Source organism: Liolophura sinensis, chromosome 7 (genome assembly GCF_032854445.1).
Source record: "Liolophura sinensis isolate JHLJ2023 chromosome 7, CUHK_Ljap_v2, whole genome shotgun sequence".
NCBI classification, from domain to species: Eukaryota; Metazoa; Mollusca; class Polyplacophora; order Chitonida; family Chitonidae; genus Liolophura; species Liolophura sinensis.
This window is the reverse complement of record NC_088301.1, coordinates 8,670,573-8,801,406: the sequence shown is the minus strand read 5'-3', so window position 1 is coordinate 8,801,406 and position 130,834 is coordinate 8,670,573. Positions and strand designations below refer to the sequence as shown.

The window sequence follows — 130,834 nt, the reverse complement described above, 5'->3', positions numbered from 1 at the left end:
TATAAAAACATCCACTAAGAATTATTGCTAAAACTACTGCTGTTCACTTAAAGATAATTTGATGTTTCTCCAGTCTAGACAGAACTATAACAAAAAGATGACGCCCATTTTTTTGACTTTGTCGTGAAAGTGATTAATGCCAGAAAGAAATAACCTAAGGTCATATGAAAAATAGTTTTTATGGAGAAAGTCTTCGTTCAGTTGTAGCCTTCGATTGTCGAAAGCTTTCAATTAGTCCTTATTTAATCTATAAGCGATAGGTGGATGACGCGGTGTTTTACCATGAATGATCGTTGATCAGCCATCCTTCCGTCCAACGCTGGCATTAACCTAATATCAGTGACCTCATTCACACACGCACTGAAGGACACAGAGTGGACTTGGCTCTTAGGGATGTCAGACAGTGACGCAGCCGACATCCTGGCAACCGGTTTCTGCCACGTCTCAGGGAGAATCAATGGAAACAGTTTCTGATGGAAATCGTATTACATCGGCTTTTGTTCCGCCTATGTAAGAATTACCCTTAGGCTACAGTTATTGTAAACATACATCATCTTGTTACCCACAGTGTGTAGAGTAAATGTATTTAGCGCGTTTTGTCAAGCGATCTCTCCCGATCGACATTCGCCTAATTAGACGTACGTTTGTTATATGTGGCTGTTTTTTTCTATGCTGACTATATAACGACTCCGTGAGGTACGCAGTGCCTAATACTAATAGTGGTTACTTCTAACATTCCAAACGTACTGTGATATTTATATACAGTGCTTCATTCACACTTTGGCAAAACGAAGGCTTCAACAGAACATCGCTTCACCTGAGTTTGCGAGTTTTGGCTAATTTAGCACTGCTCCTGTGTAGCCTTCCAAACTATACTCCAAAACCTTCCAGTGATGTCAAAACATCAAAGGATACACCAGATACATGTCTTCCAACATCAATCCTCTGTCTACAATGGGAAAAACCTTCATTTGATGTCCAAACATCAACGTACCCATACACCAGCTGTACGTATTCCAACACTAAATGTGTGTTTACAATGGGGAAAAACCTTCATTTGATGTCCAAACATCAACGTACCCATACACCAGCTGTATGTATTCCAGCACAAAATGTGTGTTTACAATGGGGAAAAACCTTCATTTGATGTCCAAACATCAACGTACCCATACACCAGCTGTATGTATTCCAACACTAAAAGTGTGTTTACAAAGGGGGAAAACCGTCCTGTGATGTCCAAACATCAAAGGAGCCATACGCCAGCTAAATGTATTCCAACATTAAAGCTGTGTTTACAATGGGGAAAAACCTCCCTGTGATGTCCAAACATGAAAGGAGCCATACGCCAGCTAAAGGTATTCCAACACTAAAGCTGTGTTTACAATGGAGAAAAGCCTTCCTGTGATGTCCAAACATGAAAGGAGCCATACGCCAGCTAAATGTATTCCAACATTAAATCTGTGTTTACAATGGGGAAAAGCCTTCTTGTGATGTCCAAATGCGTCCAAACAGACATTCGTATACCAGCCGTCAACCAGTAAGGACATTCTACGTCATTAATCGCAAGGTATATTCCCGAAAACGACATATAACACAACCACCAAAGAACTTAGAAAGTATATAAAGTACGAAAATAGGACTGAAACATGCAAAGAGAAGCAGTCAACAGCTTTCAGTGATATTGGAAATACGCAATATATCTTCTAGGAGACTAGATGAAATCAGTATTCAAATTGTGTACCATGCTAAAATCTCAGCTGTCGATAACCAAATACGTATCTCAGCTGCGCTTTAATTGCAACTTTTCATTCAACACGATAAACATATGGCCCTTAGCCCCGGGCTAAGCGGAATTAGACACAGTCATGAAGTAGAGCGCTAGAGGTTCTTGATGTCCATACTTACTTATAAGAGAATTATACTCAATGTACAACTTATGAAACTTGGAGTGAAAGCGCTTGATGGAAAAACCCTGACACACTAGTTTTAGTAGTAATAACTTGTGACGTTGATTGAAATCGTCACATAACACCCATTATCTAACAAATGCTACATGGCGAAATATGACCACGTCATATGCAGGGCCCTTCGGTATATGTAAGAATGATTTAAAATGTCAAATGAATAATTTAAAATGTCAAACGTCCCAGAGCTTGTGATGAAAACTCTTCTCTTCTGTCCAAACAGATATTGTTAAAAGATTATTCAAAACACACACACAAAAACATTTACGGAGACGACTAAATTGAAAAACTCTTTGGCATCAATGTAACATATTCTCTATGGAAATATAACCCATGGAAATGTATAGTTTAACGCTTGTTTCCAACTCTCCATACTAATGTAATAGCGAAAGGATACAATAACTGTCATCCAGTCTCATCCACATAGTTAAGAACAGTCCCACGAAAGTGTGATAATTGATATGTGGTCATATCTAAATGGTGAAATACAGCCATTTGACAGTGTGATAATAGGTATCGGGTTTCATCCTTATGGTGAAGTATAACCTCTGGGCAGTATTACTGGTGGTATCTGGTCTTATCTAAATTAAGATAGTCACTTGGAAGTGTGACAATTAGTAACTGACCTAATCTAATTTGAGAAGTACAGTCACTTGGCAGTGTGATAACTGGTATCTGGTCTTACCTATATTGAGACGTACAGACACTTCGCAGTGTGATAGCTGGTATTGAGATGTACAGACACTTGGCAGTGTAATAACTGGTATCTGGTCTTACCTAAATTGAGACGTACAGACACTTGGCAGTGTGATAACCGGTATTTGGTTTTACCTAAACTGAGACGTACAGACATTTGGCTGTGGGATAACTGGTATCTGTTCTTACCTAAACTGAGAAGTACAGACACTTGACAGTGTGATAACTGATATCTGCTCTTACCTAAACTTAGAAGTACAGACATTTGGCTTCCAATGACAATTGGCGTCATTTTATTTTTCATATACAATGCCCTTGTAATATAGAAAAAGGATAGAGAGAATATGTGATCAGAAAACATATGAATTCTATTGCAGTCTGAAAAAGGACATCAAAGACCAGTTGCTCATGTGTCGTTAACCAAAGATACTTGACAGAGATTATAACTTTTTGATTCGATTTGTGGAATTAGTAGTACTAATCTACTCATGTATAAAGATAAACTAATCATTTTAATGTGTGGCCTTAGGGTATTAATCAGTGATAATAGGTATAGTTTAAAACAAACTTAAGGTAGGCTCCACACCGAAACTTTTGGAGAAGAAAGTTTTCACATAAACCCAGAGGCAAACCGAAATGATGCCTCAGCCACGGTAAATAAACAACACAAGCAAACAATGTGGAGTCAAGGGCGCAATACACTCAACATAATGAACTCTTAAAGGGGGATAATTCGCCGACACTAACTAGACTATCCGCATCAATCTGGGTAACCTCCATTTCAACATTGAACATTGCATTCCATGCCCATCGTGGTGTTTGTTTGCATCGTGAATGCATTCCAAGTGCTCTAACTGTGCAATATATAACTACGAGAGACCCCGGGATCAAACCCGGGTCGGATCATACCAAAGACTTTAAAAATGGTACTTGCTTTTGCCACACTTGGAGCTCAGCAGTGAGAGGTTAGAGCAAGGAAACTTGAGTGGTTGTTCCTGTGTCAGTATAATGTGACTAGTTAGGGTGCCATATCTGGTGTCTTCGTCATAATGCTTCAGTGACGGCAGCACTTTGGCGGCATGGACTCGCCCTGCCACAAGAAGAAACCCAATATATGTACACACACCTAATGGCTACTCGTCGTTATATGACTGAAAACTTGTTAAGTACGACGTTAAACGCCAAGCATACATACATACATATATACATACACGCACACACGCACACATACACACATAAATACCATCGGGAAATCTTGCTTTGCGCATCTAAACCAGTGTCTAAACTGTGGTTTAGATGTCTTACATTCTGCCTGCCGATGTCCAAGGGGCAGCTGTGATGTATGTGTCTTTTGCAAGGTTTCTGTTAGCCAGATTTGATTAGCTCTGATTAGCTTAGGTTGATTTTAATTAAAACCTGACCACATCATCAAATAGCCTTTATCAGAAAGTTCAACAAAAGGCCTCGACAAGTTTCTTAAGTGTACAGTGTACAGTTGAGTACAAGTCTCCTGTAAGTAAATATGGACAGAGCGTCCAGAATCTCTGGCGCTCTGCTTCGTGATTGTGTCTAATTCCGCTTAACCCGGGGCCAGGAGCTGAATATTCATCGCGTAGGGTTAGATCGCCACTTTGGATGTATGAATAGTTGCATTCCAAGCGCTACTGAGATACATATTATTAGCGACAACTTCTAGCATGGAACACGAGTTTAATACTGATTTCACTCAGTCGCCTAGAACATACAATGCGTCTGTCCTACATCAGTGAAAACTGACCACTTCTCTTTGTATGATCCCGTACTATTTCCGTACTTCATATACTTTCTCAGTTTTTTGGTAGTTTGTGCTAATCGTCGCTTTGCGAATAGGTCATGCAATTATTGACATGGAAAGTCTTTATGGGTTGACAGCTGGTATACGAATGTCTGTTTCGACGCATTGAGTATATGGTTGTTTGTCATAAATAGGAAAATTATCCATATCTTTTCAGTCATTTAAATTACTTCATCAAATTTTACCTTCGATATGAATGAATGTTGGAGGCTGCACAATAAAAGGTCAATTTTCGCGTTCGAGGCGCATTTCAACTATTTCAACCATTCCACATCTGCTTGTAATTAAAACTGACATATAGGAAAATTGCATGTATCAACCAATACAAAGACAACAAAAATTTTTTTTCCTGTGGTTGTATTCAGGTTGTTAATGCACTGATCCATTCTGATTAAGGTTATTGCTTACCAATGTTCTCTCAAGAGATTTTGTGATGTTTACCATTTCAAAAGTATCAAAGCGCATCACGGTCATTTGAGCTTACAACCTGCTCGATCATAACCACATAACATATTCGGAGCGAATATGATTGTCAGGTATGATGGATTCGACAGAGAAATGTAGCAAGTCGCTATCGTTCCCTGTTCTCCCCAATGTCTTATCAGTATGCATTCCCCTGCCAACTTATATTAGTTTATATCAAGTTACCTGCGGGCCATGTTTGCCCAAGGTCAGCTGAATGTCATAGCAATTATCCACGTGGCCATTTCCAACGCTTACTGCTAGCTGCGTTACAGTTCGATTGCCAGTCGTCTGTATTTGTTTTAGGTAATAACTGTCTATGTGGAAGGGGAGTGTGACCACGGCGCTGTGCTAGCGGTTCGTGATAAGGTTAATAGACCTGCAATATTAGGAAAACAAAACGCTCCGCCAAGAAAAAAAAACAACCTGGTGATTACCATTTCTATTATTCAGATGGACTGGCTAAACACAATATCTCAAAGTCCGTATTGAATTTTGGTCTTGGGGTATGGATTGAAGAATTATCTGGTGGTACAGAATTCATATAAATGGAACCGCTGATCTTTCTGCTTATGCATTTCACAATTTGCCTGGAGTTACACACAGTATAGAATGCGACGAATCCATTAATTTATTTATATGATTGTAGTTATACGAAGTAAGAATTTTCCACTTACAAGTATACAATGAGGGAGAAGTCTACAAAAAATCTTATACGTGAGTCAAATGCCATCATCATCATATCTTGATCTTTATGTTGACCCATAAATTGATATTGACTCAGAAATGTGATAAGACTCGGTAAATTAACTAATTTGCTGCAGTTGATTACCACATTAAGTATCCGTACGCGAAATTGCTGTTGCTTTCTCAAAAAGGTCAAGTTTACCGATTGCATTGATTGGTTAATCGATGAAGGTTCTGGGATCGACAGGGTGACTATTACTTAAACGGCGCCCAGACGGTCTTTAGTGAAACTATTTCGCTTCAAAATTACATAATCAAAACGGGTTTTTTTTCACATTGCCGGGTGAATCATCATAATAATATCATAGCATGACGTAAGTTCTGGCAGTATGGCTATTTATAAGCGATGGCATCCAATTGTTTTTGTTCTGGAAGAGAGCGAATTATGGAAATGCGATTTGGTACTTTTTACATAACCACTCAACTGCTGGCTTAGTCGGTTAAATCGCTTGCTTTCGCTGCTTCCACTGTGGCTTTAAATCAGGACTTTTGTCGAGTATATGGCCAAGGGCGTTGATTTTCTTCCGGCACTCCGGTTTGCCACACCCGTAAACCTGAACGTCCTCATGAAATAGAGAAATTCTTCAGTAGAACTTTATATGCCAATAAACCAAGAGTCGCTTTGCGAATTGTACTAAATTGGCGAGAAAGAAAGACCTAGCGTTAATCACGGTATATTATCCAAGCTTTGCAGACTTTATTTTGAGATGTTTAGCGAACAGACATAATGTTAGTGAAATTAACATATCTAGCTTTATTCGCCTAATTATCATCCAATATTTTGTAGACCAGGTGTACGGATAGAACGTGGGTAAATAGTGAAGTGAGTCGAAGTGAGCCAAAGGTAATCATAAAGCTATTCACATTAAGATCAAACAAGTCTTAAAATTTTCATCTCTATTTCGGTTCTCTCTTCATCGTATAAGTAAAACATTTTTGATATGTGATGCTAAATGATCGATGAATTAATAAAACAAATCATTCCCTCAGCCAAAAATGTAAAATGAAACTCCCATATATATAAAAGAATAATCCGTTAGTGTGGTGTTAAACACAAATCGATTAAAAACAGATCATCTTAAAGTTCTCATCGAAAAACCCAAGCATCAGATATAGGAATAGTTTATTTTACGAAAATGTCTTGAGACAAAACAAATCAAAGAATATCTTTAACGCTATCGACATGAACGACAAACTATGGGATATTGAACATTCGATTTGACTAGAGTCGAACGAAGTCAGGCAGTCTGACATCAGTTAAAAGTATACGCATATATTGTATTACACTGACTGAGTGGAGATGAGATTATCAAATATGATGACACCAACTGATACACTATCTACAGCTGAAACTAACGATTGTTAAAGATGTTGTTGAACTTGATCTATACGACTGTTGGGATATCCCCAGACAAGCATTCGAGATTATCAAATACATCGTCCATGTTTAGGACATGCATAAACATTTATTGTATATAAATATATATTTATGGGCACGGATGATATCAATAATTATTGCGGAAAAACTAAAATTCGGAATTATCTGTAGATGTATTGCATTGGGGGTAACAATCCAACGGATGTGAGGAAGCTATATTTAAAGGCATTTATCTTTGGTATAATAAAGTAAAGGTGTCAAACTGTATTCTGTTCTAAAGTAGCTAGTAGTTTTCTTAAGGTCAGTCGGCCATGAATAGTATACTGAAAATTCTTCCTTCCTCTGGATAAGCTTCACTGCCGTCTGATTTTATGCTTGACCGCATTTTAATGGGCTAAAAGCACAGACCGTTTCTGCAGGGCTCCTTCCAACAATGTCGATATTGAAAAAAAGCCGGCATAGTTAATATGGTAGTCAAAGAGAATATCCAAAGAATTTTCTTTGCATCGACTGTCGTATATGTCAAATGAATTCATTTCGTTTAACTGACATATTCCACATAAATAGTTTCCAAGTGCTAAATCTTTGTAGAGGCATATATATCAAGATTTTTTTTTTCGATTTCATCTTAGAACAGGCACACAAACTTTGCGTTTAACTTTGCATTTTTCCTACATCAGGTGGAACCATTTCTAACAGGATGAGAGTTTAAACTGGTCTAGAAATTAATGTGGTTTTCAGTTGGTTTTCAAACGCTTAGTATGGCAGGAGGTACAGTATCTTTGAAATACTTATGTGACAGGCACTGGAAGGTTTGGCGACGCGTTTGCGGTTGTCCATATATTGATGTTACGCCTTCTACTTAATGCATTGCATAGTTCAGTGTTGCTTTTCATCAGTGCAAAAAGCCTTCTAAGGAACACCTATTACTACATCAACGCTACTCAGCCCAAACGACAGAATAAATGTCATCCATGTTGCATGTAAATTTTAGTATCTGTCTTGTGCAAGTGATTTTACGATTCTAAAATTTTATTTCATAAAAGGGGTAGGAAAACGTTTACTTGGTGCCTTTGAAAACTGAAATGTATCAAACCTCTCACTAAGCACATGGTACCTGCAACTATGCATACAGTGACGTTGCATACTTGTATGAAATCTGACACTATGCATACGGTGCTTTTACAAATTTGTATGAAACCTGACACTGTGCATACGGTGCCTTTACAAACTTGTATGAAACCTGACACTATGCATACTGTGACTTTACAAACTTGTATGAAACCTGGGATTGTGCATACAGTGACTTTACAAACTTGTATGGAACCTGACACTATGCATACGGTGACTTTACAAACTTGTATGAAACCTGACACTGTGTATACGGTGCCTTTACAAACTTGTATGATACCTGACACTATGCATACGGTGCCTTTACAAACTTCTATGAAACCTGACACTATCCATACGGTGCCTTTGAATGCTTGTGTGAAGGAGAATACTTGTGTCCTTGGCAAGAAGAACCTTTCCTAACTTGGAGGATGCATGATTTCACGTTTACCATTAGTTCAGCATTATTCAGTGTCCGCATCGTCATGAACGAGGTCATCATAACTAATTTAGTTATCAAGAAATAACTACACGATTAAAGACGACACTGAAAGCTGATGTTTAACTCTACCTGGTGTAGTCGTTATTTATAAGGAGTAATACATTTGATTAATGAATGGCTAATTACATACACAGGTATCCTTATATACACTTTCAAAGATAAAAAAAATTACATGTCAATAGCAAATTCCGAAAATAAAAAAATTAAAAAAAATTTGAAGTACATTGTTTTTTGTTTTTGAAAATACGCTTAAGGGGCATAAGGTAAGAGTGATTTTCATTTGATAAACCATACTGTATAATATCAATAAACATATTCATAAACTATGGCTAGAAAATGTAATGGTTCAAACAACGTCTGTGACAGCACAGACAACTAAAAGGCTTTAATAACAAAACCGCCTTCTAAGTAACATCACAAAATTACATTATGCATCATCAGAATGGGACAAAAGGCTTCATCCTTCATTCAGGACGGGAGAAACAAATGAACAGAGAGTCGGGAACCTATACACACATAAAAACGACCGAACACACAATTAAAAACGACCAAACACTAATGTACAACAGCTGGTACCGATGGTATCCCTGTCCAGCCGATTGAGTCCCCATGTCATTCTGTACACATTATTAATTACACGCCATTTAATTCAGGTATTTACAAGCATTACTACAGTAGAGTACAGATTGTCATATACATAAGTAATGATTCATCGTACCACAGAAAGTGAAAGAAAAGAGAAAATGAAGAAAGTGTCACTGGAAAGACATCATATACATCTGAAACCACCTTTACATATTTTCTTATTAGATTTATTGAATGATTAAAATGTAGTTAAGCTTTTAGAGTCAGGGACGAAGCAAACTTGTTTCATCCCACACACAGTTTTTTTAATGTCGGCAAAGTTCGTTATGCTTTTTAGTATACAGTACAAGCGTAAATTTCCCAAGAATTTACAAAAGTGAAACTAAGAGGAGATGAGCCAAATCATTATAATATCCACTACTACTGACGTGGTCAATAAGGCCTACCATAGAGTGTAAGCACTGCCTTTCATTCAGTCGAATAAAACCTGAAAGATAAAATAATAAACAAATAGAGTTTTGGATACAGAATTCTGAGGTCTTTCCACTGACATTTACTTATTGTTTCTTATTTACTTTCACTCCTCGTGTTTTATTTCAAGGGAAAGAAACTATAAAGATGTAGCGAGCATCGGGACAAAGAACGTTGAAAACTGTAATAATATATGAAATTATCTTTGCTTATGTTTATTACATTTTTTTCACTGAGTCAAATGCAGTCAGAGGTTTTATTCTTTGGCGAGCATTATGAGCCATACTAATGATGTATGTCGTCAATGACGTCACTATATTTTTTACACTTTTACGTTCAGTCCTGAATAAAATTCTGAGAACGACATATATAATCAATATCAACAACTGGTAAGATGTTGAACCCGATTCAAGAATGCTGGGGTAAAGGATCGCACATATGGTGCATAAAGCCCGCCATACAATGAAAACATTTGACCGCATTTGACCCAATGAAAAATTCTGAAAAGAATAACTACAGCTATTTTCAGGTACAGTTTTCAATAGAACTTTTCCTAATGATGCTTACGTCGGTTTATAGTTTTTTTTCCTCTTTAAGGGTAATCAAGTTGTATCCCATCAGTTTTACAGTTTTATATCAATTGCACTGAGTCCAGTAGATTCCTGCCGTTGATACCGTAATGTTTCCGCATCAACGTTTCTATTCTATTCTCTTCTCTAACTGTAAACTTGTCTCGTCTCTAAACGATTTCCTCTTATCATTGCACGACAGACGCTTTGAAAATTGTAGAATTGAGGCCAACAGGTCAGGAAATCTCTAGTTTTCTGTAGATTTTGTCTTCACAAGAAGTGCATCTTTTTTTTCCTCACCTGACTTCTGGTTATAAAATAACTTCCGCTTATCAAATAACCGTTATGATATCACCTGTCCTTTAAGACCTCATCTCTAATATGTATAGCGTAATTAAATTCCACCCGACTGTGAGATGAACACCATGTAAGTCTCCCAAACTTGTTGAATATTCAATATCTTTGATTCAACTTTCATAAAGTTTGGCCAATGGCCTATATGGGGCGACCTTTGAGTCTCTGAGAAAGTTGCCTTCTTCTCTGCAGTTCAGTGAAGGCTTTTTCACACCGGGGAGATGGAATTTGTCCTTCAACAAAATTATGCATTGATTATAGTTGACATGTAAGGAGTGTACAATCCAAGCAACTAATGTCTAAAACTGAATAACACATTCCAATAACAACGATGCATTGTCAGGTCCATAGTATATACAGATCGCAGGACAAGGCAAAAACCAAATTCCTTGAATAATGACGTCACGGTATCTTGGCATGGTCATACGTTAATTACGTCACAGCAGGGAGTGACGTAGAAATCCGATCGGTCGGGTTGCATACTGTGACAGATAGCGAAACGGGGTAACCGTATCTGGCTTGACAAAATACAATCAGCACTCTGGTGGTGGAAGTCCCAGACGATAGGATCAGCTTTTCTAGGGGTTTGAGGACGTTTTGCCCCACCATGTTGTCGGAAGCACCATTATATTTGGCAGTGTCTAATTTAAAAAGCGACACGCCTTGCAACTACGCAATGGAAGAAGTTCTTTCGATGAAGTTAAGGTAGTCCTGGACGATGTCGTAGCAAAATTTGTACTGTTCCTGGAATAAAAAACACAGAAAGCAATAAGCAGAAAAATCAAAAATTAGAAGTCAGAAAAATTTTCATTAGTATTACATAGACATGAAGTACTAATGAAGATCAAATTTCAAACTTAGTACAGATGTTGATTGTTGCACAACTATGCGAAGCGAATGGTAAATCCACATTCACAGTTCATTTTAACATGCCAAATACGTCAACGCCTAAAACAAAGAGCTAATTAATGTCTCTAAGTTTTACCGAAATTTGCAATTTACAAGTATTAACTCAAGCAAAGAGACAGAAAAGAAAACCCCAATAAAAGATGTTTTCAAAGATACTTTGTGGACTAAGAGAGAGAGAGAGAGAGAGAGAAAAAAAAACAGACAACTTGATTTTAGTCTGCTCGGTTCCAGTTCTTACCAGGCTTTCCACGAGTTGTGACCGGTTGATTCTGAGTTGTTTGACTGCTTGGAACACGTCGACTTCCTGGTCGATTCTCACACGCTCCAAAACACAGCTGACCGCACAGTACAGCCCACTGCGACTAGCACCGTTCCTGAAACCAAAACATTAGCCGTATTAGCATTTGTGAATTCATATGGCGCAATGAAAGTTCAAACTGACAATATTATAATATGCATCCCGTTTTTCTCAATATTGTACTGTACCGTTGTCTAATTGGAATCCTGACTCTGCCTTAAAATGGAAGCGTTCACCAATTAAAATAATTTTGATCTTTTTGTTTATTTTCCGAATAAGTTACACCCCATATTCATTTAATAGCTTTGTCATGATGTTTTATCTCACATAGTTTACATACATGACATGAATCCCAGATATTTATTTATTTATTTAATTATTTATGTGATTGGTGATAATCTCCCTGTTTAATTATTTTTAACAACAGATTTATTTGTTTGAAGAGCAAACCGGACTGACTGGAACTGATCTGTCGCCATTACCAAGCACAAGGCAAACTTTCTCATTTCGGTAACAGCCGCACTAGCGAGAGCTGGATTTGAACCTGCGGCCTCACTGGTCAGTTTGACAGACTGAGCAGAGAACAGCACCTGGTTAGTCGCCGCGATATTGTACCCGAAGCTTTGATACCCTTACATACAGACCGCATGAGAGGTGAAATTAAATCTGACTTTTGTTGGTATTAAAAAACTGTACTTCTACATCATTCTCATACATATGTTCTTCATTTTATTTTTGATAAAAAATCAGTGTTACAATATTAATGGCTTTATCGTTGTACAAGAACTGGCAAAAACATTGGCTAACTCACATGCAGTGGACAGTGACTGGTCGGTTGCCATTCAACTGCTGCCATTCCTCTACCATACTGAGTAAGTCCAGAAGCGCCATCTTTGAGCTGGGAATATCTCGGCCTTCCGACCAGCGATGGAAGTGAAACTGTCTGACCAACCGAGGCACTTCGCCGGGCTAAAACAGGATATACATATTCATGAGTCAATACGCTCGCTCGAACGAGAATGCAAACACAAACTCAAAAATCTAAATCTAAAAAGATATGGACTGGCTATGCCTGTTGCAATGCATATTGTGATGCATTAAGTGGTAGTCGTAAAGGTCAGTGGTTTCCTCTGGGAACTCTTCTACTCGTAAACCTGAACACTGTCATATCAATAAGTAATTCTTTAACACAGCGTTAAAAGCCAATCAAATACATAAATAAATAAATAAATAAATAAATAAATAAATAAATATATCGTTCTGTTTGTTTGTAATTCCTGAAAATATCAATGTCGAAATTTGAATGCTTAATCGATGACTTTACTCGGCGTTGCCTTCTTACTCTCTTGTCTGTTAGTTGTGAACAGAATAAAACAGGCTGAGAAGTCACATTTTACCGGTTATTGGTGTGATCATTTGTTGTCAGTGCTTTAGATTTACTCTCCATACTGATGTCTTTTGTATTTATATAAAACGATCTTTGTTATTCATTTATGTATTTTAATGGTGTTTTACGCCGAAGTGAAGAATATTTCACTTATACGACGGCGGCCAGCATTGTGGTGGGCGGAAATCCGGCAGAGCCTGGGGGAAACCCACGACCATGAGCAAGTTGCTGGAAGACCCTATCTTTGTTACTTGTCTGTCACGATATATACTCACATTGCCAGTATGGGTGATGGTAAAGTCCCTAACAGTTATACTAGGGTCGGACTTGATCTCAGCAGTTGTTTCCACGATAAACGGACCGTAATTCTCACCACATGCGTCAAGAGTCCAATACATGGCCGAGCTCTGTACAAAAGGCGTCGAGAAAACAACAAAGGTGAAAGATTAATTGAGGTTTAAATCAATGTTAACAGTTAACAGTATTCCAGCCATATCGTGATAACAAAGTAACTAGACGAACAAGATCTATAGTAACATAGGTTATAGGTAGACATTAATAGTGTCAAATTCCTGCAATAACAAAAAGTCAAAATTTATTTCGATAATTAAAGGATCTTTTAAAAACGTTTCGAAACAATTCGGAAAAAAGATTTCCGACATTTACTTTCCCATTCTAGAATTGCCGTACATGTTTTGCCTCATTGAACAATTGCCTAGGAAATGAATTGTATGTTTGACCCGAGTACAGAATTTGTAAAGCTAGCAGGTAATACAAGTGAACAAAAAAACTTCCTCTGTAATAGGGAAATTGGCCGACACTGTGTCTACACTCCATCCGGTTAAGGCAATCGCAAACAACAGAACAAATTTAGACAATAGCATTTTTGGCGACAATGCGCAGTAACCTGGAGCTTTGTGTACAATAAAAAGGAGTCAGGGAGCAGTCGGGAGTTTGCTTGAGAGAACATTATCTCATAGGAGTGTTTTAAAACCCCACTAAAATGGTGTCAATCCTGACATATGAGGAGTGTATTCCCATGGCGTCTGCTAAGTCAGCCAAAGAGGGCATTCGGCTTTGACATAACGGTGGCAATGGAACGGGTCTTTCTTAGTGTTTGGTATACACCTCCTACGCTGTAAACTGCAATACAGCAGTCGTAAATAGAGACATGCACATATTGCGGCGTAAATTGCAATACAACAGTCGTAAATAACGACATACACATCTTACGGTGTAAACTGCAATACATCAGTAAGTGACGCGCTAATACGGGACATGTCGAAACTTGTATCTTTAGAAAGAAGAAGCGTTTTTTTTTTATTTTTAACGGAATGTTGGGAAAACTCGTAAAAAGGAGATGGCATCAAATGGCCCCAGTTTGACGTTCAGTCTATATATTTGAGGCTGGATAGAATAAGCAAGATACTGTTTTCAAGCGAGCATTCCACACCCGGGTCTTAGAGCCATACACAACATCACGTCCTACTGTGTCAAAGTGATGTACGCCTTGTCAGGTATACAGACAGTTCAGTAGGTTTCCCACATTTAAATCATTCTATCACACCAGAAACTTTACTTAGAGTAAAGCATACTTTAAATTGCAAAGCTTGCTCTGCAAATGCGTGTACTAACCGTACTCGTTTTTCAGCTTAAAGGATACAAGGAAAGGTACTATAAAACGAGAAGTATGGATTTAAGGAACATGAAGCGATATGCTAAAAAAATGAGGAAAGAATTTTTAATTCGAGGCATACTTTATATCTTAATAACCCCTCTATTTTACACATATTTTCCGTCTGTGGTCGGGAGTATTCGAAAATGAGGTCATCGAAAGCGAGACCAGCTTAGCGTCCCCAATTCGGTTGCTCCAACGAAGTGGTTTTGACCGCTGACGTCACCACAGCATAGGTAAACTGTACTCTAAAGCCATTTTCACGCCCCATGAAAGAAAGTTGATAAACTTTTTAGCAGTTTTAAATGTTAGGCCACATCAGACACTATGTATTGAGTAATAAAAAACAAACGTTTCATGTATCTATTAATGAATTCTATCTTTATGCGTCTTCTTACCGGGTCCTGCGTATCGGCCTCGTTCATCATGACAATTGTGCAGCAGTTCATGTCATAGATGAGCCGCCAGAAATCCACCACGGTGTTAGACAGAGGCATCTGAGTAATGAGGAAAGCATCCTTCTTGTGGAAACCCTGTGAGCAACAGCATCAAGAAATTTAAAAACAAGAGAAAGAATTTGTCAAGGAATTTATGTCTTAGGTTAAATATGCAAAAAAGGAACAATGTTGTTTTTTTTAACATTATCAAATGGACTACAAAATAAATATGAACTCAAAAGTCAATAAAGTGGGAAATATTTCACGCAGTCAATGATGGGAAATCAACAACAAATTAGAATCATGGAAATCGATAATATGTGAAATTTATGAACGGATCCGTCTTTATTTCATACTTTAGTAATCCGTGGTTACACAACATTTACCAACACACAAAATAAATATAATCAAAATCTGAAAATACTTCTAGAATTATTGGACGGAAATCAACGACCAATGAGAAAATCTTAAAATCACTAAATTCCTTAAATATGCAAAACTTTGGCACGGATCCATTTGGTTTTTAACCTCGATCTGAGGTTCCTAAAATAGACCTGAAGCCAATGAACCAACGCAAATTAATGTTCTTCACTCCTCTGCATGAAAAGTTTAACATAAAAGTAACTGGATTGCGACAAATGTACAATTATTTTAAGCTGGGAACAAGGACTTACATTGGCAAAGACGGCATTGATGTAATCGTTGCATCCATCTGCTAGGGTTGTCAGGTATGGTCTACAGCGATTGGCTGAAATAATTACAATGGTTATTTTATACAAATTGTATCAATCTTACCAAATCATGACTTATTTTCCACTATATTTTCAACTGCTAAAATAGAACTCGTGGTACACTTTTCGATACACAATCCACCAGTGTGGATGTGTCAAATATAAATAGAGACCTCGTGTCAGCATAGCGGTGACACTTCACGAAGATTGGTAAGCCAATGAAATGACACTTCACACCCTCCATGAAGACTGGCTTATCTCGAATTATTCACGTTTTTTGTCAACATATACGTCTGCAATAAATAAGTAATAAATTCTTCTTAAAACTTGTTTAAAATTGGAATAAATTGATGCACACAAAGACGTTTGATACAAGACAACAAGGAAAGACAGACAATTTGACCTGCTTCTTAATATACTGCGAAAAAGTCATTTCAATTTCACCTGGTATGATATTTTTAAACCGATTCTTGAAAACGTTTTCTTCCTGAAGCGCAACCGTGCTTTCTTCTTTTTCCAATGTTGCCGAAATAAGGCGTAAAATCTGAAAGAAGAACATTGAAAAAAAATACTAGCAAAACAACACTGAATGAATATCGATTCAAAGAATTCTACTGCCTCTGTAACAAATATTTTTCATTCAAGTCTCAAGTTTACTAGCTTTCCAGTGAAATTCGCTTTATAACAAATCTAAATAATAAGCTTAGCCCAGTGAAACTAACAATAACAGTATTACACATACAGGTTTGACTGCCTCAACTGTCTAAAAACGTGCTTTTGTCAATGATATTGCGTGTTCAAATCCAGATCGTGTCTGTGCGTTTGGGATTTTACGTCAAGTGGGAGACAAATACCTGGCGAATGACAAATGCTTCGAACAGGTTGAGAGAATGGTTTCCATCGCAAATAAACATGACCGGCGTCATATAGGTAAACTATTCTTAGATTATTCTTGGAAGATTTCCTTGATCAAATAAATAAGTCAACGCTGCAATGGAGTACTCTCCGCAAAACGCCCACTCTCGGCAAAACATCCACTCTCAACAAAACGTCCACTTACCTCGAACTGTTCCTCTATTCTCGGCTTGCCTATCACAGCATCTGTTATATACAAGTCTTCATAAACTTTGTGGAAGTGAGCCAGCGGTATGGTCGTCTCCCCACAAATCAACGCCTCCAGCAATACATCATACACGAATATGTATTGTTCCTGTCAAGGTAAATGATACAATCACTGAACAACACATACATTAACGCAAATTGGTTAATGAGTCTGTTAAAGATAAATTTTGGTAATTTCCACCGGTGGGAACCATCAAAGATTGATACTTCTCTATGGTACTCATTACCGTGAGTGGAAGCCACAAATATTAGTCTTAAAAGGTAAAAAACATCAATATCTGTCATTTCATTAGAAGGAAGCCATGCATATTGGTTGTCTTTAATGGTGTGAAACATCAATGTGTTCTGACATTCATCTTTGGAAACCACTTGATAATCTCAACTCAGTGAAGCTAAAATTGTTGATAATTTCCACAAATGAAAACAATTAATGACAGTAATTTCATCGGGTACAAACCATAAATTTTAACTATTTTGACTATTTTCTGTATTTCTCACGATCAATGGTGGTGATTTCTAAACAGAAACTATAAAAGTATTTTTCAAAACTTGGAAATCATAAATGTAAGTACATATAGTTTTACAAGTGGTAAACATAAGTGATAGAAATTTCAGTTGTTAGAAACCAGTTAACACATCAGTGTACGCTTGTCAGTTTCGCTTACCACCAAGTTACCACAAAACACATTACAAATATTTCAGCATACTTTAACTGATTTGAGGAAACTTGCTTTATACTATCATCTGATCAACACATACAGCCAGGGGAGATCTAGAACCCATTATCATTACTCTTTCAGCCGAGTTTTCTACTTATTTCAATGGTCTGAATGGAGTTCGGTTGACCCTAGTCTCTGTACAGCTCTCACCAGTGTTTGGACCATGTTGACTCTCTGAGTGCGCATGAGCTGAGCGAAATTATGAACGTCCACCACATCCTCAATCTTGGCTTTCTCAAGTTGAGTGTCTATGGCGATGTATGTGCCCGTCCGACCAACTCCGGCGCTGAAAATCACGACAATCAAGCATCAAAATATCAAAACATTTATTGGTTACTTAAGTGTTCTACCCCCCCCCCCCTCCCTTTATTCCAAGAGTGCAAAACAGTAACATTTACCAATGATATTTTTCATGACAGTTGGAAATTATCATAAATATCGCGAATCGGAGTAAATCTGTATTTACAACCCCAACAGATGATCTTACCTGCAATGTACTATTGGTGGTCCACTTTCCAATGGGTCGTACGCTCGTAGTTTTTGTCGGAAGAGGATGAGAGAGTTTCCAAATTTCGGAACCCCGTGGTCTGGCCAAGTGGTGTAATGAAACTGTTTTACTATTTTAGATTCTTCACCCTGCGTACGAAAACCACATGTATTTATACATTTATTTTTTTTAATATTTAGGCGACATTGTTTGTTTAACGTTATTGTTTATCATTGTTTAACGGTATCAGTTCACTGTGCTTCTAACACGGCTTTAACTAATGGAGTTTTTCAGGCACATGGTGAAGGCCGGTTCTCGCCATACATAAACATCGTTGTGTTTTATAAGGAAAAGAGTCTTGAATACGGCATTGGGCGTCATATCAGGAATTAAATAAATACAACCTTAGCTCTAAAACGGATGATTACGTATCATACCCTTGTAAGGAGGAATGTGCGGATGGTGAAATCCGGTAGTTTGTCACAGTCTGAGAACTGGACTGTGATGTCCCCATACTGTTCACACCCCTCATCTGGCCAGTACTGGTCACATTTCCTCTACAACAGCAAACAAATACAATTTACAGATTGACAAATTTCTGATATATTTTAAGCACATGTCAAAACCGATCAGAGAAGTATACAGATATATACAGCTAAATACATTATGGCTACTTTTGAATAAATGTCATAAAGGAATTACAGATGCTGATAGGCTGATGCTGTGTAATGCTGTTACATTTGGGTAGACGTTAAAGGTGATCAGAAGACAACATATATAATGTATATAAACGTGAGTATATATATACAGATAAATACTATGCATTGTTGATTGTTCAAAGAGACGATCAAATGAATGCGCAAATTTATACATATAAATGCCACATTATAACCTAGTTGTTCAAATACAGATCTCAGCATAAGTGCTTTTTGACCATCATAACCATGCATAGCTCACGCCTTTTACGTTTACTTTCCTTGAATGTGTAGAATAATTTTGTTGGCAGGTATCGATCACTGCACACCAGAAATAATCCGAGTAACTGTGTAATAATCCGAGTAATTGTGTAATAATCCGAGTAATTGTGTAATAATCCGAGTAGCAGTGTAATAAATCGATACACAGCATAATAATCTGAGTAACAGTGTAATCATTCGAGTCAAAGTCTAATAATCTGAGTAACAGTGTAATAATCCGAGTAACTGTGTAATAATCCGTGTAACAGTGTAATAATCTGAGCAACAGTTTAATAATTCGAGTCATGGTGTCATAATCCGAATAACAGTGTAATAATCTGAGTAACAGTGTAATAATTCGAGTTACGGTGTCATAATCCGAGTAACAGTTTAATAATCTGAGTAATAGTGTAATAATTCGAGTCATGGTGTAATAATCCGAGTAACAGTGTAATAATCTGGGTAACAATGTAATAATTCGAGTCACAGTGTAATAATCCGAGTAACAGTGTAATAATCTGAGTAACAGTGTAATAATTCGAGTAACAGTGTAATAATCTGAGTAACAGTGTAATAATTCGAGTTACGGTGTAATAAGCCGAGTAACAGTGTAATAATTCGAGTCACAGTGTAATAACCTGAGTAACAGTGTAATAATTCGAATCACAGTGTAATAATCCGAGTAACAGTGTAACACTCCGGGTAACAGTGTAATAATTCGAGTCACAGTGTAATAATCTGAGTAACAGTGTAATAATTCGAGCCACAGTGTAATAATCCGAGTAACAATGTAACACTCCGGGTAACAGTGTAATAAGCAGACGAACTTACCCGACCAGTTTCTGTAGGGTTTGTGAGCATTATAATGGTCTTTGAATTCTCCTGCCACACCATTCGCCAGATGTCACCCAGTGTGGCTTTATTTGGTCCTGCATTGCAAGCATTAGTAGTGTTATGCTTACATAAAAGTTTTTCTTCAAAAACTTACAACTTGAATAGAAATTCTTTTTACAAACTTCACGATATATCAGAGCGTTTTCAGGCTAAAGTAAACATGAATTCCTTTATATTTACTTCTAACCAGAGGCCCATTCCTTCAAGTCCAAACTTAAAACCTAATCACAATGTTAAAGTTTTGTTAGTGAAGATTGTGACATATTTATCTCACTATAACATTGATGAAGTCATGATGTGGTCAATATTTCAATTTGTATGGTCCTAAAATAAGTTATAAAATCGCGTTTCAAGTTTTGATTCCAGTCAAGAAGAATTCACTGCGCTGGAATTGCTTTATTCTGTTAACAAGTGGGACACCCCTTCTATCTTAACACTAGTGAGCATTTAGCTACCAAAAATATGTTGTCTGCTTTGGGGAGAATGGGTGAAAGTTGAATAAGCAAATATATCTTAAGTTATGAAAATATTTATTTATATATTTATTTGGTGTTTTACACCGTACTTATGAATATTTGCACTGATGCGACGAAGGTCAACATTGTGGTGGGTGGAAAAAGGACAGAGTCTGGTGGGAACCTTTTTGTATTTGTCAAAATAAAAGGAAAATCTTAAACATGAGCACAGTTTTTCAAAATGCCATTTGTTTCCCCAATTATTCAATTTTTCTTTGCCCAAGTACAAGGTTCACCACGTACCCAAATATGGTCCTACATATTTTTAATATTCATATTAACTTTTTCTATGTCATCATTTTCATAGTTGAGATATTTCAGAACTTCTAAGATTTAACTATTTATTTGTTTGATTGGTGTTTTCAGGACGGCGGCCAGCATTATGGTGGGAGGAAACGGGTCAGAGCTGAAAACTTTAGTACAAAGCTGTGTATAAAGCTCTACTTACCTTGTGCTGCTATGTAAGCTCGAGGTTTGTTGTAACCCTGAAAGAATGGAAGAAGAAATAATTTGATCAAATGTCAGATTTGAACTTAATGACATAATTAATGATTTGCTAATTGTTAACATCTAATATCACTTTGAGATAATATCTCATATTCATTCAGAAGAATCTTTTAGGCGACATAAAAAAGAACGAAAAAAGCAAACGAAAATAAAATTTCAATTGCATTGTGATTTTATTTAAGACATGTGATAAAAATTGTGACTAATATCCTCTACTTTACGTTGACCTCACAGACTGTTTTGTAGAAGTCCTTTAAATAAACTGAAAATTGTCTGATAATTCGTGTGATTTTTTGTTTTGTTTTAACGAAAACATTCCCTCATCAAGTAAGCATATAACTTCGTTTCTTGCATTACTTAGAAGATTCGTTTCACACACACAGTTGTGATAACAGAAACAGAATACGGCCTTCTTTTTTAAAATTTTCAACGGCCACAGAACGATCTACTTACATCAATGTAATTTGCATTTATGTAATCGGAGGATATGTCTCCGGGTAATGAAGTCAAAATGACTCGAGTGTGGTCATCTGAAATTAAAATCAAATAATTACAAATTCATTTGGTAAGGTATTTTACAACAGTTAGAAGGAAAAACCATTTCCGTTGAATTCATCGCTTCCAATCACACGTTTGCTTCCATTCAGACAGATGATTTTTGTATACATTTTGGATGTCGGCATTATTAATGAACTTGCAGTTTGGAAGCAACGCTTAATAAATATTCTAGCTGCTAGGCTGTTACAACGTATCCAACCATTTCTTTCAGTATAATACATTTTATTGTATTAAAAGAAAAGAAATTGCTGTTCCATTCGCTTCTATTTAAATCTAGTTCCTATTAAATGTGGAACATGTATGTTTTCGCTATCATTTATCGATAATTAATGTCTTAACAAGGATAAAATCAAGTACTGTACTTACAAGCAACTATGTTCCCATAACGGTTTTTGGCTTTATTTGCACATCGTTTGGCCACGTCACACTTCGCGGTTAACCCCGCCGGCAAGAGCTGTAGATAGAAAGCGAAGAACAATTAAGACATACATATGTATTGTAATAAAAGGTTTATATGTGTTACATTAACTTTAACTTTAGAAAAGCAATCACACAACAGACATTCGTATAGCACCCGTTAACCAAAAATGAACGTTCCAGACCAATAACCGTAAAGGCCAATTCCCAGAACAACGTTTAACAGAAGAACTAATAAAGCACATAAAGTACAAAATTATGATGAATTCATACAAAAAAGCCGACAGATTTCAATGATGTTGGAAAGACGGAAGGAATGTTCTAGGCGAATAAATGAAATCAGAATCCAAATCTTGTGGCCTGCTAGCATATAACCTGTCGATAATCAAAATATTTATCTCAGCTGCACTATGATTGCGACTGTTCATATTTACAAGGCGACTATCTAATCCAGCACGCTGAATACACAGCCACTAGACGCGGGTTAAGCTGAACTAAACACAGTTATGAAGCAGACCACACGTCCAGAATGTGCAGCAAACTGCTTGTCCTCAACACCCCATAATGTTCGTGAATTTTTGACGTCAGACTGTTTTTATACTGGGAAAAAATTTATGAAATGGAAAGATTTACTTTCCATTCTGAGAATGATCAGATTTTTAGAAATGAGATATATGTCATTGTTTTTCATACTCGATATTATCGGATATTGTTCACATTGTTTTTTAATTTGAGAAATTTCCGATTGTTTTATTAAACTGAGAATGATCGGATTGTTCCTCGCACAAGATCGTAGTTTTTACTCTTTGTTTTGGGCTTTACTATTGAAGTAAACTTTTACGCAAAAGACAGATAACCATCTCACAAATACATTATCATTGATCTCCTATTGATTTTTATAGAAGTGATTAAGGCATCGTCCAGTAAGCCGGTAATCTTTCTGTTTACAGAAGCAATTGTCTTGATGGACGCGTGATATTTGCGGAATTATGTCAAAGACAGAAAATAATCGTCTTTGGCAACAAAAGGAATTGTACAGAGCCCAAAACCAATTGCGTAATGGAGATATTGCCAAGGGAGGATTTAATGGTTTGATCTGGCGATTGATTTAGTAAAATCGCATTTGGAATAGCTTATCGCCAAGTGATGTATAAACGACCAAGCCATATACCGTAGAAGCAACACACAGATCCACAAAAAATATTTGGACATGATATTTCTCAGCACGTTCTAAAACCGATTTATCTATGTATGAATCGATATGTAGGGGTGACACCGGGCAATTTGTATAAATTACACGTCAAATTCCGACGAAAACGTCAATATACTATTAGCTGTGCTTCCGATAAATCATATTAGTCTGTCCAGAAAAAAGACATGTTATTGGCAACGTGCCATAAACAAGAAAAACAGACCATAGCACATCATGAGCGCTGTAATTTGGAGAAATCTTTTTTTCTTGAACGCTCCGATGTAAAATAAAGCGTTTGTGGCTTTAGTAGTTCACCCACTACTCTCAGAAGGCTACGGCCTAGAAATCTGCAGATCTCCAAAAACGGGGGAACCTTTCTCTCCTAAAGCGATGAGAGTCAAAGCTGTGTTTTCTGTCGTTCACTGCAGAATTTGCCATGACCTTTTGTGGGCAACTGCTGACTTATTACTCATACATTAAACTCACCTTGTACTCCTGTTTTAGCCCCTCCATGTCGTTTTCTTTCTGTTGCCTGACGTAATCCCATAAGTCCTCCACGCGCACGGGCGGATATGACGGCATAGCGTTTCCGTACACAGGCTCAAATTCGCAGTCATCTATGGTGGATGGCGTGATCAACGGCTCAATTTCCATGTTCTCTGAAAAACGAAACGAACAGTAATACGTAACATGTTATTCCCTTTCATGAAGTGTTGTTTCCACGCTCTGTGCTGATGTTTCCAAGTTTTTTTTCCGTTAAAACACAATAAAACATCAAGCACTAATGTTTAATGTGGTATAAAGTTAGCCTTTGTTTAGGTAACCTTATTGGCATGTTCGGTAAAATCCAAATATTTTTAAATCGTGTCCACAAGCTACAAAATCGAACTAATCCCTGCACGATATAACACTTGGCAGAAGCTGCTGTTAGTAAGAAGAAGACCAACAACAATTTGTTGCCTACCTCTGTTCTCAAGTGGTGTGGTGGGTGGGGAGAGATCCAGCTCTGGCATCATGGGTGGCGGAGAGAAGGAGATGAATGTACGCACTTCCTGTTTCTCAGCAGGGGGTCCATTTGAGCGTTTCCTGAAAGAGACCGTTCATAAATGTGTCATTCTTTTTCCGTTAACTCATAATTTAGTATCGGGCACTTTTGCAGATCGAGGCGACACTGTTTCGCAAGCCAATAAGAACGATCCAGGTTAGTAATCACAAGACCGATTTCAAAAACGTTCAACACAAACCACCAAAACTTAGAAAGTAACAAATTATAATGGATTCATGTAAAGAAAAGCAGACAACAGTTTTCAATGATTCCTGAAAGACGCAAAGAATGTTCCAGGCGCTTAAATTCAATCTGTGTGTAAATCGTATGGCATGCTAGTTTATAAGTTGTCCATCAAAATATGTATCTTGAACACACATTTAAGCTGTCCTTCTAAAATCTCTAAATGATTTCATCTCAATTTGGGCACTTAGATTATGTTGACAGTTTATCCAAGCATATCTCAACTTGGTCAATTATTCAAAATTCTACTGTTTGGAATAATGGAGTATATCGATAACTTAAAATGTTACATATGCCTACATTACTAAATTTGTCTTTTTTAAAGTTCTTTTATTCACAATGTAGGCATATTTCACCAAGGTGAAGGCGATGAAGCTGATGAGCGGGGGCAAGCCAGACGAGCACGCAGAATATCGTATTATTTCAGACGGTACCTACAAGTCCTCTTAGAACACTATTGCTGGATTCGAACTCGGGACCTCACTGGTTAAAGGTTATTTCTGTGAAAATTTAGGTGGACCTGTATATTTGTGCACTATTGTGTTATGTGGAAAACTTACTTCCATATCAGAAGGAATACAGCAAACGTCAGCACCAACAGTATAAATACTGCTAAAACCCCAACAATAATACCGATATGACTACTGGAGCGTTTTGGTTCGAGGATACTCCGGACTGAAATGACACAATGACATGGTGACTTAGATAAAAGCTGCGTGCTAATGACAAAATTTGTAAATATAATGTGCCACAAAAGCCACGAATAAGTCAGACGAATTCGGTGGTATTTCACTGAAGCGAAATGTTTGCAGCAAAACAGAACGTAAAAGTGAGAAAAAAAATGACGTGCTGAGTTCTTATTCTCATGTTAACAATTCATAACAACAGGTTTTGGTCACTACTTTTAGAGAAATAAAAACATATAACTAGGCCACTAATTGACCTGGCACTGGTATGCGGAATTACAAGCCACGCATGTCTGCATTCTACGCCACGAAGGTGACGCCACAGTTTTGATGTACTCACCTACGACAGGTCTGTCTGTTTTAGAGAAGGATTGAGTTAACGCCTGTCAAGATAACAACATAACACATTTATAAAAAGGCTGAAAAATGGTTGTTGTGACAGCATTAAAGCATTAATTTGTTACTGGAAGCATCGAAAACTTCAATTTCAGCTGTGCAGCAGTCTGTTTCTAATGATTGCTTTCTCGGAGGGACAGTATCAATCTATTCAGTTTGAATCATCGAATTATTCATTTAGAATCCTAAAACCACTGAGTTGGATTCATAAAATTACCCAGTGACAAACACCAAACTATTCAGTGGGAATCACCCAAATATTCAATAGAAATCATCACGCTATTCAGTGATAATCGTCAAGCCATTCAGTAGTAGCCGCTAAACTATTCAGTGGCAATCACCAAGTTATTCAGTGGTAATCGTCAAACTATTTAGTGGCAATCGTCAAACTATTCAGTGGCAATCGTCAAGCTCTTCAGTGGCAATCGTCACATTATTCAATAAGAATAGCAATTTCTCCTATAGCCCCCTTTAGACATCCATGATGAAAGTTTTCATGGTTTCACAACACTATATAAGCAGGGAGAGAACCTACCCCGTCCACCGTGGAATAAGCCCCAAACCAAATAGTGTACTCTCTCTCCTGCTGCAGAGGGGCGTTGTAGTATCCACCATAAGTACCGTTATCCCCCACCGTGAATGGCCCGTTAACATCTTGACCCTGAAGCTGAGCAGCAACGTACAATTTGGAACCACGGCGAACCGCAGTGAAGAAGTCCTCATTCACTTCCGTCATGCTTGTTGGCGTTTCACGGGCTTGACGTCGTCGCTTTTCGCTTCCGGAGTGTCTTTCAACGATTATACGATAAAAACTGCAAGACACAGACAACAAAACATCCGTTAAAATGAGTTGTCTTACATTTCACAGTTTGTGAAACTCTTGTCGCAGGGAATACAAATCAGTGAAGAGCTTTTATTTGCCAAATCAGATTCTGCACGACTCCATAAAAATACCCTTTACATAGAACCACCGACATTACTGGACAAAACTATCGAATACTCTTCAAAACAAATACTATACTCTCGTCCCTGGCATTATAATTTGGGCCATAAGTGGATATGTTGTGTATTGTATGCTACAAGATCTCATTTCATGATGTATTTTTCTGCACGTTTCAAGCTCATATGTAAAGTAAGCCTCTTTGTAACTGGCTGTCAAAATACGAAAGAAAAATAGGATTACCGGTACTCGTGAAGGCCACATAACAAAGATTAACAAAAGATATTTTGAGTACTGGTTCTTGGAAGACGGATTTATACGGTCACAGAGCTTCACACCCCCATAAACATGTCACTTTTGGGTTTTGTTGTACGTCGGAAGAGGTAATAAATGAAGTTGTTATTTTATGGAACAGGGAAGAATATCCACCAGAAACTTCAACAAAGGTCCAAATATTGAGACTGTCAAAATGGGTGAATGGCAAACATACGTGTAGGCGAGTTATTTGACTGGCTTCATCATACATGCCGAATTCAGCTGAACTAAAATCTATGTGCACCGAATGTTAAACGTATTACAGCTAAAGATTCTCTAAAACATCTTGAAACAAGATTTAGCCATTTCCTTTTCGGAGACCGGCAAACAACGTATTTTTCCAATAATCCTTTTATTATGTCACATTGCCTGAAGACGAATTGAGAATGCCCACTGTGAGCTGAAAAGGGATTCTAATATTTTACAACATCAATAAAAAACAGAAAAATAAACATGTACCTGACAAACTGATCCTCTGGCGACTGGAGATCCACCGTGACCGTGTTATCCCTCGTCACTAGAACCTTAGGGGACTCGGGCGGGTAGGGCTCTGCACAGAAAGAAAGAGAATCGGTAACCAGCTTTATTTATCACGTACCTGTATTATTTCTTACATTGGGCCGCGTGGCCGAGGGGGTTAGCACCGCCAGCGCGGCGTAATAGTTCAGGAGCCTTTCACCAATGCGGTCTCTGTTAGTTCAAGTCCAGCTCATGCTGGTTTCCTCTCCGGCCGTACATGGGAAGGTTTGTCAGCAACCTGCGGATGGTCGTGGGTTTCCATCTTGCATCAGGGACGTAACAGTCAGTTTGAGTTGAGTTAGGTTTAGGTCAGGTGTAGTGGTATACAAAGGAGAACCAAGAATCAATCCAACGTTATTTTATTTTAATACATTTATACTCTCAATAAAGAATCTGTTAAATTTAACAGAAAGTCGCATGTCTGAGTGAGGCTAGATTGCTAGATTATTCTGTTAAAAATAAGACACATATTCTATTATTCAACATAAACCTTCCATTAGACTAACAGGATATTATGTTGAATATGACACAATATTGTGCTATAATAACCGAATGCATTCTAGCACCACTACACAATAGAGTTTTTTTTGAGGGTGTACATATACAGTAAAATCGGTTATTGGTTTGAATTTTATACAAATAACCAGATAAGACAGTGAAGAAAGATGAGATCTAAATAGGTCTGGATAACACAGTTGTAATATTTTATCCAAAGTTTGGTACGTACAAATGCACTTCCATACGGTCTTAAAATAATACATTTGATGTCAACACTTCACTTTCTCTGTTAGGAAATTAATCAAACTTTGCGCAAAATTATAATGAGCATAAATCAAAGTCAAACAAAATGTGTTATTCGACAATTGCAAATTTTAAGCTATAATACAATATTATTAGACCAAAATCTAACAATCCATGGTCTGTCCACTTTCATGGTATGTAGGACTTTGATCTTCATAATTATGAAAGCCTTAGACACCAAACCTCGTAAACTCGTTGTTGATTCAGAGATCCTGTGACAGCTGGTACTAATAACGTTAATGAGATATTATTAAAGGAACTAATGCCTGATACTTGAAACAGTGGATTTCCATCCAGTCTCAGAAATGCCAGCTTATAGTCACCTGAAGTCACGCTACGTAAATTCAATTCAAAAACTTTCGACAAAAGTTGCCCGTTATGAATACAAATTATATACTTCATTCGTAAAATGGCAATATGAATTCGTGACCAGCATTTGTTGTGCGTCAAATGCCAAATTTAACTCTGAACACGTTCAACATATACGTTGTTGTGCTGCAATCATGCAGTTAACATTCCAGTGTTAATCTTTTAGACTTAAACTAGACCAGTAACCAGGACAATGGTTTGACGTCGTACGCCACGGTTACTTCCAATTCCACATTTCGAACCTTCTCTGGCACATAAATTGGAATTATTTTTCCATCTGCCTTGTTGTCAATCATCTGGCTGCCAAATACAGGTCAGAATGACTTTTTTCCTGGTTATATTAGCACGCCGACGACATTTCACGCATTCCATATTTATTGATTTTCAATTAACGTCATCTTAGATGGGCCTCATTAATTGAGATCTCCATGTTAATTACATCCATAGTCATCCAATCCTCGTTCACGGCTTATTGATTCTCGTTTCCTGGAAAGTCCTTCACATCCTCAGTTTGAACCCGATCACCAATGACCTCAAATCAGGTCTCGGTCGCTGATAACAGGGGCTTAGTCGTGCCTGTGATATCATAACTGTACAGCTGCGTCTGGTTATAGCAGGAAAAAAACACACCACTACCAAAAGGAATCGATGATTGTTGTTATCACTAGAGAGGGTCTTAATGAACCAAATTTTTTGTTACGACTGTTTAGCCTAGTGCAATGGCACAGCTTTAACTCCCAATTTCTTCTGTGCTACATGCAGTCAGAGACGTTCGATAACTTTTTGTCCCCAACTTCAGTTTGAAAATTGTGGCAGAATGATAGATTAAAAAAGACAGTAGCTGTTAAAGCAGGCCAAAGTGATTACATTTGATGCTGTTTTAAAACAATCTATACCTAGCGGCAAACATACAGTCAAGGTTTCGTTGTCAGAGTATTCGGATGTGAAACACACGAAGAAAGCAGCTGGGATTCATCAATGTGTCTGTCAGAAGAAGCCATATCCTACCTTCCAAAAAGACCTTTTTAGCGAGAAAATACCCTAAAAACCATTTCTAGACTTAACGTAGTTTGTCATTATGTTCGAAGGTCCGATGACTTTTATAAATAAACAGTCATATTTCCTCCAACACCTACCAGTTCCTTCCGTCCAGACCAATATAGTCCTCTCCGGTCCTGCGCCGGTGTTAGAAATAGCTTTCACGCCACAGCCGTATTGTGTGGCCGGGTTTAGTGCATACATAGTAACATCCATGATAACAGCCGGCACCTTCTCTTCAACAGTGCTCGATTCCTCACTAGTCTGTCGCCTTGGACCAAGTGCCACAGCGTTGACTGGACGACAAGATATCTGGAAGGAAATAAAGCATTTTAGAATCCAATGCAATCGCCAGAAATTTTAACATGCTTTTGAGCTGCTTTAAAACCTGCATACGTCCCAACGTCTGTCTTTCGGTTTGTTTGTTTATTCTTACAACCGATCTTTAAATATGTATTTATTTTTTATCTATTTGACTGGTGTTTTAAGACGCGCTCAAGAATATTTCGCTATATGATACGATGGGAGAAAATTGGGCAGAACCCGTGGGAAACCTACGACCATCCGCAGGTTGCTGAGGACCGTCCCACGTACGGCCGAAGATGAAGCCTGCATGAGATCTTTGAATAAGGGCCATTCATCTAACAGGGGGCTTTCATACACGGCGACACGAAACACTATACACTAGTTTCGTGGTATATCGCAGATTCGCGAATTTGCGCTTGTTTCATTTCTTGGATACGTAAGTCTTTTGAGGCATCGATTTCACTGGTCATAAGTCTATCCGCCGGAACTTGAACGACATTTGCGCCCCAGCCAGTCAAGACCTTTCGAACATACTAATTTGATAGAATCAACATTACAGTCAGAGTACAGGATGTAGGAATTTTACTCTTAGCATGCACTGTCTTAAAACATTTCGCCACCGTTTTCCGGTCCGTAGATATACATTACGTTCTTGTTTGAGTTATGAACATAATCTCCTTCCTGATTCGATACAAACAAATGTTTATCTTTTCCGAAGTACACAACAAAGCGCTAGTTGTTTTTTGTCGTTTGTCAAGTTACTGTTGGTTTCCTGAGAGAAAGTAAATTTTTGCCAGCCACGCAAAAAAGGTATAACGAAAATCAATAATTTGTTTAGTGAGGCATATATCCATAAAGTTGTCATATCGACTCTGCTGCTCAGGAAATGAATCGATCATTTTTGTGGCCGTAGTTTTAACTGCGGTGTCAAGAATTGGGTTGAATGGTTTTACATGGCTAGCATAGTAATTCATGTTCTGTGCAAATGGCACCTATGCGAATTTAAAAGTGCACAAGGCAGTCGATATAGCCAGCACTACGGGAACCTATTCCACCAAGTTTTCGACTCACTCAGGCTTTTTTAATGAAACATACTTTAACACCAATGCCTCCAAGGAATCAATCACGCCTACAACTTGTCAAAAGACAAGATGAACAAAAACATGTCCATTTTGAAGAGAACCGACAAGCATACTTTAGAATGTCCCAGTCGAAGCAGATACGACTTCTGGCAGAATGAGCTTGATTTATTGGATCCACAGTCACGTGACAAGTGGATAGTTACTTATTTTTTCGATTAGCTTCTTTTTCTTTTCTTCCTATATCCAAGATCCATTACTTGTGCAAATGAATGTATTCGTGAAAAGTGTCTAGTTCAAAGACATGAATAGTTACGACTTCATCTTGTGAAAATGTCAACAGATAAAACCATACTGTAACATTGGCGTAAAATTCCAATTAAATAAATAAATAAATAGATAAACAGTGTCAAGCACAGAGATCTATTTGGTGGACAAGTCTACTGAGGTTCATATTTCACAATAAAAACTTCATCACCACCAATACTAGTCTTCCTACACTGATTTTATTCGTTGTTGCTTCAACATTTTAACAAGGATGTTCTATTTGTACTTTGGAAGCTGGTTTAATGTGCGGAGGAATTCGATTGTTTGAGATAAATCATCGCCCTTTGGCAAGCTATTGATGAACTTTCCATGAAAGATGACTGAGCATTAGGCAACACGAGGAACCGCCGCAATTACTCGGTAACGACCGGATTCCACCTTATGTTGATGCCGATTTGCTTGACTCATTTACCGATTTGCATAAAACTTGCAAAAGCTAAGTTTCCGTCATACTGGAAGAGCTCACAAAATACGCGTGTTAAAGGAGTCCGAGAACCAATGGATTTTGCTAAAAGATACCCTTCTGCAAACTGCAAATTCATTAATCTGAAACTTTCGCTTTTTGCAAAGAGGAATTCCTGAAAAAATCGAGGTCTGAAACGGACGATTACAAAGTGATGCAGGAATATGGCTTTTGGCGGCAAACTGGCGCAAGGACTCTTAAGTAATGTGTGCACGTCAGCTCAATCCGCAGGAATCAATACGGATAATTGCCAGTGCAGCAGAATTAATAAGCTCAACATGCCTTATCCACCCCACTGGGTGAGAGAGTAACATCATTCCCATATCAGAACTTCATAAATATAAATAAGTGCAATCTTTGACTGCTCCAGCTTGTTTAAAAAGCATTAAGTGAAAATGGATTTCTATGTGTGTTGCTGGGGAAGAGGATGGGAAACAGTATCCCGATTACGTCAGAGCAGTAACTGAAGATATGAAAAGAAACGTGGTAGGTTGGTAACCTGGTATTCTGATTTGGACATCATAGTAAATTGTACTTGTGGTGATACAATGACGTAATATTGGGTTAATAAAACTATTATTGTTCTGGGAAAACTAATTTTTGAGGTTGCGATGTATGGCTGGCTAATATTATATAATCAAAAGACAGTCGACACAAGGTTTGGTCTGGCGCCAGTCGATCGGTCTATGATTGATGACGTCACGTGTCCAAATTCGGCAGCTCTGATTCCCCGCTAGCTTTACATCAGGGAGAAAGTCGGATACATGGCCAAAAGCGGTCGGGTACCGATAAACATTCGCGGCATCGCATAAGTGATGGCTAGAGTGCGTTACAACAATCAAGTATAAATAAATCTTATCCAAGTTAAACTTAAAGATTGAACATTTCCTACCATGTACTATGTAGGGAGCAGGTTTTTAGGCGCGTCTTATGCCTGATTTCACTTCAATGTTCACAATATGGTGAAAAAATCCCACCCTAGAACCCAGTGTTTGAAATGAATTTTACAAGTGAAAAAAACCCCCAAAAAACAAAAACAAAACAAAACAAAACAAATTCTGAAAAAAATAACAAGAAATAAATCGAGTTATTTTCCTGGAAAGTGTTTAAGGGTGTTTCATTTGATACATGTTTTTACTTCGTCTTACTGTTTTCTTTGCCTTTACCTTTCCTGAGAAAGGTGGACATACCTGATAGTACTCGAGCTGGCCGTTGGTCTTCTCGGGGGCTGACCACATCAGACGTATCGCGTTCGACGTTCTGGTGACGTTCCGTAAAGACCTAACGGGACCTGGCACTAAATTAAAAAGCCTCCAGTTAGTCGCAGTATTGGGATTGTCATATGAACAATATTATCACTATTGAACGTGGATAGATCCATACCGTTGGTTGCCAAAATCAGACGTTTCGTTTTACTACTGAGGAATAAAACCCAGCAGTTTCGGATAAGTGCATTGTATGTAAACTTAATGATATAACAGCTAATCGACAGTAGCAAATGTTTGTGACCATAACACAGCCGGAATGTATAAATTCCACTCACCTATATTTATTTATTTAATTCGTATTTTACGCCGTATTCAAGAATGTTTCACTTATACGATAGCTGCCAGCATTATGGTGGAAGGAAACCTGTGAATTTCCGCAGGTAACTGGTAGACCTTCCCACGTTTGACCAGAGAGGAAGCTAACAAGAGCTGGGCTTGAACTCACAGCGACCACATTTGTGAGACGCTAATTGCGCCGCGCTGGAACGCTAGCCACCTCGGACAGGGAGGCCCTACTCCCTCACACATACACGTAGTTGCAGCATTCTTACCTCCTTGTAAAGTTTTAGCGATGATCGCTTCTGATAGGTCCCCGGCTCCGGCAGAGTTTATAGCTTGGACCTGCAAGATTTTTTTAGATGAATGCATGTTAATAAGCTAAGTATGATAGACTTGATAATACGATTTCCAAGCAGCTCCCCTGCTTTCCACGAATGCAAAGCTTCAACGCAGTACTTTAAGTACGGGCCATGTACTTAAACATTTATCTTAACATGTACCCTTATAGACGAAAGAGACGTTAAAGTCAGGAATTTTAACTTATTTATTTAATAGGTGTTATACGCCGTACTCAAGAATATTTCACTTAAACGACGGTAGCCAGCATTATGGCCGGAGGCAACCGAGAAATTTTGTAATTTACAGTAATTAATATGCACTTAGAACATCATGATGATACATTTACCTGTATTTTGTATTCTGTGAATGACTGAAGTCTAGTCAGTATATATTGCATATGGGTCCCAATTGCCGTCAGGGTTTTTTCCTGTTTCTTGTTCGAGCTGTCGCTGTACACAATTCTATAGTGAGTGATATTGCCCCGAAGCGGGGTGGGTTGTTCCCAGCTCAGTGTCATAGACTCACTTCCTGTTCGTTGTAAAGCCAAGTTAATTGGAGGCAAAGGAGCTGAAAGTAAGGACAAAATTACATGTTAAGTGAGAGTTGTCTCCCGTGTGTAGCTCTCCACAGATGTAGGTTATATATGCAAATGAGTTAGTTCAGCATCTAGATTCCTATGCAGTTAGGTCATTTGATCACTGTATCGTTAGTTTTGTGTTAAAGTTAGTGACAACCCAAAAGTTGATAACAGGAACAATGTGGATATTAACATATCGATACGAACAAGCTCTGCAGATCCTATAATTCATCAGCATCAATTAACAAGATGTATGAACATAAAATAAACGCGGGGTACACAAGATATATTAAGGAGTTAACAACGCATTCAAGATCTATACGTGAATGTAATACAAACGAATTTGTCGAATTCAATACTGGGCTCATTACTAGGTAAGTTTGGGTTAATATATAAATGAAGTGTAGGGGAATTAGTCTAATATATCAACATGGACACATACATATACACGATATTGATAAATGAATATTTTAATGAAGTGAGTATTTGGTTTCTTAAGCAAGTGTGTCTAGAAGCATATTTTCAAAACTGGATTAAAAGATGGTGGCATAAGCCTGCAAATTGTGGACAAAATAGTCACACCAACCAGGTAAAAACGTCATTCTCGCAATGTCAGGTTAACAATAGCTTAAAACGCATAATAGCTATCTAGTACATGCACATGCGCTGTATAATCTTGTCAATTGCGTAAATATCACCAGCCACAAATCGAATTATGCATAGAATGACAACTTCAGTATATACACAAAAGTCTACATAGCACTTGTACGTGAGAGGAAGTTGTAATGATCACAATACGGACAATAACCCATGAAAGAAATAGGTATAATTACAAGTACGCAGCTTAAGTTTAATCTCCAAGTACAACATACACAAGTTTGTTGGAAAGAATTAAGAACTTTTAAAAAGGAGGGGAAAACTCCAGTTAACAATAACATCCAGTGAGGTAGCAAATATCTAGATTTACAAAGAAAAACAATACACCAGTTAAATTCAGTTAAAATCGAGTAAATATCCTACTAGCTTCGGGTGTTTGGGCGCAGTTTTCTTTGGATTGTGGACTGGGAAAACGTCCATCGGTCTGATACCGTATCCTGACACAGTACCAGGTGAAAGGCTCAAGGTTAGACAAGGTCACACGGGTGGGGCTCCCACCCGGCAGCTGGGTCAAACGAGGAGGTGTGCCTAGTCTGGAGTTGCTAAGATACACGAAGTAGCGCACGATTTCTTTACAGTTTAAACTGTCTTTTGGTGGATTCTGCAAAGTGGAAATGAAAGTTTCATTTTTAGAAATGTATAAAGTTTGTTAACTATAATGGCGTCACAACATGAATTGTGGGGTTAATAGTGAGTTACAACGGAAAACGTAAACATTATTTTACCAATAGCAGATAATCAACTTCCTCGAATGAATCCGAATAAAGTCAAAAGCAGCGTTCCATTTTTTTCTTAAACATTACAAGATACTTGATTTATTTATTTAAGTGGTCTTTCACACCGTATTCACGAATATTTCACTTATACGACGGCATTATGGTGAGAGGAAACCGGGCAGGGCCCAGTGGAAACCCACGATTATCCACAGTTTGCTGGAAGACCTTCCCACTTGCGATGGGAGAGGAAGCCAGCATGAGCTGGGCTCACAGCGACCACATTGGTGAGAGGCTCCCAAACCATTCCGCTCCGTTAGTCCGCTCACCACCGGAGCCAATGAGGCCATCACAATGACACTATGACAATGTTTCTTTTCATGCATAGGACTTCATATCCTAAAATATCTCACACAGACTACACATCTGTGTACTACTACATTGTATGCAGTCAGATTATTAGAACGTTAATCTGTTATCTTTATACTGGTGAAATAAATTTGTTGGTTTATGTACAGAGGTTACAGTAATAGGTGTAAAATTATTCTATGAAAAATTCTCAAAAGAAATAATGTAGGCATTCTTTAATGGAAAATAGCTCCTAAGATTCGCTTCTACCTCTGCTTGAGTTCCCGGAGTAAACCACGGACCCCTTGCACTGATGCTTAAATTAAATGTGATACATGACACATATATATACTTACCTTCCATTTGACGGTCAAGGTTGAGCGGGGCGTAGAATAATTGTAGAAAATATTGGACGTCAATCCTTGGATTTCCACAGGCTGCGTTGGTGCTGTGATAAACATTTTAAACCATAAAGCAATAACATGCAGTGCGGCAAAAACCGAACACATTCAACAAACGTCGACTAGGTGTGTCAAACCTTCAAACAAGACTGAAAACAATATGGCGGAAATAGTGCTAGTTTTTGGGGTTCAGCAAAGGCCAAGAAGTATATGCATAGTATACAGACGCGTGAGATACGGCAACCTTACTCACCCATTCACTTAACCATTACAACATAAGTCTGTCTGCCTGTCTGTCTGTCTGTCGCATTTTTAAATGACTACCACAGCAACATCCATTGAAGGCATTATTTCACTACAGATGTACAGATAGAACAGTTTCAAACTATTTAATCGTTTCAAACTGTTAACATTCAGTTGTTTAAACGCCATACTCATGGAGATTTCATTTATGACAAGAAAGTCATTTTATGGTTGAAGGTGTAGCTGTACCCACAAGCCTTTGGCAAGTTACTGACGAACTTGTCTCACCTGTGGAATACAAGCCATATGGGTGAACTGAAAGTGGTGTTTAACGAATGCATGACCCACGGAACTTGTACTACAATGTATTGAAGAAACAACCCTCAACTGATATCGCGTCCTTCTTCATAGTTGTATGTGTAGCCCTGTTGTGTTTGTCTATTTCTTTGTTTATTTCTTTATCTCCTTGGTATTTTACACCGTACTGAAGAATATTTCATATATTGTGGTGGATGATGTTTAGTGGTCTGGACATGGACATTTAAAATGTACGTGTATGTACATTCTATAACAATTTCACGCGTTTAAAATGGACATGGCCAGCCTATCCAGAATAACCCTAAACTTCACACAAACAAATGTTTCATATAGATAGCGTGATTCAGTGAACAACATTTCTTATCATATTTACATCATGGAAAACTTTAAATCTGACTTGAAGGCCTCTGAAACGGTTGTTTTTTTTATTGATCACTGTACAGTTTGAGCAGTGCGTGTATGACGTACTGTAAATATATTACAGCTTTGATGCGTTTGGCTCCAAGCTCTGGTCTAATCCTTTCAGTGATACCATGTAATTCTATAAGGCAGCGACATTAGGAGAGAGTGGTGTATATGAGTCTGGGGTGGTGGTGGGGTGAGAGGAGGGTTATGTTCCGTTATGACTATATTTGATATTATCGAACCACGAGGGGAACTTCAATCTCTATGTGCCCTATTGAATATGACATGCAGTGGACTCCATGAAAATGGTATTATGACCAGCATAGCACTCTGTATGCCACATTCCAGTACACGGTGCTAACACGTAATGTTTATAATATATTGACCTTATCCTTCCGTTGGATAGCGTGGCTCTAACATTACATAGTTCCAGTACTAACTCAATTCACTTCCCTGGAACCAATTTCAGTACAGGTTTTTTTTTTGTGAGATCTGATTATGTCATGTGATACCGGGACTTGTTGGTTCAGAAAACCAGACGGTATGAGCCCGGCTCCTAGACTAGTCGATTTACTATGAGTCACCAGTTCACTCTTTACCATATGTAAACTTATCGGCATACCCGTGCAAGAGGAACAGGAGGCCATTGTCGGAAAGCAACGGTTAGACACCGACTCCCTTGAAACACGCCTTTTCTTCTTTTTACATGACTTATGACCGGTTACAGAGCCTTGCTCACATACCAGCATACCCACAAAGTGGACAGCCATCACGAACGTGAAGGCTTTTCCATCCCAGTATACTCAATGAAGCTTGCCACAAACTCGTATTCAGGAAATTAAGAATAATATACAATGTATGATGGCCTTTTGGCTGATGTTCCTCGCCAAACATTTTTGGGGGAAGGCGTGGACAGGAGATTTTCAAATGATCGTTCTAAATAGACTATTCAATGTTTTAAATAAGAGGCTAACAGACAAATTAAATGTGAGTACGACAAATATCGCTGCATTCACATGTAGAGAAGTTTCATTTGTGGTACCATACAAACATTTAAATAAAAATTGTTTCCTCTGGCATCAGCTCAGATAATCAAACTCTGGAGTGTAGCGTAGTGTAAGTCATTAATCACTCCGACAGTCTGTTCTACAATCTGGGATCAGATATCACCAGACCACCAAATTCATGTTCCGCTTTACGTATACACCATCCGTCTTTTACGTTGATTTCATTCTGTCTATCAAACCTGCTGTGTATAAATGACAAGCCCGTTACAAAAATTTAGCTCCAAAGATTTCACACTATCGACTCTACCGATTCAAATCATCTTTACTTTCGTTTGCCTAAACTGACTCTAATTTAGATTCAGAAGGTATCAAACACCAAAGTGTTTGATGTGAAGTTCGATTACTTATACAGTAGGTTATACATGTACATGTAGGTCATGTGTGAAGTATATGTCACCCACAATATGCTTACTTAACAGAGAGGTATTGCCGTCACATTATACATAAAAGGCGAGTCCGTCATGAGTTCATTCCACAAAGACATTCTGACTTAAAGGAGAAGAAAATTTAAATATCAATCAAATACCACTGAAAAGAGTATGCATTTCCTCGCTGGTGCATGCCATAAAAATTCTAATATGTAGCTCAAGTTGATAAATTATAAATAAAGTCCGCGCCAACATCCGCTGTGGGCGATTCCATTTTGCCTAAGAGCTAGCCCTGAAGTCTTCTGTGTTAAGAGGAGAATTGCCGTTGGAAACCGCCGAAGTGCAGTTCGTACATTTCCCAGAAGGTAGCGAACAATACAGTTAGTTTTCCGCTTGACGATCGGGAAACTGGAATGTTGGACGTAGGTTCCGAGTTTACACGAACAAGCCGGCAGTTTAACGACTCTCATTGGCTGAGAGACAACAAAACTCGAACATAAATTACAGGGAGTTAAAGATGGAGGACGCGATGGCCGTATTCAGGTTTTGCGTGTATGGCGAGGAAAAATCGCCAAATTATGCAGCAGGCACCACCAGATGTGCTAAATAAATGTGCTCTTTTCAGCTTATGGTGTCATGTTTTTAAGTTTTCTTCTCTTTTAAATGAAAATTTAAAACGTTGTCACAATGCTTAATTTTTTTTACACGTTGAAATTTTCATGCATACGTCTTAAGATAACATTGATGAAGTGGTCAGATTTTAATTTACAAGGCTTGAAAATAAGCTCTAAAAACATGTTTCAAATTTTGACACAAGTCAAAACTGGCTTTGTGGAGTGGGCTCCTGGTCCAAGTAGACTTGCGTTAGAAAGTCATGGGTCTTGTCGCATAATGTGTATACATTTTCTATTCATATGTGCAGGGTATGCAGATAGTCCACAGCAAAGAGTAGGAGAACGCTTGTCATCAAAACTGAAGTGAAAGACAACCACATACATAAATATCAACAAGAAATTGGCTTCTAAACTATAATCACAGTATTATATGTGAATAATTGTAGCCGATCGTATGTGATCTGGTTTGAGTGGTTCACCTTAACATAGTGTAATACAATGTTCCCATACTCAAAGTTTATGCTTTTGGCTTTAAGGCTGAAAGGGATAGGCTTTCACATGCTGTATATCTATGCTTTTGGCTGTCTTTCCTTTCAACGACGCAGTCCTCAGTATCGTGCTGATTTGTCCAGTCAAACAGAGTGGCATATCAACAACAGCCATTGAGAACAAGGTGCATCCTTACCGGCACACAGCGTCCTGGCGTTAATGGTGGGGCCTGGGGGACCGTCGCCGCCTTCTCCCTCCCGACGGCACACAATATGAATGGCGTACATGGTGTGTGGCTGGAGATCCTTCAAGACGTATGTGCATTTCTTACCGCAGAAAGTGTTGTACACAATCCCGGCGAGTTTGGCTTTCCTGTCCTTGGGTGATTTGGTGAAAACGCTGTACCAAATCACTGGTGGATCACCCACGTCCACTTTAGGATTCCAGGGTTCCCAGGCCATGGAGATATTAGTGGTTTGAATCCCGTTAGACAGAATGGACGGCGGGTTCACCAATTTGGGTAGAGCTGTCAAAAGAAATAGTCACGATTACGTTAGTGGTAATTAAACTTTTGTACGTTGCTGTGTGTATTTTCAATGAAGGTGGGTACCATGTTTTGAACCTCATACGTTCATTCATCTCCTATCGGAACTATCCAACGATATTACTTTGTATTTCGGTCTTGAGTAATTGTAGCCTAGTGACGCCTTATAATTTGCAGTTAACTACATTGCCTTTTTTCTTATCTAATTCTGCTTCAGTCATGAACACGGATAACGTTTGATAATTCACCAATTCTCAAACTGTCGTCTCTACCACGGTTTTACTTTCTGTGCTGTAAGCCTTTTATTATATCATATCTCCTTGCTTGTCCCCTTCCGAACAGTACATGACAGTGGTCATGTGAGTTTAATTCCTTTTCTGCCTGTATGTTGACATGATAGTTGAGATCATATAAAACTGAGCAAAATATTTTGAGCCATTCAGCACACGGTTATGTAAATTTTGCTGTACCTCTTGTAGATATGGTTTGAAAATTGTAACATATGCTATAGAAGCAAGGACGGCAAGGACGGTTTAGACTATCCATAGTGGTATACAACATGCAACATATCCTCATACAAGAAAACTTATCATGGACCTATATCTCACTAAATAGGGACTATTTCCATCTGTTACGCCAGCTGTACTTATGAACTACCTCTTGTTTTACGAGCAAATTATACAGAGTCAATAACGTATTAAAGAAAAAACGCAATGAACACAACCCTTTGAGAGACTTCTTTTAGACGGGTTATGTTCCTCACAGACCGCACAGACCGATATGACAAAAGCTGTCTAATGGTTTTGATTACATCAGTTTTCATCTGTCGAGGAATGAAACAGACAGAAGAGCCCCCGGGTGTCTTCAGATGATACTATCACGATGAGGGCAATGTTCGATCCATACGTGCTGGGTAGGCGCGTACTAAGTCTGGCCAGAGGGTGGTAACAAGGCGTGTCGGTACCGTATCCAATTTCTTCGGAGAGTCATGTTAGAAAATGTTCAACTGGTTTGTTATTAATCAAAAGATTTGGCTCTTCTCTGCAAACAGCCTTAGGGTAAAAATCAGTAGAACCGCTATAACATCTTCGATGAAAATGTCTTCATCCATGTTGGCACAAGATATTTTTTCTCTCTACAAACCAGGATTAGTTTAGGAAAATCGAAAAATCTACCTCAGGCCTCAGGGAAAATAAAAGACGCGCGAGTGGAATTCCATTACGTCTCACATCCTTTACGTCATATTTAAGAAGATGAAAAAAAAACCGAAACACTCAAATAAAATATTCAAGGACTCTCATGCCCATTAAACTGACGATGATGCGATTGGAATGTTGCATAACCTAGAACAAAAGGTGCTAAAAGGCCAGCAATAGACTTAAGTTTTTAAGATTTCAATTTTTGCTCATGGCTAGCTATTATGCTTTGGAGCAACTGGCTGTTTCTATAAAACTCACAAAGTAAGAAAATATTGCATGAAGAATCGAATTTCTGATGTCATTAATCAACTTAAATTTAATGTAGCAAAAGCACAATGCTGACAATAAACAAAAAATAAACTGAACTAGAACTGTGAGCAGCTTCCCGGCTTCCAAGCAGTTTGCACGAATGGTTTTTGGCTTCTGTTTCAGTACAGAGGTTTTTGCCATATATATATATAATAGTGTTTGTAAAATTCATTCAGCAACACAGTGATGCTCACTTATTAAGATACACAGGCCCCACATAGTTATTTCACCATTTTACCTTTGTTTTCTAAGGGTAGCGAAACTTACTGTACGTTGAAGCCCGCGATGCCCTAGATGTAGCACCCGCAGTTCCTCGAACTTCACAGCTGTACATCTCATGCGGGATAACTTTATTCACTTGGAAGAGGCTGACTCGTGTAAATGAATATTCATGAAGGATATCGGAGCGAATCAAACGGATGGATTTGCCACGTGGAGTTTTCAAGACAATTTCATTGGACAATGGCGTAGGGTAGGCAGCTACTGTACAGTTGAACACAGTAGGCTGACCTGGATTCACTTTAGAATTGGACAGCTCGATGATCTTGGGCGCCGTTACTGAAAAAAGTATTTCACATAAATGAATTATATTTTACAAATGTTAATAATTAACGGATATTCAACACACATGGGAGAAGATACACAGAATACTGGCGTATTTGAAACATATGTCATCCAAAATTTATTTGCTGGCGTTAAGAAATTATTCAAAAACATTTCTGGAATATATCAAAGAAATAATTGTGTACTTTCCATATTTTTAAATAAAATCGGAATGCATTTCAAAATGGCATTCACTACCAAAAGTCATCCTAGTGACCGAGTATGTCACCGTGGCGCATACCTGGTTCACATTTTGGTGGGTTAAAATAGCCTCGTTCGCATTCACAGCTCGAGGAGGGACCACTGAAGCGGTCACAGTCAGATGAGTTTTCACAGTGACATCTGAGGGCGCAGTCCCAACCGTAGCGATTTCGTGCACATGACGTGGCTGAAACGTGACACAAAAATGACAGAATTAATTATGAATAATCGCTATTCATAATTAACAAGTAGCATTGTAAGACTGCCTTTCGCGTTATTAGACTTATTATTGCTAGCAGAAGCTTCTGTCATTCTCTTAAAACTGATCGACGTCAATGTCATCCGCTCACGTACAAAGGCTCAGACTGACTGAATTAGTACACGGTACCAATATACCAAGTTTGACCCAGACACCATCAGTACCGGTACTGGATAAAAAATAATCCAAGAATGTGACCAACCACGTTTCGGGAAGAGATTAGCTACCGACAATATATTGTGTAATAAGAACCTGTTTGACAGCCGAAGTCCCGCCATCCGTCACCACAGCGCCCTCTACACATGCCCATAATACTTCCACACGTCTCGAAGCTGCTGGAACAGTGACACTCTTTGGCACAGTTCGCCCCGAAACGGCCTGCGGGGCAATCTAGGGGGAGACGGTATATAAGAGTGAAGAGTGAAACCTTGATTGATTAACGTAATCTCAGGCTGATGCTCCACCCCCGTCCCGATCGCGCACAACTATATGAGCTTGCACCCTTATCGTCAACCCCCAATCTCCAACATCCAATTCTCACGTACAAGACTGTATTCACTTAATGAATGTGGTACTTCAAAGTTTCCATACTTTTCACTTTGAAGACGGTGAATCGGGGATAATGAAATCCAACAAAAGCACAAACTCTTGGCTTTAGTGACTGAAAAGCCTGGTTGATTGATTGTCCTTTAAAAAGATTGAGTTTTGATAGATTGATCTACTCCTCTCGAAAGAACGTGATAATGATCAGAAAACAAGTCGTGAGATTTAGAAACAGAGTTTAACGGACAGCAAAGAATTAAAGATTTCACTCTGATTAGAGGCAAGAGTTGTACAAATCTTCTGTTACGCAATATGCGACGCACATATTCATCAAGTTTCAGAACGGTTTCGTATGAAAAAAGAGTTAAGAAATAGTCTTAAAGTCAGATCCATTTAATCAGTTTTTAATATTAGACAGAACCCATCTGTTCGAAAGAGAACGAACAGTCATGCTCAGTATTAAATTTAGTCTGGCCATGAATTTTACCTTTTACTACACATCTGAGTATTTTACACTAGCAGACTGTGATCTGGATTAGTCCAATCCCACACCATTTAGTGCTGGGAAGTCACAACGTCATTAACAGCCCGGACTACTGTTTGATCCTTCTTCATCGAAGATGGGGCTGATTGGGACAAATGGCCTATCCATTTGGGTCTGGTAAAATGTTTACTTTTGAAAAGGTATTCGGACATAAATAATTTTGATACTATTACGATTCACCAGCTGGACGCTGATTAAATTTACAGAACATACTTTGTGTCTTTGTCGCATCACTGTAAAGTGATGAATGCTGCTCCAACCTAATTTGTTCTCTGTTTTCTTGTTCTAATTGTAGTTTGAGTTGAACATTGTTCGAACACTAGTCTTTCGATTTATGACCGGGAACGCCGAAAACGGTTGTCCGTCAACCCCTGAATCCGAGAATTTTTGATTTCGTTTAAAAGATAGAAAATCAAGGAATAAATGTAATATTTCACTTATTTATTTAGTTGACTGCTGTAAATATGGTTGAGTCTAGGAATCATCTCCGTAATATAAAAGAGCTACAGCATAGCACACCTACCACAGTTAATAACATTGCAGTATTCCCATCGCTTGCCCGGCGTTGTCGTGTAGCACCAGGGCTTGTGGGCATCGTGAGTCGTTCGGCAGTAGTTCTCCGGGAAAGCGTCGTCGGGGAAGTCTGCCGGTTTGTAGGTGTGTCGGTGTGGCACCTGGGACGACCATCTCTGACACTTATAGCCGCTCTGTGTCACCGACACCGTCCCCATGTACGCCTTCTTCTGGCCGTTGTAAAAACATCCCTGAGCTGAAATACAGACCACGACAAAGTGAGTTTAAAATCATTGGTAAATTGATTCCAGCTGAATAGCGAGATATGTAAAAGCTAAGAGCGTTATAAACGCTGAGCTAGTTTCTAGACATAAGTTATATCTGCTGAAGTTTCGGCATCGACCAAATGCCTTCAACTGATATAATGCTTGTTCAGAACATTTAATTATGTATTTCTAGCTCATGCAGCTGGATACATTTTCTTGATGACTAAACATTCATGTACATAAATACAAATGGCATAGATCAGCTTTGTATACTTATCTGGTAAGCCTCGGTGGTTAATCTATACGTAGCATTGTAATCTATACGGCTAATCTGCAGCGTTGTAAAACGGTTTGAGCTGAATCATAGCGTATGGAGAACTAAGCGAGCGCAGTAACATTAATGGTGAAACGGTTTGAGCCGAATCATGATAAATGGAGAACTAAACGAGAGCGGTAATTTCCAGAGTGAAACGATTTAAGCTGAATCGTGATAAATCGAGAACTAAATAAGCCGTATCATGGGGAAACGGTTCGAGCTGAATCATGATAAATGAACTAAACAAGCACTTTCATGGGCAACGGTTCCAGCTGAATCATGATAAATGGAGAACTAAACGAGAGCAGTTTCATGGGGAAACGGTTTGAGTTGAATCGTGATAAATGGAGAGCTAAACAAGCCGTGCCATGGTGAAACGGTTTGAGCTGAATCATAACATATGGAGAACTAAGCGAGAGCACTGAAACCCATGGCGAAACGGTTTGAGCTGAATCATGACAAAAGGAAAACTAAATAAGAGCGGTAATATCCGTGGTAACATCCATCATGAAACGGTTTGAGCTGAATCATGGCAGGGAACAGGTTAAACGCCTATAACATGGTCCAACAAAACCAAACAAGGATCTATGGAGTGTATCTGAGATTCCAGGAATTCTGAAGATCCACAACAATTGCCTTGTTGAAAAAAAAATAAGTTTAGCTAGAAGAAATAGACAGAAATGTATATAAACATCATGGATTTATTTATTTGAATGCCCGAAGAAAACCACCGACCATTAACGAGTATCTGACAAACCCTTTGTCTTAAAGCCGCAGTCGAAACAGTGAGAGCTGGATTTGGTCACTTGTTCACGAACGAGATAGTCGCTGCTATCCAGCGTTATAACACCATGAATGTCGGTTGTCTTTGTTGTTATGTTTTGTTTGGCTCAGTTGGTTAGCGCGCTAGAGCAGCGTAATGACCCAGGAGTCTTTCAATAATGCGGTCGCTGTGAGTTCAAGTCCAGCTCATGCTGGCTTCCTCACCGGCCGTACGTGAAAGGTCTTCCAGCAACCTGCCGATGGTCGTGGTTTTCCCCCAGGCTCTGCCTGGTTTCCACCCACCATAATGCTGACCGCCGTCGTATAAGTGAAATATTCTTGAGTACGGCGTAAAACATCAATCAAATAAATAAATAAATGTTTGAAAGGGAAGACCCAGAAGAACAAAATCACAGCCTATATATAATACGTAGGCCTATACAAAGAAAGAGGCTGTTTCATGTCAAAGAGTAACAACGTATGGTTCATTCGCATCAAACTTTCGCCTTCATACAACCGTAGTGACCCGTTTGATTGCAGCTTTCGAGTATTCGGTTACGAATTTAAAGATGTTTGTTAGGTACTTAACAAACGGTGATGGTTTACTACTGGTAATTAGCTTTCATTCAACAATAAGCCGTGGTTTCATGGTAGCTAAAAAAGGGTTGAATAAAGGCGCTAAAACACACATAAAATAAAATAAAATAAAATAAGTAACTAAATAAATAAAGCGCGACAATCGAGCAGATATGATACAACGGCAAATGATACGTTTGTCTGGATTCCTTAAGCGTGTGAAGAGTCCAATCCTGTGAGCACCCCGAACGTCTGGTTTGCTAGAGCGTCTGATGAGCCCAATCTGGTGAGCACCCAAAAACGACTAACAAGATTTTTCTTCGAAGCCATGGAATCCGACGATGTGATCGTTAATCAACAGCTTTAGATGTCATATTATTTGAGTGTTAATTATGTTATCAGCTTGTTTTCAAAATCGATAAATCATATCATGCTGTTCACTGCTCCAGCGACTCGTGTGATATCTGTTATTAATCTGTGCAAGAATCCAGCCGATGTAGCAAATTATTTCGATTGTATATATTACCCCCGAGGGTGCCTTACTTGTACATGCATGGTGTTCATGTGTTAAATATTTAAACAAATGTCCTGGATGTTATGGGTAATACATAACAGTAGAGATATTTGCCTAGAATGAAACAAGCTTGTACTTCTTATGTTTTGTCCCCAAAGTTTTAAAGAGCTACTTCAGTTCCAAAGTCATATCTTGATCAAAGAAGGATTCTTTCCGGCCTTACTAGGAAAGGTCTGCTTATAGCCTGCGGATGGTCGTGGGTTTCCCCCCGGCTCTGCCTTTTTTTCTCCCCCAATAATGCTGGCCGCCATCGTATAAGTGAAATATTCTTGAGTGCGGCGTACAACATAAATGAAATAAATCAATCAATCAATCAATAAATAAAAAAAAAACAGGGTTCAATGACAAGAATGTATACATCTACGTCTTCTGTAAGTCCTGCAGGGTCTCACGGATGTGATGTTACTTATAAATTAAACTTAAAGAAAAACACGAAAACTAATACGATTGTGTCACGTTAGATGGCAGACAAAACGCTACTAGACTCTTTGAATATATCCAGATTATGAGCTCTTGAGTACGGCGTAGCACACCAATCAGGCGAAGAGAGGAAAATTATCACGAAGTCCCATACAGTTTCGTGACCCTGACCAAACAGGTGAAGTCCTGAAACGGATTCATGTGCGCAGTGTATTTAGTTGTCACATTGTCAGATCCTGGCAATAAGCCTCCCATTTGTTAATACAACATTAGAGTAATTTGGTTGCCGACTTGTGCGATTTATCACCTGGGCATTCTCCTGTTACTACCTTTTGGGCGGATCGTGCTTCTAGAATGCCCACAAGTACCCCGAATATGAACTTGAGATATAAACGTGGGGGTTAAGAACTGTGACTTTGTGCAGCCTTTTTTATGTACGGTTAATAGAGCGATATATGGAATTAAGCACATCCCATCAAAGGCATCCGAGTGGTCCAGCTGATCTTAATAATGTTGTGACAATGTTGCTTTTTGTCCGGTAGACTGCAAATCAATATAACGTTTCCACGGTTCAGTGCATGGATGGTCGTGCAATGTGACTCATGCAAAGCCACTGACCAGCTTTATGTCCCTGGGCTCATTTCCATTCCTGATAGCGGAGAAGCCTATCGCTGTCTAGTCCTGTCATCTTCGGGGACCGGATAATGGAGGTGACGCCAGGTATAACCCATTGATTGCTTTGATGTCTGGTGTATGGGCGTTTATTAAACTGCCTTGCCGTACATATCGGACTGCTTGTGAATTTTTCGAACCTGAAGCCATTCCTGTCTAGGCGATGTCCATATTGTCCATTCCCGCGATAGTTCAAGGGTTTTCATGTCGCAGTTCGTTAATAGGTACGCTTTGATCCACCAGCTTCCAAGCCCATATTATCCATCCCTGTGATAGTTCGCGGGTTTCCATGTCGCTGTTCGGCAATAAGTACGCCTTGAGCCATTAGCTTGTCCATTCCTATAATAGGTCGCCGGATTCCATGTCGCCGTTCGTCAACAAGCACGCCTTGAGCCGATGGCTTCCAGACGGCGTCCATATTGTCAATTTCTGTTATAGTTCACTGGTTTCCATGTCGCAGTTCGTCAATATGTACGCCTTGAGGCCATGGCTTCCAAACGGTATCCATATTGTCAATTTCTGTTATAGTTCACGGGTTTCCATGTCGCAGTTCGTCAATATGTACGCCTTGAGCCCAAGGCTTCAAGACGGTATCCATATTGTCAGTTTCTGTTATAGTTTACGGGTTTCCATTTCGCAGCCCGTCAACCGCCGCCTTGAGCGGAAGGCTTACAGACGGTGTCCACATTGTCAACTCCTTATGAACGCTGTTAAAATATATTGCACATGGACATTGTCCCCTACAGTCTGAATCAGGAATCACTTGAATTATAAGAGCAACAATTACTTCATATATTTTCTAACATATATTTAATGATGCAAAAGTTTGTCCTTTCTGTTAATACTGATAAAATTTTGTTTCAAAACTCTTTATTTCGTGTTATTTAGTAATTCACCAGAAAACCCTCTCAAAAACTGTCAATACCATTACCATGAATGTTAAATACCGACATGTGGAAAAAGTAATCAATTTTTTCTCTCTAAGTCGTATGCTGTATTTACAAGTGCATTACAGTTGTATTGATGTTATCTTGTGCAAATTATTGGCATTTAATAGATTTGAAGGCTGGGTAATTGTTCCCCGTCAGCTTGCCCGTAAGAGACGGAAATGTGCATTGATGTTAACGCCAAGCGGTAATAGAAATACAAATAAAAGAGAAATTGCGTCTGCTACTGATCAAACCCTTTCAAATGCCATGCAATATCGCGCTGAGAGTGATTCCTGTTTTGGTGAGGACACAGACGAAGTGTTCATTGCGATTCACTGATTAGTTTTACCTGAAGCTAACAGGTGCGACGCATTATCTTGTCATACATATTATATTATATTCCTTTAATACCTTTTTAGCCACGTTTTTCATTTTTTACTCCTCATTACAGATGAATGATAGCAGTATTCAGTTTAATTTAACGACGTTTGTTTACCCATACCTTACCATATTATATGATGACTCTTGAGTCTTACTGCATGTGAATATTAAACGTGCTGAATGAAACTTATGTGAGGCATTTGAAGCCAATCCATTCTTATCAAATCCAAAGTGTTTAATCTGCTTTCAAAATGGACGCAAAATTACGACTGCCGCTATAATTATACACTTTCAATCTAAATATAATTTTAATTAAAGGGTGTTCTAAATATCATATTTCTCTTTGTCCGGAAGCTCTACGTTTGATTAACGATCTATTATAAAGGTATGACTCAGGCCTATTCAAACGTGTTTCAATGGATATAGGCTTGCACGTTCAGTTCCAAGAGGAGAAAAGACATCTCGCTGGCTTATGTTTCACCAAATTAGAATAAAACACTTGCCTAACCCATTGCTTGCACGAACATCAACTTATCACATGAGTTGTGTAGTGCTGACGATATCTGTTGACACATTCGCGTACCAACATTGCCAAGGAAGCTTTCATTTAGTGGGTACAGTTTCCTGTTACTGTGACAGGCTCCCCATCATTCTGGTACATCGCAAAAATCATTCATTAAGATATAAAGAGAACTTGAGTAAATTGAAGGATGAACAATCAATGCATCAAACCCAGACGTGGAATTCGTGTGGGCTCGATCTTTGCTTCTGGCAACTGTTAATAAAAGAGCAGGCATGATGTCCATGCAGTATGGGCAGAGGGAGTGTGATGGGGGTCAGTCGTTATAAACTAATGTACCCGCACCCCATGGTCGTTGCCATGTGATAGGCATCAGTGATTCCGTGAGTCACCAGTCACCATGGTGCTGGTTTAACTAACCGCGGGGCTAAAAAGCCAGCTTGATCATGGAGAGTTAAGAGGGAAAGCCTTTAACCTCTCTTAGTTTGGGTGGCAATTCCGTCCGGGAAGAAGAACATTGCCGCGAAGCAATGCGTCTAATGCCGCCGTTTGAGATCTTTTCATCCCCATTCTCCAAGTACTAATTATTAGATGGACCGCAATCCTTTATGCTGTACAGGACTTTAACTCTACAATTTCGTTTACTTTGAGTGCAGATTTATGCTTTGTGCACATGTTGTCAGTCACGTCTAGCTGTAGGCATTCATTGTACTATTAGAATAATATGTGCCTCTCTACAAAGCGGGTCAATCATGAGTAAGACGCATGATAGATAGATAATTCCTTCGTCAGCCCAGTAATTAAATAGTTACTTATTATGTATCACGCTGCACTCAAGTGTAATTCACATACTAGTATATAGCTGTCGATACGTTTGTACATGTAAATATTGATGAATTGAGGTTTTCAAGTTTGAACACTGCATACAAACCAATTACTAATCGTAAAAACATTGCCTGTACATATTGGAAATTCTTACTATACGTTATCCTTGATTCTGGATATTTAACAGTAATAAAAAATAGTTACTATTCTAGTAACATTAAAAACCCACCTTTGAAAATTGAGTGAGCAAAGTTATAGAATGCCGTCAAGGGGATTCATATCAAAGTGGGGCTAAGTAGTCTAGTGACGACATTGTTTATAACTGGCATCCGGTCACACTTAATCTTAGCATTTCCATGATGTAACATTTATGAATAGGACCTGGTAACCGCTTGATACGTGCATGCTAATCAAAAGAGGACTAATTAGTTTGTTGCTATACTCACTCAGCTGACATCCGGGTCCCCAGAAGCCATTAGCACAGCCTGATCGACACCAACCTGTCTCCTTATTACAGGTGTCCCCATTGCGGCAGTGACACCGGAATTGACACTTGTAACCGAACGTCCCATCCGGGCAGCGGAACAGTAAATCTCTGATATCACCTGCAAGGAAAAAACAAGGTCCCTCTAAATTCAACATAGCCAAATCAATCTTTTGGAAGAACTACCAAAAAAAAAAAAACGCAAAACGCCCCTTTTATGCTTCATGCCACTTGTTCTTTTTGTTAGTATGAATATTTATGGGAAAATGTACCAACGCTGTAAGCAAACGTTAACTTGTGCATTAGTTTTTATTTCTTTTTGTTTTTGTCTGGCACTCTTCAAAAGGACTAAGGCATATATCTATGGTGATTAAATATGATAACCAATGCTTCGATGTTTAAGAAGAATATGATGAATTTATAAATCAATAAAAGCGTCACAGTAGACAGAAACATTGTCAGTATAACTACTTTACGAGATGAACAGAAAGCTTCTGGTAAAGTACAGATGTTCTGATGGCATTTTTAGAAAGCCACAAATTTCATATTTACAGGCAGGGAGTAGGGCTATAATACAGAAGCCAGGCGTTAGTGTGCGCTATAAAAATGGAATGTATTATTAATTGTCAGTATATGCCGCCTGAATTAATAGCAGTGTACTGTTAACAGGCATACACCCTGCCGATATCCCGTCTTTCCAATAGACACATTGGCTAATATTTGCATCTGTTTATAACCATGCCACAGGCGTATATGACAGATTTAACTTTCGGATTCTGGGATTTTCAGCGAAGTTAAATGTTAAGTGATTTTTACGTAGGAAGAAAATGGCATATTCACAAAGCAAATTTCACCTGACATATTATTACACAGAATAAGAAACCGACAATAAATCCGCTCTGGCCTTTAAGCGGTGTTCTTAACAGCAGTACAGCGGCCTTGACATTATACACAACACAAGATGACTTCATCGAATAGAATTTTCTCTGAAGCTGTGAGTGCAAAATCTGAAGACCATCAGCTTTTTGCTAGTTCTTCCTGTCGAGAAAAATTGAGATTTATTTCTGTATAATGTCGACCCTCCTATACCGACGGCGCCAGTTTGACAGCCCTTCTGCGAAGTGCCAGGATGCTATATAGTCACTCTGCAGGGCTGCTATGGAGACACGCGAGTCAGGCTACGTGTATCACGTGTGAATGAACACGTGACAGTTTTTCGAACGCAGGTGAGAAACATGGTGTCGCCGTTGTCGAAGTATTGAGTCTCTTCTCTCCTACGCCAGTGTATTTTTGTTTCTATCTGTTTACATTCGTGTTATTGCTGTATAGTATCGATTAAGACATTTGTCCCAATAAAAGCGCATTGTTAGAAGTTTCAAAATCTGTGGCTTACAGCTTTAATACTCTGAACACCAATTATGTATTATTTATACCATATTCTTCAATAAAAGTCGGAGATATTCGATATATACATGCAGCATCTAACAAATATGCAACATCTTTAATTAGATTAACAGTTTATCAATAACACGGTGGCATCTGATGAAGAGGAAGATTCACGAACATAAGATTTAATCGTGACTTCAAAAGTTAAAAGCGTGGAAACTCAAGGACCCGTCCGAAAGCAAATTTCCAAAAGCACTCCAACAAGATTCACGAACATTTCATGCAAAATGCCTGCACAGTATTCTTGTTTGACCAGTGCCATGAGTTGTCTTGGAGAGTAACGACGCATTCCTTATTAATTCACTATACAATGGCATTTTCAAGAAATTTCAAAGCGATTTGGAATTTGTCCAGTTTTTATAATAGTCCTATAAATAATTCAGATCAACCTGCTCTCGTCGAAATCCTTCAAATTTATTACATGGTATCTATTTTAATCCCGGGAGTCAGATATACACATTTTTCAAACCACATTCTTATTCCATAGCTTTACAGTCACTGCAAACATGATGCAGACTGTTAAAATCTGAGCAGATGTCAATTCTGTCGTAACTGAACGTGACATGGGTCAACCGCAATGTTCTAACAAAAGACTGTCAATCAGCGCAAACACGCAATAACTGCTACTTAAGAGCTAATCTTTAAGGGCAATGGCTGGAACAGTTTAACCCTTATTGATTCTCCCTATAATTTCAATTCCATTCCCCGGCATTCCTTCTAGCAGATTTGGGAGACAGAATCCATTCCTCGAGTCCAAAAGGCTATTATGTCATGGCCTGTCGTCAGCATGCCATCGAATCTCTCTGCAGTGTTCCGCAATGGTTGGACTCTATCGCCAAGGAGCGCGGAGGACGTGCTAATCAAATAAGCAAATTCTTTTTAAAATCAACCATGGAGACAAATTGCTCTAATAGCTCTTCCAGTCACAATCAATTGACCCAGTGAGTCAATCCCAGACCATGTTCAACATTACTTCTTTTTTTTTAAATAATCCCCACTCGGTCCGGACCCGAAGGCCGCTAAGTGGCGCGATGCCAGCTTCTTGTCAGACAAACTTTGGCGCTGCCAAAACGTACGCTCAGATGCTTCACGCTTCGTCAGAATTCAAATTCCAAATCGACATTCTGTCCCGGCGCTGTGCTTATGTCAGACAGTTCCGCTTGCGAACGTTGCTCATCTGTGTTATGACCATGGCACAATGACAACCATACAACCACATTGACGAACAACCACAGGTGAACCCTGTGCTGAATGTATCCCTTGCGAAGTGAGGGATATCACGGCATGAGAGCGTTCACAGTTACCGCTCGCTGTGAAAGTGAATATCTTCTGTACACTCCCAAGATATGTGTTTCATACCTGTTATTTATTCGTGTGGTAGTTCGCGAAAATTATTCCTCAGCTTTCAGAGCAGGTCTACATCTTTTACAGTGCACATTTGTGCTACATTTCTATAGACACGTGTTAAATTGTCTAACAGGCTAACCTTAATGTGAGAGCTGTGAGAAGCCAAAAAAAGTATTTTTACTTTAACGAAAGACTAATCTGAAAAGTAAACATGGGTTTGAGGCTTTAAATACACACGTGAATGCTGGTCCTTACAGAGTTTGAATCTGGTGATCGAAACAGATATTCGTATACCATTTCACAATGACATTTCCAAGTCACTATAGTCGCAACACCAATTTCCGAAACTACATTCGACACGGACCGTCGAAAGAACTAAGAAAGGGTATGAAGAAAGAAATTAGAATGGATTCAAGTAACTAGTTAACAGTTCTTAATGACTCATGGAATGTCCTAGACGCATACATTAAAGCAGTCTCAAAGTCGTGTGTTAATTCTAGTGTGTACATTGTCACCAGTCAAAAAATACGAGTCTCGGTTGCACTAAAGGCCAGCATTAAACCGGTTTTACAGCTACTTTGAGCTTTTAACCACCAGGTCATTATACAGACGTGAAGAACAGTGTACATGCTATAATTCTCCAGGGAACCGTCCATACGAAAGGGTGTGTATAAATATTTAAAAGTACTGGAGGCCAACAGTCTGGAATGGTAACAATAACATTGTTTGAACTACACCAATGTCGTATTAGCATTTGGAACCAATCTAGGACAGGACACAGCAGTTTGAATATAAAAAATTAGAGAAACAAAATATTACACACATATGTAGAAAACATGTCGCTTGGGCTACAGGGCTGTATACACCTCAACAAGGAATAACAGATACGTGCGATATATAGCATGGGCCCTTGTTCATACACGTATAGAGCTATAGTACAGCTACTGGACAATAGTGAAACTTTTACCGATAAACTTATATTACGAGTCTGAGTTTATTGAGTTAATTTCCACATACATAAAGTCTCAAGTAAAGATAAATGTATGTACGAATAAATAAAAATCACAAAAAACTAATGACAAAAATAATAATTTTGGAATCGCATATAAAATTAGTTAAGACTGTCTCTACACTGATGGTGAACATTTGTTGCTATACTCTATTAACATGGAGGATGTAAAGTTAGCTTATAACTATGGGAGTCTCTAGAAAAGGAAGTTTAGACATTTTCCCACGAACTTTCACCGATGAAAAAAAAACTCTGATCCGATTTGGAGAAAATGCATAATAGGTCAATAAAAAACGAGCTTTTGAATGTAATTCCTTCTTTATCTGTCCATTTCACTACAGCCAACACCTTATTTACACACTGGATTACGTCTAATTTGCCTGCCTCGTTTACACAACACCTTTTCGATAAAACTCTGATCGCCTTTTATATAAGATTGAATGTGCTCTGATTTGACTGGCATATTGACTCTCCGCGCAGTGGCTTGAGCTATCGATTGCCTACCATTTCCTTCTGAATGAAGGCTCGGAGCGACAATCCCACAGCATTCTTGCAGATCCTAAAATGAGCTAACAATAGGGCATGGGTCGGTAGTAATCGTGTGGTACCCTCGGCTATGACAAGAGAATAAATCAACAGGAGTGTAGCAACAGCCCCCTATCCCCCAACAGGCTAAGACTGCTGCAGGCGATTTTATTGAGCAACGAAATTGAAATCCCCCTTCGACATTTTGCCGGTCTGTGCATGGAAACAAGAAGGTCATCCCCAATAAAGAACGATCACCGAGAAGATGATTGAGCTCCAACGCGCCCGGGTCTTACATAGTGAATCGTTCACACTCATGTCACGGAGACATTCACCAAGACTTTCACACATAATTTGACAAATATCTCACCAACGTCTTAAATGTCCAAAATTCTAATGGACTTGCAGACATTTATCAGAAAGCTCATAGTTAAGGACAAGGGATTAATAACTGAATTTCCTTCCACCAGTTTTAGCTGCATTTGGCAAATCCTTTATTGTTGTCTAAGGCTCTGATGGGCCAGATGAGAAGCTTTACAAACCGAAACCCAAGAACAACCGTTATTAAAAACTGAACTTCCTTCCAACGGTTTAAGCAATATTTGGCAAACATTTTACTGGTATATACCTAAGGTTCTAATTATCCAAATGGGAAGCTTTACAAATCGAAACCCAAGAATAACGGGGGCGATCCAGATGAGCTAGTCGTCAATTGGCCTGACAGACTACAGATATCTTCCTATATTATTACCTTAGGGGGGTACTGGCGCCATGACTACTCATATATTCCACTCGCTACATATTTACACACAATGGGATCTCTTAAGGATAAGATAGACAGCACTTTGGTCATTAAAGCCACGACATCTGAAGAGTCGCGGGAGGGCACTGTAGATGTCTACAGGAACGCATCAATACCAGCAAACCATAGTTCATAACTTTTGTTGGACTTGTTTTGTTCGATTTTAACACCATTAAAACGTGGTCGATCTCTCGTTTAAATATATGAATGTTTTGGTCTGGAAAAATATTGGTAGTAACTGTTGCCGTGATCGACGTCTGACATGAGGAAAGGTATGCGAATGTCGCAATTAATGCTTAGATCTAACGTAATTTTCTTTCACTGGAACTGTTATCCTGAATTTATTTATAGTGAAGGGAAATGAGTGTGTGGATTGTTCACATATAAAAATGATATAGCAAGTTCTGTGAAACTCAGCTCCCGCCAGTATTGCTCTGAACACGTTTCCATGTCACACATATACACAGTAAACTGACGAAAATAAGATTCAAAACATTCAAAAAGGGAACTTGAAGACATAGTTGTACATATACGTCAGAATTCCTGCCACAAGCTGTGTAAATTGGGGGAAACACTTCTAACGAAAGTCAAAGCAAAAGTTGCCGAGCAGTCACAATAGTTAAAATCTGTCACATTGCATGACGCAAAGCACATAAAGTTTGTCAAAGCGAATGCCACTTTAGTGATGTTGGAGTGGTGCTTCATTTCAGCACTGAATGCTTTTTATGGATTTCCTGGAGAACATCATTAGACGAACCAACACTGCATAGTACGAAGCTCATACAAGCAGCTAGGCTAGTATGAGTCATCCATCCTTACCTTAGCCGGAGGCAATAAAATTTACTATTGCTCTTCACCAAATCAAGTCGTTGTAAGCGGTGATTGGCGGCAATTGGTAACATAACCTATACCCGGTTGGGTTTTAGACCATCGACTTCAACGCAAACGCGCATGGCTCTCATGCGACAAATAAGGTTTATAGCGGTTTACATTACAACAACAAAAGTACATGAGTCGTTGTGTTTTATTCCTAATCGTTAGTGTATAATGTGAGCAATCGTCCTTCATAGTCCTAGACCAGGGTACATGGCCATTGCACACATCGCTAATAAATCTAGTACTGTAAACGAAATAAACTTTTGCCTAAAAATAGGGCGTTACCCTACTGTGAAAATTTAAATTTCAGCTACAAGACATAAGATTTTAATATATTTATTCGCCTTTCAAAATGCACTTTTTGGGACGAAAATCAACCGTATCATTGGGAGAGAGCAGAAATCCATTGTACCATGGCACATCTCAACGACGGATATCAGCGTTCGAAAGGACAATCTTACAATATCAATGAGGGATGAAATAAGTTTTAAAATAAACTCTCAGAGACTGGACTGCGTGACAGTGCATTCTATCCAAAAGCCACCTTCGTTATATACGGTTATACAGCCTTGTGTTAGAAACAACTACGTGATCAGCTCCCCCCCCCCCCCCTCCACCAAAAGTTAACCTACTTTTTAATATCTTTTAACGTTCAAACAGCATCCTAAACACAAAAGGAAAACAACTGTCTTTACGGCAGCACTATGAAAGAGTTATTTCGTTGAGTCAAACTTAAATCTATGCGTCGACATTCGTCTACCAGCCGTCAACCAAAATTGACGTTCCGGGTTAATAATAGTACATCCAACTCCCAAATCCACTCTTAACAGAAACCGCCAAAGAATCAAGAAGGTACATAAAGCTTGAAATTAGGTCTAAAACATGCAAAGCATGATGATGGAAAGACTAGTTATGTTCTAGGCGAATGAGTGAAATCAGTATTCAGATCATGTACCATGCTAGAATATAAGTTGTCGATAATAAAATAAGTATCTAAGTTGGGCGTTGACTGCAACTGTTCACCCGATGAATATAAAGCCCCCAGCCTCGGGTTAAGCGAAATTAGACATTTATGAAGCCGAGTTCATACCGAACGACAAAATTCTCGTAAAAAGAGTTAATACTTACACGCCAAATTCCCGAAATAGCTCGTCCCGTCAGTCTTTGCATTGTTTTGATGTTATTGTATGTTAAATGCTATTACAGACAGCACCCTGAGTAATTCTAGTCCAATGACGTCTAATAAATTTCAATTAACATCATTGCATCCCTCTTCGTATCTAATTCTGCTTAAGCCAAGGTACTGAGGGGCGTGTAATTTGCTACTATTTATGCATTTACATGAACAGTTAGAATAAAACCTTAACTGATGTAAACTGATAAGAGGCCATATTTCACCGATTATGTGTGACCATTTGTCAGCTATCACATTTTTCTCTGTATGTTGTACGTCTTAATTATATGCAGGTAATAGCATAGTCTTTGATACACATCACTTTATTGTTATAAAGTTTAATCAGTGGCATGTCATCTTGCAATGACCCATTGGCTGGTGTAGGACAGCGCCGTTTTATCGCAGAAGCTAGCTAAGCTTTGAAAGTTGTCAAACTGGATGTTTGTATTTGCCCTTCCAGTTAATCCAAACAAATCGACGTTATTCATTTGTAAGGCTCGTTCCGATGTGTCATTGCTTTCGAAACCGTCATCCATTCTAGTTATCGCCTGTCATCGCACAGGTTTGGTTGGGACATTCCACGACTCATCTGTGGACGGCCGTCACGGCACAATGGTCAAGGGAGGGCTACAGGAATCCGTAATGTCCCTGGATACGCTCCGCAAACCGGCTGTCCCATTCACACACATTCAGAACAGACAATTCCTTCAGGGCTAGAATTTAATGAAATCTGTCCAGAAGAACGATGGGATGAATTTAGGAGAACAATAATTTCAACAATCAGGTAAATTACTAATATGCCTGAGCTTCACTTGCCAAACAATCATTAGTGGAGAGTTACGCTGTGGTTTAACTCATGCTAGACGACGCCACCGAGTCCCAGGAGACTGGCAACGGGAAGTAGTCTACCACGACACTAACGTAATACACGCAGACAAAGCGGCAACTCTCCTATACACCGGCACGCGGACCTTTAGTGAAGAGATCAGGCCCTTTTCATGTATCGTTATTAGTTTTACTGGCAAAGGGAATTTTTCAAAGACGGAGACGAATGTTTATTTCAATCACTTTATTAAGGAGTTTGAAAATCTATGATGGCTTGTTTCGCTGATAACTACCCCACGCTTGCTCATCTCAATAAGAGATTATTCAGCATTAACAATGTCCGAGCCCTCTTAAATCAGCACTAGGCAACACGCCAATTGTGAAGGGCCAGAAAGATGTACTTCACACTTATGGTTGGGTAACTTTATTTACCTACAATCTTTGAATGATATATGGCGTTCTGATTTCACCATTACATTACAGCTACTAGGTAGACCAAAAATCACAACTCCGAGAAACGACAAACATTGCATGTTGTCAATATAATCAATAAAATGAAGCATTATTTGACAGTTACATGACACATTTGTTTTTCTGTCGTGTTGGTTTAATATTTCATAGTAGAAATCATAATACATGTAATAATATAAGAAATAGCCAGAAGTAGAAACGAAAGTGACTGGTGCCAGAAGAAAAGACAAGCATACGCCTTGTTGGGTCATAGGGGTGAGGGGTTGGGGTGGGTGTGGGGGTTGGGGGTGGTGGGTAATCTGATTATAGCGTAGTGATATACCTTCGCACATGACAACAAGTAAATTCAGCTCTGAATCTTGACTTATTTTGTTCACGTGATTCGCCGTACGCCACACTTGCCAATATGCCATCTATATACCGGTATTCGGGTCATGGGTGAATGGACATTTAGGCTGCAAACTTCATGACGTGAATCCGAGGCCGAGGTGGCGAAAGCTGGACACGTGGACTCACTGGTCAAAATACCGGACCGGATAGCACAGTTGGTAGAGTGTCCGCTACGGGAGCGGTAGATCCAGGATCAATCCTGGAAGTTGAAGAAGTTGTAGCTTCCTCGCTTGGCGTTCAGCATGAAGGGGATAGCGCTACAACCGGTTGACCCGTATTAGTGTAATGGTTCGGGCGGAGTGGCTTATTTGCCTTCGTTAAGTCGTCTCAGTGAAGTAGCACTAGATAAAAGAGCGGTGGAAATCCGCCCTGCAACAAGGAGGCACATTACATACACCCTAAGGATTCATTCGTCGTCATATGACTGAAAAATTGTTGAGTACGACGTTAAACTCAAAGCACACACTCACTCACTGGCCAATAGGACTTGCGGTTTCAGCAGGTCGAGAAGGGGAACACCCTTACTACTTGTATTCACAAAAGCACCAAGATAATGTCTCACATGCAATATCCTAACTAGCATGAAAATGGCTTTGTTATACAGGCATTGTTGTGAAACTCCGAGTTCCTTGTGAAAAAATAGGATTGTGCCGTGTCTACAGCTGACCGATTCTGATGGAGCATTCATTTAATCTGTAATCCCACCAAAACTTTCAGAAAACACATTTTTTCATTAGAAAATGCTATGGATGAAAAATCTGGTATTCAAAACACAGCTTCTCAACAAAATTACATTTCTTTACTGTGGAAGTATTCCATCACTTACATTTTTTGTCTTACGCAATACTTGAGGATTTTTTTTATTTGGCTGAAGAAGCATATATCGCTTTTTGCCACCACCGAACAAGGGCCAGCTTAGCTACGAGAGCAAACACGTAAGACAAGCGCAAATTTTCACTCTCCAGGGTAAAAAAACGTTGTTCACACAAAAAGCTATAGTCTTTCGCACCTCTGATATTTAAAAAGTGTGGGCTCAAAGCGGCATATTTATTTGCTCAGAACGTCTCGCATTTTAGCGCCTTAAGTGCAGCTCTTAGACCGGCTGGCCGCCATATACTTTCCGGCGTGACCCCAATCGATCGTTAGCTGTTCAATCTCTAGCTTGTCCATTGTTTGATAGACCCAAGCAAACAGTTTCCCGACCAATTGGTTTCAGTTATCCCACTTTACGTCTTCTACTTATAGCGGGCCATTTATCGATTAGATTTGTCTGTGATGAGGCTAACTTAATCCATCAAACTACTCCGGGTCGGTTAAGGACAGAGAAATCTTTGGCAGACATAATGGAAATATTGGGAACATGGTAAGCATCAAACTGGCGACAGAATCCTAAAGTAAACTTCATCTAGAGACATCACTGTAGAATTAACCTGAAATAGGATTACTCAAGTGGCTAGAGTAAATTACTGAACAGGAATACAAGTTGACTTAAGTACCATTGTGTAGGTTGTTCACGGGGTAGAACACTTCGACTTTCCTCCTATTCATCAGAGAAGAGTTCCACATACCTTACCCCATCTACACCGTTAACTCGCTTGAACGGATTTGTCAAATGTAATATACAGTTATTAAATAAACTATTTTCATTTCTATAAAATCACTCTGTCATATTACTAGAAAGCCATAATTCTGCCCGCCGTCGCATAAGTGAAATATTCTTGAGGACGGCGTAAAACTCAAATCATATAAACAAACAAATATTTTCATATAACCACAAAACTCAGATTCACGATTACTATCAAGAAAACGTTTGGCACCTGGATTTGGAGCTGGACAAACGCAAAAATCTAGATGTATATATGAGAGAAACATCCACGTTCTAGCTTAGACAGGGCAACAGTAAATGCACCGTTGTCATTATCATTGGACAACATTTGGAGACACGTCACGTCTTCGATCAACCTTTATGTGTGATTCTCAGCTTGGCGCCTTACTTCACATAAATGGGCGAAACAAATTTTGTAACTTGAGCGCAATAAGGATAAACCAATGTACACGCATTCCCATCTCTCATGGCGATATTCTAGTCACGTGATATTTGATTACACCCTTTGACTCCATAAAATGTACCACTTTCGCGAATTCAATACTTGTTGTAATAAAACAGACACTCTTTACGCGACGTCCATCAACTCGGTGGCTATTACGCCGTGATATAGGACGCTCCAGGAAGGCCCGGGTGTACTAAATGTGGGTGTTGTCCCACAAGGTACAAATTGCGGTTAGCAAGATCGTCTGAGACAATGGCGCCTCCGTGCTGGAACAATCGCTTCTGGTTAAGCGCCGGAAAATACGCTGGACTCCAATACTGATAAAGGAGTAGGAACCACTGCAGGAACAATAAGTAGTATATAGATTAGCTCATCAGTTCTGGTGCTGAGCACTTTTAAACACATCAAAAGCTGTGAAAATTTGCATAGAATATACATGTATCACGGTTCTTATATAAATATATATTCCATCCCCCCCCCCTCTCCATCAATACACACGCAATGAAGGCTTTGACAAGCAATACTGCATTTTTACACATTAACATTGTGAACATTTGCACAGAATATAACTCTTCGGTATATGGAATCTCGTCCTAAATACATTACCACATACGCAAACTAGGCTTTGACATACAATAATGCATATTTTTTTAAATATTTAATAAAATGTATGTTTCAATCTCTAATCTGTCAATAATGTCAACAAACTGAGTTAAAACAATCGACATGACGTTAAATAGGCACTGGGGATGGCGTTGGGGATTCGTGGCGTTGTCGGTTTTATACACCCGTATATATATATACTGGTTGAACTGTCCACGTTGTCCACGCATTATTCTACTTTACTGATTATGCAGCGTATTAATGAAGCAGGGTCATATTACGGCGATATTGCGCATATTAAAGGTCTCTTGTTCCCACAACAAGTGCTGTAGCATTTCACTGGCGTTGTTATGGTGATTATAACCAACGTACTTCCGGTCATTCCGGAAGTTATCCGATTAGACTGGCTTGGAATTGGATTAGCATTCGCACAGGATTATTCACTGACTATTCGGCTTAGAACAACATAAATGTATAATGAGGGTTGAATTTGCGTAGAGTGAAAAGCTTCGCATTATACCCAAAGCCAAAGTCGGTCTTTTGATAAAAATAGCGGCTTCGTCTCTGTATCCCTGAATAATGTTGTCCGCTGTTTGATGGGCGTTAAATATTTCTAACGTTTCCCAATTCATTACACAATGAATAAAAGGGAGCAAACATGAAGAACGCCTGTGATGAGTTAATTAAGGCTTAGTTAATTGCCTTTTTGCGTCTCTGTGCCATTTTTATGGTGAGAACGATAGCAAGCCTCGAGTTTCCTTTATCATCACAACGCTGCTTTGGATAGTCCGCACAGCAGCCAGTGGAAGTCCTTAACTACGCCGTGCATATCCGATAAGACTAGCACTCAGATTCAATCCGACCTCTATCACTTGAAGCTGGTTGGCCGAAGCCAAGTAAAACGTCAGTTGTCATTTAGCCTCTGGCTCCACATTCAAACACTATGTACAATACAAAATAAGGCATCTCTTAGATTTTACAATGGGTTACCAATAGAAACTGGTGTGAGCTGAGTATACTGTCAGGCAGTATACTGAAGTTGCTTTAAAATATTTAGATTGCAGAACTGGAGGGAGGGGGTGGGGGTGATATTAACAGTATTTATTTTATATCATTTATGTATGTATTAACTTGAAACATTTGATTGATTGATATTTTACGCCGTAGTCAACAATATTTCACTTATACGAAGGCGGCCAGCATTATGGTGGGAGAAGAGGATGCCGGATACGAAGCAAGCATGAGCTGGACTTATATTAATAGTAAATTAAGAAATACAGAATCACTCATGAGAACGCAGATAACATTCAGATACTTCTGTATAACGTGTCCAGACTCACTAAATATCAAGGTTATGAACAAGCCCACGACAATAAAAGGCCAGCAGACACTGAGCTCCATGTAAACTAACAGAACCTTCCAAACGTCAACTGATGTCGTGGTCAGCAGACATTGAGCTCCATGTAAACTAACAGGACCTTCCAAACGTCAACTGATGTCGTGGTCAGCAGACACTGAGCTCCATGTAAAATAACAGGACCTTCCAAACGTCAACTGATGTCGTGGTCAGCAGACACTGAGCTCCATGTAAACTAACAGGACCTTCCAAATGTTAACTGATGTCGTGGCCAGCAGACACTGAGGTCCATGTAAACTAACAGGACCTTCCAAACGTCAACTGATGTCGTGTCCAGCAGTCACTGAGTTCCATGTAAGCTAACAGGGCCTTACAAACGTCAACTGATGTCATGTCCACCAGACACTGAGTTCCATGTAAGCTAACAGGACCTTCCAAACGTCAACTGATGTCGTGGTCAGCAGACACTGAGCTGCATGTAAACTAACAGGACCTTCCAAACGTCAATTGATGTCGTGTCCAGCAGACACTGAGTTCCATGTAAACTAACAGGACCTTCCAAACGTCAACTGATGTCGTGGCCAGCAAACACTGTGTTCCGAGTAAACTAGCAGGACCTTCCAAACGTGATGTCGTGGCCAGCAAACACTGAGTTCCGCGTAAAGTAACAGAACCTTCCAAACGTCAACTGATGTCGTGTCCAGCTGGCACTGAGTTCCGAGTAAATTAACAGAACCTTCCAAACGTCAACTGATGTCGTGTCCAGCAGACGCTGAGTTCCGAGTAAAATTACAGGACCTTTCAAGCGTCAACTGATGTCGTGTCCAGCAGACGCTGAGTTCCGAGTAAAATAACAGGACCTTTCAAACGTCAACTGATGTCGTGTCCAGCAGGCACTGAGTTCGGAGTAAACTAACAGAACATTCCAAACGTCAACTGATGTCGTGGCCAGCAGACACTGAGTTCCAAGTAAACTAACAGGACCTTCCAAACGTCACTTGATGTCGTGGTCAGCAAACACTGAGTTCCGAGCAAACTAACAGAGCCTTCCAAACGTCAACTGATGTCGTGTCCAGCAAACACTGAGTTCCGAGTAAACTAACAGGATTTTAAGAACATCAGCTGGTTTTGTGGCCAGTAAACACTGAGCTCCATGTAAACTAACAGGACCTTTCAAACATCAAATGACTTTGTCAAATGTAAAACAGAGTCCAAATCCATCACACCTTCTCAGTTTCCACGTCAACGATGCAGCTAGTGCTGCTCTGCGGTTCAGCTATTGTTCTGTTTTTTTCTCTCCCTGTAAGGACGATGTACAGACAAACAGTATGCTTAAGCTGTTTTAAAATATTGAGGTTTGATTGGCGTTTTACCCCGTACTCGAGAGTATTTCACTTATACAACGGCGGCCAGCAATATGGGTTGGAGGAAACAGCGGCCGAACTAGTCAAGAAATCACGTACATATGGACAATATGTGTGTATAGGTCGCAAAAAAGTACTCAGATATATATGTGTGGTGGTTTATACGTATATGCCACCATGCTACTGGAGATACTCTTAAGTTGGTATTCTGCACGCTTAGCTATATAAATGTGAGTTTTTGCTCCGATCAGCAGCAGCAACAAAGCGAGTCTAACAGGCCAGCCTCTGTTAATCTCCTGAAAGAAGCTGTTTCGGCAATTTGGCTGCCGATCTGCCTAGCTGTAGGGGTCAGCAGTTTAACAGATAGGCAAATGCTTTTCTATTTTGGAAACGGTCTTGTCATTGCTCACGTAACTCGTCTGATAAAACAGTTGCAATGCTGGCTAAAAACAATGTGAGAAATACGAGGCCAGCTGTTCTGAGGTCTGCGCATCAACGGTAACAGAGATTCAGCATTCGCAACAAACAACGTAGAAACTGACGCTTTTGCCTAAATAAGAGCCTATGCTAAGATTGGTTAATACTGTTATGCTGTAAAATGCGTGGATTTGGTTGTGCTCTGTAAGATCGGTGGGTATTGGTAAGTTCCTAGATGGTTGAATATTGTCATGTTCTACGATGAATGGATATTGCCAATGTATGTTCCAAGATGGTTGGGTATTGTTACAATCTAACAATTTGTGAATTTTTAATATGTTCAATAGTTTCTGTTCAGGCATACAAAATGTTGTCAGAAATGTTCAAGGTATCGAGTTATCAAAACAAAACAGACATTAGAAATGTGAAAAATGCTGATATACAAATCCAAATCTACACCAGCTTCAGAATATTTCTGTTCGTGTAGTATTTCACTTTGACTCCGCTTTTCAAGAACTGTTTGATGTGTGTGTCGGCTGGAAGGAAGAAAACTATATTTAGTCACGCTATGAATGGTTACGAGAAAAAGATGGCTACTGCAAGAGACGGCACAGGGGCTTTTTATCTTAAAATAACATCACTGTGTTCTCGTGCCTCTGTGTACAAATACACTAAGCCTAACGGTGCACAAGCCAGTGTACTGCATATGTGGTACCAGGCTATAGCTAACATTTAGCAGTAACCGTATTCCAAACGGTTGCTTAACCAAGCTGGCGATACGTGTACTCACTTGCTTTATGACTAAGCATTAATATTCTATGTTGATAGAGGTAGCCACTTCTAGTATAGTCTATACAGTTATCAATAACCCCATTATTCTAAAATCTTTACCTTCTGTTTGTGTAGCATGGTAGTTTGTGATTTTAGTTTCGTATTTTGGTAGTTAGGGCTGTTTTGGAAATCACAAATGTATATCAGGCTACATTTCATTTTCCTTCGTCACAGAACTGCTCATGTGACGTTAAATCCCTGTCAATAATTCAGACATTTTCGATCCCTTTAGAAATTTGAAAACCCTTAGTTATCTAGCAAAAATATCCTTAGTTAGTATTGCGTCATTCACACCTACACTTCTGTTTTTATCCAGCAGTCAACTTTATACCTATCCTCGCGTTGCCAACACCGTGTGCCTTTAATAATTCGACTATCAAACACCATGTCATACAATTAGTCCCAGAAACACCAGGGTCAATCACCAAAGATACTTCATATACATGCGTGTGAGATTTCAAATGATTAATTAATTTTATTTCGGAAATCTCCTAACTATGGTGAGCGATGGCTGGTAAATCAGCTCGCTTGTTTTGAAAGGAACACTTTAATTTAACTACCGAACAAGTCTGCCATTCATAGTCAGTAAGCAGAGAGACTTCCTGTATGCGCTCCAGCTCGGGACAGGGGTCAATTGGAAATGTTTTCGAGGTCAGTCAGCTGACAAAAAAGTAACGGTTTGTGCAGACACGGCGACGTGAGTATGTTTCCAAACATGACCCAGTGGGCTCTGCCTTACCTTTTCTTCTGTAAAGGTTATCTAACTTGACACAGGCAGTTGCTTGGAGCTAGCAAGGTTCCACGTCTGAAGGTTCCCCCTATAGAAAGACTGGTGTGTAAAGGAATCCATCTTTGTGAGTAGTCTATAACAGTTGCCGGTGTTCCCCTTACAGAGAAGGTGATGTACAAAGGAACCTTTTTTTGAACGGGAAATAACATTTGACGTGAAACATTTTTTTCTCAGTTGCATACTAATGGTTGACTTCTGGCCGTCTCAGTATAACTGTTGTAATTGTGCTTTGCGTGAACAAAGGCTGCATTCTTATTGCGGCAGGAAAGGTCCAGCTGTTATGAAATTACAATATGTGTTAAATATAGAGATTCACCCCTATGCACGAAAAAATATTTTTAATTTTACGCTACTTTTAATTCCTCTCCTATCAACATTTTATCTGAAGAATTCATGAATTACATAAGACAACCGCCCTCAATTTTTTTAACAAGGTCGAAGGGTTGTAAAATATCCAGGCTAAATATTAATATACCACCGAAGTTTGAAAGAGTAGGTAGACCTGCCATATATTGTGATCTACAACAAACAGATGTGGTTCTATACCATCTATTTGTTTGACACCTGATAACTACAGTACCCAACAGTACACCTAGTCCGTTCCTCTTCTTGTATATACCATACACTACACAGGCTGGAGGACACCACTAATGCATTGTCTATGAGCACCCAACATACCTTAAGGCGTTAATCTAGCCGTATGCGCGGTAGGTCAAACCAGCAGGGAATCTCGCTTCTAACATCGGATAGGTCTGAATAACCAGCCATCTCGTCGTAACTATCGAGATGTAGGTACTAGGTAAGTAATGGGAAACCTGTGGTTAATGCTCTGCACGTGTGCAGTTGTTTGTCCAATTTAACCTTCATTCGGCTTGAAGGAAAGGGTAATGATTATTACAGGTGTTCCGCCGTGCACGCTAGATGGAGATATAGGCCTATGTTTGACTTTTGTGAGATAGGGATATAGCCCTATGTCTGACTTTTGTGAGATAGGGATATAGGACTAGGTCCGACTTGTATGAGATAGGGATATAGGCCTATGTCCTATTTGTGTAAGACAGGACATAGGAATATGTCCGACTTGTGTGGGATAGGATATAGGCCTTTGTCCGACTTGTGAGAGATAGGATATACGTCTATGTCCGAATTGTGTGGGATAGGGATATAGGCCTATGCTCAACTTGTGTGAAATAGGATATAGGCCCATGTCCTATTTTTGTGAGATAGGGATATAGGTCTATTTCCCACTTGTGTTATAAATAGGGATATACATCTATGTTCGACGCGTGCACTATATGGATAGAGCCTATGTCTAACTTGAGCGAGATAAGGATACATTTCCAACCTTTTCTCAAAAAGTTTAAATCTCCTACATGTTCTAGATACGGATATATCTCCTACCTGTTCTAAACGGTGGGTATATCGCCTATGTGCCCTACATAGGGATATATCTCCTAGTTCTTCTAAATAGGGATATACCTACTGTACTTGTTCTGAATGGGAATATATCATTCACATGTTCTACATACGGATGGATCGCCTACTTGGCATAGATGGGTATATATCTCCTACAGGGTTTAGGTAGGTCATACACGTGTCTGTATTGAGAAACGTATTTTTATGCGATAAAAGCAGGTACAGGTCATCATGTTTCCGGCTAGGTGCAGTGAAGTTATGGTTCTATTCGGTTTTCTTAAAGGAGGGAAAAAAATTTGAATATCAATCAAATACCATTCAAAAGAGCATGTATTTCCTCGCAGGTGCATGCCATAAAAAATTCTAATATGTACCTCAAGTTGATAAATTATAAATAAAGTCAGCGCCAAAATCCGCTATGGGCGACTCCATGTCGACTAAGAACTAGTCCTAAAGTCTTCTGTGTTAGAAGTAGAATTGCCGTAAGAAACCGCCGAAGTGCAGTTCTTACATTTCCGGTAGAACTCTTCTTCCCAGAAGGTAGCGAACAGTACAGTTCGTTTTCCGCTTGACGAAAAACCGGAATGTTGGACGTAGGCTCCGAGTTTACACGAACAAGCCGGCTCTTTTAACGACTCTCACTGGCTAAGAGGCAACACACACCAGCATAAATTACAAGGTGTTAAAGATGGAGGACGCGATGGACTCGGCAATTTATGCCAGCTTTGCTGTTTTCAGGCTTTACGTGTGTGGCAAGGAAAAATCGTAAAATTATGCAGTAGGCACAACCAGATAGAAAAAAAGGCGCTCTTTTCAGCCTATAGTGTCATGTTTTTAAGTTTTCTTCTCCCTTAACACGTATACATGAAAGCTTTTATACAAGTGAATTAATCTTGAGTACGGTAAAAGACTCCAATCAAATAAATAAACGGCTTCGTCAGAGAGACGATACTCGGTGAGGACAAGTCTGTAAATTGGGCGGCACTTCACATCCGTCCATGTGGACATAATTTACACGGACCTACCTATAACCGAGTTACTCCTGAAAGCAACTCCAATTGTATCAACAGATAATATACCGGTTGTCCCTAACCGAGTCCTAAGAGGCCCGATCAACCTGTGTAAACACCGGTCAGACCTAATTGACTTCTGCCTAGCAGAGCACCTGTAAGACGGTCGTCATACACGTATTCGAACATGGGATATCCTGCATGTCGCTACCAGCCATATTGTCCAAGACACCAATCACAACCTACAATAGCACAACTAGAACTCCACGCTGTCTTCTCCAAACAAACCACCACCCAAAAGACCCTATCCTTTTACGTCGGCCCCACGTTGGTTTATTTGATTTGCCTAAGGCAAGTGGTTCTTTCACTAGGACTCCGTGCTTCCATCCCACTGGCAGGCTTAAATGTGCTTTATGTACATGTCCGTAGCTAATTGAATTACTGGGCTTGCAGCCGCTGCACTGCGCAAGTTTATTAATTTCACATATCTGGCAGCAGCCTACAGTGAAAGTGCAATTGGGCGTTGAAGTTTTACCACAGATAACCTAGGCATGTGGCGAAGGCATACTGTCGTGTTCAATCAATTATGTAGTGGGTAAACAATCACTGAGTACTTCGGAATATCGTTAATCCTTTATGCTAAATTACATGCAGATGACTTAGTACTAAAAGGCGAAGGGATAAAAAAAATAACATTTCGACTTGTTCCTATATTTACAAAAAAATCAGATTTTACAAGGGACATCAACAACTCAGTGCAGTCAAATCTACCGAGATTTTGGTTGCAGTTGAAATGTATAGAACATCTCCACAAAAGTAATCTTCACGCGGCTGTTCCAAGGATAGGTCTAACGAGAACACTATAGCCAAAATGCAAATGTCATTACGATGTCCCCCATATCCTGCAATCTTTCTCATCAATTTCTCGCATGCGTTGTATTTATACAATGTTCTAACCCACGAAGCAATTGAGCCTGACATCGATTGCTAATGCAAATGCCATTACAGTTGACTATGCACGCTACAGATAAATCTGGAAGACAAGGTTGGACGCGACCAAACACTGCAGCCACAGCCGTCAAAATCACAGCAGTACCCATCAAAGTGTTCGTCTTCATTTTTACTCCAGCATAGTGTACAGCAAGTCCTATTCCAAACGGCATGTCCATTTCACCCCATACCAACCCCCAGGTTAACAATGAACTCTACTTTGCCTGAAGATAAATCGAAGCAAAATGTCCTGAACATGTCAATAAACTTTATTTGGCAATACCACACCATGTCGTGTGCATTCTATTCAAAAGCCAATTAATGAATCCTTGTTTCGCGGATCAGTGTTTACTTATATATCTATAACTATGGCGCACGCGAAATCCCCCTGCCCCCCCCCCCCTCCCCCCAACAAAAAACAACGCCGGGACTAACTGTTTCTTGCACGCACTTCAGAACTATATAAAAAGACAATGTTCCCTGGGATTCTTTAATAGGCAGCAGAAAGAACACATACGAAAAACGTAAGACAAGAATATACATATTCGAATATCTTTTGTTCATTGAAATGAATCACTGCAATTAGCTAGGGTGTAACTAACTATGAACAAACACTGACGTTTTCAGTGCTCTGTATTATAATAAACACGCCTGGTATTATGGACAAGTCTGAAGGATATACCTTACAGCAGTAAACAGAAATCCAAATAGGCCAGGGCATAGATATCCGCAGAAGATATATTCTTTTAAATAACCATGTAATGTTGCAGTTCACATGTCCCTTCGGTCCATGGGTCCACTGAATAAGATATGGGCACCAAATAATCTGGGACATTAAATAATCTGGTATTTTAAATAACTTTGGATACTGAATAATCTGGGACAATGTATAGACTGCAACACTGATTAGCCTAGGACATTGAATAATCCGTAAACCTAAGGTCCCGGAGAACAAATGATCACAGACGCTAAATGATGCAAACGTTTCGCAGCAGTGGGATTTGTGGGATTGACGTCAAACAAAGACACTGAAAAGAAAACAGCTATATTTTCCATGTTTGCCAAATATTATATACGTGTAGAAGACGTTAGGACGAGCCATAAAGCCACAGCTTGTGAGCAACGTCAATATTATAGTACTTCGGAGTTAACAGCAATCAGATATCAGCTACACCAGGGTTTTTCATTAAGACTCATTTAAACTCAGAATAATTCAAGGGGAGTTCTTTGTGTTGATGAGTTTAACCAGTGTAAGCAAAACACATGTGGATTGCTGGTTGACCAACAGTTCATTGGCCGGATTCCTCTACCGTTGACCATCCTACGACAACACGTCAAACACAAATGCCTACAACTTTTGTTATTTTTCAGATGCACTGCTAGTATACGCCTCGACAACCAATAGCATAGATACTAATGATCTACAGGAAATTGTACAGACGTTGGGAAAAAACCTCAACTAAGCATCAATAATCAAGAGGTCAATATCTAAGCATAAAGGTCTATCTAGACGAGACTATCTGACTTATCCCTCTCATTAATCAGGCTGTTCCAACAGACAATGCGACGTTTAACTACCTTCTTCAGATCGGTTTCTCGATGCCAGCCGTTCCATTAAAGGCACAAAAAGCGATCTGTCTCAGGTAGACCACCAGTTATCGGAGCTTAGCTTATTTCACGCTCAGCTGGCTAGCAGGATCCAGGGGGAATGTTAGGCACAGAGGATTCCCCATTCGACATATACCCCGACTTGTTTAAGAGTCTAACCAAATCTTCTGGAAATCATTACAATCCCTGAGGTGATCGATTTCGTATATTACTGGTAACTCCTTTACACTTACATTGCCAAACCCATACACAACACACAGTGTATGTCTACAAGCATAATCTGATCCAAGACCCAAGGAGTTTTTTCACCACAAGTTGAGAATATCGCCAATATCTGATTGATTACACTTGTCTACTGTCGATGTTTTGTTTTTTCTCTTCTTCGGAAAGCAATATCCTCCGGAGAATTGAATGTTTAACAGGTTTTTAACAGAAAGAAAAAACAACAGCAATCTGCCAACTTTGATGAATGGTACTGAGTTTTCTTTGGAACCCACTTTTGGTGCCTTGCCAACTTCGTGGCTAAATCCAGCGCATAGGATTCCTCGGCTTCCCCCATCTATTGACACTGGAATACAACGTTGCGAATTTTTTTCTCGACACGTGCTAATATTTGCTTCGGAAACCGTAAACCCTTCACTTCTGCTATATAATGACTGGCAAAACTCTGCGTATGTATGCCAAGACTATACCATCCCAGTTCACGAAATCAGCACGGCTGCTTCACGAAAATAGAAGCAACTGACAAGAGGGTATTTGAATACCGGGTGATAGCAGACGTGCAGTTTACTGACCAAGCCCTGAGGCAATGTATTTTGTCTCAGTAAATCAGTGAAAGAATATTCAAGATGTTGTGTACCTGTTTCTGTGAATGTATAAGTTGAGGTATTTGACGAATTCTTAAACTGTGGGTCGAGACCGTGCCTTTCTGCTTAACTCACATTCCTTGCGCAGAGAAGTATTAAATTGAATATACCTGAAAGGGAAAAGTGCTGACATAGGAGGGTGGAAACAGTGTTTCAATGTTTGCTTAAGTGTTACTTCAGTGGTAAACTTGCTGTAAATTAATTTTGGTCATATTTATTCTGTGTCACCTGATGGTGATGAACAAATGGTAAAGACTACACTGGCGGTCTCTCAGTCATATTTCGCTTATTCTTCGTACAGGAATCACACCGGTTCCTCGCTAAAGTTAGTTTTGCATTACTGGAATATTATGTGAACACAATATTCCACACAATCAAAGTTACGGACATCGAGACATTCTGCTTTTTTCTTCCCGGTACTAAGCACTATGGAATGGTGCTAAAGGTTGATAATTTCTACATGGATTTGGTATGGGATACGCCTCAGGAATGGTTGCTTCGAGAATTGATCTGTAGTGATGAATCTATAACCACTGGTGTCTCGCCCTGGTGGTATACCTTTGTATATTACTGTTAAGCTTCACATTGCTGGAAGGAGTGGTATTCTTTCAAATTGTCTGCGGAACGGATATTATATTAAACTAATCGTATTTCTCCGTATGAACAGTTAGAATTTAGCAGGGTGCTGTATCTTTGCTTTCCGAAGAGCGCAGTTCGCATTTCAGTACTTATAAGAAGGCGCTGTGTGAGCTTGACGCTGGTGTTATCACAGCGGCGGAAATTAAACTATCGTGATACAGCCTGAGCCTTCTACTGACCATCTGATAACGTATTTATCTTGCTAATATTAGGCTCGTATGTCCAGCTGCCAGGGACAGCGGTCAGTTCACGTCAGGTGCTACTGACCGTACACAGCGCAGATGGTCAAGGATATGGCGAAAACGAGTACCAGAATAAAGACCGTCCACGCGCATCCTACTGCCGTCTTTTACTCTAAAGGAATGCTCCGTTCAGTCCAAGGGAATAATTATCGCCTCTGGGGGGCAAATCCCGATGAGAGGGATACATCACGGGCACCGAGCTGGGACCGCTCACACATCAGTTTTGGACGCTGCTGCAGCCGAGTCGAATGGCGCCCGCAGGACACGTTCAAGATGCACCACGGACAACAGCTTTGAGGTTTTAACTGACAAGCCCTGGCTTTCTGTTTAAAGTCAAATTAACACCCCTAGCATTACCAACGGCTGAGTCAGCTACTAACGCAAGCTGTCACCTTAGTGAAGACAAATCTGGTAAGTCTTCACTTTAAGTTAATGTTATATGGTTCCTGCTATAGAACATCATATATATCTTGATAAAGATACAAGAATCTTGTTTCCGGCTTGTCTGGTGCGTACTGATATCAGTTTGTCAAGTCCGAAAACATACACCATATTAACTGAAACAATACATGACACTTGGAATTTTGCCATTTGGCTTCGGCCAATTCAGGGCTAACGAAATACATTAATCACACAGGTTTCTATAAATTGGGCACCGGTATTGACAGTTGTTAGGGGAATAAATGATACATATAACATTAACAATTTTGTTAGATTTCCTTGCATGACATCAGTAATTTGATACTGACCGTTGGATCGCCCACAAAATGTATCAGTCCAAGTTCTGACAAAGTTCGAATGGTCAGACTAAATGCTGATATATAGTGCTGCCTCGTCGGACTATCATACATAAGACACCAGATATCGCGCCACAAGTCAAAGTAGGCTAAAACCAGTAGCTGGCTTTTGCTCTTGTGCATGGTACCAAGACAGGATGCTCCAAAGTTACCAATCCTAACATTATAGGCATAGCAAACTCTTCTCCGGCTTACCACCCACACACGCAAAACGGATGACGCTAAAATTTACGCTGTTGTTTCTGGCCATGGCCATTCTCTGTATGTTGGTTTAACGCCTCAGCCTTTGGGGTAAATATACTACTTTGGAAGTTCGTCCGCACACAGATACATTGCCGAAAGCTGCATTTTCTTATGCTGAGAGTACACACAATAAATAACCGGGTGAAAAACAACCACATTTTTGGGTATAAAATTAAGTGCAAGAATATTCTAAGACATTAAACAAGAGTTTAATAAGAGAGATATAGATCTATGTGTTTACTACCTGCTTCGCGGAAAGTAGAAGATAAACTTTGACGTTTGGCTTCTTGGATTCGCCAATCAAAAGGTCACTGTCTTTGATACATTTGATATCCGTGTCTTAATTAGGAAACATGTCCGCCCACAAACATGTCATTATCTCCGCAGTAATTAAGTAAAAACTCAGATTGTGTTGTAATATATAGCTTCCCATGCATCGCTCACACAGGAAACTGGCGGATATATATGTCGAAGACAGCGAACATCAATCTAAAGGTAACGAGACGCAGGGACCATGTTACATATACGATGTACTCATGCACTGTGCCAGTGGGTCATTTGGAAGATGACTTATGGGCTCTCCCATACACTGCTTGCCAATGCCGGGCTCTGTGGCTCACTTATATACTACCTGACATTACCGGGTTCTGCGGTTCACTTATCCGTCAGTATAATTCATGTCGCGTGTAGATCTTATCGTAACATCTAATAATGCCGCTTGGGATTATGTCAGAGGGACAGTTAGTAGAAATCAATAAGAGGATTTGTAGAATAGAGTCAGTTGCCTTCGTGCCATGGGAGCTTTCTCCTATAATACAGTGTATGCTAATTTGTGCCTTCCGATCTTCGCACTGTTTACTGGTCTTAGAAGAGGATTAAAGACTTCACTTAACAATATCCTTAGGGCGATTGACTTACAGAACTGAGAAACTAGTTAGTCAACTTTTGTGAGAGCAGGAAATTTGAGCCAGCCTGAAACCCACCAAAATTGACAGGTTTCGGAGAAGTGGGCGTTTCGTCGAAACTGATGTAAGACTTGACCGCACTTTGTCAGCTCTAGTGTTGTTTTTCGATCACAGGAATGCCAAAGGAACCTTTCGGTGCAACTTTCACAAATCTACAGTGATTTGACTTGATCCTCATGTTTCTGAGAATCGGGAAACAGATTCCAGACTGTTGGCAACAAGCCAATCTTTGCCGAAGACCCATAAAGTAAATGCAAACTTTGGCAAAATTACGTCGCAGTCCAAACTTTGAATATACACTGGTGGTCAGCTGTAGTAATACATGCACATGTGACCTTACGCGTGAATGTGTCGGAGTCCTTTCCATAATTAAATTCTAGATCGCGTCAAAATAAATATTTTAGCCTGAATATTTTTGCCATCTGATGTCGGCCTTGTGTTTAGTGTTTAATGTTAAACAGAATGCATGTCGGATATAAAATTTGTCCACTCCTTCACAGAAAAAAGAACCAGTTTGTGGTTGTCTCTAAGTTGTTGCGAAAGGCTTCCCACTGATGTTGCTCAGTTTTTAACATATACCCATAGCACGTCACATGAACGAGATTTATCGTTACGAACATGCCGTTAACTAATGACCGGAAACCAATGGACTATATGGCGCATATATGATGTCGAATCTGTTATAATCACGATGAATAACACGAATGAAATGGCAATTTGAAACATACAGTGTATGTTTCACTAAGCTTTCGGAGTAATTCTACCATCATAAGGGTGGCAACTGTACACCAGGAAACGTGCTATGCGTTACATAACATTTTCTTAATTTACGGTATGGGGCACAGGGAGGGGGTGGGAAGGGGGTGCGAAGAGAAAAATAGGATAATTTAATTCCACAAGGAAAATGTGGTAAGCAGACGGATGTAATTACATCGAGAACTATTCTCAGCTTAAATTAATAACTTTACACAACTTCCTGTTTAAATCCAGCGGGAAAATCATTCCAGGTTTCAATGGTACCGACCATTCACGAACGTTCTACTTCCTCGAGAGGAAATAAACAAAGTTGCTTTGACTATATTTAACTCAACTTATATTCCTCGCCTCCACCACTTTGAGGGATACTCTATCACCCGTGTGCAATTATACGCTTTCGCAGCGCCGGACCAGTTAGAGCCAGGGTCATTCTGGTGTTGCTTTCATGATTTCCAAATAACTTCACGGTTCCCAGATTGTTGTTGGCAGCCTTAGAAGTAAAACAGACGTAGGAGCTACTATATTATTATCACGGTGTGTAGGCGTGGAGAAAAGGCAGAGCGAAGCTGTGGTTGTTTTTACTGGTGGAACTTCAAACACCCTATTTGTGACGCAGTAAATTACAAACTTTAGCTTCTCATCAATACACATCCACAGATCATCGCAAAACGGGTTGTTGATGTCCACCTTGGATTTTGAGGTGCCCACGATAAAATCTGGCAATATCCACAGTTTCAAGGTTGCTCTCAGAAATTCTTCCACGATATGATAACTCAAGGTCACTGAGGGTTCCACGATTGCTATCTAGAACGCCTTTTGGACATGATCGGGGTTATTGGGGCACCGTTCAGCTAATCTGCGTCTCTCATTTCCTCCAAACTATCCTGAAGACTGTGGGAACACTGGTTATGACGTCACAAAGTGAAACCCCCATGCACTGGAATGTTTATTTGGGGTGATATTGTTTTCTCTTCCCACTCTGCGGAACCACCATACCCGCCCTGCTGTTTCTCCCGGCCCACAAACCTATCATATTTCATACAGTGAAAGAGCCCTGGCAAATGCCCAGCCCAAAATATACCAAATGTTGTCTTAAAGACCGCTTACAAGTTTAAGGACCAAACTTCCATCGATTATTTAGCCAGCATCATTGCAATAAGTATATGCAAAGTGGTAACACTCTCTTTGGTAAGCTCCATATTCGGAAGGCCGTAAACATGACAGATCAATAAACAAAGCGATGTCTCAACATCCTGATAACGACCCCAAAGACAATACTCTACCTTTAGCATTATTGGATTTCAAATTTCAATCATGCTTGAACAGTTTAGCTTCCCTGGTGTAATTTTAAAAGAAAATAAAAATACAGCAGGAAAAACTGACTGAAATTTGATCTAAAGAACAATCATTTAAAATTTCATTTAAAAACATAGACAAAAATAGGAATGCAGCATCTAAATTTCACCGGCATCTCCTTGTAATACTTTGTATCCAGACATCTTTCATCCACAATGATTGTTATATTCATTGGCTTTTCGATGTCATGCTTTACTCTCAAAACTGTGAAAACAACTGTGCGCGCACCATCAAGTCACAGCTTGCAGATAACACTTCTGCTTGCCACAAAGATCACACTACTTCCCCTGTTCTACAGTTTGGATTGCTCCTTCCTGTCGCCGCAGGGACAAACTTCCTATATTCCAGCTGTATACACTCCATCGCCAAACCACCAACTCTAAAACCTCTCCAGATCAAGTCCTATCATATCCAAGTATAGGAAGATTACCCAGTCGGGACTTGAAAACATTTGCTTTTTAGTTCATAATCTGTATTGCAATTATAACACATCCTCGTGTATTTGATTTCCTACGCACTCATATATGTCATACCAACAAGTCTTAAAACCACTCAACACTTTTTTAATGGGCATATCCTCTGTTCAACAAAAAGCACTCCAAAACCATTTTGGTCGACACTATCTACATGTACACAAAATTCTGTTATATCAAATACACCATAATGAAACCTTATCAGAAAAAGTTATGTTGTGACACCTCATTATTCGGCCAACACGTAGCAGAGCAGACAGCGTTGTAGTTGGCACTAAGGCAAACCCGGCCTGACCGTGGCGCTAATCGCTGTACTCCTTCATCGGGGACGTGTGCAACGTCAGGTAAAAGTCTAACTATACGTTTGTGCGTCACTGGACGTAATCGGTGCAATCTCCTAACGCTTCTCACGTCGTTTTCAAATGCTATACATGCTAAGCAACGGTATTTACATTCCGGTGACACATATAAGTAATGAGCCAACACGTGCACAGAGCGTGTTACAATCCCTACACACACATACACACACGCGCGCGCGGGCATGCGTGTATACCCATATCTGGTGTGAACAATCGGACGTTGATTATCGGCCGCAATTGTCAGTGTTAATGACACCAGTTCCTGAATTAAAAATCAGTTCAGCTTTTGGTCTCGGAACAGATCCTTTCCACTTATACAGGACAGCAACGTCGCAATGCAAGAGTTAGATAAACACTAGGTCAAACCCCCAGTCTCTTTAAAGCATCTCAACAGAAGGAATCTGTATGCCATGCGGTCTTTTGTTTATGTTCGCAGGGTGGTGTCAGGGATTTATCGGCTAAACGAGTAGCACATGTTGGTGTAAAGACTGGAAACGGTCGTGTCAAGGGAAACCCTGCAGGAAAGTCGCCATGTGGTGTTAGAATAGACGGCTGCATTCAGACGTGTTCAACCCAACCTAATACAGAGGCCGTAGACAAGTGTTCCTGCAAACCCGACAAAAGCCCTTAGAAAACGTATTTACTCTGGACAGATGCGACATTGGATGCACTTCCCGAGAAAAAATGAATTTGGGTGATATCCAGAATTCAGCGATTCATGGGTTATTTACTAATTAATTTGGAGACATTGACTATAGTGGGGGTAGGGTCTCTTCTTCGGGTGTAGCCCAAAACAAAGAAATTGTGTACCTATCGGTAATATTCAAAAACACATAATTACTCCGTCAATCTGTTTATAAAAGGTACCTGGAGCATATTTAATAGATCATTTCAGGTTCCAAGTTCAACATCATGACTTGTTCAAGTACATCTATGTGCGCTTGCGTCAGTTTTGGCCGACTTTGTTAAACGAAATTTCACAGATTAAGGTTTGCTCCCAATTTATGTCCAGCCAGCTAAACCACATCATTATACCTCGTCGACCAAATCTTTTGTGGTTAAATTTGTGCAACACATGAAGCCGGTGAATGAATACACCACTGACGCGAGTTCACCACTAGACCTCAAGTTAGTTATATGCCGCGGCACGAAGATATAAACTACAAGCTATTCTGCCTGTCAAAATCGAAAGAACTCTTTTGACAGTCAATATTCCAAGGAGATGTGCATTTGCATAAGTAGGTCACCAGCCCTCGGACACTAAAGACGTGTTTTATTCCTGGAAAACAATAAATACAGATTCATTTATGCAAATATAGTCATGGTATTAGTGGGGACTTGGTATGTAATTACTAACTGCTCGTATATACGATTTAGGCCGCCGGGGGTATTAGCCCAATCGAGGGGAGAAAAAGTAATCCCAGAGGGTCAGTGGATCCACGGCGAGCCATCAAGTCACAGCTCCTAGGGGAGAGGATGGTGTGGGGTGGGGTGGCACATACAAGATGGTAATACAGTACACTGCTGTACCTTTGAAAGGAATCTTTGAAGATCTTCGTCCTTATCGCTTGACCAGTTGTACCCATATTGACCACTGCTTCTGACCATATTTGATGACCCAACTATCCAGGAATCAATAACGTGTCTTAATTTCACACACACGTGCTAGAGATTGGAGGGGGTGGAGTCAATAACCCCTCTCTCCAATCACTGCCCTTTCACTGCAAAAGTCCCTCGCGAGACCCCTGACACTTTGAAACCTCGATATGAAAACTAGTTAATAATGTCCATGGCGTGTTCTATGAGGGCGTAAGACCAACAAAAGCCTCTAAGGTAATTAGCTGATGGACACTTGGATTTGTTCAGACTCACACCATGCTAACACCTAGCAAAGTTCAGGCACGATGGATTGAGAGGGTAGTACATAAAGTGTCATGGACGTCATTGTTTGAATGCAAACTGGATGCAAACGTTGACTGGTAGAGAAATGCTACCCCACATACGTGTATACACCATTTGCGGTAATATACCCTATACTTGTATAATATCCAAACACTTTTTTTACCTGACTGAGACAGGTAAACCTTTCTACTCTGCTATAACCACATTTGCAGACAACAATATGACACAAATTACTATCTCGTCGGTTTTAATCTGGTGCTAGGCAGTACATGTATATCTGACTGGAGCCGTAAGTACGTTCTATTCTGCTAGAGTAACATCTGTATGCAACTTCTTCACCGAATTATACTATCGCTCAGGTATTTGGAACATGCCCTTATTCTACTTTGCCACCGCAAGAGTTTTGAACAAGTGCTTGAAACACTATGCTATGCACTTCACGCGTTTTATTCTGATATGGAACAATTTACAACTTCGAGTAGGCCGCTCTGTAACATTACCAGATAAGATATCAATACAATAGCCATCATGCAGCCCAATGAGGCTAAATATATTTTGGCTGTCTGCATTGCTAGTTACAACCATAATCTTTTAAATACCTCCAATGCTGCAAATAGAAACATACCGCAGGATATTTTGAAAACGTCAAATGCTCCAGTGTGTCACCCAGCACATGTTGGAATATGCAGCTCTGTTGCGTAATGGGATACGCTGGGAATCTCTGCACACCCTCTCTGTTTTCTGAGCAGGGTGCTAATAGCATGGATTACACTTTGATAGAGGGCTGTGGTGCCTTTTGGAAGTTCCACTCAGCTCTTTGACCAAATAGCGACTGCGATTAAACTCGACTTGACGGCTCCCTGCTGTTGATGCGGAAAGATGGAGTTTGTGTGTTTGTGATGGGAGGGGATGGTGAGTGAGGGGCGATGGGTGTAGCGGGGAGAGGACAAACAGCCGCGCCTGCTCTCTGATGGCTCCATGTGGCCGGGATGACTGTCATTAGCACTATTAACTCTGAAAAGATGGGATATTAACCGTCGCCTAGAGCTAAACCATGTCAGTGCGCTGAGGGGTACCGACAACAAAAGATCCGCCATACACACAACAATATTGTCGGCCGATTCAAGCTTCAAATCAGAAATTGCAAATCTTGCGCAGCACCGAACCCCAAAACATAACGATTGATTTTTCGTTCTTCGGCTTTGGTTTCCATGAACTAGAAACCAGACTACGATTTCTCTATACATCTCTTTTGCCCCGTGCACTGGGGCTTTGGAGAGTTCATCAATATAGTGGGCATGCAGTCATCGTGTGCTCAGTGAAGCATAACCAACTCTATCCGGGTCCCAATGACACATCCCTGATTCCGACCCCCCAGCCTCGCTAACGCAAGTTAGGGTATGGATGGTCAAGCTGCGAAACATCTGTCACGTTTTACCCCACAACCCGGCGCATGATATAAATAAAACATACCCTTGCCAGCGAGTCAGTGTTTTTTAGACAATCGTGCTGCCCTGAGGTGCCGGGGTACATTAGTGGCCTTGCTGTCCCCATGCGACCCTTGCTCAGGTTTAGCAGTCCACAGGATCAGAAAACTATACCCACGTAAATCTAACCCTTGACTACACGCGCACGTCAGCTTTACCATGGCCCTTTGTGCTATCGCTCAGATTGAATTCCATGTCGATCAATAAAAACAGAAGACAAAGATGATAATGCTTCCCTGTAACCATTTTATTTCTCCACCATCCCACCCCCTACAGAGAAAAGAATTGTAATTGGAAAGCCAAGAAGTTTGTCTACTGAACCAGTATGTGTTGACAAAATCGTCAACACAGACGCTATATACACATCGCTCAGTTGTCATTCTCACTGTCATACTCGATTACTCATCGTAAATCATGATATACAGATATTCATTAATACGATAGTTTTAATAATCTTTTACTCAAGTAGGTCTTCTTTTCAGTCTTTAATTTCAAATGTAAATTCATATTTTTTATACGTCTTTTTGTGGTCACAAACAAGTTATATTGTACAAGTAGGCGCGTACTTAATTTGTAAGAACCATCTACGCCATAAGCAAGCGCAACGTCTGAATATACTGACCTGAGATGTTATTCACTAAATTAGCACAGTAGTACTATAATACTGCATTATTAATACTATAATAACAGAATATATTCTAGAATCATCCAGACAACAGACTTTCTGTGAAATTTAACAGATTAATTTTTCGAGTGTGCAATTACCTACTGGGGCATTCAGATTTAAACTCTCTCTCTTAGATTTTTTACAAAAATACATTGCTTAAAACAACCCTTTAAAAATGCACGGATAATGTAACAGAGCTACCCAATACAATGCACTTGTTCATCATCGACTGCTACATCTAGCAGCAAAAGATTAATCAAAATGTTTATTTCATTTGTCCTTTCGTAGATACCATAAGGCGAAGCAGAGCAGTCTGGTCCACATTTATTTTAAGGAGCCATTCCTTCATCAGATTTACCATATTTTACCCCAGCACCCCCAGGGCAGGTAACACGACTGTCCTTATCCTAATTACCCGGCCCATTTGGACGTCCATGATTAATTCATACCCGTGTGTTGTTACACCTGCATAATAAGGGAAGGGAGCTAGACAATGAGTCGGCATCGTATTGATCTTAGCAAGCCTACAGAAACGTCGCAATGAAAAAAATTTGCCGGTCCCGTTGTAGCAGTCCGATTCCCTTGACTGAATTTAATATGAAAATCAACTCATCGAAATTGGGGTGCTGTAAAATTTGTTAGCTACGGTGTATAATTGGGAAAGATTAACTCGTTAAAGCGCAATTTGACAGTATACCTGTCCATACAGCAGGTGATATTGTATACAGGTAGGCCCACACCACCTGGTTCGAGTCTCTTTGTCTCTTAACCCAGACGGACAAAGCGCGCAGGGCTGTTATATGGTCTATTGCAGTGACCTAATTCTAACTCTGCAAACACTAAACGGCGATGCCACTGGCACCAGCGACCAAATTATAAAATATCCCATTATCCAGAAATGACATGTGAGTCGAGAGAAACAAAACAAGCCTACACGTGGCGACAAATGTGCTTGTAATAGATACATGTATAGATTCAGAGAATAGTTAATATATCTGAATCTGAATCTTTATTAGGCTCAGGTATTTCTACCTCTCCACAAAACAAAACCAAAAAATATCCATATGCTACCAATACCACGATTCGTAATATTGCTCCAGATTACAAGTATTTTGTGCATGTAAAACTTACACATTAATTCGCATCTTTGTGAATCATGGCAACAAAGCTCACTAAATTGTGAGATGTGAAGTATGTAATACCCATTTCTACGAATAAGATAACAGGTTTACACAGTTATACACACTGTAGGACTTTATGACTAATATGTACATATATTTTCATCACGCAAATCGTTGCTATATAAACAAACTATTAACAAGTGTTTGTATGAAACGGACTGGAAAGTGATAACGTATAATAAGCAGCTATATATATATATATATATATATATATATATATATATATATATATATATGGGTGTGGGTGGGTGTGGGTGTGTGTATACACACACCCACACACACACACACACATTATATACTTCAGGAACGAATGAGAAATACGCGCACGCATATTTGTGTTGTTATTCCGATGTTTTGTTTCACTTAAATATTACTTGCTGGAAAGTAATGGAAGTCATTTACCCAGAGCATCAACCTATACCCTCGCCATCACCCCGCCCGTGTTGTCACCCAGCGTCGAAAGTCGCATATGAGCACATGTATTGGCAATTCAGGGTAAAGTTCAGCTCGCGCCAAATGCCACGAGAAATGTCACAGTATATTAGTAATGCTTTAATAGCCCAGAGCCTGTACTGCATACTAACGCTAGTGTACACGTATTTGCTCGGTTTATTCATCTGTCGTCTAACATACGCAGCAATGTGGTTTCCGCCTGTGCAGGCTGTGTGGTGCGACGAAATGGTGTCAAGTGATATAAACTATCCCACCTCAACCACAGATCCAGGCAGGAATTTTGGCAAATTTCCATTGCAACGATTAACAGCAGCAACAGATTGATTGAGTGACCTGACTGACTAAATGGCAGAGATTCTGCAGGAACATCTAATGTGATGGGGCAAGGTACTTTTCAAATACAACTACTCATCGTTTAATATCTCAGTGCTGTGTTCGTTTGTAGAATACAACAGTGCACCACACATCATACTCATTTACTGTATGTGCATCGCTATAAATAATCAGTTAGTTTTAACAGAAAGTCTCTTTTCTAAATGATGCCAGAATCTGTTCTGTTACTGCAGCAGATTATCATGTGAAATGTAACACACGTATTCTGTTAATTCAACATTCAACATTTTTTGAGTGTACGATATAGCTGAATTGCGTAAAACCAAAATCATTCACTGATTTACTTTACAAATCCAGTTCATCTGTTGGCATGTGCACTGCCAGTGCTATCAATTCCGCTCTGATTTCATATTTAGGGGATATTCACCTGTACCGAAATAATTCAAATCTTCTACGTTTCCTCTCATGCTCTAGCATAATTCTAAAGCTACTTAATTCGACCGTATTTTTTTTAAAAACTATTATACAGAGAGAATAAAGTTAGGCCATGAAAGCAATATGCATACAGAATTTAATAACTGGGCAGTTCGAGGAGATAGGATCCACCCTGACAGAGGCATTCAGCATTCGGCATTCAACAAACACCGGTTTGCTCCAAATTCGATGAACACAAAATCCAATCTCACTGTTAACTTTATGAAAGACGTACTGTATTTAAGTGGAGATACAAAAATAGGAAATATTAGAGTGTTAGTGCCAGCGGGATTTAAATTCGGAACAGATTTACCAGACCTGCTCTATTTTTAGCTGCATGTTTCCACGTCGAGTTCCCAAAATGGCCTTACCTCTGCTAGCCTGCATCTAGAGGCCGCAGTAAAGATGGTCTGGGAACACCGGGGAACTTTACATCCTATCTACGTGAAACTTCTTGGGGCCTTAAAACCTTTCTCCCAGGATGTCCAAATGTTTTAAGTCTACACGAAGATTAGTCACAAAGAAACTTAATTTGATTCTAGCTCTACGGTATACAAGAGATGTGGGGAAAGCTCCTTTTGGCCTGTCTCATAAGAGGAGTCCTGGAAAGGCAAGGATATACAGGCATAGAATGGATAGCTCAGAGATGATGGAGTAGATAAAGAAGGCATTACTCACCACAACTTGAAAGTACAATCATCCAACATAACACAAGAATAATCCAGTGAATTCTGCCCAGCACAGACGCCATTCCGCCCGTTCATTTCTACCCGTTAACCAAGGGAAAGAGAGAAAAAAACGGGTCACATATCTGGAGAAAGCCTGTATGTATAAGCTTGAAGCTCCTAGCAAACTTTCCCTCCGACTCAGAGTAAAGATCCAGTTACATCGGCCCTGACTGGCACTCGTTGACTACACAGCACCAACTGATAACATTGCAGACGATACCGCGCGGGGCTGCCCAACGCGCCTGCGCAAAGCCACCGTTCCTCTCGGGTCGTTTGGACTGATGGGAGGGATGCTGGGGTAGTCCCAAACTCGCAAGGCGGGACGAGTGAACAGCGAACACTACAGTACTGTAGCGGACAAATCTGGTTCACAGCTGGTGGACTAGTTTTTCGATAATCTATAGCGTGGCGGTCTGCAGTCAATGAGCAAATTGTCGACTACCCCCAGTATACGGTGAAGCATTAGCTCTTTGACAGCCACGAAGGTTTTGGTGCAGGCATTAACATATTACATATAATTCACTGTTCTATCGGGTTTTCTCATTTATTGGAGGCAACTTTCAGTTTCCTCCCTGTTCTGTTTTTGTTATGATCTTCAGACGGGGCACGAACGCGTTGGTGGACGGATGGATCGATATACAGCCCCATGTACTCACCATGCACTCGGGACAAATTGTTGCACCAGTAACTATGGCAACGCGTGCAACCGCGGTCAGAGGATAAGGCTGAGGGCTCGCCCGTGGGCTGGTTCATTTGAAGTGACATTCAGGATGAAAACACTGAAGCCTTTCAAACAACTCTTTCAAAACCGCCCGAAAACTCCACTATAAGGAAGCATTTTGTTGTTAGTATTAAAGGACCTGTAAGGCGAAGGACGTAATTGTTCGTCTATTTTTGTAACAGTTGCATGGATTCTCTACCACAGTTCAAAGTAATAAACAAACATGTGTTCTCCTTGCATCTAATTTTGCACCGTAATTCAACAAAATACGTGGAGCAACTATAGTGTGAGAGCTTTGTTGCTGTTGGACGTGGGTATGGTGCTCTTCTTGCTATTAATCGTGGATTTCATTTTGAAAAGGCGCATGCGTCGCAGATCGTTTATTTTTTTTATTACTTTTGTTTTGTTTTTGTTTTTACCAGGCATGTGCGTTCATTTCGTCGTTTTTATCTCTCGCTCTATCACTGGCATGAGTTAACACACAAAATCGTCATCGTGTGTATTAACATTTGTAAAAATCGCAAGAAAATGGAACAAGAAGGAACCGGACAAAGAAATTAAAATTCATGTCATGCACGACAATTGTTTCATTCTGAAACCAATTTTCAGGAGAGCCCCTACTAGTAGGAATTTGTCCAGGCGAAAGTGACAGGTTATTCGGCCTGCTGAATTTTAATTTCTCTCCAGCATTTCTTGGTGTTTCACCTTTCTTGCAACATTTTATACGTTTCTATTTGATTTTGACAGTTTGATTGATTACTACGTCCTCGTAAACACCACGGTAAATGTGTAGCACCCTGAATCAATAAATCTTCTGTAGTTGTCCTTTTTCATGTCTGCAACATCAATAACAAAAAGCCTAACTTAACACAGAGAAAACCTACTCTCTAAAAAACGACGGCGTACACAGGTCCATGTCTACAATGACATGTGTACACTGTATATCAGTGGGACATTGATATTATGTACGACTGACTGGTACACAAAAGTGACATGTGTACCAGTCAGTGTTACACTAAGTATACAAGCTGTGTACGCTACAGCTGCCACACAATGTTATGTGTATATGCACTTTTACCACAATTATGTGTTCACAGTTTTTTAGGGAGTGAGAAACCCCGCCCTAAGATGGTTAACTCCTCGACCTAACGTATAAACCACTGGAGTAAAAAGCAGTACATTTAAGCCGTTATTGCTGCAAGCTCTATTTTTCGCTGGGAAAATTGAATTTTGTCATGGTTCTATCAAACTGATTATTACATTTAAGGCTTGAGTTGTGCTACAGTTCCCCGCATCAACGCACGTACACCTTACGTTGTCTCATGTCGTGGCAGCGGAGTTGAAATAAAGAAAGGAAAGTCTACACGCTGCAGCCTTTTTATCCTGGTTCCGGAACCAAACGCACCCAAGCTTTAAGAAACCCCCCACGGGACAAGTGAAACCCTACGCCGAGACCTTGTCCCCAGATTCAAGTTACTTCCGCTTTGAACACAGCAGACGATCTAGCGGTGACGTAACAAAGCGGCTGAGCGCTTTGCGTGATTGGACACCATTACAGGGTCTGTGCACGGAAGAAAGATGTGTTCTTTTGCCATACAACGCTATACCTCTTTCTCCAAAGCCTTTCAAATCACAGTCTTCTGCGATGATTTATATGAAATTTAAGACGTTGCCAACAGTTTTGATTAAAATCTGAAAAACATGAGTGGTGGGATTCTCGCATCATCTTTGAAATGTGAGGACAGCGTAAACAACTTTCATTCTGTAACAGATTATCATTTGAGTAATTGCCGAATCGATGGACTGTTTAATTTATACTTCACTCAATATATTATGCAAGTCAGGTGGTTCAGACAAATCTGTGGGCCACATCTGACAAAATGTAAACGTAAAGCCGCATATATACAGTCAAGAACTGGATTCAAACTTCAGACGGTAAAGGGCTACCAGCTGCCATAAGTTTAAACTGAAAATTCTTTCTTCTGCAGTCAGTGAGTTTAATTCTTTCTAATTTGATTGATTTATTTATTTATTTATTTACTTGATTGTGGTTTTCCGCCGTACTTAGGAATATTTCACTTATACGACGGCGACCAGCATTGTGGTGCATGTTGGGGAAACCGGGCAGGGCCGAGGGGAAACCCACGGCAGTTCCCAGGTTTCTGCCAGGCCTTTCCACTTACGACCGGCTTTCTAATTTCAGGGAGCGTTGAATTTTGGGATAGATGACGACGTAACGCCGCATGTAACGTCACATGTATGTACATATTCAAATTTACTTTAAATTAACTATCTTTATATTTAAAAAATAGCCAAACTTTCCAATTTTTAAAGCAGTTAAATTGTCATTCAGCTTAGGGAATGTCATTAATCGATTAAACAGTGAAGTGCTTTTGTAAAAATGTTTTGACAAATGTTTGGTATCAGCGGAATAAACGAGGAATTGGTGAATTTAATTGAATATAGTCTCCTAAAGAGACAGTAAATGATTATGTACATATACTGTTATATGTTAAAATGAACATGTCCTGTGAATCTAAATACGTAGTATATTTATATTCCAAGGGTGTGGCAAACAACACGTTGGTCAGACAACGGATTTAAGACCCCGGCTAACCGTAAACAGACAAAATATTTTCAATGAAAATCACTGTTTTCTTCCTGTTATTCGACTCATTAGACAATGTTCTCTCTCCTTAACACCGCATTTCAAAGTTTTTCCATTTTACAAAGTTCGGGATGGAAACCAGGCTTTGTTAGATGTAAAAAAAAACTTTATTTATTTATAAGTATCAACCCAATCTGAATGGAAGCCATCGGCCACAGGTCTCGACCATTTGACCACACTTGTGTATTAATTAACCATGCATTGTTATACGTTATCTAGGAATGCTATGATTAATGTACATAATGAACTGTATGTTTGATTTTACAATGATTAATAAAGATTAATATTATTACTGGGGCCTCCGTGGCTCAGTTGGTTAGCGCGCTAGCGCAGCGTAATGACCCAGGAGCCTCTCACCAATGAGGTCGCTGTGAGTTCAAGTCCAGCTCATGCTAGCTTCCTCTCCGCCCGTAAGTGGGAAGGTCTGCCAGTAACCTGCGGATGGTCGTGGGTTTCCCCCGGGCTCCCACCATAATGCTGGCTGCCGTAGTATAAGTGAAATATTCTTGAGTACGGCGTAAAACACCAATCAAATAAATAAATAAATATTATTATCCTTTTTGACCTCTTTCTCTGTATAGCTGTTCACAACGCTTTGACATGTCCGTACTTGGAGATTTGTTGTCCCAGTGACCATTTACTCCCTGGAAACATGCCCATGTATAAAGCCTGTGAAACTGTTACACTTGATTCCTTGATAAGAACAAGACGTTCGAAACTGAGTTCGGAATACAAAGATGTAGAAAGCTGAGAAGGCTTATTTTGTTTTCTTACTATTATATGTTATCAAATAAATAAATACTCTTACGTGTATACATATACACATCTACAACTAACGAAATCTGCTCATTTATATACACGTGGTTTTAACTATCAACGGAAACAACACCAATATACTAATTGTATAAGCCATATGCTTACGATCGTCTCGTCTATCTGTCTGTTTGTCTTTTACACGTGCCACGTGGAGGCAAATGAAATAAAAAAATAAATAAATAAAAACAAAAACCGTGCCCGTGATTTTTGACAAAATGTTTTGCATCCGTTTGAGTGCAACACGTGTCATGCTGTTATGCATGAATTTTAGATTCACGTATTAATTTCACTTTCTCGTTCAATATTTTTCTACCCATATGGGAAATTAAGATTGATGATCGATAACATGCCATTTAATATCATATCCTGTTATTGTGGTGTAGTATATCACCCTCATGCCTGACAAAAAAATTTAAAGAGCGATCGAAGGAAATGTGTAATACATTATAATGCCATAGCGCGGACATCCGGGCATTTGCCATTTTACTCGCGCCTACAGGCTTGGAAATATTGTCTAAATGGGGGTTAATATAACACTATCCTCCACGGCCTCTTTAGTCCAATATCGGGTATTGTTAACGTAGATAATTTTCATATTCTGTAAGAATCAGCCGGAGCTCTCTATTATCGTCCCATGGTTTCAATTGTTTTACACCTTCCAGTGTTATCTTTTACCACGTCGTCTGCTCCCTACTTCCTCGTGCGAGCAAAGTGCTCTGACGTGTGCGATCTCAAATAGAGTATCCGATATAACTATCCCGTATATCATCGTCACAGACTGATTATTCACCGAAAGACGGACAAAACTTCTCTAAATCATAACTGACGATTGGAGTCAGGGAGTCATAACTGACTGATCGAATATGAGAACGTTCAAGAGTCCCTGAGCTACGTTCCGATTGGACAGCCATATTTTCTGCATGACTGGCAGGAAATATATCCGTCAGACTCACGTTAATCATCTTGTTATTACATAATTCAAGAGAAATCGACATCAACCGTACGTTGAAAGGAAAAATGATGACTTTAGAGAGTTTATTGTCTCTCACGTAGTTATATGATTATGTTGTCAGACCTGCATCGATTATTTTGTGCCAATGCACGGTACCGTTTAACACATAAAAAATACCAGCCATGGTCTGAAGTATTGTACAACTTCAATAGTTGAAGTCATATGTGAGAGATGAATGTGAGAAAGAGAACAAAAAAATGGATTCGCTTTTACAATGCACAAGCAAAAGAATGGCAATTGTCATTGTGTTTGTCAAATGTCACCCGGAGTATACATGGTCGCCAACTAGGGAAGCTGTATATACGTGTATGCGATGGTTCCCTAGGTGGTTTTGTGCACAAACCCAGCTGAATACTGCTGCCCAGCTGGATTGTGGCGTGAACTCAGTAGGTTTGTCATGTATCTATATCGAAGCCCGATAGATTCCTCCGTTCCCTGCCTGTTTTCTCCAAGACCTGGTTTGGTTTCACCACTTTCTCGAATCTTTGTCTCTCCCGTTGCCCGCTGTTTTCTTTCACCCCGCCTTGTTTCCTCAGTTCCCAGTCATGCTGAATTACCCCTTTCCGTATTTTGCTTCCTAATTTTCCTGCCTGGTTTCCTACGTTCCCTGTTTGGTTCCCTTCATGCCCTCTGTGGTTTCCTCTGTTTTCCTCTGCCCGAAAGCTTGACCAACATCGCGTCGACAATATTTTCTGTAATAGAATGTAAAAAAATGAGTCAAATAAACGTCAGTTAAATAGGCGACTATTTTGACTTCTTTTCGGACATTAGTATACTAATTAACGAAACAGCGAGTTATAGTGTACCAGGACATCTATAACAGATCCTATACGTACATCCTGGGTACATCTCATCAACGTTAATCACGCCTGATGTGTTTGAACTTCACCAACAGGCTTGACATTTACTCACTTCTTGGTGTGTTAAGCAATCCACTAATGTTTCTGAACATTCTTAAATTAAGAAACTAGGAGTGAAGGGGTTATTCTAGAACAGAACGTCATTATCTTCAATTCAATGCTATAGACATCAGTGTATTAGTTTTGCCTAATTCTGTTTGTGCCATGATGCTAGAGGACATGTAAGTTGCTACTTGACACTTGCATGAACAGTTGATATAAAAGCCTGGTTGATTTTAGTTCACAAGAAGCCTGATTTCACCGGTTATACGCTCTGATTTTACTCTGTATGTTGTCGTTTTCAGTCTTTTATAACTTGCGAAATATATCCTTGACACACTACAGCCTTTGTAGTTCTAACCGTTGATTGAAATCGTTACCTATAGTGTAAAATCTTTTCAAAAATGCTGTGTATGGCATAACCTGTACATTATGTTCTTGCTGGGATTTTTGGCATATTGCTATACATGCACGGATAATGAACAATGTCTAAACTGGAACTAACACAGAACACGGTTTTAATCCTCCCATCTGACTGTATCGCCATTCAGGAGCCTTCTAAGTTCCTCCTGGGGCTTCGCCGAACATTTTGCCCTTCAATGGGATGAACACCCATGTCGTCTGACCAATTAACCACTTCTTCGTGACTAGGGTAATCGATGCCAATGACCATCGTCTTGACCACTGCCCAGTCTGAGGCAATCTGGGGCCGACGAATGGTTTATTGCAAAACTTATGCGTGTCCACGGCTTGATGTCTGGCCTTTGGGCTCTTGTGTTTAGAAACAGAACCAATTCTTGTGGTTGTGTAAATACTTGATCATCAGTGTAGAAGTGGACACCCTGTTCCATTGTTTTTAGCCCCCATTGTATGTTACATGTTACATAACGCATTGCCTCATTAGTGTGGACAGCATTGATCCGTGATCTCATTACTGTTTATTTTGCCCTTTTCAATAACATTGTCCTCTGGGAGATGTCTCTGGTATTTTGCACTGTTAACAAATGGTTATTGGTCACGATGGATTCCTCCGAACTGGCGCACCCAGCCCTACTGCCGTGGATACAGTGTAAGCCGAACTGATCAGGATCACAGGCTGCTGTACTGACTAATACATCGGCCTAAATATTTTGGGATGGGTAACTATAACATGATTGCAATATAGAAAATAGCCAATTTTGTGACTGAATAGAAACAAACGTTACTGATTGACTGATTCTCTGACTGTAAATCATGCTGGTCAGTGTTAGATGTGCTGGCGGAGAGTTCAGTATGAACTTAGACAGGTATCTGGCAAGTCTCCTGACTCCAAAACCGAGCCCCATGCAACGAGAGCTGGATTCGAACTCGCGCCTTGTGTGGCCATAGCTCTCAGTACTACGCCTTGACTTGCCCTGGTGGGTAGGGGTGAGAACTTTCTCGGCATTAACATATTGACCTTCACTTATTAAAGGAAAAGATCTAAAAGAGTTCAAGGCGCTCAAACATTTGAAGTCTACGGTGGGCTTTATAGACCATACTGTCAGAGGCTAGGAACTCTGACGTCACAGGAAGGCTTTTCAACTCTAATCACGTCTCTGAATGTTGGGATAACATTTTTACCCATGTCTGAAAGATTACAGAAATAATGTTACCAAAAATTCCTTCCTTCTGGTGAAGCTCAGGAAAAAATGTAATGTGACGTTAGGGTTCCTAGATAACGTCAGTATGGCTCATAAAGCAAATCATAGTTTTCAAATATTTAAATGCCTTTCAACACTGTGAAAATTTAAAAAAAAACAGAAAAAAAAAACGAATGTATTTTTACGCATAGTTTTCAGTTGTCTGTAAGATGAACCTTACTTCATATTTTAGCTTTCTTTTACTTCAAATTAGACTCCGATCTTGCTCATAGTCAGAGAGCTACCCGAGGGGAAGGCTTGTCATGAACTAAAACGCGTTAGCTAAGATATAATCTCTGATAATAATGGAAATTACCTTAATAGCGAAAAACAAACACCTCAAACACCTGTCAACGTCAACCACTACCCCTCCCACCTCTCCCACCCCTCCCTTCCTCACACCTATATGAGCAGGCCCTGCATATGTGCACGGGATACGTGTACATTGATGAGTACAGCGATGCACATGCACCCCACCGTATATGTACTATAATTTTACAGTGTGAAAATTAAGCCACTATGCATAATGTGTATAATGTACACCAAATAGGAAAATTGCATAATGTATTTAATGTACACCAAATACAAACATTAGAATGACTTCTAAAGATCATAAACGCTATTACATGTATAAGGCTCTGAATCGATTCAATTAATCAGCCGAGAGGATGTGGAAAAGTCAAGTTCCGAACCTGAGTGTACTTATACAGAGCTGTCCGTACATCATAGAGAGGCAATACAAATCGGCATTACACGACAAAGTCAATAGCCCGAGTTAACTCTATTTTTTGTATCGTCAACGTCCAGAGCTGATACTTCAGAAGAATTAATTAAAGGGGATCGAGTGGAGTTGGTTTGTTCCTTAACTGTGTGAACGTAACATGGAGGTGGAGTTTTCTGATCAAAGACCGCACTGTATTATCTGCGGGTGTTAGCTCTACTTCAGTGAGTCACACGGATTTCATGCATCACAAGCATAGCTCCCCTTTAATAATTTCCTGTGCCGAAAAAAGTGCCTGCATGCATGCGCCGAGCACATTGCCTGGCGTGGGAAGTAGTATTGGCGTGATCAGTGAAATGCTTCCGAGGATGAAACGAGCGTATAACGTTACCATCGAGTAGAACCCTATGATAGGATTGCCTCTCGCAAATAGTACTACTGACAAACGCTATTTACTCGCATTAATATTTTTTATACGCCTATGAATGACCTCAAATGATATTTGCATAATGGCGAACTTTTCAGATTGAATCGCAATTATTGGATAATTTGTCTTCGGTGTGGCGTTATCAGACGTGTATGAGGCACTGTGATATCGTGAGGTTTCTCGATTGGAACATGCATTCACAGGACCGAATTCCGTTAGTGAGCAGTGCGGCTAGCTAGAAAACGCATTTCAATGACCTTCGTAATTCAAGTTGACGGCTATGGGATGACCAATACAAGCTATCCATCACCTGTTTTTATTTGAAGTCGAACTCGTCTCCTTTCCCATCCCGCGCGGCGGGTCGTTTCGACGCTAATTCAGAGCTATACCCATTTCAACCATATCCCGCCGGGAGGGGAGGAAACTTGATTTGTCGAGTTCTTTTGCCACCCTGTTTTGGCCATGTTTATTCTGAATTTTATGGATGGAAAATAATTAATTGTCAGAAAACTTCGATTTCTGCAACTGTGTGTTGCTGACAGAGGAAACATGTGGAGTTCTGAAGAGTATTGAACACCTGGCACTTCCGAGGAGGGGATGAAACTGATAAATGGCGCATGAATGACGCATACTGCCCACTCACGTGCGCTGCATGGCGAGCTTAAAAAATGTGTTGAATTGACACGAGAATTCTCATGAGATCCATCTTAAGAATGCATCACGCTGTCGCTGTATTTAATTCAATGAACCTTTGGACGGGATCATTAATCTAATTTTTCGTTTAAACACTTTCGAAATAATATTTTTTGCCGACCTGTGAGACAATGCGCGAGCACTTGTAATTTCAAATCGCATCTTAGATAATTATTTTTAGAAGAATGCATGGGGATTTTACGTAGCATGTCATGCATGGTGTTTTCCGTGCTTAACTTTATTTTATACATACATATGTATTATTTAAATATTATTGTATTATACATATATACAATGTATAAAAAGAAAACCACATGTATAGGGGACCATAATTCAGTCGATGTCTTAATTCGTTATATTTCTCTCATTCCCATTCCCCCCAGAAGTCCAGTGTTTCCTGTTGTGCATATATCGGTAAAAGTATTTTATTTATCTGGACTATTAGATTAATCCGTCTCATCGGCGATAAACCATTCTCAAATTGTCGTTGTAGAAACTTGCCAATACCTGTTTCCAAACAGAAACAGTGACGTTTAGCGGGAACTACATGTGCTTTAGATACATGAGTGTATAATGAGCAAATTCTTTGTGCAATAATTGATATAAAATAACTGTAAAGTTATATTTGAGAAAATGTTAGATTAACAAGTCGTCTATTACAGCCTGTTTATGAAGTCCCAGCGGTATTGTTATTCTGAAAACATAGAGGTGCAAACTAGCTGTAAAGGAAAACTCCACGGAAGCGGGCAAAATGGGGTACTAAAATACCTCAACCGACTTAAAATCAGCAAAGGCCGAAGGGAAACCCCAAACAACCTTCATTAAATCAGGGAACTTTAAACCAGCCGTGAATTATTAAATTAATTGCTGAAATGCTCAAAAATGATGATCACCGAGTAGCATAAGCTATTAAGCTTGGATCAAAGACAGACTGATCTCTAGTTAATTTATGACATTTATGCCAGGTAACGACAGAAGGTTTGTAGTGTGGCAGAAGGCTTGAACTGGCAGCTGGCTTTATCACCCTTACAGTAACACGCCGGATATGTTGGGGCGACCGACTCCTATAACGGATAACTCACTTGCAAATCAGATGGTCAACAAGGAGCTTGTGGGTCAGATGCCAGCTGGCTGCCAAAACAAACGCCACGTCAAATCGGAATTAAAGCGAATAAGGAAGTAATGAAGCATGAGACGACAAGATGGTGTTGGACTGACCAGTGCCGAAACTAGTTCATTAGAATTGCACAGCCTTGATTTGACCATTAAAGAAACACATTCCTTTAGGAAAGATCTCCCATGTGGTCTAACAGGGTTGACTGTTGAGACCTGCTCTATTTCCGTGCTTCCTGCGAATCGCCTCCAAATCCTGCTTCACATTTCTTGAACTTCAGATGCAGTGTATACAGAGGGGAAAATTTCAACATCATGAAAGAGAGTGTTTATAGATCAGAAAAATTAAATATTTTATATATTAAATTGATCCAAAGACTTAAACGGAATCGGACACCTGCTGAAGATTTCATTGTTCATACTGGCAGAATTATGAGTGTGTTGACGTTGAAACCAGCCTCTTATAGTGTACTGCATCGTTCGCACATTCCACAATCTCAATATCGACATCGACGCGAATTTGAACAAATAAGCGATAGATAAATCAGTACTGACAAAGAATCCATTTGTGTGCCAACAAGGTATCATAAGTGTCTGTATGGAGGTTATCAAGGACGATCCTATAATATTAGGCAGTATATTTGCTGAGCATGTATTCTATATAATTACTTCAGACCTCTCTGATTTACTTGTGACTGAATTTCCCCGGATTTATCATACATTAGACAATAGGCGATGTTTCCCTCCACGGGTCCGCTGGTTTCACCACCCCATAAACTTGACTGCCATCATGTTTGTAATCCAGTCGAATGTACATGTATCAACAGCATCAAAATAGACTAACCAGTTATAATTAAACACACAAATACACGTAATATGTTTTCGAATTAATCATGGCGTACTTGTATATAGAGCAGTTGATTTAATTACTAAAGTTATTTATGTAAAGTATAATATTTGATGTGTTACATCATCCGTAACTTCTTTAGATTGGTTATGCTTATATACCAGATCAGGGAAACTATGTTTCAAGTCTGCACAAATACAGCATGAAATGGATTAATTAATATACAACTGTATAGTCCCACAAGTCTCTCGCCTAACCTAAGATCTAGCATTTCTGTAACATGTAAAATAGTTTTAAAAGTTCCTAACAAAACTAGCATTAGTATGCCACCTCTCTCTGCAGCATGACATGCTCGATTTGCTCTCTTGTTTGTTTAGAAGTACACCCAATGTCGTTGGTGTATAATTGTATAGGAAGGCCTGTGGTGTTGCTTGCCCCCGCGAAATTGTGTAAGTGTATGCTGTTATCAAGTTATATATATATATATATATATATATATATATATATATATATATATATATATATATATATATGCCGACACGCCCCCGCCAATTTGTGTAAATAACATTCGCTTTCCATTCCTCATATACCGTTCACTATTGTTCCACATGCAATTCTAAGGGTAATTTGAAGGCAAGGGTTGTGGGGTTTTTTATTGTCGACTTTCAACAATGCTGCACCATTTTTATGACGAGCATTCATGCGTCAATGGCTCGTAGCCGCGTATGAAAACTATGTTAGTCTCGTAGATAGTTTTCGTAAAAATGCGATTGATCCAGCACTAATTCAAGTGCCAAATTTAAATGGCAATTACATTCCAATTTAAACCAACAAATCCCTTTTATTCCACATTCTCTGTGAAATATAAGTAATGTGTTCGGAAATTACCCGTAATTCCTTCCTTCTCACAATGTTCGCTCATGACACAATAGTTAGATTTAATCGACAATGACTGCGAGTGTGTATTTCGAACTCATACATTATATTGGTAATAGTAATGATAAATATGGAAAAAATAAGAGAAAAAATATTTTAAAAAAATTAAAAGAAATGTCCTGGATTTGAAGCTGGGACTGCCGAACACAGCGCACAGTGAGATTAGTACTATGAGCCCGTATAGAGATTATGTGGCTATGATCTTCAGCCTACACAACAAATAGAGCGCGTTCAAGGTTCATTCCAAAAGTGTTTTTTTTTTTTTGGTTTTGTTTTTTTTTGTTTTGGGGGCGGGGGGGGGGGGGGGGGTTGACGATTATCTCGGAACCAATACTCGAACGGGAACAATTTTTTGAAATTCATAATCCTGAGGTCAAGGAGATGTTTTTGTTCGCAGTTTTTGCAGTTAACCTTCATATGAGCTATTATCATTGACTTAAGTTTAAGCAGGTTTGATTTGGCGGCTTTCTCTCTTGACGGCGTGCAAAACTATGGTTAACAACCCAAACAACTTCAAGACGGTGTCTTATCAGCGTGTCTTACTGTGTGCCCCGAAAGAATGCGTCCAGCTTTCTGTCTTACCCGTTAAGGCGAACGCTTTGTGACGGTCATATGACTTTGCAAGATATGGCTACCATAAGCTATTTAAAAAAAGAAACTGGTTTACTGGTGACTCGACTCTGCCCGTGCTATTTTATGGCTGTATATCAATCCACTGGCACTGCTCAAATTTCTTGGCTTCTTAAATATTTATCTCCTGTAATAGGTTCGAAAAAGATCCTTGCCATTAGACACTAAGGAGAAAAAATCCACCCGTTGGTGAAAGCCATTTTCATGTGACCGCTACCAAGTGAAAGGACAATTGCATTCAGTCGGAGCATGGCAAAATTATCACACACGCTCGATATTCTGCTTACGGCACTCTGTCAAAACTGTGAAAATGATACATGTTAAGTACTGTATTACGTCGCGTAATATTATTTGACAGTTGTAAAATAATGCTAAACAACAAGATTTTTAACATTTATAATGCTGTACACATGAATGTATTGAAAAACGTTAGATTACACCACCCTCAAAGCATTTGTTCAGTGTTACATTTCTAACACTGTAGAAACCTGTTGGCGTTATAAATGTCTTGTTCTCATCAGTTCTATCGCTGTCAGTTGAAGTCCGGTTCACGTTGGCTTCCTCTCCTGTCGTACGTGGGAACGTCTGCCTATAACCTTCAGATGATCGTACAAGTGAAACATTCTTGAGTACTGCATAAAACCCCACTCAAATAAATAAATAAATAAATAAAATATATGTGCTTCCACCACTGACAAAATCTAACATTTAACTTGATATTAAAGTTATTTGAAGCCTTTCAGTTGTATAAGAGCATTTAAGGAAAATTTGCTTAATTGTGTAATACAGGTAACTTATCTGGTGTTCCGCGATCATTACGCCAGAAGATTAGAGAAGTATCCTACGAGCGGTACCTTGTGTTGTTCAGCCACAAACGTATAGAAGAAATATTCTTGAATCCGGCGTAGAACACCAATGAAGAACAAAGTATATAAATACTTATTTAACTTGCAGACACAGTATATGTACACACACCTAATGTTTTCTCGTCGTCATATGACTGAAAACGTGTTATGTACGATGTAAAAACTCAAGCGTACATACATACATGATGTCATTAGTTCACTTCTGCAGGCCTAATTATTTTGCCGCATGTCTCGATCCAAGGGGAGGAATCATAATACACTGGAAATTGATTATCTCCCTTCCTTCACGCCTTGGCTCAACTCATGCTTCTTACAGCGCATGTGTCACTCAGCGCTAACTTCACTATATAGGTTACACGAGCACATTGATTTTTTCTTACTATATTTATGTACTAAATTTGCCAATTTCAACTTCAACTTCAAATACATATTTTGCCTAACCTTGGTGTCGTACATGTGTCATGCCATATAACCACATGTATCTTGCATTCTTCTCTTCACAAAGCAAAACATCAACCCACCATGAACACCATTCTTTTCAGTTGTATTTGCTGGAAGTGGAGTTATAGAATTTTGTTATTTTGCTAATTGGTGTTTTAAGCTGCACTCACAAAGGCCTCTACGATGCCAGTCAGAATTATAGTGAGCGGAAACCAGACCAATTCAGTGGAAACCCACAATCAACTATCCACAGGTTGCTAACAGACCTTTTGAAGGAAACCAGCAGGTGTAGGGCTTGTTCTGTTATGTTCACTGACGAAAGGCAATTTTGGCATCTTCATGATTTTACGCCACATCCAAGAACCTTTATACGAGGGCGGTCAGCATTATGGTGGATGGCGGAGATAGTTTAATACAGGCAACAAGCCAAAAAACGCGGGCGGTCAGCATTATGGTTGATGGGGGAGATAGTTTAATACAGGCAACAAGCCAAAAAACGCGGGCGGTCAGCATTATGGTGGATGGGGGAGATAGTTTAATACAGGCAACAAGCCAAAAAACGCGGGCGGTCAGCATTATGGTGGATGGGGGAGATAGTTTAATACAGGCAACAAGCCAAAAAACGCGGGCGGTCAGCATTATGGTGGATGGGGGAGATAGTTTAATACAGGCAACAAGCCAAAAAACGCGGGCGGTCAGCATTATGGTGGATGGGGGAGATAGTTTAATAAAGGCAACAAGCCAAAAACGCGGGCGGTCAGCATTATGGTGGATGGGGGAGATAGTTTAATACAGGCAACAAGCCAAAAAACGCAGAAAGATGGTGCAGGCTGACTTGATTGTTTTCCCACTGGAGAAAGCCTTTAAGTGTATATACATGTAGGCCTTAAGATCCAAGGTTATCAAACTCCCTTAGCAAATCCCGGGGACAGCTAGAGGCTAATATAGTGGAGTTAAGCCTATCCATAAAATCATTGTCATGCCAGAGCAATCTCCAGTGAAAAGCACTGGATGTTCCAATCAGTCATAATAGGCCATGTTCAAGTCTGCTCCAAGACCTTCCAGCAACCTGCAGATGGTAACTGAGTTTTTCCCGGGGTCTGCTTTCCATAATTACGACCGCCTTTGCATAAGTGGAATATTCTTGAGTACGGCCTAAAGCACTAATCAAATAAATAAATAAGTATAGACCATGGAGTCCATACACACCTCCGTACTTTGATACTGATAAGGTAACCGATACGATTACTTCCCCTTCATTGTTGCCGTGCAGCCGCTGTAGTTCACTTGCAGCTGACAAATCGCTTATTATTGGCTGCCTAATGGGAATCACTCTTCAGGTACAGTTTGTAGTTACTGTATTCATAGATTGTAAGATATATATGTACTGGATATTACACCGCAAGTCTGTAAATAAAGCAAGCATTTTTAACTAAAGTGTAATAGTCATGAAAATCGGATCACGAAGGAAACATATCTGTCCCAGTAACAATTACGAGCGTAACCAAATGTCGTCTTAATATATTCTTGCGCTTCCAGCATTGTAAATAGCGAATGTTTGATGATTATGCTGTAGGGCTCAAGTACTATAGACCTGTTTACATTCTACACGTTTACGTTCTGGTCGATCTAAAAATAGATTTGTGTTTACGTAGGGGACAAGGTTGCTCTCAAGTTGTTTCTCACCGAATAAATAACAGAAAAAACCATGTATTTTAGAGACATTTAATCAACCGAATTTTAGTGCTTATAAGGTCGTTTTCGCGTTCATGTCTGTTCAACGTTAGTTCATGTCTGTGAACACGTGTTAGAGTGAACACTGAACATGTAATCAATTCATCAGTTCATAATTCAGACATATCACTGTAAGATCTCACTCGTTTGTTGATGTGTGAGCATTCATTTGTCATATTTCATTGTTCCTTCAGAAGACTCGATCTGGTGCGTAATTTGAAATAAAGCAGCGTTTCGAAAGTTCTCCGAACATAAGGTCTTGTCTTTGTCATTCATCATATTTCTGGAGAGTTTACGGTAAACAGTGCACTGGGTAAACTCAATCAATTTGTTAAATTTAGTAGAAAATCACATTTTGTGATGGCAGAATGTAACCTAACATCACAGGACTAACAGGATATTTTACGTCATAATTACAAAATACATTCTAACATCACTCAACTAACAGATTATTGCTTTGGTGAATGACAGTCATATATCATTCACTTACCCGGCAAGCATGTTGTGTGGATTCAAAATGGCGTCATTTTCTTGTGGGACTTACCACCATATAGGCCTAACATATTACAATTACAACAATATCGGGAACTTTTTTCTGACATATTAAAATTGGACGTTTTCACCCTAGAAGGGGTTCATGAGAAGTGCTAACATAGAATAATAGAGGCTCGAGATGCTTCCCGGAGATTTCCCCGCTTTCACTGCTATCGTGGCCATGGTAACAACCAGCTACAGGATCACAACAAGAACGCTAGCTCTCTACCAATTTAACTTGTACACAAAAGGTCGCTGTGCGGGTAAAGCCACAGGGATGTTTATTCTCGCCTTTCAATCCGACTTATCGTATTAACAAGTTGGAAACGTTAAGTGAAAAAAATCAAACCCTGTTGTTCGTCTGATGTAGGAAAGTTCATCTGTTATTTTCCAAAACGCGGTGGTTTATTGAGGGCATTGCCTATGCGTTATTGGGGTAAATGAAATATTACGGCGATTATCAACAAGCAAAAATAATTCACGAGCCACGAGCAAGTAGTATCCCTGCCGTCTTCCGCATTCAATTAATACAATTAAGGCGCAAAAAACAACAATTTAATATTTCCCATTTTGCTTAAAGCTGGACACCAACGATATGATTAAATAATATTTCCCTTTTCGTTCAGTCAGCAAGCAGGAATTAGAGATAATGAATATGTTTGTTGAAAATTTCCATCTTCCGCTTTTCATGGTGTTTCTTAGTCTTTATGGTGTTTTATCCCAATTTTCCGTCTAGGTTTGAACAACTACAGATTTCGGGCCATACTTTCGTACTCATTACAGTGCCAATTTCAACTATAAACTGCAAAGGCTTCAATAACTGCAATTCTAATCCGCCACACAGTGTAGGTGGAGATTTTAACTGTAACCGGCATTGTCCAAGTATTGTAATTGTCGGGCTCCTTTTTTATTCTCTTAACAGCGCAGGTTTCAACGATTGACCAAGTTTTCAACAAGGGCAATCTCCGGCCACGCCGCACAATGGGAGAGTCGTCCACGTTTTTGATGAGTGTCTTGCGCTTTGGGTCGCTTTGGCCTTACTAGAGTGTTACGAAATAGCTGTTAGAGTTAGCTCCCTTAGATTATGAAACACTTCTGTATAACAGTGATTTGATTCCTTAATTCCTTAAGTGTTATATTCGTGGAATCGCTTATCACAACAAACAGCAATACCTTGTAGGAATACTTCAGAAGTCTACACTGTGGTTAAAAGCACTCACCATTCCCTAGCCCATTGATCAGCAGCCCACCATGAACTTATAATACTGGCCAGCGCCTTCACTGTTTGTGGGGAAGATCGTCATTAACTTGCCAAAGATTGATGGTTTATTGCGGACACTCCTTTTTCCTCACCCATAAAAATGACCGCCATCGTATAGGTGAAACAATCACTTGTCTTATATGTTAAAGTGCTGTGTGCACATGCGGCAATGTTTACGTAGGGCACTCCGGTTTCCTTCATCCATAATACCGACCACCATCGTATAGGTGAAACAATCACTTGTCGTATATGTCAAAGTGCTGTGTGCACATGTGGCAATGTTTACGCCGGGCACTCCGGTTTCCTCCACCCATAATACCCACCGCCATCGTATAAAAGTTTTGAGTACGGGCTTTGAACACGAATCAAAGTCAAAAACCCACACCCACCTTCAACGGAAAAAAAGAAAGTGATGCAATTTTGCAATAAATTAGCCTGGCCGTTTAGGTTACATATTTATATATGTACGTTAATTATTGCGTATGGAGGGCCTCCGAGGTGGAGGTGGTTAGTACGCCAGCTCGACGCAAGGATCTACGAGCCTCTCACCATTGCGGTCGCCATGAGTTCAAGTCCAGCTCATGCTGACTTCCTCTCCAAGCGTGAGAGGGAAGGTCTGGCAGCAATCTGCGGATGGTCGTGAGTTTCCCCAGTGTTCTGTCCGGTTTCCTACGATTACAATGCTGTCCGCCGTCGTATAAGTGAAATATTCTTGAAAAGGCGTAAAGCACCAATCAAATAAATAAATGTTAATGCGTATGTAGCATGGCGTTGCAACAGTCCAACATTGCCTCATGCATTCTGTCTGCCAAAGTTATGTAACACTTGTAGTAAGCTAAAATATAGTGTAAACCTACAACAGGTAAATTTATGTGTACTATCATTTCTGTAAATGTCAAGCATTTACAGTATTGTGCTCTGTGGTATAAACAACAGTGAAATATCGTGTCGTTATATACTGTGACTGGAATGGACAACGTACGTTGGGTGTCTTCGCCAGGGCCTTTAGGTATTTATTATCAGTTACGTATCCAACGACTTAAGAAATGATAAGGGATACCCCTAAGTATATTTCCAATAATACAAATACCGGATATGCATGAAGGTCACCTTTCAAGGACTCCTTGTTTATTGGTACGCCTAAGTACCAGGATGTGACTTCCTCTACACCAATGACATTATTGTAAACACGGCAGAGGTCGATCATTCGCATATGTTTCACGCCCTTTTTTTAAAGCGGACAGGTCAAATCAACCAGTAAAATAGCTGCCATGGATTCAAGAAGCTATAGGCTATATAATGAGGCAACAAGCTAGATCCAGTTATCTGGCCAAATATGGCATAAACGCTTGTGTCGCTCGGCTTTAGCTATAAATAGGTCTACAAATATCTATTAAGAGAAATATAATATCTGGGTCAGATATGGCATTTCACCAATGGCCATGTATATGTAGTGAACATGCGTGATATGGCACTTATTTACGCCCTGTGCAGTAATATGCCTTGCTCATCTCCTCTTGACGACAACTGGCCAATGACGCACGTGCACCGATTGTGCGTGCGGTCCAAAATTCGCTAAAGAATACTTGCACATTTACGTGCATCGTAAATGGGAATGATCTGGGGTGTATGGACATGAATAGTAAGACCAGTGGTATACCTCGAGCACTCAGGTTACCTCCATCCATAAAATTACTGATGGGCAAGCATCGTGACAGAGTCCCATTCTACGTGAAATGTCCTCGAACGGTTCCCATGAAAGTTAAAATGAGTGTCTCTTTAATTAAGGAAACCTTTTGCAAACTCTTGGTAGGTAGATGCAAGAGGTTGTCAGGTTCTTATGAGACTGAGAATGTGTTATTATGAGGCTCAGAATGTGTTGTTATGAGGCTCAAAATGTGTTGTTATGAGGCTCAGGTTGTTATGAGGTTCAGAATATGTTGTTATGGATGTGTTATTATGAGGCTCAGAATGTGTTGTTATGAGGCTTAGAATGAGACAAATCTTGGCACACCTCGTCGAGGTCTCGTGTGACTTCTAGTGACTGAAAGTCCAGCAGCTTAGCCATGCGCTCGGCCACGCATTCCTAAAGATGCTATTTTTTTTACGGATGTTTTCTCAAACATTAACTGGGCACGATATCTACCAAAAAGGATTTGTCATCGGACGCCTAGCTACGACTTGTGCGATTTGCGGCGATCTTTTGATCGTGGTCCGTCAAGGCTGCATGGTTTACCCAGATTGCAATCGCACCTAAACCCATTCGTTTACTCTTATTCATGTTAAACATATGAAACGAATGACTAAAACGTGCAAACCTGTAGTTCTTATAAAAACTCCAGACAATTAAACTGTGTTTTAAAGTCGATTTCATGTACACCAACACGCCATACTTCCCTGTAAACATGTACTCAGGAAATTCGTGATGGCCAACGTGCAATTAGCCCCATTAGATCAACGTGTGTGTAAAATTTGAACGAGTACATAAACAAGATATTTATAGTATCACAAAAATAGTTTGCATGGCTAATCCGACAGGGAATTAATGGGTCGCTATAGTTCTGATTTTGTTTTTCAATCATTACATAAATATTATTGTGTTGCTCTCTATAGAAGTACGAACACCACTCAACAGAAATGTTATCGAGCCTATATAGCGGTTGTTTAGACACATGCTGTTTCATTTGTTATGGCGTGCATAAATACAAGTATGTCAAATGCTCTAACCAGTTATTTGCACATGGCGCCTGTGGCCAGTGTGTATGTGAGAGGCCATAATCCTGTTATCATAACATACACATGTAACTTCATATTAACACCTCCTTCTGGGCGGAAATGAGTTAATAATTCTCTAATAAATACCCTTTTTCGCGACCCCCCGGGTTCTCTCCGGTTTCCTACGATTACAATGCTGTCCGCCGTCGTATAAGTGAAATATTCACGCTGCGGAGATCTGTACATATAAGAGACCTTTAGTTCTCTTGTAACTTCTAACTTTAAACTACAATTATTTTAGCTATTCTAGTTTGAAGTTACATGTTACATGTTGAACTTGTAATTTTAACTGAAGGTCTCTATTCAGGTATACATGTATTCCTAGACAATTCCACTGCCGACGCGAACTTTTGTATACCAGATATCGATTTTGCCCAGAAATGAATAAAAGGTCGGGAAAAAGGTCGAGAAAAACAAGATTATTGGCCTTACATAGAGAGCAGATTTGTCCTCATCCGCCTTATGATTTATGAGTCGAAGGTAAAGTTTTGGGTAGCAAAGTCACTAGCCTATGTTTGGACTCTCATATATGACATTATTACATCGATCTCTGGGGTCAGTGCACACATAACCCCCTTTACTACAATTCCTGTTCTTATTTTTCCTGCGTTTTTCAGATTTTTGGGTAAAACAAAAGCGTATATACCTCGCCAGGTATAATCCCCACCAGAGCCACACCTGGATTCGAACCCGAGATCTCATTGGTGAATGGCTGCTATGTGCGATAAAACTTAGAAACTGTTGTATTTAAAATTGGGATTAAAAGAGTACTCCAGAGTACAGGTCACCTATAGCTTGTTGAAATTACTGCAAAAAAATATATTCCATTTGGACCACAACTTTATATGCAAATCTCACGTGTAACTGAAGTTTCCTCGGGCAATCCCCCAAAATCTCTTTCTAATTTAAAGTTTTAATATCTCTCAGAAATGGCTAGAAGTTGTGATGGTATGGTGTCCTGTAAGTCTCTAGTCACTAATGTTGATCAGATCAGCTCTACCTTATCTTAAAAAATCGAATTAGTTTTGTCCTTGACACAAAAGAAAAATAATAGTTTTTGATAAGGTCTGGTGCTACATATCCTTTAAGTCCTGGATTAAGTGTTATGCATTTGATATGACGGCTTGTTGACTAACAGTTAGCATAATATGTATAACAGCATGTATAACTATATACAAGTACACAACAACAAAACTTGCAAAAAATGTACACCTATGTATATAGCATTACTGTGATACGTTCAGAATGATAGTTTATAAGCATTAGATTGGGTAGTGTGTTCATCGGCGAGAATGATAGTTGGTATAGTGTATTCGCCTATTAACATGAGTGTGTATGGTGTGTACACCTATTAACATGGAAGAGTGTAGAGTTCGCTTATAAACATAAGAGTGGATAATGTGTACACCTATTAACATGGGAGCCAATAGTATGTTTGCTCATTAGCACGGGATTGAACAGTGTGTTCGCCTATAAACATGAGAGTGGGTGTTGTGCTTTCCTATAAGCATGAGAGTGCATGGATTTGATTCTCATATGGATCCATGTATTTCAACGTGTGCCCACAATACATTCACGGAATGAAGAAATCGCAATGTATAGTATTTTTTTAAAAAGTGGAGAATATTCCAGTTACCCCCGGGTTCTGCCCGGTTTTCTCCGACTATTATGCTAGCGGTACTTGAGTACGGCGTAAAAAAAAACAATCAAATAAATAAATTAATATTCCAGTTGCTGTTGATATTTTTCGAAAATATTGTTATCTACATGTGAATGAATAAGGAATACAACTGAATTGTCAGAATACACCAGTATCGTGCTTGCGTTTTGGTCGATGCCGGTTCCCCAAGTGCATTTTCAAATTTGGGTTCAGTTTGTCAGTTAGTTTCAGTGGGTAGTACACATATTAAATTACGACTACAATTTCTCCATGTAATGTTTCCCTCAGCAGATGCAGTGTTATTCACAAACTGTAAATCTAACTGAAGATCATAAATATTAATATTTGCAGTACATTTGTATACCAATTCAAATATTTTTTCTAATTTATTGAAATACAGTCGTTACTGTTGATTAAGAGATGCTTCGCATTAAATCTGTTACTGTTCTAAAGTGGAGCCAACAGTATAAAGAGCCAAGATTTATTCCGTCCTCCATTTCAGTGTTACATATATATGGAGCCATTAACTTGCCCCTGCCGGCCATTGATATATATATATATATATATATATATATATATATATATATATATATATATATATATATATATTATATATATATATATATATATATATATATATGCAAATAAGTGTTATTATGGCGTGTTGCGCATGCAGTTATACCTAGGGCCTATGCCCTGTGTACATTTGTCAGTGTTGGGATACAATTATAATGTGTCAACGTTTTATATAGCTGACTTTTATGGATAGAAAATAGGTTGTCTATGAAGTATCATTGTCAAATAAGGCAGGACTGTAAGCCTTTATAGCTCTGTGACGATGCACCGGCACCCTTCGACATTCACTCGGTCGTGAGCTATGCCTTTTATGGGTACAAAATGACCTTGTTAGCCCTTTACTATGGATCTACATGTCCGCATAAGGAGATACATATGGTTTTTAGATAACCGATTGTTGGAAGATTATAGTGCGCCGTAAACCCCATCCATTCCGCTTTACATGTACTATACTATATGGTCAGTGCCCAGCATTTACTCCTTTTAACGCTGTAACAGATGCTAGCTATGTATAGACGTGACAAAGACCTAATGTTAACATGTAACAAAGCTAGGCCAAGTCCATATATGGTGCAACACTTTCATAGCGTTATTGTGAATTGGGGGAATCCCCTAACAGATTTGTCTCCCTTGAGACACAGATTTTGAACTCGTAGCACTTGTTCCTTCTCTATCAACACACTGTCGAAATTACGTCAGAATCAATTATACCTTAATAACACATAACGCAACAACCTTTCGGTCAGTGGAAAATCACAATTGTACAAATATGAAAAGTTTACCGTTTAACAAAATCCCGGTTGGGGTGAACGAAAACAGAGTGATGAAATCCGGATGACACATAAAATGACCCGTGAGCCATCTCTATTATAGGCCTTGGAACGTCAGCTGTTAATTAGCTATAAGGAAATGGGATCAAACAAACAAACCCTTATATATTGCTACCAGAGGATGGCCTCCGGTTACATTAAATGCGAACAGAATAACAAGTTATTTATTTATTAACTACGTTGTGACCATATATCACCATGTAAGTGATAGCACAATGCTGAGCGAAAGGGTTATAACATTAAGTGAATGAGCAATATCAGGATGCCTCTAAAAACCTGACTGACCGACAGACAGACAAACTGACAGGCAGAGAAGACAACTCATTTGGCGATGTTTATCGAAGACTAAAAAAAAAAACCCCAAAAAACCCAAAACCAAAATATTGCCTTAGCCCCACAAGGCGTCGGCTAACAATCAATCAACCATGTGTTTTTAATCAATCAGTCACCACTATAATATGTACATGTGCCTAGATTTTACACATAACGACAGATATTTGACCATAGCATTATTCGAGAGAGTAATGACCGAGCAATAATAATCAATGAAATCCTGACAGATTGACAGATACAAATTAAGGAAGTTAAATAAACCGGGAATAATTCGAACTTTCAATATTTACTTTTCACAATATGTCAGCCTCGTGTGTGCACGTGTTACCGTTTAAACTCGGAAGCTCCTGCGTTCGTAAAAGTTCGTATATTTTATAATGGGGTTGCTTTATAACTATCAAACATCAGAGTGATTTTACCACTATAAAAAGTATATAGAATAATTTGAGCTATTTCTGCATGGCATATAGAGAAAATTTGATTTGATTAGCGAGTACAGATTTTTTTGGCAAAACTTCAGGTACAGCCTCTATTATTTCCCTCATTTCTTGCGAAAGTCTGGGATAAACCACAATTCATGGGCTATTGAATGACGGTGCGAGCAATATTCGTGCAATTTCAAGGTAACAGGCGCTGTTTCAAGAACTTCACGGTTGTCACGACATTTTGGGCTCGAACGTCACACCTGTTTTACACTCGGTTAGACATTGTAAGACTTTTCTTTCTCAACTGTATGTATGTATATGTATGCTATGTAAGACTTTTCTTTCTTAACTGTATGTATATATGTGTATGCTTGGGGTTCAGTTAGATAATGTGTGCATACATTTTATAGTGTGTCTTCTTGTGACAGGGCGAGTCCATGTCGCCAAAGTGCGGCCGCCACAAGTGTCATGCCGAAGACACGAGACATGACACCCCACTGAGTCTCATTACACTCACACCAGGCCAACCAATCCTGTTTCCTTGCTCTAACCTCTCAACAAGCAATTTAAAGTCTTTGGTGTGACCCGACCCGAATTTGATCCAGGAAACATTATGCAAAAAGCAATGTGTAAACAGCAATACTCGCTGCTGTCATGCTGCATGGTTTATAACACAGAGCGGTGAGACTTGTAGATCTGAAACTATTTCTGTATGGCGTTAAACAACGATCAGATCAAACCTAATCGTTGTTTGTTGTTGTTGTACATCTTGATGTCTCAAAAGTGAGATATTTTTAGCACTGTCTTACGGGTTTGTTCCTGTTAACAGCGTGGCTTGGGGTTTTTACACCCATGCATTTTACATCCATGCATACTGCCATGTATATAGAGGCTACCTTACAGACAAATACTGCTGCCTGACTGGAAAAATACAAACATCAACCGTGACACCCGACCCAGTCACAGTTTATATTTATTTATTTGATTGGTGATTCACGCCGTATTCTAGAAAAAATTCACTTATACGACGGCAGCCAGCATTATGGAGGGAGGAAACCGGGCAGAGCCCGAGGGAAACCCACGGCCATCCGCAGACCCAGACACAGTATAATGCGTGACAAGAAGCTGATCAGTGACTGATTATACATATTTATATTTTAAGCGATTAGTGAATACAGATATTACTTCATTATAGTACACGTACATGTACATGTACACGTTCGTGTAGTTTACAAGTCAAGGCCTCGGGCTTTTTTCACAAGCATCCAATGTATACATACAGTAAACATTTGAATGTCAATGTTCAAACTTTGTCGAATATATCGAAGTCTAAACTGGCTCAGTGAATTTGTCCCCATCATTTGGTCTACCTGTTGATCTAAGCATTAACCAGTACCAAGATTCAGGGCTTTAAAATCATATTCTTGATTAATCAATGTCGAATTTGAACCCGGTTCGACAACTCAGAAGGCAGGCGCTCTAACCGCTCCCCAATTGTATTTAGTGCGGGCAAGAAGCCACAGTAAACACGAGGCAGTCAGCGTGATCCGAGCACACTTGTTATTGGCCTGTATCGCGTCACGACTAACGCCTTCCACTCTCCGAGGTCTAACTTAATTGGTCTTAGCCCACGTTCCACATTGAAATGTCACATATATCAGACAGCTGTCACCTTAAGTAACACGTACATGTGCATGTATCACCTACCACCTTTATAATGATATGCGCAATTTAGAAATCCAAGTGGTAGGCCTATATAGCAACACGTTCACATGTATTTTCGATTTCACAAAAAATGAACAAATAAACAAAAATTTAAAAACTGATGCTCTGTTATATGAATGTGCGATATGACCTGCATGTTTATATAGGTTACCACAAAATCACATTTTAAATTTGTGACGAGCAGACGTTTCAGACCTGTTTTACGAAACAGTCGTAAATTTCGCCTCGCGTACATATAGTGAAAGGATAGCGTACCGATGGTAAATGCACTTGGCGTCGTGTGGCGACAGCTTTGTTAAACGGGTCCTGATGAGGTGGAATGGACACAGGGGTAAAATGTGCAACTAATGAATGGTTGCACGGAGTTAGTTAAATAAATGGTTCTGTTATAACCATTGTGGAATACGGTGTTTCGTGGTAACATGTACAGACGATATACTGTAAACATCCAACGTTTTCAACCACTAAAACCCTAATTCAGTGAAATGTATGCACATATTATTAGTATGAAAATGATGCTAAAAATGATTTGTTTGTGTAATTAAAGACGTAAGCTTCATAAAGCTGTGCAATTTATCTCTCTGCACTCCACAGCTCATTCAGAATGTTTCAAAATATTGGTTACAGAGGCGGTTAAAAAGTTTGAAGAAATATGGTATTTATGCTAAATGTTAATAGCTAGGGGAAATGCGCATGTTCTATCATACCGCAGCCGCATGACAGAGCGGTATAACATAACAGGCTGTAGGGCATGGTAGAAGAGTAAAACAAGAGAGGTGGAGACATTGTCACAGTTGGCAATTGGTCTCACGTAACCGGTCCATTTACCTCAGTTATATACTGGATTTTATTGTAACTGTTGATGTAAATGCTTAAAATGATAGCAACGTATACGCCTCTTAGCATCAGAATTAACTGTTATCTGCATATTATTAAAGATCAGAGGTCCAGAAATACTCAAAATGGTGTATTGTCATCACACTTGATAAACATTTAAATAACTTCTGTCGGTAACCTATTAGAGTTTGACCACCGATGTCGCGGGTTCGAATCTGTCTCCTGCAGATTTGTCTGAGATTCTACTTTAGTTAGGAGGTATGCCAGGCTTACATGGAAGGCACGATGCTGCACGTATATTCTCACCAACACACTCCCAACAACACCCACGGCCAGTCCCAGTCGCACTCTGCCTGATCGTCTCCGGCCGCCCACAGGCGTGAACACCACCCGATAATTGATGTGTGTTTGAGTATGATGTAAAACACCCATTACATAAAATATATACATGCATGCACGTACACCAAACAAACATATGTACATAGATGTTTACTAATACCCTTGAAACACACAGAAGACTGTGCTGTCGTATAGGACTGTAAACGGACGAATTCACCTGATAAAATCGCATGAAGCACATTTATGGAGAAACCCTGCTGGGAAGATCACGAACTGGAGTGGCTGATAATAACCGTAGTAAATCATGCCATGCGTGCGGGCCGGCCTGTCGGGGAAACCTTACTGCACGCACAGGGAGTGCAAGAAAGGCTGGTCGTGGATAGGCCTACCATCAGGGCAGCTGGGTTGCAGCACTGACTCCCACTCCTTCACAACACCTGAACCCTTACGAGTGTGAATCCTTCATTTTTCCTTGAACACTCCCTCGCTTGACCCAGGGACGTAATCTCGGGTGAACCAGATTCACACTAAAAACTTATCTGTTAATTTGGCGGAATACCATGTTTTCTGAGTGTTGGATTGAGTGAGTGAGTGAGTGAGCGCTTGGGGTTTAACGTCGTATTTCGAGTGTTGGAAGAAATGAGATTGTGCTATAACTACATACTATCGTATTGTACTATTATATTATGTATGATGGTGGCGTAAAGCCCCAGTCAAGTAAATATTGATAAATATAGTATTTATGATTGGGACCTATGTGGCCGAAGTGGTTAGCGTGCCAGCGCGGCACAATGAGCTAAGGGCGTTGTGAGTTCTTTGGCCGTACGTGGGAAGGTCTGTCAGCAACTGGCGCCTGTCGTAGGTTTCTGCCGGGCACTGTCCGGTTTCTTCCCATCATAATGCTGGCCTCCAACTAAGTGAAATAGTCTCGAGTACGGCGTAAAACATCATTTAAATAAATAAATGAATATTAAGTATGGAGATTTGTTCCGTTATTCCGACAGACTACTTTTTCTGTGTTGTCCATAACATAAGTGTGATTGGTAGTAACACAATCTACTCTAGCTTCACCCAGAAAAGCATAATGTCATGTTTGAATTTAGGACATAGTTTTCAGAGTGCGTGAGCAACCCATTTTCAGATTATAGCTGTAGGCCTATAATCCGAACCGCAAGGACCATTCTGGATGATGGATGATCTGTCCCTTAAACAACAAAGGAATAGGACTTTCAGGACATCAATTCTCTTACCACAGGGTTGAAATGTTGCGTGACTGATTAACATATTAAACGAATGCATTTATTGAACCCAGCCCAGCCATGGGCAGAGAATTTGTAGATTTCACTGCCATGGTTTGTGAGGCTTTGGTGACAACAAACGGTCTATATTGTGGGGCAACGTGTGCAGTCTGACGTCTTCCACCAGTTAAGTTAAGGCTACCCGTATGCTACAGGTGGCGAAGTTCGGCAGTAATTTGCAAGGGGAGTGTGATTTACCACGACCACTCTGATTTATTCCACCAAGAAAAACCGACCGTTTGAGTATAAGTTGAAAACTCTTGGGTATCATGTTATACAATAATCAAACAAAATACATAAATACAAGGCATACAATTTCCCTGAGGAAGCGTTGCCATAACGCTACCGACACGACACAACTATTGTTAGCGCAATGAGGGAATAATGTATTAACGTATGTAATATTGTATGTAAACCTCAGAACTACAAATGGTATTTTAATCTGACCACAGATATCTGAGGTGAAGGGTGCAAACCGGCCTTCTATACCCATGTAGCATCGTCATTGATTTGGGGGTCATTCGGTGTAAATCTATCAGCTGGTTACAAAATCAGGCCGTTGAAGATTGGATTTCCTCGGACCCTTTGACCTCGACTTTGATTGGATACCTGAGTTTCTGAGTCAACGCCGTTGCGTTGCTCACTCATGCTCTCTCTCTCTCTCTCTCTCTCTCTCTCTCTCTCTCTCGTTACCACCACCGCATAAATGATTCTCAGCTCGATATGCCTGTCCCCAGGGAGAAAGTCTTAGTGCACCTTCACCACCCTCGCAAGGCAGACGAGTTGCCATGGTAACTAAATCCGCAGACAATATTTTCAACACAGAGCCTGCAACGCTGAAGCAGCTGTGGATCTGGGCAAGATTCATTCAGCCTTTAGACCATTGTCAGGATAAACCGTTAACACAAGGAGTGCTTAATCAATGCGCTACGTATATTTGCAAGTCTATGTTACGGATCGTATTAAAGGGATTAAGTAATTTGTCTCAAAATCAGGAGTAGCAGTACAAGACCAATCAAACGCGGCTTCCCTTCAGACGACAGTGGGTGTCACGGAATCGGGTTGGGGAACGGTGGGGCTAAGGGACTATAGCATAAGCTAGTTACAGAAGGTGTGGGTGGATCGGTCGTGATAATGGTCGGTTGATATTTCAATAACATTTTCACCGGACACTGCATAATAGCCCTCAAGCTTGATGCCGTGGGTGTGAGAGAGTGGCCAATACTTAGTGGTAATGCGTGGCTGATGGACCTCGGACGTTGATGACGGTGACTGGAAAGTGTGTTAAGTGGCCATAACATATTGCAGTCATTTACCTGAGGGCCTATAACACATGAATTTACCCTATAGGCCTATTTATAACGGCTGAAACAGTAAAGTCGTGAAATGGAAATTAAACAGTAGATATTCAATGAATACTGTAGTTATAACAGAAAGCAATGTATAATCTAAACGTCATATTACTCGTTTCGTATATTGATCGTACATGCCGATGGTCAAAACATTGACTTTGCAGACCTTGAGTTACATGTTAATGTTATTTATTTATTTATTACTTGTTTATTTATCATGTTGCCCAGAAAATAAGGATTTACAATTACACAGCATCGGTCTGGCACACAGCTACATGTATTCAGTTAAGTAGATGTACTTCCTCCCAAAGCAGCAGCTGGCCCCGATAGCTGAGCGGTAGATGCAGGGTCAATCCAGCGTCGGGTGACACCTAAGGCTTAAAGAGGAAGTAGTAACTTCCTCCCCTAGCGTTCGGCATTAAGGGTATGGTGCAACGGCTCGTTGACCAGTATCAGTATAATAGCTCGCGCGAGGTGGCTTACAGGCAACCCAGATAGCAAGATTGAAAAGCATAACTGAAAAGCAGTATTAGTGTTCAGGTGTAAAACGCACAATTAGACTTTCTTTACTTAACATAGAGCTGGTCACAACTACTGAGAGCAACTTACGCTGATCTTTGACTTCAGTCGAAATTTCAAATCACTTTTATTCTGGTGTTCCCCTTTAACATTATTGTCTAATGAATCTGATATAGAATCCTACATGTGTATGTCATAAGCTTTCTTTGGAATTTGCAAAAAGAAAAAAAAAGTTAAAATACAAAACGTAATGCCAAACATAATTTCCATGGTCGTCTGCTAAACTTTGTACGTTTGACTTTTCTTCCACCAGCAATTTCATTACCAAAACGGGTTTTCAGCTGTAAGTGAGTGCACGTAGTTATAAATGTGCTTCTTTATTACGTAGCAGAGGGCTTCCGTGGCCGAGGTAGCAATGACTCAGGAGCCTCTCACCAATGCAGTCGCTTTGAGTTCAAGTCCACCTAACGCTGGCTGCTTCTTCGGCCGTGCATGGGAAGCAACGTCTGCTAGCAACCTGCCGATTTCCGTGGGTTTCCCCCGGGCTCTGCCCGCTTTCCTCTCACCATAGTGCTGACCGCCATCTCAAGAATATTTCACTTATACGACGGCGGCCAGAATTATGGTGGGAGGAAACCGGGCAGAGCCTGGGGGAAACCCACGACCATCCGCAGGGTGCAGCCTGATCTTCGCACGTATGGCCGGAGACCAGCATGAGGTGGACTTGGACTCACAGCGACCGCATTGGTGACAGGCTCCTGGGTCATTACGTTGCGCTAGCGCGCTAAGCAACTGAGCTACGGAGCCACCCCACGCCCCCCCCCCCCCCCCCCCACCCACACCATATTCTATCAAGGATGGGATATCTGCCGCAAAATGAAATGGTGTGTGGTCGCCAAAATCTCTATGTTCACCTGTTAGGAGTCAGGTCATGACTTGTGAGTCCTGAGTCAGGTCATGACTTATATCTTTCCTCTCTTACATCAGGCTACACATTCAGCATAAGGAAGGTATACCTAATGTCCAGGGCGTGGAAATTATAACATGCAATACTAGTACACTGAAGAAATTGATCTGCTAAATTCAACAGAAAATCTGTTGTCTGCTTGATGCTAAAATCTGTTCTGTTATTTAAACATAATACTCAGACAACAGACTTTCTGTTAAAATTCAAAACAGATTAATTGTTTGAGTTAATACTTCCTCGATTGCTTACATAAGGGCTTAAGTAAGGCGGCGGCCATCTACACTGCGACCTTCGTGCCTCCACAGAGGACACGAAGGGACAGATTTGCGTTCTCCGCGCCTTCCACACGTTTTTTTTTTCTTTCTGCCGCGCCCTTTTCGGGGCTAAGTGGGTCGCGCTAAAACTGGACGCTATAAGTTCAGCGTTAAGGTATCAGTGAAGAACAGCTCAGCCGAGTAACACCGCCAGCATACTTTCCGGATTACATAACGACATAAGTCCAGCATCACGGTGGAGGTCAACAGATCTATGTGATTCTGCTTTAACTGAGTGAGCCGTCATGACTGATGGCTTTGCCATGGCATACCAAAAGGCAACACTATAATTATGTTGGTAGTGGGATCGATAAGCCTTACAATTAAGGAAACAGTATCATGAATATAGAAAACCGAACTTACACCCAAGCATGCTAATAAAGAAAGAAAGAAACAAGATATTGTATTAGCAGCGCTGTAGACATTCCTTCTCTTTAACCTCCTTAAAATAACTTTAAAATATTTAATAATCGAGCTCTGGGAATTAATTGTTCTCCAGATATGGTTAGGAAAACGCCTCATATCTCACAATGGTTACGGACAGGACGGTTCTTTAAAACACTGGAAGCTTCTGGTTCACATACACAGCTCGGGTGGGTCCCCTGGCAGCTTGCGCACAAAATTTAGTCGCGTCCAGACTATCCAATATCGTTCAACTTTTATTGACGCAACCACAAGTTGAATGCTGTTGAATGTTTTGTCCACACTACAAATCACTACTACAGATAGGTCAACACTATTGTAGTGTGTTGGGCTGTGGGTTTTTACCAAACTCTCGATAAATTGGAGGGAAACTTCCATCTTTCTCTCCAGTGCATGAGACACAATGATTTTCTTTTGTCCCTGTCTTTGTAATCTCTAGAGAGATTGTTGTACAGGCAAGGGTATTTTTCATATTTTCTCCCTCTCGCCTTTGGATCCGCCATTTTGCCCAGATGACGCGCCTTAAGACAGTCACCTTATTTCTACACGCCTACTGATTGGCTACTTTCACTCAACTTGACTCAACTTGTTGGCAACAATACACATGCATATTTCCGATTCAACAATGTTGGATAATGCTGAGTGTTGCTGAACGAAGTTGAGGAACCCATCCAGACTACTCAACACGGCTCAACGTGTTGACTCAACTTCCATAGTCTGGACGGGGCTGTACAGTATATGTCAGGGGAGGGGCTAGGGGAGGGGTCTAGACAATCCTTGCACTATCGGAGATCTCTTTTTTGAAGAAAGTAGACTCTGTTGGCAAAGGCATGAGGCATATACGTACATGTAGAATGATGAATATCTATGAAGCGCAAGTTTTATAATATATATCGATATACATGTTTATTGTAAATACATCAGCCTATACATTAGAAGAATACGTGTTGCGCAATATCGATGCGTAGGTATAAAAATAAGGTAAGTATCCATATCACAGTTCGTCAACCGGTCAATGAATATCCAAAGTCAAATTCCCAAAAACCAGTTTCGTTAATAAAATGATCATCATAATCTTCGAGGAAGACAGTTATATTTGAAAGTAGAACTAGTCAGTAGTTTCCAAAGATTTTATTTGTATAAAGAAATAATTAATTATGGTATTTAGAAGGTGGTTATCCAACAAACATCATTACAGAACAACAGATGTAATGCATTTAACTCTGCAACAGCAAGTATCATTTACACTTCTCCCTGGTGACGCCATAATGCTGGCCGACGTGGTATAAGCGAGTACGGCCTAATACACCCATCAGATATATATATAAATAAACTAATGACGCCATAATACTGGCCGACGTGGTATAAGCGAGTACGGCCTAAAACACCAATCAAATATGTAAATCAACTAATGACGCCTATTAGTAAAAGAATTGCGCAGGGTGCAAACTATATACGCCTACGCAGCTGTATTTTAAATGTAGTCTACATTTTCTAAACTTTTTGAAGTTTTACTTCATCATATTCAAAGGTTCATGATCGTGTGTCCATCGATCTCTGTTCTAGATTTTTCTGCATGTTCGAGGAGTTTTCGTTTGCTACTTTAACGCGTTTTTACTGCTGGCCTAGATCGCCCCTTGATCGCAGTCAATAAAGATAGTAGTGTCTGGGAAAGTTACATTTATGCTAGAGTTTTCCAGGCAGGCTGTCGACTCAGCGGACATTAACCCTTGAGCTCAAGCTAGGTCACACTGCTCACTGCTGTTTGTTGCTGTCCTGAGCTCTGTATGTGGGCCCATGTGAATGGGCGTTTGTTAAAATACCTGAGCATAATTCCATGAAAATGGGTCAGATTTGTACACCACGTGGTACTCAATTACTGTGTTTATATAAAATCTGCATGACTTCTTTTTTAGCTACTATAACCTGTCCCCTTTACCTGGATTCCCAATATTGCATGGCTGACGTACTGTATATGTTTAGATCAGGTTACTGGAACAGCAACGACCGAAGTGATGCATAAACCTATAAAGAGGTAATTCACCTGCCTAGGCGCAGCATAATGACTGAAAAATTGTTAAGTACGACGTTAAACCCCAAACACTCACTCACTCACACTCAAAAACCGCTCATACATGGTATACGACACAATAGAATCTTTTCTATTTTTTTTTTCACGGAGTTCGTTTTTTTCAATGCACATGTCTATACTACATATTTAGCATTGTTTTACTTGGGAAATAAAATTTATTTATTTATTTATTTGATAGGTGATCTAGGCCGAACTCAAGAATATTTCACTTATACGACGGCGCCCAGCATTCTAGTGGGAGGAAACTCGGGCTCTAGACCTCCCCACGTACGGCCAGAGAGGAAACCCGCATGAACTGGACTTGAACTCACAGCGACCGCATTGATGGGAGGCTCCTGGTTCATGGCGCCGCGCTGGCGCGCTGTAATACTTCAACTGCAGTGTCTATAAAGCTATCTATAGCAAATACCGGCAGAAGGCAAAACCACATCAAGAAAACAGTACAGTTTAACACAGATCAATCTCTGTTACACAAAGTTATACAGTTTATGTATTAGTTTGCACAATAAGACCAAAATAGTACTGGGGTTTGCCATTTAGTTGATCACTTTCATCATCACGCCATTCCTGATCAGACATACCTAATTGTAGGGCCAATGTACTAAAACAAATCTAAATTAGACAGCGATACTTGCCTGTAGAATGTATGTACAGGTTTAAGGCTATGTAGTGGGACTTCCTATACGGCATATAACCACTTTGCTTATTCCACTTTTCATTTCAGCATGAGGTATAGCAGCATAATGTAAGCTACACATTATCACAGACAAGTTTGCATATCACATCATAGTTATACTGAGATACGGTTTTTATCTTTACAGATTGAGAGCAGACAATTTTCAGACCAGAATTTCCAAGACGCTGTCGGAGCAGGTTTCATAAATGTACTTCTACATATATTTATTTATTCATTTGATTGGTGTTTTACGCCGTACTCAAGAATATTTCACTTATACGACGGCAGCCAGCATTATGGTGGGAGAAAACCGGGAAGGGCCCGGGGAAGCCCACGGCCACTCGTAGGTTGCTGGCAGGTCTTCCCACGTATCTACATATATACTGTAGGGTATATAGGTGTTAATGTATAGGACTGATTGATCAGCCGATCAAGTAGTAACAAAAAGGATGACCAGTACACGACCTGTCGCATTTTGCATGACACGGCAAAGGACTGAACTCAAGCTAATTGCTGGAGTGTGGTGACATTTGCTTACACATGGACAATGCCATTTCACCATGACATTTACCTTTAGTTTGTGGACAAGCTATTTAGGAAAAAACGCTCTTGAACTCCTTATAATATTACCAAATATTACTTAAGTTTTGCTAGGATATCTAGTAGTTTATATCTGATATCACACAAAATTTGATATCACACAAGATTTATTTATTAGGCTGATGTTTTACGCTGTACTCAATATTTCACGAAGGCCAGCATTATGGTGGGGGAACCCGACTGAGCCCTTGGAAAAAACCAACACCAAGCGCAGGTTACTGGCAGACCTTCCCAGTGTGTTAATACTGAAGAGGAAGGCAGCATGAGATGGCTCATGAGTATGTGTGCCTCGCTAACAATCACAGAAGCCTCCGTTATCATACAATATGTTTCACATCGAATTTAAAACTTTCAAAGATGGCGTTACTTCTTTGCTTCACGCTCTCGTGCTTCTTTTGATCGTGTTTCCCCTTGCATCCGGAGATTTCCAGTGAAAAGTGAAAGCACGTCAAAAAGAGGTCAGGCATTTTAGCCGGAAAAGCCTCGAAAGAGAAAGAAGGATTACAAAGATAATTGCTAAGGTCCACTCTTACAACAACAATTCCCTAATGTTTTAACATAAAACCGGGACTGCACTGCTAAACCGAATGGTGTGGGGTTTAAATAAATATAAAACAATGTCCCACGTCAGGTTTTATACATGAGAATTTCAGAGAAATCTAATAAGGATTAAACGTCACTTTCAATATTTGGATCACAGCTCTACGGCGTCGCGTCGCCCTATAGCAGGAGAGACACCAGACACGACGCCCCACATTGTCTGCTAATACTGACACCAGACCGATAAGTACTTCGCCTATTCTTGTTACAAGACGGACCTCTTTTTACGACAAGGCTTCCGGTATATAAATGAAGATAGAAGCGGGGTAAGGTTCTTAATTGCAAAGTACATGTTTGAGTGTGACGAAGCTCACATAAGCAACCTTTAATACATGCGATCGAGAATGATGTTTACGTATATAAAGCTACACTTTTTTGCGCATACTTTCCTTACATGTCCCGGAATCACGAAACGATCTTAGACTGAAATTGAAACTTCAATCATTAAATTTGGTATGTTCCTGTTCGCGGAAATTTGTTGTATAACAACTTACCCAGAATTCACGTTTTCAAGCAAAATTTTGACGTAATATAAGAAACAACAATTTAAAAGTGATTTGAAATTTCTGACTTAAGTCAAAACTTAAGATCGCTTCGTGATCCCTGGGACAGGGACCGATTCAACAAGTCAGCTTTCACCTAAGTCAAAACTTTTAATTATGATTTTAGAGTTTATTTTGAGCCATGTAAGTCAAAATTTTGACCACCTCATCAATGTTATATTAAAACAAATGTGTCAAATTTCATTTTCCATTACCGAAATCTAATCATTGTGATAACGTCTTAAGTTTTGACTTAAGTCAGAAATGTCTTCGTGGAAATGCCCCCCTGATGCTTTTATAAGCTACACGGTATACATGTGCATGGCTCTTACAGATGCTTATGTAAGCTACACGGTATACATGTGCATGGCTCTTACAGATGCTTATGTAAGCTACACGGTATACATGTGCATGGCTCTTACAGATGCTTATGTAAGCTACACGGTATACATGTGCATGGCTCTTACACATACGTACATGCATATTTGTGCATGACCCTTACGTGCGTGGTCCTTGCCGATCCTTATATAAGCTAGACTTCGTATATGTTTGGATTACATTTACAGAGGATTATATAAGCCAAACTTGATTTATAATAAATGGCCCTTACAGAGATTTGAACAAATCACACTTATATGTGTACAGCCATTAAAGAGGCCTTACACGACACATCATCACATGTATCAAGCTATGTTTCCAACTTGATATAATGGTTTGTTCACGCAGTAGCTTGGAAAAGTCATAACTGATACATGTAGTTTAAAAGCAGACATAAAAGCATCCCAACCTGCGTGTCAATAGAATTTGAGCGAAGCCTGGAAAAGTCTAGAATGGTATACAGATATATCTGGATTCAGAGGTGTCAGACAATTCCTGGCTTAGACATTTTATATGATGTCTGATTTTCATTGAATGTATAGCCTACAGCGCTTGCCTTGACCTGAACTAAGCAGCATAAGCCAGTTCCAATGTGTCGGGACGCACGTACCTTTACCATGGGTGTTGTTTTCAAGAATGACGTCACAAGGTTCGCCCCCAAGTACCGCAAAAATAGGCAAATCCTTTTTGGTAAACACCACGTTAAATTTCCAAGGTCAGCAGAAGCAAACCACCCCCCCCCCCACCCCCCACTGACCGTGACAAGTGAAATGCGGTAGGAAATTTGTTTACAATACCGGCATCCCGATTATATACACACAACTCGACACATGTGCATGATGTTAATTAAAGTTGCTGTAGTACATGACGACCATCAGCTTGACCACGGATCCTGTTCATGCAGTTTGATGCGAGTTTATTTCTTGATTTGGTTGTTGTTTAGTGCCATTTTCAAGAAACTTTTACTAACACGATGGCGGTCAGTTAGTTAATTAGTTTTTGGAGGGTGGGGGGAGGGGGGTAGAAGTATCAAGGAAGCTACGAATTTTACCACATGTGCATTATATTCCCACACCATATTGTTGGAAGACAAGCGGTTTTCAACTATACCCTCAGACTGCGCAGAAGTTCCTACGATCATCGTCAACGACTTCTTGTCATCAAGGCCTCATCAACAATGGGAGTGGCATGCAGCATATATAAATTCCCTGGCCACGACTGGGTTTGAACACGCATTGAAAGGCAAGGCGTGTATCTTCGAAAGACACGCTTCCGGGATTAAAATATAAACATATTGCATGCGTTTGCAAGCAAATGGAATACGTTCACATTTTTTCACTATTTGCTGTCTTGTTTTACAACTTGTTTTTGAAACCCTCGTTAGCTAAATCGATTGCAGTTTTCCAGGCCTACGGCTCTTGGCCAACAACGTAACGTTCTAGAGCCAAACAACAGCTGGTTTCCTACGGCCTTAAGTCAGTGGCTTTTTCACGTTACTGGTGAAGAGCGGTTGGTTTTTCTCCGCGATCTGCCCAGTTTCTTCTACACGCAAACGCCCCCCACCGGGGCACGTAGCAGGTTGGCTACCAACTGTGCTTGTAAACTCTTACGTTTGTGTTTTTTTTTCTGGGTTAGCCTATAGACGTCTAGTATATATTTACGTCATCTTAGACACAGCGCCTTTCACAGAGCCTCGGCTGGAGCACCTTAGCATGATCTACTATGGAGTAAACACATCGCTTACCCAGGCGGTAAGGGTAATCGATTTACGTAAGCTGATCGAAGGGTGGTCGTCACCACTGGATGTGTACACAGACGGATGGGGGAAGTGTATCTGACAGGAGCACATGACTCCGTACACCAATGTACGCTATGTGGAAATGGAGAGACAGTTGTCAGATTAAGTGCTTGAAACCCTGGCAACGTATTTGCTCTACCTCGTACCTTACTAATAACTCCTTCCGGTATAACCAATAAACCATTTACCGTAGGTACACTCTGTCAGTTTGGTAATATGACGACTCAGCATGTAAAAATGCAGTTATTTATTTGTTATTGACATTTTACGCTGTTTTCAAGAATCTTTGACTAAGCTATAACAGCAATCATATATTTATGGATGGAGGAGCGACGAACAGTTTATGACGCGACGTAATGAACGTTAGCCAATGGACGCTATTGTCTATTCGCTATTACGAGTAAAAATATAACGGGAAATGAGTACAAATTGTCTTCGAATTGGAGGTATTTCTTCATTAATATTCATGTAACATACGCACAAGTAGGCCATAAATAGTCTCAATAGTAATAAAAACCGATCTACATTAACGATTTTGGTAAAATTTGGCCAGAATTCACCCTAGCGCTTCGCCCAGTTCGGCGACTGTCCCGTGATTTCACAATAACTTTACAACAAACCACAATCTGAATTATGTTAATTAGCCATTTCTTATACGATTTGCTTTCAGCAGAGGTAGCAGACGGAAGACTAGAAGTCATCTGCATGGGGAGAGCGGGTCTAAGCTTGTTTGCTCTGAGTATAAGCTCTGTTTTATATCATTAGTTCAATTTAGCATCGCCCTGCCAGAAAAACAGCCAGTAATAACATGAGTTGACATAGTTACAGTACTTCAATACTCCTGCCAGAAGCAAATGATGTAACCCCTCTATAGTTCTGTACCCCAAATCGAACGCAATAGGCCAATTAGGGATCGGGGCGCGTTGGAAGGTGATCCATGGAATCTACCCGCATTCCAGGCATGGCTTTCGATTAACACATCAGTACATCAGCCGGAACAAGAATGTCTATAAAATGCCACAGAAGTAGTTGCGATGTGTACTATGTGAATTACTTTCAACATTCAGAGATCGTTTGTTTACCTGCACATGGACTGATGAGCTATTTTGAGCTCGAGTGAAGAAAAGCACTTTCGCTCTTGCATAGCTTAACTCAAATAATAACATATACAAAAAACAAGAATACGTTTTTGTACACAGTTCTTAATAAATCGAGACCATCGCGAGAGCCTTCGAGGGAACAACAGAACGTGGTAAGTGAATCAGACAATACCATGCCCAAATAAGGTACTGTCAATTCCATAACGCTGGCTTACATTTATTTCCGGTCCAGAAATGGCAAAACGGTTGCAGACATACATGCATCATCAGTATACACGAACAAGCAGTATCGATTTGTTTCCCTCTGCCACAGAAACCCGGAAATCATCTGCAGTTAGACCGCTGACTCATGCTGTGGATGACGAGAGCAATTCCCATATGCAACCCAGGCTGTACTATACATGTACATACATGTATGTACATCCATTATGATATACCGGCCCCAATAGCACAGTTGGTAGAGCGTCCGCTTCGGGGGCGGTAGTTCCAGGGTCAATCTTCGGTCGGGTCACACGAGGATTAAAAAACGAGAAAGTCGCTTGGCCTCCACGGATAGTGGTTGACCAGTATCAGTTTTATGGATCGCGGCGACTTACTTGCCTTCGGTAAAAAATCGGTGGAAATCCGTTCTGCTACAAGGAGATACATTACACGTACATGCACTCTAAGGACTCCTCATATGACTGAAAAATTGTTAAGAACGACGCTAAACCCTGAGCACTCAATCATCGTGAAATGGCTCTGATAAATATGTACAGCTCATCTGCCGTAAAGCCATTACCAATCGTTTTCACATTCGTTCCGTCAGCTAGACTGTCAGCTGATAAAGGCACTGCTTATTCAAAGAGATTGAGATATAATTTATGCTCCCATCTCTTGGCATTATTAACATATTTATTGGCCATTTTGGGTAAATTCTAACTAGAAACAAGACCAATTTATCCGTACAAAAATCGTGACATAAGAAAATGTTGGCTGTGCTGTGTATATCATGCCTCATAGCTCTGACGTTTATGGCACTATATGCAGACACATGCAAATTTTCGAGAAAAAGTATTTGCCATTTTTTGTCAGTTGTAATATGGTAATGCCAAAGTTAGGTCGACGTCCGATTGATATGGCTGGATGATACTAATTAAGATGATTAAAAGTATGAAGCAAAGCAGGGAACACCATTATAACGGGCCACACATAACCAGTGACACACATGACTAGTGATGTTCATCACATAACTAGTGACGTTTTACACATCACCAGTGACGCGTCCTACATAAATGACAAGAAATACTGTATTCATCATGCAGAGATAAAGAAATATTCAAATATAAATATTTATTTACTTGATTGATTGGTGTTACTCCGTACTCTAGAATATTTCACGTTTACGATGGCGATGAGCATTATATGGTGTGAGAAAACCAGGCAACACCCGTGGGGAACTCAAGACCCTTTCGGTGTTGAATAAATGATAACAACAACAACGACCATAGTATGATAAATGGTGTCTTCTACCATAAGGCCACTGAAGTATACATGTGTCGTGTGTTTTGGATTTCCCCAAGGCCACATTGCAGGCACCAATATATTCCTGATCTGTTTGCTCAGTACGATACATCCAATGAGCAGCAGATATTGACATGTGAGTGACCGTACGAGAGGTTTACAACAGAGAATCCATACCTGACCCAATTAGTGATTATAGGCAAGTGAATGGTTATCTGTATGGGGAAGAAGATGAAGCTCCGTGTCGGCTATATAATCGATACAATTCAGCGCTCAGAGTGCACGTGTACTTCAAGTTACTGGGCGTTGGTCGATAACTAGTGGTTCAGCTAGTAGACTATTAACGATAAATCCTTCACGGTAGTACAATATTTCGCGACATTTCATATTTCTCAGGAAATAAACAAGTAAGGATAGAGCTTACTCGGTACTTGGTGCTAGGCGCTGAGATGTTAGAGCAAGGAAACAGTACTGGTTGACCCGGTGACGGTATAATGTGACTGGGCGGGTGTCATGTCTGGTGTCCTCGGCATGATACTTCAGTGGCGGCAGTAGGAAGCATCGGGTGTATGTAAGACGCAGTATTTGTACACAAGCCTAATGACTCCTCGTCGCCATATTACTAAAGAATGGTTAAGTATGACGTAAAATATTTATTGATTTGATTGTTGTTTAATGCCAACTTTTCACTTACATGATCGAAGGGCTTGGCTGATCGGTGGGTCGTAAACTGATGTGCGCCTTGGACAGTTCTAGAATGGCTTCACGTGTTACTGGCATCGATTCATTGCTTTATTGTAACAAACTGTCATGAACGTATACAGAGCCATTTTCCCACCGGCATCGATCCATGTAGTCATTAGCAGAACGCTAAGTTTACAGCATAGTTTGTTTGGTGTCTGCTACAAGTAAATGATTCTAAGAAGGAATAAAAAACACAAGCTTGTGCGTACACCATGCGGGACCTATATTTTGTACACAGGTAGATGTCTGTCACACTTACTTGTCCTACAATGTTACCGGGTATGTTCACCTTCTGAAATATGCGACCAGATAAACTCAGTGCGACATTGTTTACCAGTTCATGTATACTCTCAGCCATTCTTATATAACCGGATGTCAGCTAGCCGACCTTGTACAGATATTTCCTGGAGTTTTGTTGTGGGCGACAAAGAAAATACAACTGTATAAGATTCTACTAGGAAGATAGAAATCTGAGAAGTTCCCTATATATACATTTAAGGATGGCCCAAAACCAAGCATTCATGGCGTATGACCGCAATGAACCCGTGTCTCGTGGCAAAAAAGGGTACTTGGATCCACAGTTGTACGCAACATGTCAGATTTAACAGGACAATGTCTGACCTACATACTGTATAGCCAAAATGTATTAGCCAAATGTCATAAGAACGCCAATGTACTTATTATGCAGTCTGCATACACCGAGCGAAAACCTCAAATTATTATACAGGTAAACCTCACAATATAACATACCAAGTTTGTGAAAGTTAGCTATGATTAAATATTGCACTAGAGGAACAATCTCAAGCGATGTTCACAAGCCAAAAAACCCAAAAGGTTTGTATTTGTTAATATGCAGTTTACAATGTGTCCTTACACATAAAAGTATAATAAACGCTAAAATAAAAATGGCTTTAAACTACAGTTTTCATAAGGCTTGAAAGGTCAGTGCAAAACTTAAAGTGACCAACAATAATACATGCTCATGATGTAGCAGTCAACTCAACTGTGTGCCCAAAGTAGGAGGCGTCAACTTGGTCCTGCGCCCCAGCAAGTTCTTCTATGACGTCATCTCCAAAACTTCCCGACCGTTGACAGAAAATATGCATAGTATAAAGGAATTACTAACAGATTCAAAAGAGAGTCCGAGTGAGGTCCGCCCGACCTCGCATGGTGGACATCCCAGCCGCTTGCAAATGAAGATTCATGTTTTGACGGTCAACCTATATAGGTCAAGGCTTTTATGGTTGATGTTTCACAAATTAGGTATGATAGCCACCTTATTTCACACTGAGTGTTTGGGGCTGAGTTACAGCATTTAGCGTGAACCACAAATTAGCTATGATAGCCACCTTATTTCACACTGGGTGTTTGGGGCTGAGTTACAGCATTTAGCGTGAACTACAAATTAGCTATGATAGCCACCTTATTTGACACTGAGTGTTTGGGGCTGAGTTACAGCATTTAACGTGAACAATAACGCTTGTTGAAAATTAACAGGACTAACAGTAATTGGCCCCTTAAGTCTTCAGTGTGAGGGGTAATATTGTGAAATCTCCGGTAGATTTTCTCTCTGTGTATCTACTGCCACGTGTCATCTACAAGAGAGCGTTCTGTAACTTTTGCGCACACCCACATGAATGAACTATAGTAGGATTCACAGGCATTCTGTTTTCTTATTGGCCTCCGGACCTTGTAC

At 39.8% G+C, this 130,834-nt stretch overlaps 1 protein-coding gene across 1 annotated transcript; it reads right to left on the bottom strand.

Moving 5' to 3' along the window:
• Positions 1-9,162: 9,162 nt before the first annotated feature.
• On the bottom strand, positions 9,163-86,931 carry LOC135470615 (receptor-type tyrosine-protein phosphatase T-like). Its single transcript, XM_064749652.1, has 34 exons — positions 86,703-86,931; positions 51,492-51,650; positions 44,815-45,060; positions 43,457-43,594; positions 42,986-43,132; positions 42,409-42,699; positions 40,286-40,615; positions 36,541-36,632; positions 35,487-35,724; positions 34,236-34,456; positions 33,823-33,892; positions 33,194-33,300; positions 29,927-30,140; positions 27,561-27,651; positions 26,382-26,658; positions 25,791-25,833; positions 25,325-25,439; positions 24,441-24,562; positions 23,963-24,135; positions 22,234-22,321; positions 21,763-21,839; positions 21,251-21,287; positions 20,225-20,322; positions 18,875-18,994; positions 18,438-18,586; positions 18,101-18,236; positions 17,170-17,319; positions 16,554-16,653; positions 16,053-16,126; positions 15,340-15,474; positions 13,542-13,673; positions 12,691-12,848; positions 11,820-11,955; positions 9,163-11,416 (listed from the first exon to the last, which is right to left on the bottom strand). Exons 1-34 carry the CDS (start codon positions 86,773-86,775, stop codon positions 11,342-11,344), a joined length of 4,812 nt encoding a protein of 1,603 aa, XP_064605722.1. The 5' UTR covers positions 86,776-86,931; the 3' UTR covers positions 9,163-11,341.
• Between the last annotated feature and the right edge of the window lie 43,903 nt (positions 86,932-130,834).

Bases quoted from the DNA above. Each gene is read 5' to 3' on its own strand.
- LOC135470615 (XM_064749652.1), bottom strand. From the start codon at position 86,775: ATGGCGTCTGTGCTGGGCAGAATTCACTGGATTATTCTTGTGTTATGT. The intron at 30,141-33,193 runs GTATGTCCACCT...ATTTCCTTCCAG, and splicing joins GCCAGCTCGAGTACTATCAG to ATATCTTGTCGTCCAGTCAA. The intron at 13,674-15,339 runs GTAAGAAGACGC...CCTTTTGTACAG, and splicing joins AGGCCGATACGCAGGACCCG to AGCTCGGCCATGTATTGGAC.